At 46.5% G+C, this 143,143-nt stretch overlaps 2 protein-coding genes and 1 non-coding gene across 9 annotated transcripts; 2 read left to right on the top strand and 1 right to left on the bottom strand.

Moving 5' to 3' along the window:
* The first annotated feature begins 2,528 nt into the window (after positions 1–2,528).
* On the top strand, positions 2,529–50,280 carry GFPT2 (glutamine-fructose-6-phosphate transaminase 2). 2 transcript variants are annotated; one of them, XM_042932367.1, is made up of 19 exons: positions 2,529–2,623; positions 18,435–18,542; positions 19,881–19,979; positions 20,514–20,639; positions 24,214–24,272; positions 24,915–25,049; positions 27,607–27,668; positions 30,360–30,439; positions 30,883–31,000; positions 35,349–35,512; positions 37,124–37,219; positions 37,300–37,397; positions 37,677–37,797; positions 39,994–40,151; positions 40,314–40,428; positions 44,181–44,308; positions 46,080–46,247; positions 47,342–47,503; positions 49,404–50,280. In XM_042932367.1, exons 1-19 carry the CDS (start codon positions 2,617–2,619, stop codon positions 49,446–49,448), a joined length of 2,049 nt encoding a protein of 682 aa, XP_042788301.1. In that variant the 5' UTR covers positions 2,529–2,616; the 3' UTR covers positions 49,449–50,280. The 2 variants fall into 2 exon arrangements, with proteins under 2 accessions (XP_042788301.1, XP_042788310.1); XM_042932376.1 differs by lacking the exon at positions 2,529–2,623 and adding an exon at positions 5,007–5,068.
* Positions 50,281–59,364: 9,084 nt separating this feature from the next.
* Positions 59,365–120,432, top strand: MAPK9 (mitogen-activated protein kinase 9). Of its 6 annotated transcripts, none has more exons than XM_042932401.1 (12): positions 59,365–59,380; positions 77,254–77,424; positions 88,845–88,974; positions 91,882–91,940; positions 97,271–97,409; positions 106,916–107,081; positions 108,408–108,479; positions 111,556–111,738; positions 112,893–113,017; positions 114,076–114,139; positions 115,160–115,231; positions 116,974–120,430. In XM_042932401.1, exons 2-12 carry the CDS (start codon positions 77,303–77,305, stop codon positions 117,114–117,116), a joined length of 1,275 nt encoding a protein of 424 aa, XP_042788335.1. In that variant the 5' UTR covers positions 59,365–59,380; positions 77,254–77,302; the 3' UTR covers positions 117,117–120,430. The 6 variants fall into 6 exon arrangements, with proteins under 6 accessions (XP_042788335.1, XP_042788372.1, XP_042788342.1 ...); XM_042932438.1 differs by lacking the exons at positions 59,365–59,380; positions 108,408–108,479 and adding exons at positions 60,270–60,358; positions 107,990–108,061 and having other exon boundaries at positions 116,974–120,432; XM_042932408.1 differs by lacking the exon at positions 59,365–59,380 and adding an exon at positions 60,270–60,358 and having other exon boundaries at positions 116,969–117,083.
* Positions 120,433–140,211: 19,779 nt separating this feature from the next.
* On the bottom strand, positions 140,212–140,317 carry LOC122202503. Its single transcript, XR_006194702.1, has one exon. It is a non-coding gene; the product is annotated as a U6 spliceosomal RNA (small nuclear RNA).
* Between the last annotated feature and the right edge of the window lie 2,826 nt (positions 140,318–143,143).

Here is a 143,143-nt window from a genome sequence, read left to right on the forward strand (position 1 = left end):
TGCCTCCAGTGAAGATGGGAACTTATTGAGCCTTGATACCAAGAATTCCAGGAATAAATCTGGCTTCAGCCCCAGCTAAACCCAGGGGCTCCAAAAAAATGTGCATCTTCAGGCTCCTGATGGCCCAGTTAGTTGAGTGTCCTGATTCTAGATTTCAGCTCAGGTGATGATCTCAGGGTCATGGGATCAAGCTCCGTTGTCAGGCTCTATGTTCAGTGTGGAGCCTGCTTAAGATTCTCTGTGTCTCTCCCTTTCTCTCTTTCCCTCTTTCCCTCTGTTCCTTTCCCCTGCTCGTGCTGTCTCTCTCTCTCTCTCTCTCTCTCTCTCTCTCTCTCTCTCTCAAAAAACAAATGTGCACCTGTCTCCATCCTAGAGATCTATTTTGCTCTGGATTGCCTCACTCTAGGACAGCTTCTCCCCACCCCACCCCAAAGTTGACAAGAGGGTCCCCAGCATCACCAGTCTACCTTCCAGACAGCTGTGCCATCAGACAGGGAAGAAGCTCATCTTTTCTGATCTCTCCCATGTCCCTGAGCAGGTTGTCAAGAGCTCAGCATGAGCCACATGCTGATTCCTGAACCAATGCCAGGGCCAGGGGGACCTAGTGGCTATGTGGTCCAGGTCACATAACTAGTCCCAAAGCAGGAGGGATAATGGGCTAGCAGATGCAGATACCTCCACAGGGGTCCTAGCATCCATGCCACTCCTCACTGGGGAGCTGGGTGGGAGATAGATCTGGAAGCTGCTAGGATCCCAGGGCTCCTGGTGTCTTGGTGCTTGCAGAGGGCCTGATGACACCATGCTGTTCCCACCTCAGTTACATAGGGTGGGACTCGAGTTCCCATCTCTGGGCTGGGGCAGAACAGCCTCATCTCCAGACTCCAAACTCCAGCTATCATCGTCAGCAGTGGGACCTTTGCACATGCCTGAACTTCCCTTCTCCAGTCTGTTAACTTCCTCTGGCAAGCTGCCCTGGGTCTACACTGACCTGTACCAACTCCAGCCCCAGCCCAGTCCCAGGCAGAGTCTGGCCCCCTCCCCACCAACCTGCCCTGTCCCCTCCCTGTCTCCCAATCCCAACCTGGAATTTTCTTGTTCTCCTGGTGTCACTGGATTAATGTCTGCCTCCCACCACTCCGTAAGTGCCACATGAGTCCCTGGAATGGACTATTTCCACTCATCATTAAGTCCCATTAAGCATCAGGACAGGTATGAAGCAGCTGCTTAGGAATGAGGGAATGAATGGATGAACGAAATGAAAGTGACCCTGCAGAGTGAAGGGTGAAAGGCAAACACAGCTGCTCCAGAACCGGTTCCACTATTTCCCAGCAGGATGACTCAACCAAACCCCTTCCTTACTGTGGCTGAGCCTCAGTTTCCTCAACGGGCAAGTGGGTAAACCAAACACCTTCTCCCCCGTAGGACCTGCAGAGCCCTGGTGAAGCTACAGAGATTAATTACATCAGGAAAAATGCCAGAGACAAGACGCAAAAAGTTTCGTTTTGTGCTCTAACACGACTGGGGAGGATCTGTTTAGAATATCAAGATTTTTTTTTTTTTTTTAAGTAAAATAAAAAACACCAGATGGCTTCAAAGTACGCCAGTGTTGGGCCAGTTCTCGTGACCTTCCTCGGGAGACCGAGGCCCGGAGCGCAGTGGGGAGGGGAGGAGACGGCCGGGAACCAGGGCGGAGGAACTCAAGTCTCAGTGACTCACAGCTGGGCCCCATTCGGGCTCCAGGCGGGTGGGCGGAGAAGCCCCTGGCTTGTGCAGGCCAGTGCGCTGAGGACAGGTCCGCCAGCGCTGCTCCGGGAGGGGGTGGTTCCCTGGGTCGCCCCTGCTTGGCTCACGACCTGGGGGGAATCCTCATCTTGAAGCTCCGGCTCTCCAGGAAATCCCGGGTTCGAATTCTGCCACTGCCGGAATTTGTCAATTCCGGCTGCCCTGTTTTGGCAAACTCCCTTTCCACCTCGGAGGGGGCCTCAGTTTTCTCATTTATCAATCAGGCTCTAGAGTTCTCTCCTTACAGAGAGGGGACCAGGCTTGAACACCTACAGTGTGCAGCGATTCTGGTGCCCTCGGAGAAGCCCGGCAAACAGAAGGGCGCACAGGGGAACACGTGCGTCACGCCCGCCATTGTGCTCTGCGTCTTAATTCTCATCAGGACCAGGCAGGTAGGTTCCATTGTCATCCCATTTTACAGACTGGGAAACTGAAGCACAAAGCGATTCAGTCCCCTGTCCAAGGTCCCACGCCTAGACGGAGCCTGAGTCTGGGTCTGAACTCAGACGGTCTCCACCCCCCCGGTCCATCTTCAGGACCCGACACCCAGGCGTTACAGACCGAACTTGCGCCTGGGAGCCGCCCCTCGCCCAGTTCCCTGACTCCTGGGGGCCCAGTCCCCACCGTTGTCACGACAACCGGGGACCAATGGGGAGCAGGCAGGCAGGAGGAGGCCCCGCCCTGGCCCCGCCTCTGGCGGAGGGCTCCGAGCTATAAGGTCCTGAGGCCGAGCGGCGGGAGTCCAGGCCCGCGGAGCGCCAGGCGCGCACGGAATTCCGAGTGTCCAGAGCGCGCAGAATCCCAGAGCCGCGAAGGGCGCAAGCAGCAGCCACGATGTGCGGTGAGTGTGGTGGCCGCGGGTTCCGGCTCCCCGGTCTCTCGGCGCCTGGGCCCGAGAGCCGGGCGCCGGGGACCCGGAGGTGGTGCGGGATGGGGGCATCGATCTGTCCAGGTCCGAGAAGGGGCTTTCACCGGCCGGGCCTGCCTCCTTCTGCCTCTTGTCTCCGAGTGGGTGTCCCAGGGAGGGGTGGGGGAGAAGGGTGCCCAACCCTGGTGTCGGACTTGATGAGGGCGACCCGGCCCGGCCGCCCACGGAGGGGACGAAATTGGTCCTGTCCCGGGCCTGGACCCTCACAACACAGAGGTATCCTCCCTCCCTCCCCCCATGTCCAGTGAGAAAAGCACCCCAAGTCGCCCACAAAGGCGGCCACGCGCAAGCTCACGCATCCGGGGCGCGGGGTGCCCAGCACTGCTCTCAGCCCACCGCGCCCACCCAGGAGAGGCGACCCCACCTGCAACCTCCTGGCAGCCGGCCGGGCTCGCCCCGTGGCGTCGGGAGCTGCCCTCGTGCGCTCGGGAAGGGCCTGTGCGTTCTCCTCGCGTGCCAAAATGAACCTCTTGTCCCTAGAAGGGTCGATTCCATGTTGCCGCCTCTTTGCTGAAAGAGCTCTCGGCGAGGCTTGGGGGGAAAGGCAGCATGGACCGCCGAGCCTGGAGGCAAAGCTGGGAGAAGGAGTCCGGGACGAGGAGTGGGGCTGGGCTCCGGCGTCCTGAACACCGCGGCGCCTCGGCGCTGTCCCGGGAGACTGCTGGGCCATGGCGAGGGCTGCTGCGGCCCTGCGCGCACATCTGCAATTCCTTACTCTCCTGGCTGGGCCGCCTCCGCTGGCTGGGGAGAGGGCCGGGAACTTGTGCTGGGACAAAAGGTCACTGTGCCTTTTTTATTTTTTTTTCCCTGAGTAGGATTCAGTTACCCATTCCAGCCTCCTGTGGCTGGAGGACCTGGTGGAACTTTTGAAGCCATGAAAGGCCTCTGTCTGACTTCGCCCAGGGCTGTGGGGCGGGATGTGCCAGCGGTGAGCCCTGGGCCAAGATCTGTACAGGCCTTGTTTCTGAGGCCAACGGCTCCTGAAAGTGTAAAAGAACCACTGACCAAGGAGCCCACAGCTCGCTTTGGGATGCAGACTCCCCCAGGCCAAGCGGGCATCAATTTAAATTCCTGAACTTTCAGCCAAAATCTCCGGGCTACAGGGCATCGTTAACAATGTATAGGGCTGCCTTGGATGTTTCCCGAGAGAGAGAGAGAGAGAGAGAGAGAGAGAAGAAGAAGCAAAGGTGGCAGTTTTGCCAGAAGCCCTTTGGGTTCTAAACCCTTCAGTGTGGCATTCAAGGCCCTTGGCCAACTGGTGGCCTTAGAGCCAGACTAGTGCACTGACCAAGACCCTTGCTCTGCCTCTCCAGCACTGGCAATTTCCCTCCTTTCTCCTTTCAGGTGCCCTTCTGGGCCCGCCTCTCCCCCAGCCTGCCTTCCTGCTTCCAACTTGCATCTAGCTTTCTCTGTTGTCTCTCTGAGCCCATCTCTGCAAAGAGAGATGGGCTCAGACTCTCCAAATCTGGGGTCCAGTTCTGCTCTCTTAAAGGGCTGCACATGTTTTGTCCCCTAAGGAAAGGATGAGCTTTGGCCCTGTGACTACCTATATCCTTACATCAAGACCCCCACCCCAGCCTATCCCACCCACCTTGCAGCCCTTGGTTAAGTCAGGGAGTGATATCCAACGTGGGAAAGTTATTTCTTTTCACCTGGGTGCTAATGTGTCATTTACAGAGCCCCTCTCCCCCCCGCCCCACTGGCTGAGCACCCCTTGCATGGAGAAGGCCGTCCCAAGTCAAACCTGACAACAGCTGCTGTCGAGAATTAAACACGTTGTTCTCATTTTTTGTTTGTTTGTTTGTTTCTGGATAATGGCCTGTGTGTGCATGACAAGTGATACTGGTTTTCCTTTTTATGGTTGTGTTCTTTTGTAGAGCATTTATGTCAGTTTTCAAACACTTGGTCAATTTTATAGAAAAATGTTAAGGCAATGATTGCGTACTTGGTACAAGGACAGGGCAGAAATTGTGAAGAAGCTCCTGGAATAAGTCGCTTACCCTCATCAACTTTCCATTTGGGGAACTGGAAGCCGAAGGGGTCTGCTCATGCCTCTGTCTGAGCAGGAGCAGTCTTAGGTCTTCTCTCTGGGCTGGCTGTGGCCCTGCTGTGATCTGCCACCTCGAATGCCACCTGTGATATGGTCACATCTTCAGGGCTGTTCCGTCCATGGTCAGCAGGGGTTGAGCTGAGAGCCTTCCCTTCAGCTGCTAATGACCAGGCTTAGGTTGGCTCTTACTCCCCGTTGTCTACTCCACTTCTCCCGCAGAAACCTGGACCCAGTGCTAGCTGACCCTGCACACACTGAGAAGATGCCCCTCAGAGCTTCAGTGCACTGAGAGTTTAGCTGAGGGACAGGTAGGTTTTGTTGACATCTGAGAGACGCTGGCATGTTGCTGTCTGCCAATAGAAAGGTTACTATCTTCCCATTCCTCCTCTCCTTCCTTCTTTGCTCAGCCATTAGTGAAGTGCTGCTCCTGGAGAGGTCCTGTGTTTTCCAGGCCCTGGGGCCACATGGGCACGAGCCTCCCCTCAGAGAAGGGGCAAGGAGTTGGAGAGGCAGGTGGTCACCAAGCAGGGATGGGGTAGCTCACTAGGTAAAAGCTGCCACAGAGAGAAGACATCTGACACAAGCCACAGCCTGGTAACTCTGTGCCAAACCAGTCGGCAGACATCTTTCTGTGTGGTACACAGGGCTTAAACTTTATGTTTTAAAGTCTTCCATTACAAAATTGGGAGATTTCACGTAAGTAGGGAGGATTTACAAGTTCTCTTGAAAAAATCTGATGAGCAGCCTTGAGTTATATATATCTGAATATTGCACGGTGGCCCCTAGGATGATGGGTGCTAGCTCACCAGTCCTCCCGCCCAGCTGCCTCACTCACTGATGTTACCTGATGGCCCACACGCAGTCTTAGTTGAGACCCCAGCACTGCAGAGGCAGGGAGCACTAACTTTCCCAGGAACAGTGCTGCAAGAGCCTGGCCTCAAGTATGAGCTCCATAGAGAGAAGAGGGTGACAGGTGTGCCAGGCTGAGGGCACAGCATGTTCAAGGGTATGGTGGTGTGGGCCACGCACGCATGAAAGTTTGGCAAAAAGGATTGCACTTACCATCCATGAATTCTTTTTTTTTTTAATGTTTTATTTATTTTTGAGAGAGAGAGAGAGAGAGCATGCAAGGAGGGGAGGGGCAGAAAGAGGGGGGCAGAGAATCCGGAGCAGGCTCTGCACTGACAACAGGGACCCCAATGTGGGACTTGAACTCACAAACCATGAGATCATGAGCTGAGCTTATGTCAAGTCAGACGCTCAACCAAGTGAGCCACCCAGTTGCACCCCCATCCATGAATTCTTAAATCTGCCCTATCCTTTACTCCTGCATTTAGTAATTTATGAGAGGGGTGGAAAAAAACTTGGCCATGGAAAATTAGCAAATTCTTAGATTTTGCTAGAAGGTAAAAAGACTTTGAAGCCGTTACCTTTTGTCTTAGTTGGTATATTAGTTTCCGCTGGCTGCTGTAACAAATTACCACAAACTTGTTGCTTTAAAACAACCTAAATTTATTTTCTCACAGTTTCGGAGGCTAGAAGTCCAAAACTCAGTTTTATGGGACTAAAATCAAGGTGTCAGCAGGGCCCCACTTCCTCTGGACACTCTAGGAAAGAATCTGTCCCTTGCCTCTTCCAGCTTTGGTGGCTGCCAGCATCCCTCGGCTTGCATCTCTTGATTCCAGTCTGTGCCTCTGTGGTCACCTCACCTTCTCTTCCATGTCAAATGTCCCTCTGCCTCCCTTTCATAACAATACTTGTGATTGCATTTAGGGCCCAACTGGATAATCCAGGAAAGTCTCCCATCTCAAGATCTTTAATTTAATCATATCTCCAAAGACCTTTTTGCATCAAGATATTTTTATAGCTTCCAGGGATTAGGACCCGATATCTTTGAGGGCCATTGTTTATTTATCCATTATCAAATAATTTTTAAAAACATTTTTAATGTTTATTTATTTCAAGAGAGAGAGAGAGTATGTGATCAGGGGAAGGGAAGAGAGAGAGGTAGACACAGAATCCAAAGCAGGCTCCAGGCTCTGAGCTGTCAGCACAGAGCCTGACCCAGGGCTTGAAGGCTTGAACTCATGAACTGTGAGATCATGACCTGAGCTGAAGGCAGACGCTTTACCGACTGAGACACCCAGCTTCCCCTATCCATTATCCAATAATTTATCCATTATTATTTGGGCTCTGGCTTTTAGGTGCCTTCCCCAAGAATAGTCCAGTGTTGCTAATCTCAGATGGTCAAGTCATGGCCACAGGGATGTTGGCCAGAGGCTACCAGTCTCCCCTCTATGTCTGACACACACATGGAAGTGCCCTGGTCCCAGAACTTGCAGACTGGACCCACCATAGTCAGAAGGTGAATGTAGGCATCAGTTAAAGACCCCATCCTTCACTGGCATGGTGCTACATACCCCGTTTGACCAAATAGTTTCCAGTTTTTCTAGAAGTCAGGGCTTGTGTCCTGTAAATATGGCACTCACTCCATTTGGCCTCCATGCATGTAGATATTCTTCCTACTCATCTCTTCCCTGTGAGAAGCAGGTGTGGTTTCATTCCCCAGAATCAAAAGGGGCCAGGACACACACATACACACACACACACACACACACGCGCGCGCGCGCGCACACACACACACACACACACACACACACACACACACACATCTATCTGCTTACACAGCAGTCTTTAGGAGAGCTTGTCATGTGCTTAGGGAGGTTGTCTCTCATTTCAGCTGAGGAAACAAAGTTCCAGGGAGTTTACAAGACACAGGGGAGAGCTCAGACTTCTTCTGGCTCTGGGAACCCCGTCATATCTAACACACTCCTTTCCTCCCTGTAATGGTTCAGTTCATGGAAGGGTACCTCAGAAGGGGCTGGACTGGAGTTCTTGGGGAACAGACTCTGGGGTCAGATTGCTTGCCTTGCTATGTCCCCAAGCCACAAGAGCCTCGCCAAACAGAGCCCCTGCTCAGGGATGTGCTGCTAAATGTTTGACCACTGGCTCACCATGGCTAATTTCAGGTCATCAATGTGAAGTCCCTCATGGTGGAGTTGAGAAGAGGTGCATATGGTTGGCTCACGGAAGCCAGTCCTAGAAGTTCCCGAACCCTGCTGGCATCCTGCCCACAAGACCACTGCATGCACTCTCAGACAGACGGCTTCCCAGAAACCATCTGGGGAGGGGCTCAGGGCTGGAAGTGATCTTCCCACCTCCTCCTCCCCTTCATCACGCCATTCCTCCATCAGTTGGTCTTATTCACTGGGGGTTTCCCAAGTTCACAGGAACCTTCTGGAAATTCAGTGATGTAACATTAGCAGACAGTGCTTTTACATTGAAGGATTATTTTCATATTTAGTGAAATTTGCTCGTAAAGGGAGATGGACTGGAGGTTACAAACACCCTTGGGAGAAAGTTCTGGAGATTGATGCAAAAAGAAGCAAGTTGATCTGATCGGCTGCCTCTTTCGTTTTCCAAGGGAATATTTCACCAAAAAAAGTTTGACTTTATTTTTACGGCCAAATTTTGGCAGTTTAAACAAGACTTCACACTTTCTTGAAAGCGTGTTTTAGTACAATTTAGAGTATATGTTGTTTCTCCCTTTGCTCTTTGTGAAATCCTGAAATGACAAGGACAACAAGAACTTTTTTCTTAAAAATAGAAATGCCTTGCCCACATTTACTGCAGGAAGTGGAGTCTCCTGTTATCACAGGGATTCCAGTGGTGTGGTAAACTTTAACCCATGGGGTCCCAGAGAAGCCAGAGGCAGGGTGAGGCCGTCCTCAGAAGATCCAGTTCCCTCCTGACCTTGAGCCAGGCTTTGGGGTCCCTGTGTCTTTGTGTGAGAACACTGCCGTGGGACCTCTCGTCCTCTTGGCACCTCTGCCTTTGGTCTTGTTTCTGCGAGGAGGCAGCAGGAATTGTAGTCCCCACGCATCAATATGGTGCTGCCCAGAGAGGTCACAGCCTCCACTGTGGTCCTCTTGGTTGGCCCAGTGGCCTCTCTGACCTGGGGGCCTCACCCAGGAGAGTAGACCTGCTCCATAACTAGCACACCACATACAAATACCCAACAGTCAAACCCACACTCACAGCCACATGCACTCACACACACCCAACACTCAAACCCACACACACCCAACACTCAAACCCACACTCACACCTATACACACTCACACTCATTCCACACTCAAACCCACACTCACACCCATACACACTCACACCCACCCAACACTCAAACACACACTCATATCCACACCCACCCAACACTCAAACACACACTCACACCTATACACACCCAACATTCAAACACACACTCACACCCACACACACTCACACTCACTCCACACTCAAACCCACACTCACACCCATACACACACACACACCCAACACTCAAACCCACACTCACACCCACACACACTCACACTCACTCCACACTCAAACCCACACTCACACCCATACACACACACCCCCAACACTCACACTCACACCCACACACACTCACACTCACTCCACACTCAAACCCACACTCACACCCATACACACACACACACAACACTCAAACTCACACTCACACCCACACACACTCACACTCACTCCACACTCAAACCCACACTCACACCCATACACACACACCCCCAACACTCAAACTCACACTCACACCCACACACACTCACACTCACTCCACACTCAAACCCACACTCACACCCATACACACACACCCCCAACACTCAAACTCACACTCACACCCATACACACACACACCCAACACTCAAACCCACACTCACACCTATACACACTCACACTCATTCCACACTCAAACCCACACTCACACCCATACACACTCACACCCACCCAACACTCAAACCCACACTCATATCCACATCCACCCAACACTCAAACACACACTCACACCTATACACACCCAACATTCAAACACACACTCACACCCACACACACTCACACTCACGCCACACTCAAACCCACACTCACACCCATACACACACACACCCAACACTCAAACCCACACTCACACCCATACACACACACCCAACACTCAAACTCACACTCACACCCATACACACACCCACCCAACACTCAAACCCACACTCATATCCACACCCACCCAACACTCAAACCCACACTCACACCCATACACTCACACACACAACAGCCAAACCCACACACACATACCTAACACTCAACCTATACTCACACCTATACATGCTCATACTCATACACACCCACAGACACCCAACACTCAAACCCACATTCACACCCACACATGCTCATACTCATGCACACTCACACCCAACACTCAAATACAAATTCACACATACACATGCACACTCATACTCTCACACACACCCAACACTCAAACACACATTCGCATCCGCTCATATATACTCACACACCCCAACACGCTCACTCACACACATACACACCCTGATACTCAGACACTCACATGTATACACACACTCTCACAAACACACATGCTCAGGAATTTTGTGAGAAAGAAATCCAACCGGCATGTCTTCTGCCTGGGTGGAGAGTAAGCCGACTTGAGAACTGGACTAGTATCTAATCTGTACTAGGCTCGTGGACTAAGAAGGTCAGCCCCTTCAGTGCGGAGAAGCATGGGATGGTGGTGGAGAAAGCACCCTCAGTCCTGGGGGGGGGGGGGGGGGGGTGCCCAGCCCAGCTGGGTGGTAATGTGCACCCATGGAGTGAGCCCCTAACCCTTGGGGGATGCAGGCTGGATCTCTGCCTTGAACCGTCCACCCTCACTTACAGTGAGGGCAGGCCTTTCATTGGGAAGCTAATGCCTAGAGGGAAGGAAAGATTTTCCAAAACTGTAGTCACAGATTCATAATACAGACTCCAGCCTGCCCACTGTGAATTTGACCTCTTCCCTCATCCTCCAGGCCTCAAATAGCCCCTGCTCCTCTCCGCCACCCCAGGCATTCCAAGGGTTATAAAGAAGATTCTAGGAGTTTGGTGCTCTCAGTTTTGGCTATGTGTCCAGGGGACTTGGCCTCCCGATTTGATCATTGTCATCATCTGTCACTCCAAGGCTGAGAGTCCCCTGCCTGCATGGAAGGACCTCATTGTGGTGCCTTTCATCCTGAGTTCCAGTATGATCTTTCATGCTGTTTGCAGAGGTTGTGTTGGATCCTCCAAGACCTCAAGGTGAGCCAGGCAGAGGGGCCACTAGTCTCCATCCTGCCTTCATCTGGAGCTTTTCCTGGGGTTTAATTTGGCTTTTCTCCCTTTCACTCACTTTCCCCATGTGATTTAAGAGTAGGGCCCTGGGAAGCTGTTTGGAAGCTCTGGATGCCAGAGTGGGGTGTGGGCACGGGGCAGGTGCTGAGCTGGGATGGTTGGGCCAGAGTGGCCTCTGTCCCAGGGCTAGGCATTTCTTTAAGCCACCTCAGGAGGGATCTTACCGTCTTGGCTGTGCAAGGGAGGGAGGGACACAGGAGGAGCCAGACTTGCTGTAGTTGCCGTGACCCGGAGGGGCAGAGAAAGTGGAGTCAGAAGCAGGAATGTCTGGTGGGGGCCAAGAAGGAGTCTCCCAGGGATCGAGAGAGGGCATGGCAGCATGGCCTGGACCCCAGGGGAGCTCAGAGGTTTTTTCATCAGGGTGGGCATCTCCCCCCAAAAACCAAGTCACCTCTATGGGAGCTATTTCTCACTCCTTGGGGTAGGACCGTAAGACAGGGCTTATGCTGATTTGGGGGGAGCACCAGGGAGACAACCTACAGTCACTCAGATAGACCCGGCTATGACTCACTACAAGAGCCAGAGGTACTCTGTCTGTCCATGGGAACCACAGCCTTGGCACAGGACGTCATGAGGATCAGACAAGATAAGGTTCTGAAAGTATTGGCTTCCTGTGCATCCCCCGCATTTTCTACATGGGCACCTCACACTACCCAGAAGTGGGAACACCCCTGGGTGACCCTGAGCCCGCCCTTTTATACATGGGAAGGTGTGCTCAGGCAGAGTTTCCCCTCCTTGTGGCCATCGTTCTTCTGGGTGAGCGGGACTGGGGAGTCATGGAGAAGTCTGCAAAGTCAGACTGGGCTGGATGACAATCCCATACCTCCCAATATCTCATTCATAGAGCCGCACATGGTAAAATAGAATATATGGGCACGTGGCGAAATATTGTAACCTTACAAAGAGCACATGTGGAGTGGAAAGGAAGTTTCTGCCCTACATCCAGTCCCCTCCTCAGGGGCAACCACGGCCCCCACCCCCACCCAGGTCTCGGGTGCCCTTCCAGAAATACGTGTCTCCCCACCCCTCCTTGCATAATTTACTCCTGTTCTATGAGCTGCTTTCTCCCCTGACACATCTTGGAGATGTAGCTAGTTTTCCAGGAAAACACTGAGCTTCACTTCATTCTCTAGGGAAGGCCACTTGCCTATGGTCCCATAGGGGCCCCACCACATGGCTGTGCTGCCACTTCCCTGGTCCCTGCCACGCAGCAGGCTGTCCCCAGTCTCCAGCACTGAGCGACCATCCTCCTGCACTCACACATACCCCACTGCGGAGTTATCTGTTGGATACGTTCCTAGCAACAGCTCTGGCCAACAGATGTGTACATTTTTAATTTTGAAAGATTGCCAAATTGCCTCCCAAAAAGGGTGCACAAATTTAAACTCTTGCTTCTTGTCAAACTCTTGGATCTTTGCTGATCTCATAGGTGAAAAATGGATCCTCACTGCTGTTCTTTTTACAGATGCAAGGGATTCCAGACAGGAATTCTGACGTGCATGGCAAAAGAAATGCCTGAGAAAAGCAGCTTTATTCCATTTCTTAAATTAAAAAAAAAAAAATCTTTTGGGCGCCTGGGTGGCTTGGTCGGTTGAGCGTCCGACTTCGGCTCAGGTCATGATCTCGCGGTTTGTGAGTTGGAGCCCCACATCAGGCTCTGTGCTGATAGCTCAGGGCCTGGCGCCTATTTCGGATTCTGTGTCTCCCTCACTCTCTGCCCCTCCCCCATTCACACCCTGTCTCTCTCTCCTTCAAAAATCAATAAACATTTAAAAAAATCTTTTTTTGATGTTTATTTATTTTTGAGAGAAAGAGACAGAGCACAAGCCGGGGCGGGGGGGGGGGGGGGTGCAGGGCGGGGGCAGAGAGAGAGAGGGAGACACAGAATCCAAAGCAGGCTCCAGGCTCCGAGCTGTCAGCACAGAGCCTGACGCGGGGCTTGAACTCACGAACTGTGAGATCATGACCTGAGCCGAAGTCAGACGCTTGACCAACTGAGCCACCACCCAGGCGCCCCAAATTTTTTTAAAATAGTAAGAGCATGGTGTCTGGGCCGTTTTATTTACTTCATCTCAGTAGAGTGCAGGGAGAAGCCTGCCAAGAGGGAGAGCTGCAAGGGGAGAGAGATGGTGCTTAGTTTAATGAAAGAGCTTATTGAATAGATGTCAGCATGCAAGAGATTTTATGTTGAAATTAGATTTATGCCTTCTTGCGCAAAGACCTCGGAAACCACTCCTGGCAGCTGCTCCCCCGCCCCCCGCCCCCCCAGAATATTCTCCCAAACTGTGCCCGAGTGGCTGGGTGTGGACACAGCTGGTGGTCCTCAGGACAAGGGCGCTTTAACCAGCCCAGCCGCCGCTGGGGCTCTGGCAGCAGCACCCCCACATTCCCACCAAGAAGGCTACTCTGGATCTGAGAGCCAGAGACACACTCAAAGAACATACATGCCTGACAGGAGTTCAGACTGCTGGCCGGCCCGGAGAAGGGGAGTTGCAGGAGACAGGTGGACAACAGAGGCCCTAGAGCACTCTCATGAAAGTATCTCAGATTTAAAACCTTTCCAGAGTTTGTACAGGGGCCTTCAAGTCATCTGCAATGCCTGTCAGCTCCCCTTCGTGAGGCGCAGCTGTAATTCTAGAAGGATTCCCGGGATGCCAGGGAAGACTCCAAAAATGATCAGACAGAATTGTCTCACGTAGCTCTGTGGTCTTTACGGTGACTGGAATTTGACCACGTTCCCCTCCCCTCCCCCCCCCCCCGAGAACTTTGATATTTTGCAGAATAATTAATATTATGAAAAGTTTCACCCACACAGAGATTATAAAAATTAATGTTATGAAAAGTCTCACCTGGGGACACCTGGGTGGCTTAGTTGGTTGAGCGTCTGACTTCGGCTCAGGTCATGATGTCACAGTTCATGAGTTCAAGCCCTGCGTCGGGCTCACTGCTGTCAGCACAGAGCCCTGCTTTGGATCCTCTGTCTCTATCTCTGTCTCTGTCTCTCTCTCTGCCCCTCCCCCTCTCAAAAAATAAATAAACAGCAAAAAAAAAAAAAAAAGAAAGAAAGAAAAGTTTCACCTGAACATAGATTGTAGTGATGGTTGAACAACTCTATGAACACAGAGTTGACCCTCGAACAATTGGGGAGTTAGGGGCACCAACACTCCACACAGTCGAAAATCTCCAGATAACTTTTGACTCCCCCCAAACCCAGCTACTAATAACCTACTGTTGATCGGAAGCCTCACCAATAAGCAGTAACACATATTTTGTATGTTCTATGGAGTCTATACTGTGTTCTTACAATAAAGTGAGCTAGGGAAAAGAAAACATTATGAAGAAAAGCATAAGGAAGAGAAAAAGATATTTACAGTACAGTACTGAAGTTATCAAAAAAAGTCCACCCGAGCACTTCAAACCGTGTTGTTCAATGATCAACTGTACTGAAAACCACTGAACTGTACACTTGAAATGGGAGAATATTAAGGCATGTGACTTATATCTGAATAGAACTGTTCAAAATTTTATAGTATTTCCATTAGAAGGTAACTATTCGGTTGTTTTTTTTTAATGAGCAAGGTGACAAAAATACATCATCTGCCCAGATGTGTTGAGGTCTGAAGTGTAGGGTAAAGTGTGAACTCCTGTGACCCAAACGCTCAGCAGCCCTGTGGGGACAGGCGCCTTCGCTGGGGAGGTGCCCCAACTATACACAAGGCCTTACACTCAACGCCTCTCACCTGATCTAGTGTCAGCCAGGAAGACAAAAATAGCTGACCACCAAAATTACCCTTAGCCATTTTAAAAAGAAAGCATCTGTAACTGCTCAGAAAGCACAGTGTTCATGTTTTTTATAGAGAAATTCTGGGAGCACGTGGGTGGCTTAGTCAGTTAAGCGTCCGACTTTGGCTCAGGTCATGATCTTGCAATTCACGGGTTGGAGACCCGCATTGGGCTCTGTGCTGACAGCTCGGAGCCTGGAGCCTGCTTTTGATTCTGTGTCTCTGTCTCTCTCTGCCCCTACCCCACTGTGCTCTGTCTCTCTCTCTCTCAAAAATAAATAATAAAAGAAATTATATAGAAATTCTGCACTTTAATACTTGTGTGCAAATATATACTGTGTATGGTAATGCACAGGACGTAAGAATGAAAAATAGCATTAAATTTTTTTTTTAATGTTCATTTATTTTTGAAGGAAAGAGAGACAGAGCGTGAACAGGGGAGGGGCAGAGAGAGAGGGAGACACGGAATCTGAAGCAGGCTCCAGGCTCTGAGCTGTTAGCACAGAGCCCGACGCGGGGCTCGAACTCCTGAACCATGAGATCACAACCTGAGCTGAAGTCAGATGCTTAACCAACTGAGCCAGCCAGGTGCCCCTCAAATTACCATTTTTAACACCTCTGAATTTCATCGCCTCTCTTTTGTCTACGTCTAGAAGAATGAATTTTAGCAAATTAAATGTTCATATAATGTGACCCCACTCACTGCTTAGGGATACAACATTCCTTTAATGGACACTTTGTCATTCATTCAGATACACTATACTGATTTGAACCTAATCTTCTTAATGACTGGAGATATTACGGGAGGTTTTGTGTATAATTGTGGTCAGCCCTCAGGCAGGTTGTCCTCTCTGTGGTTCATCTTTGGCATTTCCCCCTTCCCCCCCCCCCAGTTTTATTGAGATATAATTGACATGTAACACTGTAAAAGTTTTAGGTGTACTCAATGCTTTGCTATATGTATATATTGTGAAATGATCACCACAATAAGGTTAAACAACCATCACTTCACACAGTTAACATTTTCTCCTCCTGATGAGAACTTTTTTTTTAAGTTTATTTATTTATATTTGAGAGAGAGAGAGAGAGAGAGAGAGAGAGCACGGAAGGGGCAGAGAGGGAGAGAGGAAATCCCAAGCAGGCTCCACACCGTCAGCACAGAGCCCCATGCGGGGCTCAAACTCATGAACCGTGAGATCATGACCTGAGCCCAAGTCGGACACTTAACCAACACTGAGCTACCTAGTTGCCCCCCTCCTGATGAGAACTTTAAGGAGCTACTCTTTTTGCATCTTTCAGATGTACAATACAGTATTGTTAACTATAGTCAGCATGTTGTACATTACATCCTCAGGACTTACTTATTTTATAACTGGAAGTTTATACCTTTTGACCATCTTTGCCTAATTCTCCCATCTCCTACTCCTCCACTTCTGGCAGCCACCAATCTGATCTCTGTATCAATGAGTTTGGTTTTTTTCAGATTCCACATATGAGATCATACAGTATTTGTCTTTCTTCTGTCTGATTTATTTCATGCAGCATAATGCCCTCAAGTGCCATCCATGTTGTTGCAAATGGCAGATTTTCTTCTTTTTTATGGCCAAATGATATTCCATTGTAAATATTTATCCATCCATCTGTGGATGGACACTTGGGTTGTTTCTACGTGTTGGTTATTGTAAATAATGCTGCAATGAACGTGGGGGTGCAGATATCTGGCAAATTTTTAATCCTGGTCAGACCTTTCCAGCATCCCAGAAAAACAGTAGGAAAATTAAAAAATCAAATCATTGGGTGCCTGAGTGACTCAGTCAGTTAAGCGTCCAACTTTAGCTCAGGTCATGATGTCACAGTTCGTGAGTTTGAGCCCCGCGTCCAGGCTCTGTGATGAAAGCTCATAGCCTGGAGCCTATTTCAGTTTCTGTGTCTCCCTCGCCCTCTGTCCCTCCCCTGCTTGTGCTCTCTCTCTCTCAAAAATAACATTAAAAAAAATTGTTTTTAATCAAATCATTAAAATTTGGAAAATAAACCTTTTAACTCCATTCATCCCTGAGGAAGCCCTGCCTGGTGGTTAGGAGCATTTAAGTCCTAAGGTCAGGTCTCCTTGGTTCTCAGTCACAGGCTCCCAAGCTTCTCTTCTAGAAAGTAAAGGGAGGTAATGGTAAATACAGCCTCTGAACTTTAATTGACACCTGTATGGGAATGGTTGGCCCAGTGCCTGGCACATAGTGAGTTCTCAATAAGATGAGTTACTATGGGGTACCCTGGGTGGCTCAGTTGGTTAAGCGTCTGACTCTTGGTTTTGGCTCAGGTCATGATCTCACAGTTCATGGGTTCGAGCCCCATGTCAGGCTCTGTGGTGATAGTGCAAAGCCTGCTTAGGATCTCTCCCTCTCTCTCTCTCTCTCTCTCTCTCTCTCCTACCCCCCCCATCTCACTCTCTCTCTCTCAAAATAAATAAACTTAAAAAAAAAAAAGATGAGTTATAAATATTCCTGAAGGCCAGTATTGTTCATGATCCATACTCTTGCTTCCCTGATTAATGCAGATTTACAGTCGTTCTATTCCACATGCATTTATTGAATAAGGACGGTATGCCAAGACACAGTGAGAAATGAAAAAATAGAAGTGCCAGCCTGTGTCCTTGTCGGCGGATGTAGATGTCTCAGGATGCAAGAGCACTGGGGTGGCCCAAAACCGGGGAGGCTGGGGCCTGAACAAGCCTGCTGGGGGGGGGGGGGGGGCGGGATCAGAGCTGAGCTTTGAGGACGGCAGGTTTTCCCAAGTGGAGCAGGGAGGACAGAAGGACAGAGGGACGTCAGGGTAGGGAACTCGCAGGGCAGGACAGAGACAGACCAAGGGTCCATAGTCTTAATCAGGGAGGGAGTGGAGCAGCTTAGAGAGAGCCAGTGTGACGGCTGTTACTTCCTATTTAGGAAAATGTTATTTCGAAATACAAATATGGAGAATAAAGCCAAATAAAATCTTGGAGTGCAGGCCTCCCTTGAAGGTAGGGATTCTCCAGGGGCCAAGAGATGATTTTGGTTTTGCTGTTGCGAAAGTAGCATTTATTGATGCTAAAGCTCCAGGCAACAGGGCTGAGCAGGAAGGAGTAAAGGCCTCAGCCCCTGTCTTCACCTGCTGCAGCCTCCTTCACCTGCTGTGACCTCCTTAGGACCCTTCCCGGGCATATTCTGTGCAAATCAAGGAATCCACATGGGTTGGGACCTCGAGATGTCCCTAGGTGGTTGGGTGGTTTAGCTGATCTTTGCTGTTATAAATGTTGCCATGGTGAAAGCCAGGTCACGTGACTGCGTCCGTAGGATAAATTCTCTGCGGTGAAATCGCAAGGCCAAGGCGTACGCATTCGTTCTTCACATGCTACGCGAGACTTCTCGTCCCTGGCTGGGCTGCTTGCTGGGCTGTCCTTCCGGAAGCAGAGGGGAGCACATCGTTCTTCGGCTATGTCAGGGGAAGGCCACGCACGCAGCCGGCAAGGCCTCCCGGGATGCCAGCTGGGTGGGCGTCCCCAGAAGCATTTTTTTTCCCTCAACACCAACCGAGTGATTTACAAACATGTTGGTTCCCCCTCTGTCAACAGGAATCTTCGCCTACATGAACTACAGAGTCCCCCGGACGAGGAAGGAGATTTTCGAAACCCTCATCAAGGGCCTGCAGAGGCTTGAGTACAGAGGCTATGACTCGGCAGGTAGGCCCCGCAGACTGCCCTCATAGATACAACGCTTGTTCCTGTCACTTGAGAACTAGAGAAAAGGAGGGGCGCCTGGGTGGCTCAGTGGGTTAAGTGCCCAACTTCGGCTCAGGTCATGATCTCATGGTTGGTGAGTTCAAACCCCACATTGGGCTCTGTGCTGACAGCTTGGAGCCTGGAACCTGCTTTGAATTCTGTCTCCCTCTCTTTCTGCCCTTCCCCCACTCATGCTCCATTTCTGTCTGTCAAAAATACATTAAAAAACATTAAAAGTTTTTTTAAAAAATAAGGAAACTAGAGAACAGGAGAAAGAAGAAATAACGGTAAAAAAAAATCTCTACCAAAGCTCTCGCATTAATATCTTTGTGTCCCTCCTCTGGTCACTGCTGTGCGTATGTTGGGGTGGTATGGGGATGTGGGGGTGTCACACGTAGCTACTTTTTGTTTTTAACCTGATCGTAACTATAGAATTATAATTTTATGTCCTGTTTTCATTTATCTCCCACATCTCCCGTTACCCTAAACTCTTCCTAAGGATCTTGCTCAGTGGCTGTATAATCCTCCCCTGGGTGACTATCTCAGAGCTTACCTCTTCATCCATCTGACTGGTGGATATTTAGTCCACTTCCCATTTTTAATTAAGCAGCCTTAGGAGAAAGGGGGAGCCAGATATTTTCATATCCCTGTTAATTCTTTTTTTTTTTTTTTGTATAGTTTATCTGGAGAGAGACAGAAACAGCACGAGTGGGGGAGGAGCAGAGAGGGAGGGAGACAGAATCCAGAGCAGGTTCCACCCTGTCAGCACAGAGCCCTGCTCAGGGTTGGAACTCACTAACTGAGAGATCACGACCTGAGTCAAAACCAAGAGTCAGATGCTTAACCGACTGAACCACCCAGGCTCCCCTCCCTGTTCATTCTTAACGGAAAGCATGTCAGATGAAGGATCTTAGGAACACTAATGCAGTAGGGATGTCAGCACAGGGCATGGCACCATCAGTGCCCTCAAGCGAGCCCGCCACCTTCAGTGGTGGGCGTGGAGGAACCTCCCTCACAGGCAGGCTCCCGGGGATGCACCCTGGTTCAAAGCCAGGTGAGGCGGCCACAGCCCAGGTCCCAGGTGCGCCTCCCCTGTTTGCTGCCACATCATAATCTTGCTGAATCAACATCCTGAACGCTGTGTAGTTCTCTTCCAGGCTGCAAGCCTGGCCAACGGGAACGGACAAATCCACAGCACTGTGCAGCCCTCACCCTGGGTTGTACTCTGTAACAAAGTGCAGGAGACCAAACAAATCCCAATGCAAAAAAAAAGGAAAAAAAATCATGTGTGTCCCACAGGTGTGGCAATCGATGGAAATAATAACGAAGTCAAAGAAAGACATATCCAGCTGGTCAAGAAAAGAGGAAATGTCAAGGCTCTTGATGAAGAACTTTACAGTAAGTGGGACACATGCCCATTCAAAGCAGCATGGGTCAGTTTAAAGTCTTTTATTCCAATAGCATTCGAGACTAAAAATATTCACTTATCCAAGCATGGATAAATAGAAGGAGAGTTAAGCCTACATCGTAAAACTGTGTTTCTCAGAGTGTGGGATTTGTTTTTGTTTTTGTTTTGTTTGGGGGAAGGTTGGTTTTCTGGGGTTTTTTGTTTTTCTAGGAGGTGGTGCATGAGAATTTTTTTTAATATTTAGTACGTATGTATTTATTTTAATTTTTCTGGCAAATGATACTATTTTTCCATTTATAGTTATGATCTATAATATTCTTTTTAAAGTAAGCTCATTTTGGCTGGTGACTTAGGTTACTGATAAGCACTAAGTAAACTACAGCAGGGATCTGGCAGAAATCCCCAGGGTAGGGCCTTTGCAGTCCAAGGTGGGATGTGCTTTTGACGTGGCTGAGGTGTGTCCATGTAATCATGCCACCTCACCATAACAGTAATGTGTCAATGATTATTTTTCTTGCTTCTAGAACAAGACAGCATGGACTTGAAGGTGGAGTTTGAGACCCACTTTGGCATTGCCCACACGCGCTGGGCTACCCATGGGGTCCCCAATGCTGTCAACAGCCATCCACAGCGCTCAGACAAAGGCAACGGTATGTAGCGTGGCCCTGCGTCCCCTTCCTGAAGGTTCTGCCTGGCTTTGACCTGTGCCACTGTGGATCCACACCCACTGCCAACTGGCATGCTTCTCTCCCTGCCTCATCTTCCCCGAGGATCCAAACAGATAGCACTGGGCCTTAGACAGGAGGTGAACTCAGCCTGGCTCCTGGGCAGGGCTGACCCCTACCCAGGCCTCTACAGGAAAACAGTGGCAACTTCCCATGACTGCTCCCAGCTTCTGAGACCCAGCCTGAGTGCGACTTGGCAGCATGAGAGGTCTAAGAGTCGGGCACTGTTCTGCAAGGGACTGTGTTGTTCTGGAGGGCTGGGTGCCCGAGGGAGGGATGGGTTTCATTTCCCCAGAGGAGAGTGGTCTTGAGCCAGGGTAGTGCTGATCTCGGTTAATGTCTGAAGTGCCTGCTCCAATCCTGGGCCCTGCCATGAGGCCTCAGCTGCCAAAGGCTTGAGGTTTGGAGAAGCAGAGACTGTAGCAGGCAGCCCAGGGCCTCCCTCCAAGCAGCAGAGCCCTCTGCTTGGCTTGTGTCATGTTTTTTAAATATGAGAATTACCAAACCTGAAAGTCCAGACTTTTGTTATTCCTTGAAAAACTAGAAGATATGGTAACTGGGCTCACAGTACCTTGGAGTTCCACTGAAAAAGCAGTGGTCTAGGGTCACAGAGAGTGACCCCACAGAGAGTGGGGACATGGTGACTGCTCAGGGCAGTCACGGGGATACCAGGCCCTCTTTGGTGAGCTGCAGGATCCCTGGTTCTCCCAAATGCCCCAGCTCGTGGGTCCATGTCCCATGCCCGGGCCCACAGGATAGTTCTCTTCAGTGACACCCCCAGGCCCTCTCATCAGAGAAGGGCTGGTAGGTCTGGAGATTCCAGTGGGTCTCCGTTCTAGGTTAGGCCTGATTAGGTCAGAAGCCCCCAGTGACCCACCCCTGGGCATGATGGGGGAGGGTGACCGGCAGAGAGAATGACCTCTGGAGTCCCTTGGGCCCCCCACCCCAAGACATTCCCTGGCATAGTGTCAGTTTTTACCAAGCCCCATAGTAAAGTAGAAATCAGATCCACCAGAGTCGTTGAGGAGTGCTTATTGGCAGGAAACTTTAGCTAAACACTTGGCAAGAGTCACTGCAGTTCATCGTCGTGGAAGTTGGGCCATAGGAGAGACTGGCACCTCTCTGCTCAATGTCCCTTACTCCTGGGAACACTGGCTCATCCTGCCCAATTTGGAAGGGAAGGACTCCTCTGGAGAATGGAAGGAGAGCCCCATACCTCCTGCTTGGCAGAACAGCTGGAGAGAACCCTGGGGGCTGGGCTACACGTGCATCCACGTGGTCGGGGTCTTGGGTAGTGAGGACAGATCCTTGGATCTGGTCCATGCCTTGAACCATAGGGCATCCCACTTCTGGGGTCAGTGCCCCACATCCAGGAGGGGGACAGCAGACCCCATGGTGCTGAGGACCTAGAATGTTATTCCAGCCAAATCCCAAGCCAGATACAGAGGTTGACCCCTGGAGCAGTGGGGCTGGTGGGAAAAACTGTACCAAGACCATGTACCCTAAGAGGTTGCCACCCTAGGTGATAAAGTGAAGCCTCACTTCAGTGTAGTCGGGGATTCTGTGTCCCCAAAGCAGGGAGGCTCCAAGCAGATCCCCCTGCCCCACACCCAAACTTGAAAATGCCTGCCCTGACTCAGGGTGAGTAATTGAAAAGAAAAACACGAGAAGTAAGCAGAGATTCGTAGAATTTCTTTAGCAACTCATCAGGGATAACCGAAGAGCACATTTTTGAGGAACACTTACACCCAGGAACAGCGTTGCACAAGAAAATTACACAAAGAAGCATTCGTAAAGAAAACACAGATTCTAGGAAGCCAACTACCGATGAGAAGACAATTAAATGAAAAAATGGGACAAGGTTAAGAAAATAAAGCAACTGTGTCACAGTCAATATGAAAACTATTGGAGAGGTGGATGAATATGGAGACAGTGAATAGAGATCCAATAGGTGAGTTACTGGTGTCCCCTAAGAAGAGAACAACACAAGTGAAATGGTAAAAATAAAATAAGATAAAATAAAATAAAATAATAATAATAGGTAAAGCCGTAAATGAGTTCAGCTGTGCCCGGCACACTTGTCGAAAATGGCTTTTCTATTCAAGCCCTTCCAGTCTGTGTGTGACTTCACAAGTATAACAATAGGCTGTAAAAAAGAGGGAGAGAGAGAGAGAGAGGAAATTATGATAAAAACAAAGAAAAACAGTAAAGGACTAGCCTGTACTGACCAAAAACTGAATTAGAGATCCAGAGTTTCACTGAACAGTAATCTTTATGAAGAACACCCACCTTCTAGATGCATCCTGGTGGAATTACTGAATGCCAAGGATGATAAAGGGTCTATCATCTAGGCTCAGGAGGAAAGGGAATTCCTTACCCAGAAAAACTCTCAGGCTGCTTTTAGACCTTCATGTTATCCATCAGCTATTTATTGAGGAAATGCAGTGGTGACTGAGGCATATCCCTCTTCCAGGGTTGGCCAGGGGGTCCCCTCCCCCCGCCAGCTGGGGGCAAGGAACCCTACTGGTGCTCAGAGAGCAGGGAGGAGCCACAGCAGGCAGACCCTGTAGAGAGAAATGCTCATGGCCATACAGGAATGGGGGTGAGCCCAAAGATGCCAGAATTTCTGGGGTCACCCAGAAATTTTTAAGTTTATTTATTTAGAGAGAGAGAATGGGGGAGGGGCAGAGAGAGAGGATCCCAAGCAGGCTCTGCACTGACAACAGAGTGCCCGACCTGGGGCTCAAACTCACGAACCGTGAGATCATGACCTGAGCTGAAGTCAGACCCTTAACTGATGGAGCCACGCAGGCACCTGAAAATCAGGATTCAAAATTTCAAACTTCACTCTTTTCACAATGTGGTGTGGATCAAATGGAACACGTGTGGATTGCTAGTTTGTGGCCTCATTGAGCCTAAAGCCATTTCAGAATGCCTGAACTAGTTTCTGGATGCCAAAACACATTTGACGATACTGTAGGCCACAGGTCAGAGGTCTGTGCGTAGTCAGGTTGGTAGGTGCTTTTAACCCAAAGAGAGCAGTGTATTTCCTCAGGTTTAAATTGTAGTCATAGGGGCACCTGGGTGGCTCAGTCAGTTAAGTGTCCGACTTCGGCTCAGGTCATGATCTTATGGTTCGTGAGTTCAAGCCCCGCATCGGGCTCTGTGCTGACAGCTCGGAGCCTGGAGCCTGCTTTGCATTCTGTGTCTCCCTCTCTGTCTGCCCCTCCCCCACTTGCGTGCACGTGCTCTCTCTCTTTCAATCAAAAATAAATAAATGTTTAAAAAAATAGTTTAAAAAAATTAAATAAATAAAAAATAACTTGTAGTAGATGGTAACACGTCCACTCTCATCACCGCTAAGTGATGTTTGCTCACAGGAGTCTCTGTGGGAGGAAAGCTTGTAGAGAGTTTCAGACTGTCAAATCGTTGTCCTTCACTTCCGAATTGAACTTCACCTTTTCATGGCATTTCTCTCTTCACCAAACTTTTCTTCCAGAATTCGTTGTCATCCATAATGGGATCATCACAAATTACAAAGACCTAAGGAAATTTCTGGTAAGCTACTTCCCCTGGGTTAACATGTAAGTCAGATGGTGTCTATCTTCCCCAGAACTTTCCAACCAGCTCATTTCCCTCTGGAAGCAAAAGCAGGAGCTGAGTAAGACCCATGTCACCACATTGGACATAAACCTCATCCTGGCTCCGCCACCTTTCCAGATCTTGCAGGAGAAGATAGCAGGGCATTTGCATGTCCCTCAGGGACCACCGCAGATTCACATAATCAAAAGAACATGAACTTCCTTTTATTAAAGTATCTGCACTGCCTAACATATCGACTCATACACCACATGGAATGTGGGGTGAGAAGACAGACAGTGTTTGTCTCACATATGAAAAGGTTGCGGTGTTGGTTGGGATGTGGGTGGGTTTGACTCAACATATTTGATCATTTTGACTGCTGTTATTTTGCAATGTCCAGATTAATGGCGAGGACAGGCTTCTGAGGCAGGATGATCTCAGGGAATACTGGAATGACTCAGCTTGCTATGTGATTCTGGCCGACATTTCTTACCCCCCGTTTTCCTTGTTCTTATCTTAAGTCACTGTGAGGGTGGATCATAAGGGAGGAGAGGGAGCTGGCCGGGCAACATTATGCAATGACCGTTATCTAACACTCTGTCCAACGAAATATTCCAGGAAAGCAAAGGCTATGAGTTTGAGTCAGAAACAGACACAGAGACCATTGCCAAGCTGATTAAATACGTGTTTGACAACAGAGAAACTGAGGACATTACGTTTTCAACACTGGTCGAAAGAGTCATTCAGCAGCTGGTGAGTTACCAGGCCCACCTGTGTACATAAATCGCCCTTTCATTCCTTCACTTTTCAGTAGCATTTATGAGCCGAATTTGTGCAAAGTACCTGAGGATTAAAGATGGCTTGACTACAGTGGTGCCTGGATGGCTTAGTTGGCTAAGTATCTGACTCTTGATTTTAGCTCAGGTCTTAATCTCAGGGTCATGAGTTCAGCCTCGCATTGGGCTCTGTGCTGGGCGTGAAGTTACTAAAAACAAAAAAAGTCTACGATGTCTGGCCTTAAGATGTTACATCATGGAGAACTGAGAGAAATCCTGAGGTTTTGGTAGTAAATATCGAGTAAGAAGTGGCTTGTTCCATCTTAACCCCTCTGAGTCCGTGATCAGAACTTCCCATCATTGGTTCCTCATGATGGCGCACTGCACGCGGGACCTTTGTCATCTTGTCCACTGTGTGTGCCATTAGTTACATACCCAGGGTGCATTGAACTGATGTTGGAGACTCAGAATTGTAGTTTTTCCTCCAGTTTCAGTGAAGTGATTGTTCATCAAGGGGCAGAAATACCCACATATCCTTACTGAGCAGAGTTGGAAGGAAAAGGAAGTAAAAGCAGGTGTGAACTTTTGAGAAGTTTGATTCTAGAAAAAGAGTGTCAGGAAATGGCCCAGTGGTGGTGGGAGAGGCTTGCAGTTCTGAGGGAAGACTGTTTTTTGTGATAGGAGATACCAGATCAGGTTTGTGTGCTTATCCAGGAAGAGAGAGAGGGATTGGTGATGTCCCAGAGGGCTGGACCCACAAAACTAAGCCCCAAGAAGGGGCACATGCTGGGGCAAGGGCGGGGTAGAGAGGGAGTTGTCCACAAGGATGAGGCACAACAGACTCAGGCCGTGTATGAGATGGTAGGGGGAGGAGGAGTGGTCTCCAGATTTCCCAGAGTCCATCCTCCTGGGCATCCCTGCCATCCAGGAGCTCCTCCAACACAGGGACAGCCTGGAGACAGCATTTGGGGCCAGGAATCTGGAATATCCAGGGTCAGAGGGTACAACACTATGGTTTAAAATATATCACCCTCTGGTATTTTCAGAGCCTTTTTCATAAATAAGTCTACTGTCAAACACTTTGCTCCCATTTTTGGAAGTCATAATTTAGAAGACATTTATAGACAAGAGCCTGTCCTATACGTAATACATAGTATAATTACTATGTAATTTACAGTAAACCAGTTTGGTTTTGCTGCACAGTATCTTCTCATTTCCATTTGTAATTTTAAATTTTGGAAATGCCTCCCCAGTGATGACAGGTGTAAATTTCAGTGATTTCTCTTAGCTGAAGCAATGAGGGGCTCTTTGGGGCTCTTTGGGACTGGGAAGTATTTTTCTGTTCAGTACCACGTTATTGTTTACAGAACTGGCAGGGTAAACATCAGGCTTCTGGGCAGTTTGAAAGGCCCCTAGAGGCCTGGGGATGCTGACTCTGGGTCCCTCTGGCTGTGTGACTGAGTTGGCAAACTGGCCAAGGCTGCGTGGGGCCTTGGGTCTGCCCAGGATTCCAAAACATGGGGCATTTCACATGAAAATCCAGACTTCTAGCTGGTTATACATAACCCCAGTCTACTAGGGGCATGGTAAAATTAGTACAGGGTGGTCAGAATGTAGGAGAGAATTTTGCACCAGGGATTTAAATAGAGCATTTGGAGTCTTGAGTTAGGAGAACTAGGTTTGTTCTGGTTTGCACAACGCAACAGAGGGTGAATGACAGTCATTGCTAAAGAAATAATAGAAACACTAATAACAACCCATGCCACTGTTGGGTTTTTCATATGGCAGGCCACTGTTCAGAGCACTTAAAGTGCATGAGCTCACATGGGGCACCTAGGTGGCTCAGTTGGTTGAGCGTCTGACTTGGGCTCAGGTCATGATCTCACGTTGGTGAGTTCAAGCCCCAACTCAGGCTCACCGCTGTCAGCACAAAGCCCACTTTAGGTCCTCTGTCCTCTTCTCTCTCTGCCCCTCCCTGCTCACACACTCTCTCTCAAAAATGAGCAACAAAAGTACATGAGCTCACAGAAGCCATGCAAGGTAGAACTATTCTCATTTCCATTCACCACGAGGCACAAACTAGGCAATTGCTCAATTAAGGGGTGGAGACAGGGTTTGAACCTAGGCTCTACTGTGTGTCATGGAGTAATCCCTTTCATTCTCACAGTTCCAGGGCAGGACCCCTGGCCACAGTTCTCATTTCCTGAGGCTCTAACTGCCCCCATCCACCCAGATCATCACAGAGCGGGGAATCGCTCCTTGTGGCCCTGAGCAGGGGTGGGTTCTGCTGCGCACCATGAAATCCACAAGTTCTGGTCTTTGGTTTTTCCTCGTGGTACAGACTGTGTCACTTTCTTCTCCTGACATCACCCTGAAAGAGCTGTCCTGCATTCAGCACCCTGAGGAAGGAACCCCAGGACCACCCACTGTGAAGAGTGACCCCCCTGTGGGGTGGTGGACCAGGCTGCAACAGCCCTGGCAGCTCAGGTGGGGCCAGAGCACATGTGGCTCACTCTTATTTGCTGTGTTTACAGGAAGGTGCATTCGCATTGGTTTTCAAGAGCATCCACTACCCGGGAGAAGCTGTTGCCACCAGGTGAGGCAAAACACATTGACATTTCAAGAACAAATAAATAAAATAAGATTGCTTAGCTTGAGACAACAGGGGAGAAGTGAGACCGTGGCTTATGCACCCTACCATCTCTGTGGCTGGGCTTCTGATTTTTAAAAGAGAAAGCAAAAAGTTGATTTTTTATTTGAAATCTCCAGATTTTCAGAAGTTGACAACAAATTCAAAGTAAAAATAAAACTGTATAGCAAGGGGCAGATCCAGGTTGCAGGTCAGTTTTGGAGATGCCTTCTGGAAAAAGCTTGCAAAATTATGAACGTGAAACTAGGAACAAGTGAACATTAATTTGAATCCAGTAAGAAGAGGCCTTGAAGGCCCCACGCTCAAGCTTCATCACCTACACACCAGAGGTCCTAGAGGGCCAGCCGACATGTCCCTCTGTTGGACAGAGCCACATGGCCCCCAGTGATGTGTGGATTCACACAAGTGGGAGCATGAGTGCCATCCTGTTATTTTATATTCAGATGAACTGATTATCCATCTGTCCATCTGCCATCAGTCTGACCATCCATCTACACATCTACCTGTCCATCTGTCCTTCCCTTCCTCCATCCATCCAACTGATATTTGTTGAGCACTTAGTCTATACTGGGTCCTAGGGATCTATTAACACCTGACCTAGTCCTGTCTTTAAGGACTGGACATTTGTGCAGGAGGACAGAGCAGGGCAGAGGGTGTTGATACTCCGTGTTGGGGGCTGGGAGGCAATGCATTGGGGAGCCTGAGGGGGTTCAAATGTCAGCCTTTGGGAGGTAGCCAGAAGCACCAGTGTGAGCAAAAGGAAGGGGCCTAGAGTGAGCTCAGCATTTGGGGCTCTGACCCAGAGCAGCTTGAGTCCCCTTCAGAAAAAAAATAGAAAAGACCCTGGTTGAGGGCACAGATGGGGTCACCAGGGACACGCCAACCCTTGCTCTTCAAAGGAGCCCCTGGAATGTGGCCCAGATTCTATAATGAAAGCAGTGGCTATTTCCAAGACACTTTGTAAGCTCGTTCCTCATGGTAGCAGTCATGGGGGGACTTTCTGCTCTTTCAGAAAGACAGACTGACACCTGCTGTGTACCAGGCATTGGAGACAGCAGTGAGCAAGGTCGTGTACACTCTGCCCCTCTAGCTCCAAGGGCTGGTGGGGAGTGAGGATGTTGGCAGAAGTCCTGCTCTGCAGGGTCTCAGGTGCACTGTGGACTGAAAGTTTCATTCTGAAGCCTCTGAGGAGCCATGGAGAATGCACCTGTGGTCTGGAAGACACAGAGAGAACGAGGCAGTCCCTCACAGACAGTCATATTCTCTAGGCAGGAAATGATGGGAATGTATCATGATTTAATTTTTGTTCAGGATAGGAAGGAATTTACCGCTTGGCATTCAATTTCTTCAATCATAGAATTATAACAGACCGCTTGTCCCTATTAAATTTAGAAACCCTGGGGCACTTGGGTGGCTCAGTCAGTTAAGCAGCCGACTTCAGCTCAGGTCATGACCTCACGGTTCATGAGTTCGAGCCCCGCATCAGATTCTGGGCTGACAGGTCAGAGGCTGGAGCCTGCTTCAGATTCTGTGTCTCCCTCTCTCTCTCAAATATAAATAAACATTAAAAAAAATTAGAAACCCCTTTTAAAACTTGATACTATCATGGTATTACTATTTTAAATGAATGCAAAAGAAGGCCATGTGAAGAAGCAATAAAGCTTTATATTTCTAAATTGTCCATAACCTGCCGGCTCTGTAACCTCCTGGGCAATCTTTGAGATGCCTCGGGAGCATTATCTGAGGCGAAGTTCAGAGAAATCATAGAGCTCTATCTACAACAATAAAATCTGGGGGAGACGTTTGCCAAGAAAATTAGGTAACCACAGTACTTTCTCATTGTCAATGTTATAAAGGCCATTCGAGCTGGCTCTCCATTGTACCAGAGCCGTGTCTCCTCTGCTTCAGATATGATAAAAGATGGTCCAGATTATTCAAGGTGCTCACAGCACTTTCTTCAAAGCCACGTACTTTGTCCCCCCACTTGGGGAAGTCGGATGCGGGGCTGGGAGAGGAAACCTGAGTTTGAGGCTGCAGGAACTCCCACAGAGGAAACATCACTGTCCCCTCTGTGACGGAGTCCAGCTCGTGCAGGTCAAGGAATTGAAACTTCTCCCAGGAGGTGACACTCAGAGACAAAACCACCCTTGAAAGTGTGTTAAGTGGCCCACAAAGTTGAGCAGATCCAAAGCCAGTCATCAGAATGCCCCCCCAAAGCTGGAGAACAGCCGAGCTAAGCAAAAGGGGCGGGGAAGGGGGAGGGAAGAGAGTCTTAGGGCAGGTCATGGGCGTCCAGGGCTCCTGCTTTAAAGATGGCAGTAAATAGCAGCAAGCTGGAGCCACGAAGTGAGGGCCTACTGATGCCTCAGCCACAGTGATCTAACCATGTGGGGATTCACTGGGCAGGTGGGTGGCACCATGAAAGCGAGCCAGAATTCTGCCAGTCGGTTGGTCCCTGCCCCAAGCCCTGGGAGCATCTTCCTGTGGCTCAGGAGTCTGTCTTGTAGGATCTCAACAGGACACTTTCCCCTGTTGGAAGGGCTAGATGCGGGGACCCCTCCTCAGTGCTAAGAGGCCATCCAGCCCTGCCTGGGGTGTTGAGACAATGAGCAACTCGACTCCCTGTTGTCTCTACAGGAGAGGTAGCCCCCTGCTCATTGGAGTGCGCAGCAAATACAAGCTTTCCACGGAACAGATCCCCATCTTGTACAGGACACGTAAGTTTTTCGAGAAGGCCTTGAACAGGGCAGGGGGCTCTCGTGCAGGCAGATGTCTTCTGTCTTCCGGGGCCGGTCCGCATACGGCTCCAGGTCAAAAAGGCTTTCATGCAACTGAGACTTGGGTCCCTTTTTGCAAAAGCTTTTTATTATAGATATTTTCAAACACATACACAAGTCCAGGGGAAGGCATGCAGCTCCATTACATAAAGGCATCCACGCTCTGGTATGAGTGTTGATTTGCTTTGTTTTGTTCACAGCCATTCAAAAAGCTCTTGCAGTGGCACCGTGCTATTTGGGGATCATTTTCACGATTTGGCTGACGCAGCCAAAGCTAAAAATTGCAGATTTCTCCCACACATATTCAAAGGGGAAGCTGGCGCCTTGCTTCATGTTATTCAAACAAAATAGTTTAATGTCACTTGCAATCCTTCCTTCACCAGGCAATTTCGAGAACGTAAAGAAGATCTGCAAAACAAGAATGAAGAGGCTGGACAGCTCAACCTGCCTTCATGCCGTGGGCGATAAAGCAGTGGAATTCTTCTTTGCTTCTGACGCAAGGTAGCTAAAGCTTGTTTCCTTTCTTTGCTAGGATTATGTAACCAAAAATGACTGGCCAGACACCACCATTTTTCATTTATCCCCGCTTTTCAGCTGTTTTCTTACAGCAAGGATGATGGCAGATTTCAGTTCTCTGTGACCCTTCTCCAAGAACCTCAGAGAACCACTGAGAGCACCTCATGACCAAGGGCAGGATTCACTGACCTCCACAATGTTTTGGGGCCTGCACAGAATAATTGAATTATTTGCCAACATTTTAAAAGGGGGGAGATTTCACATAAAATTCTGGGTTTCTAGCTTCTCTGGAAAATCAGCAGATCTGAGCACCCTGGGTTGTGCTCCCTCTGGCCCAGGATGTCTGGGGCCACTCAAAGGCTATGCTCCCTTTAGCTAGCTGAGGCAGGTGTCTTCAGACCTTTGGTCCTTCTCTCACCCCACCTGACTCTGCCTGAGTCTGAGCACTCATGATGAGAGGGCCAAGACCTAGGAGTGTGGTCCAAGTCATTTCTAAGTCCATGTTCTCATTAACAGACAATACTTCTGAAATTTGAGGAAGTCTGCTTCATATCCATTTTAGTACAAAAAATTTATACACATCCATATACACATACTCAGAAAAGACCAAAACACTTTCCTGGTAGTTGAAATAGAAAACACTACCATAAGGGTGCCTGGGTGGCTCAGTCAGTTAAGCGTCTGACTCTTGATTTGGGCTCAGGTCACGATCTCACGGTTTGTGAGTTCGAGCCCTGCATTGGGTTCTGCACTGGCTGCTTGGGGCCTGCTTGGATTCTCTCTCTCACTCCCTCTCTGCCCCTCCCCGCTTGGGCTCTCTCTCTCTCTCTCTCTCTCTCTCTCTCTCAAAAACAAATAAACATTTTAAAAAAATTTTTTTAAATCCAACTGAAAGCCTGTTAGAACTAATCCTAGAGGCTAGTCAGAGAATGAAGAAGTGGAAATCAGACATCCCAGCAGTTCGGCTATCAGCTGAACAAGGCTGCAGAACCATATCCACCCCGTTTGCTCTTGTGCTTCCTCACATGACTGGCACAGTAAACCCTCAGCAAGTCTTTCTTGAACAAAAACCAAAAAAAAAAAAAAAAAAAAAAAAAAAAAAGTAATCTATTTACCCGAGCTAGAAAAACTATTTTAATCCCTTAAGATAAATCTTAATAAAAATAGTCCAGAGTCTCTCCAGAGAAGACTACAAAAGTCAGCGATGAGAAACAAGACCAGATTTGAATAAAGGGAGAGAGTCCACACTCCTTGGTAAAAAGGCTTAATATTATTTAAAAAAAAACTAATTGGTTTAAAGTTATTTTAATAATTAAAAATTGTTTTTTAAAGATAACTGACTCTCCTTAATCTGCAAATTTGATGCTATAATTAAAAATCCTCACGATTTCTTTGCTTATTTAGGATTTGGAACTTGGAAAGATGATTTTACAGTGTATGGTGTGTAGACCAGATATGGGTGACCCTCCCAGATACGGAGGCACACTGTAGAACCCGCAGGGCAACAGTAGCCAGTGCTGAGGGCTTTGCCAGGATGGTCTCATTTAATAAACACAACCAGGGCACCTGTGTGACTCAACTGGTTAAGCGTCTGACTGTTGATTTCGGTTCAGGTCATAATCTCGCAGTTCGTGGGTTTGAGCCCCGAGTCAGACACTGTCAGCACAGAGCCTGCTTGGGATTTTCTCTGTCTCCCTCTGCCTCTCCTGTACACTCTCTCTTTCTCTCTCTCTCAAAATAAATAAGCATGAAAAAAAGCAAACACAACAAACTTCTAGTGAAGGCACAGTGATCATCTCCCATTTTACAAATGAGGAATTTGACATAGGGGCTCAGAGGGGTCATATCTGGGCTGCTTGAGGGCACAATGCTGGTAACAGACAGAAATAAGGATACCATATTGGGTCTGTCTAACTCCTGGGCCAGTAGTCTTTTTTTTTTTCTTTTTTTTTTTTTTTACATTTATTTTTGAGAGAGAGAGAGACAGACAGACAGAGTGTGAGCAGGGGAGGGGCAGAGGGGGAGGGAGACACAGAATCAGAAGCAGCCTCCAGACTCTGAGCTGTCAGCACAGAGCCCAACGCAGGGCTCAAACCCAGGAATCGTGAGATCATGACCTGAGCCGGCGTTGGATGTTTAACCGACTGAGCCACCCAGGCACCTCTGGGCCAGTAGTCTTAATGATGGATTATACCACCATCCATTTTGTAAATAAAAATAATTATATTTAAACGTGCAGGGGCGCCTGAGTAGCTCAGTCAGCTAAGCATCCAACTTCAGCTGAGGTCATGATCTCATGGTTTGTGGGTTCGAGCCCCACACGGGGATCTGTGCTGATAGTTTGGAGCCTGGAGCCTGCTTCAGATTCTGTGTCTCCCTCTCTCGCTGCCCCTCCCCCACTCATTCTCAGTCTGTCTCTCAAAAATAAATAAACTATTTTAAAAAATAAAAAATAAATAAATTAACATGCAGACACACACGCACACGTAAATGCAAACACACGTGTATTTAGCACTGCCTGGAGAGCAATACAATATAAGTGGTGTTTCTCTCTTGGAGATGGGATCAGGCCATTTTCTTCCTCTTATTATTCTGTGTTTTCTACTGTTTAAACAATGCATGTATACTGTTCAAAGTATTTTTTTCCAGTGCGGTGGTTTCCCATCCTTCTTTAGAAGTCTGTCTTCCTGAGCATCTGTTTAGAGACACCTTTCTTAGGGCCATGGAATGTGGCCACTTCTTTCTTTAACTTTACATCAGGAATTATAAATGTTCATTTTTTGGCACAGGGCAGGTGTGGGTGTGGCACTTGGTGGAATGAGGATTTTTTTCTCCCATGGTCTTACAAGTGCCACCTTCATGGTTTTGTTTTTTATTTGTTTTTCATTTTTGACCATAACTATGTACCACTTGTGCTATTGATTAGTTTGCTTTTTCACCTACCAACTTTTCTAACGCCATTTATTTTTAAAAGAAACTTTGTATTGCCATTTTGCAAGACAAAAATTATCATTACTTTCCATACAAAGTTATTATAAAAATAAGCACAATGGGGCACCTGGGTGGCTTAGTCAGTTAAGCATCCAACTCTTTATTTCAGCTCAGGTCATGATCTCACAGTTCATGAGTTCCAGTCCTGCCTTGGGCTCTATGCTGACAGCACGCAGCCTGCTTGGGATTCTCTCTTTCTCCCTCTTTCTTTGCCCCTGCCCTCCTCCTGCACTCTCTCTCTCTCTCAAAAAAAAAATAAATAAGCATAATGACTCCACATTTCATTGGTGGACGTATTTTTTACTTTGCTTTTAAACTATCCCTTTTTCCTTGCAGGGAGTGTGTGTGTGTGTGTGTGTGTGTGTGTGTGTGTGTGTGTTATGAAACTGAGTCATTTGTCCTCATGACTTTCCCACTGTCTGGATTTTGCTGAGAGAACCCCCCATGGTGTCATTTAACACGTTCCCCTGCCCACTGCATTTCCCACGCACTGGCGTTCACAGGTGTCTACAAACTTGATCTCCTTCTGGTTTGATTTTTTGGCAAGACGGCTTCATAGATGGTGGTGTGTCCTTCTATCAGGAAGCATATATGTTTATTGTCTGTCTTTTTATGCTGTTAAGATTGATCAGGGGGTTCACGCGCCAGACAGCCTCACCCATCCATTGTAAAGCTGCTCTCTGCTTTTCACCTCTTGGTTTCAGCAGAGCACTTCATGGTCCTTACTTAGAACTATTAGTAATTAGGAGTCCATAAATTGACTATTCTGATGCTGTCATTCCTTATTTATTAGCTGTAGTCCATCCATAAATTTGCCTTCATGAACAATGTGGTTATTCTGAAAGATCAGATCAGTTTAAAAAGCAAGATAAATGTTTCATTCTTTCCTGTTCCGATTTAGAGTAATGTGTTGGTTCCCAAGCATTCTCCAAAGGTGACACTGTCTGGATTATGATTTGAAGAAAGCGGTCATAAAAGGCCATCTGTGAGATTACTGGGGAAATCTGAACATACTGGATATTTGATGATATGAAAGAATAACTACTAATTTTAGATGTGATAATGGTATTGTGGGTTTAAAATTTTTCCTTCTCTTTTAGAGATAGAAGGTAAAATGTTTACAGATGAAATGCTGTGATGTCTGAGACTGGATTCAAAACAATTCTGGGGGGAAGGAGGAAGGTGTGAATTGATGTGTATAGTGTAGTGTCCCTGTCCCTCCTAAAATGCCATCTGATGCTACTGATGGGGACCCATACTGGGGAGGCAAGTGAGTGACTGCCTTGTAGCTGTCAAGCACGTGCAGGCCCCGTCTGTGATGCCCGTGTTTCCCTTGCTCCAGTGCTATCATAGAACACACCAACCGAGTCATCTTCCTCGAGGATGACGACATCGCCGCAGTGGCTGATGGGAAGCTCTCTATTCACCGGGTCAAGCGTTCAGCTAGTGATGACCCATCTCGAGCCATCCAGACCTTGCAGATGGAACTGCAGCAAATCATGAAAGGCAGGTGTCCTCTGAGGGTCCGTGTGCAGCGGCCTTGGGGGGGGGGCAGGTGCTCGATGGGGGAGCTCCTGAGACTCTCTGTCCTACCCCGAATAGGTGCCACAGCCCTCCTACCTGCCATGGCCATTAGGGTGGCGTTGCAGGTGCTCTGTGGCTTGCCCAGCCCAGGGGATGCGGGGAGCCTTGTCCTGCTCCCCCAGCAGGAGTTCCTGACTATATAAAGGCACTAGGTCTCCCTGCTTGATCTGACCAGTCCATCAACTGCCTCCCTTTACTAACTCTCTGGGACACATTCTTCTACCCAGACATTTCTTCTCTGGGTCAGAGGCCTGCAATAACAGGGGTCTGTGGACTATTTCCTCCTTGCGAGGAGAGCCTGTCTCCCTACACCCCCTTCTCCACAGGGCAGCCTGGGTAAACATTTAGGAATGTGAATCAGACCTTTTTATCCAGCTGCTTAAAGCCCTCCAATGGCCACCCACTGTTCTGAGAATAAAATCCACACTTCCTGCCACAGCCCACAATACCCCATGCCCAACCTGGCCCCACCTCACTCTACCCTTTTCCCACTATGCCCTGCCCCCTCTCCAACCACCTCACTGTTACTTAGGCAGGCCAAGTGCTTACTCACCTGAGGGTCATTGTACTTGACTGACTACTTTTGGTCATTCTACCTTGATCATCGCCCAGTCAGAGAGCTCTTCCCTGACCCTCCTCACTTGTCTTGTTTGCTTTATGGCACCCTCTATCAAGTCCCCAGCTAAAGGTGGCAGACAGGAAACACTGCAGTGTTTGGAACATTCCCACCCTGTCTGTGAATACTTCCAAAGCTTGAGGCACAACACCTGTCAGGGGCCTTAACCCGTTGCGGCCAGATCATCCCTTTGATGTCATCCAGTTCCATTCAAATCAGAGCCCTGGAAATGCATGTGTTGGCTGAAAAGGTTTTTATTTAATACAGAAGCTCGGAGGGCATCTGTTGAAAAGAAGATTGCCAGGGCACCTGGGTTGTTCAGTCGGTGAAGCATCCGACTTCGGCTCAGGTCATGGTCTCGCAGTTTGTGGGTTCGAGCCCCACTTCAGGTTCTGTGCTGACAGCTTGGAGCCTAGAACCTGCGTCAGATTCTGTGGCTCCCTCTCTCTCTGCCCCTCCCCCTCTCACACTCTGTCTCTCTCTCAAAAATAAATGTTTAAAAAAATTAAAAAAATAAAATAAAATTGCCTATTTCTCAGGGCTTACTTCTTTTGTACTTCCCTAAGTAGGTTGGTTTTTGGAAGTGAAGCATTTTCCTTTCCTCTGCCCCTGCTGAGAGGAGTATTGCCCCAGAAAGACCAGCCACATATTTGTTGCTTACTTCTTTTGCTCCTTCAAGCTGCAGGGTCTGATACGCACACTGGAGATAGTAATCTTATCTGACCTGTTTGCCTCTCACTTGTTACCGGGAGAATCAGGTGGGACGGCCCCTGGGACGCCCTTGGTAATGTGCAGTGGCCTTCCCATGTGTCACTGACACTAAACTGCATATCAGCTTTCCATCTTGATTGGAAGTTAAGCAGTGGTAAAACAACTGAATTAAAATTGACCTGCTTTTTTGGTGTTTATTTGACCAGGTAATTTCAGTGCATTTATGCAGAAGGAGATCTTCGAACAGCCAGAATCAGTTTTCAATACTATGAGAGGTCGGGTGAATTTTGAGACCAACACAGGTAATCCCCCATCCATGCCCTAGGTCGAGGCGCGTCCCCGTGTGGGGTTAGCACTAATGCCCCCTGCATGTGCCCCACAGTGCTCCTGGGCGGCTTGAAGGATCACCTGAAGGAGATTCGACGATGCCGACGGCTCATCGTGATTGGCTGTGGAACCAGTTACCACGCCGCAGTGGCTGTAAGTCCAAGGCGCTGGGCCCTCGATAGCGCTGGGGAGGGAGCAGCAGCCCAGGACAAGATGTGCCTTAAATGCCATCATGTGTTTGACCTCCCAAATTTGGTGCCCACAAGCCAACATGAGAGCCTTTCTCCTGCAGTGTGGCCTGTGCATGTCTGAAATTCCCTTCACCACCAGGACCCAGAGGTGCCACTTCATAAAACTGTCCCCAGAAGCCCAGCTGCCTGTGTCTCTGTAGTGTCTGTGACTGACTTTGGTCCCCATTCTTGTTGGCTTCAGACACGGCAAGTTTTGGAGGAACTGACTGAGCTCCCTGTGATGGTTGAACTCGCCAGTGATTTTCTGGACAGGAACACACCTGTGTTCAGGGATGACGTTTGCTTTTTCATAAGCCAGTCAGGTAAGGAATACGGGTTCACGTGAGTTCATCTCAGGGCTCTGTCCTCTTGGTAACACACCATGTATCTCCTTCCCTCCTTCATCCAGTAGAGTTCTCTGCACACTGAGCATGTGCCAAACTCTCTTCTCAGTTGACCCTCAGAACCATCAGTCACTGTCTCATTTTAGGGGGGAGCCATGCGACCAAGAATTCTCCCTCCTCCTGCCATTCCAAGTCCAGAACTTAAGGGACCACTCACCAAAGTGCTTATACATAGGTGCTAGGTTTATTTCAAAGAGAGAAAGTTCTTCAAAATTCTGCTGGTTGAGTGTCACTTCAAGAACTATGTGGATGCTTTGCAGTTCCCATGCTGTCCAGCAGGGGATGCATTGAGAGACATTGCTCAGGTGTAGGCCCAGCACACCCTCAGTAAACCCTGCCTGGGTGCCATCCTAACTCTAAACGTGGGCACCTGCTCCAGTCAGGCTGGGCAGAGAGTCAGGGAGGTGATTCATGGCCACATGCTTGGACTTTCTATGACCTCCAGAAGGATTTTTAAAACATTTTAATTATGGAAAATTCCAAATCTCTGTAAAAGTAGAGAGATTTACATAAGGAACTGCCTATTCTCAGCAACGATCAGCTGAGCAGAGTTTGTGTCATCCAGATCCACATTAACCTGTCCCCTCCCCTGGGTTATTTTGAAGTCATTCCCAGACATCATGTTGCTCCACAAATACTTCAGAATGGATCTCTAAATGGTAAAAGAAAAAAAAAAAAAAAAACATAACCATTATGTCATTATCACAATTAAAACATTAACAGCAATGCTCTAATATCCACTGGGACTTCGAATATTGCTTCCGGTTTGAATTTTGAAGACCCATTTCCATTTCCATGACAAACTAAGAAAAACGAATACAGACACACTCACCCTCCGGCTGACAACCTGTAGCCATGTGCTGCTGTGTGACTTCATTTTGTTTGTTTGTTTGTTTATTTATTTTGAGAGAGAGGGAGCCCATGCATGCACAAGTGGGGGAGGGGCAGAGAGAGAGGGAGAGAGGGAGAATCCCAACAGGCGCAGACCCCGAAATGGGGCTCGAGCCCATGAACCAATGAGATCATGACCTGAGCTGAAATGAAGAGTCAGACGCTTAACCAACTGAGCCACCCAGGAACCCCTTGATGGGTTTAATTTTATGATCGGACCGTATTTAATTTAGTTCGAGGTTTCAAGGCTTACAAATACAGGGTGCTTGTGCTGGCTTATTTGTGAATCTATTTAAGTAGCTTAGTTATAAAAATAATTTTGAGTTCCCACTGGCAGGCTGCAGAAGTGTTTTGCTTTAAAGCAATGTTAGATCTATTGGAGAAATGGCATTTAGTGGCATTCTTGCTTTTTTTCAATTTTATTTATTTACTTAATCTCTATACCCAGTGTGGGGCTGGAACTCATCACCCCGAGACCAAGAGTCACATGCTCTTCTGACTGAGCCAGCCAGGCGCCTTGCATTCTTGCTTTTTATTTGTATTTATTTATTTATTTTAAATATTTATTCATTTTTGAGAGAGAGCAAGCACAAGCAGGGGAGGGACAGAGAGAGAGAGGCAGAGAGTCTGAAGTGGGCTCTGTGCTGATAGCAGCAAGCCTCATGCAAGGCTTGAACTCACAAACCATGAGATCATGAACCATGAGATCATGACCTGAGCTGAAGTTGGATGCTCAACCGTTCAACTGACTCAGCCAGCCAAGCGCCTCACATTCTTGCTTTTTAAATGTTAAATCTCAGCACATTCTGAAGAAGGCAGCTTAAAGTCCTAGAAAGGATGCTGGGCACCTGGCTCACCTGGGTTGGCACCAGTCTGTCGCCCACAGCTGCGTGGCCCTGAAGGAGCAAGGCTTTGGTTTCTTCCATCTCTGGGGATCTCATCCTCACGGGGAGAATGGGGTCAATGGCCCCATGGGGTTGCCAGGAGAGTTCCATGACATAGCGGATGAGAAAGTGCTTCCCACATAAATAGCAGCCGAACCTTGAATCCAAGAATCCACCGGAAACATGGTTGAGAGTGCATTTTCCTTTCTGAGCACACGCCGGCTGCCTGTGGGCTCTGATTTCTGCATAAAAGAGTAAATGAGTTGGGGGACAGGGGGTTCGAGCTGGCAGAGCCACGCTCCTGAGAACACATGGCTGAAAGGTGGGGCCCGTGTGGCAGGTGAGACCGCAGATACCCTCCTGGCATTGCGCTACTGTAAGGACCGTGGGGCCCTGACCGTGGGCGTCACCAACACCGTGGGCAGTTCCATCTCCCGAGAGACCGACTGCGGTGTCCACATCAATGCAGGACCAGAGATCGGCGTGGCCAGCACCAAGGTAGTCACCTCATGCATGTGTCCTGAGGGAGGGCTTCGGCCAGATGGGTGGACAGGAGGCTGCGGGTTGGGGAGGGGGCGCTCCCAACAATCTGTCTCCTCCTGCGTGGTTCACATGCGCACATTCGCCCCTGCTCTGCCAGAGTCACCGTTTTATCCACAGGCTTATACCAGTCAGTTCATCTCCCTGGTGATGTTTGGTTTGATGATGTCGGAAGACCGCATTTCACTGCAAAACAGAAGGCGAGAGATTATCCATGGTTTACAGTCTTTACCTGGTATGTTTCAGAATGAAACTTTCCTTATTTTGAAATCCAGTAGACTGTCCTTAGTTGCTTTCTCTTTTGACTCTTTCCCATAAACAATGCTGTTAATCACTTCTTCCTCTTCAAAACTTCCTACTCACCACTAAATGCCTCCAGAAGCTCCCACTGGGCCAAGATTAAAGTCCTCACTCCTCACCGGGTCCTTGAACACTGCACACTGGACCCCTGCCACCTCTGACCTCATCCCACTCTCCTTCCCCTCCCTGGGCTCCTTCATTGACCTTCTGATCCTCAGCAATACCAAGCTGTCTACCACAGGATGTTTGCACTGACCCTTTCCTTTATAGGAGCCCTCTTCCTCCAGCTCTCCATACAACTGATGGCTTCTCATTATTCAAGTCTCAGTTCAGATGTCACCTCCTGGAACCCTTCCTTGCTATCCTAACTAACCCCCACCCCAGCTGTGAAATGTTAGCCCATTTCTTTTCTTTATAGCGTGTGCCATGGTATGAAATTACCTGTCCTCCAGTGTGCTGGCTTGTCTCCCAATGAGTATGTCAGCCCAGTGAGCATATAACCCTAACTGTCAGGATCACTGCTGATATCCAGCCAGGGCAGGCATGGAGTAGGTGCTCAGGAAATATCTGAGAAGGAGCAGATGGCCCTGAGCCTTTTCCTGAACCGGAGTGCTCCTTCAGTCTCCCCAAACTTCCCTCTTTGGCTGGGTCCCTCCCATCTATTGTAGTCGGTGAGATGCAGTGTTTATCACACTGAATCTCAAGCTTTTGGGGGGGGATAATGGTTTCCATCATTCGCCTACTGGTGTGCCCTGTCCTGTGTGCCATCCTGAGGGCCAAGGAGATAACAGCTCCTTTCCTTCAGACACTTGCTCTCCAGGGAAGGAGAGAGACCTATTGGGTTTTCTTTGTGCAGCCCTGAGATTGCAAAATGAAACAGACCTCACCCCTTGGCTGACATGAAATGCCGGGGGCAGGATGGTCACAAGGCTGTGGGACAGCCCCTTCCAGAGATGGGGTAGGCACTGGGTCCATCCTGGGAGCCAGGGGCAAACCCCAGAGAAGGCAGTGAGGGAAAGCCACCATCTAATCATACAAAGCCTAGAGATCTGAATCTGGCCCACACAACATGCTGAAAATTTACTGACAAAAAACTGGTCTTCACCTTCAGCCAGGTACCAACAGTGCGAAAACAGGACTCTATCCTGATGTCTAAGTCAGCCGTTCTCAAGATGTGGTCTGCAGGTCCTATTACTATTTTCACAGTAAACACACTATTTATAACAAATAAGATGTGTTTGCCTTTTTTGCCGTGTGGACATTTGCAAAGGCAGCGGTGGCTACCGCTGGCACCTTAGCACATGCCTCCACACACCCCACTTCACTCAAGGACTTCTTCACGAGGCAGTAAAATGCATTAGTCTTAGTAAATCGCAACACTCTTTAGTATTCTGTTTCCAAGAAAAGCATCCTGGGATTGTTTGAGTAACAAGCTGATTAGAGTACTTGGCAGATGTTTTCTCAAAAATGAACAAAGTTAGCCCGCCACTCTAAAGAAGAAAAACTGACAGTATTTGTTGCCAGTGATAAACTTCAAGCTCTTCAGTGAAATTTAGGATTTGGGAAAACTTGTAGCTGCCAGCATGAGCTCGACCACTTCCCACACTTAAACACAACTCTGATGAAGCCACGGTGACTTTAGCATATGTGATTTCTAAAAAATATTTTATGATGAAGTGTGTCCATTTTTAGAAGATTTGCATAACTCAGTCAACCTATGTTTTCCAGATGGTCAATGCATGATGTGACAAAATTATACACCATGTAAAACATCCATTTAAATAGATGCAAGAGGGGCGCCTGGGTGGCTCAGTCGGTTAAGCAGCCGACTTCAGCTCAGGTCACGATCTCACGGTCCGTGAGTTCGAGCCCCGCATCAGGCTCTGTGCTGATGGCTCAGAGCCTGGAGCCTGCTTCCGATTCTGTGTCTCCCTCTCTCTCTCTGCCCCTCCCCCATTCATGCTCTGTCTCTCTCTGTCTCAAAAATAAAAAAATTAAAAAAAAAAAAAAAAAACGTTAAATAGATGCAAGATTGGGGCACCGGGTGGCTCAGCCGGTTAAGCATCTGACTTCGGCTCAGGTCGTGATCTTGTGGTTTGTGAATTCAAGCCCTATGTTGGGCTCTGTGCTGATGGCTCAGAGCCTGGAGCCTGCTTCTGATTCTGTGTCTCCCTCTCTGCTTGTCCCTCCCCAGTCATGCTCTGTCTCTCTCTCTCTCTCAAAAATAAAACATTAAAAAAAATTAAATAGATGCAATAGGGGTGCCTGGGTGGCTCGGTCGGTTAAGTGTCAGACTCTTGATCTTGGCTCAGGTCATGATCTCACAGTTGGTGAGTTCAAGCCCCATTTCGGGCTCCACACTGACAGTGTGGAGCCTGCTTGGGATTCTGTCTGTCTCTCCTCTCTCTCACAGTAAATAAACTTAAAAAAAATAAAAGTTTTAATGTAACAAGGTAGGAAAAGCTTATTGAGATGATTTCAAATTCTACATTTGCAACTACTCTTTTAAGAAATTACTGTTTCTCCAGACTGGCTGATTCAGTCACTAGAGTATGTGACTCTTGATCTCGGGGTCATGTGTTTAAGCCTGCAGAGATTACTTAATTAACTAATTAAAAAAAAAAAAGAAATGACCATTTCTTGAGTTTCATGTAATATCAGAGAAGAACATTCACAATTTTTTGAAAAAGTTATTTAAATACTCCTCCCTTCTCCAACTACAAATCTCTGTGAGGCTGGATTTTCTTCCTATACTTCAACCAAAAAAAAAATGTATCATGAGAGTTTGAATGAGGAAACAGATATGAGAATCTGTCTTTGTTAAAAAGTCAGACATTTAAAAAATCTCCAAAAATTTAAAACTACTATTCTCACTAATTTTTAAAAATGTATAATAGGTTTATTGTTACTTTTAAATGAATGGATACAAATATCTTTACTTTTCTCAGTTTCTAATCTGGTAAACATTGAGAGACACAACCAACAAAAATAATGGCTCTTAAGGATTCACAGTAATTTTTAAGTGTAAAGAAGTCCTGAGAACAAAAAGTCTGGGAAACACTGGTCCATCTTACACTGGGCATTGTCTCTAGATTTAGCATGTGGCCTGGATTGGGGGGGGGGGGCATTAATTTGGAGTGTCAGCTCTGTGGCTTTCCACCTGGTGACTTAGCCTCTCTGAGCCTCAGTTGCCTTACCTGTAAAATGGAGCTAGAAATAACACCTCACTGCTTATCTTACATGCTCAAGAAAGTATGAACATAAATATGAATTGCCATCCAACAAAACCCAGGCAAATCCTGCAAGTTACTGCCCACAATCTACATTTAACTTTTTTTAATGTTTATTTTTGAGAGAAAGAGAGAGAGGGAGACAGAGTGGGGGAGAAGCAGAGAGAGAGGGAGACACAGAATCCTAAGCAGGCTCCAGGCTCATCAACACAGAGCCCAACATGGGGCTTGAACCCACGAACTGTGAGATCATGACCTGAGCTGAAGTCAGATGCTTAACCGACTGAGCCACCCAGGTGCTCTTACATTTAAAATCCTTTTTAAACCAAGGCAAGGAAGCCAAGTGTATTAAGTGGTGTGAATTCCAAAACTATGTCTTATACACCATGATTTTTCTTTGTGAATCTTGCTGTAAAATCTGTGTGACTCACAACCCCTCACTGTGTTTGCGGCTTAGGGCTGATTAAGGAAGTGCTGTCGCTGGACGAGAAGATTCATGACCTGGCCCTGGAGCTCTACACCCAGAGGTCACTCCTGGTCATGGGACGGGGCTATAACTATGCCACATGCCTGGAAGGAGCCCTGGTGAGCCTCCTTTGCCCACCCCCCACCTCCACCAGCCTGGGCATGAGGGCAGACATGGGAGACACCCCGAGACACCAGCGGGAAGGGGGGAGGGCGCTGGGCTAGGGGAGGGGAGCGCTTGGGGACTTGCTGCCACCTGTGTGAGGCTGCATCAAGCACCAGCTCATGACCTGTTCGGGCCCTGGGGATCCTGAGGTGGACGCTGCCAATCTCCTGAGGAGAAAGGGGCAGGGCACCCTTGGGTGAGCCCCTGAGGTGTCAACCTGCACCAGGCTCCATCTGGGATGGTCCATTCGTTCCTCATGAGCGTCTTCTGAGAGGCTGGCAGTTATTGTCCACATTTCACCTAGGAGGGAACTGGACCCCCAAAGGTTCATCTTGCTCAGGAGGGAGTGATTGGTCTGAGATTCAAACTCAGGTCCATGTGGCCTTGGGTTATTTCCACGACCACAAGCAGACTGTGCGGGAGGATTCAGGCCGATGAGAATTGCGGGGCAGGCTCTCTGTGGAGTTTCCCTGTTACCCCTCAAACTTCCAAGGGGATGCAGAGATCCTGAAGGCGTGAGCTCTGAAGGCCCTGCTTTTGTTAAACTTTTAACTGGCTGTTTTGTCCCACTGCGGCAGTAAAGAGCCAAACCTGAGTAAGAGAGCTGGGTAAGGGGCAGGTTCCAGGACCACAGAGAGGGTGAGACAGTGCTGTCCAGGGGGCTGAGCCTACACTCACTGTCTGCTTGCTGCTTGTGGATGGGACTGCCCAACCAAAGAAAACGGGAGACAGGGTCACAGGTGAGGCAGCCATTGGTTCCCCGGGCAAGGGCATCCTTCCTGACCCAGCTTGGCTCCCCTCCTCTTAGTAGGGAGCAGGTCGCTGCAGGGGGCTGGGTGGAGTACACTTTCAACTCCCCCCATGCCTCTGCCGCCTGGTGCAGGGGGCCGGGGGGGGGCTCATCTGCAGTGTCCCCAGCGCACTGCTGAAAGATGCGTATTCAACTGCAGCTCCCAGTCAGTCCTGGGGGGAAAGAAAGAAGCTTTGACGCTGCTCCTGGCACACATCAATGGTCCCTCTGTGGTCTCCTGGGGGCCAGCACTCCAGCTGTCTGTGGCATTCGGGGCGGAGTCACCCACACTCCTGACAGTGTCCTGCCCCCCCCCCCAAATAAATAGTTCTAGGGGAGCTGAGAAATATTTTACTAGACACTCACCAGTTCAGTGACGTAGGGTTAATGGGAACTGAATAGAAATGGATCTCCTGAACATAGGGGGAAGTTGTAGTAACGTCCTGATGCGTGTTATTTTGCCTCATAAGTAAATTGGAGCATCCCTTTGGAAGTTATTAATGGTCTAGATTCGGGGGGATGATCTATCGGATAATTGAAGAAAGGTATTTCTAGATAGAATACAGTGCCATCATTACAATTTATAAATGTGGGGAGGCCACGGGTTAGTCACACAGCAGAAGGGAGAGCCAGATCGACATTGACTTGTCTATCCAAGGGTGGTGGCTGTGCTGGGGGGCTGGTCTGGGGGACACAGGCTGCGTGCTGGGCCTTGTGCGTGCTCTGGACAGCAGCCAGCCCTCTCCCTTGGGCCTGGCATTGCCAGCAGCCCTCAGTGCTGTTGACCACCTAATGCATTCATCCACCTTGCAGCCCTCAGCTCCCTGCCTTCTGGATTCATCCCTCCCACAGCTCCCCTTCCTCCCTCTCTGACTGATCTCCTCCAGCCCGCTGTCTGTCCAGTGTCACACTGACCCCGCCTTGTGTTTCCCTAGAAAATTAAAGAGATAACCTACATGCACTCAGAAGGCATCCTGGCGGGGGAGCTGAAGCACGGACCCTTGGCACTGATTGACAAGCAGATGCCCGTCATCATGGTCATCATGAAGGACCCTTGCTTTGCCAAATGCCAGAATGCCCTGCAGCAGGTCACAGCCCGCCAGGTGAGAGCTCTCAGCTGGGCCAGGGTCCCCTTCTCTCCTGTCCTCTCCCACACAAGCCCACCTCACCCACTGTCGGCCAGCACTGGTTATGAGCAGCCCTACCACTGAGCAGGTGCGATCACGTGCTCTCTCCTAGGCCCCCCCTCCTGAGGGGCACACACATTCAGAAATGACTGGCCAGCCTGTGGCCACGTGCACAATGGCTCTTCAGTGAGACCTTGTGACCCAGACTGCCCCGAGCTGCCCCAGATTCCAGGCGTGGAGCTGCCCTGAGATGGGAGTGCAAAGCCCCCACAGATCCATCCTGGGAGGGCTCATGAAGTTATAGGGAGGTGAAGTCCAACAATGCCCTTGAGCCAGTGGCCGCCATGCCTGGCTCGGCACAGTGGCCAGAGAGAAGGTATAAAACACAAATCACTTCACTGCCTTGCTTAAAACCTCCCGGTGGCTTCCCATAAAACAAGAGTGACCACAAGCCGGTATTATGTGGCCCCTTCCTTCTGTGTCCCAAGCTGAAGGAGCCCAGCTGATTTCTGCCTCTGAACCTCTGCTCTGGCTATTCCCTCTGACCTGAATGTGCTTTCCACCACATTCAGAGAATTGGCCTGTGGTTATTCACGTCTTAGTCCAAACATCCCCTTTTAAGAGAGGGCTTCCCAGACCTCACCAGCGTCTCCCAATCACATTACCATGTTTTATTGCCTTTCTGGCATTCATCTGGAATTCATCGTTAGTCATTGGGTGGCTTGTTTACATTTTTATTTTCTACCACTCAGCTATGAGCCCCCTCAGAGTGAGGAGTGGGCATGCCCTGCCCTTGGCAAGGCACATTGAAGCCACTCAACAAATGGGTGCTGGATGAATGGCTCAGAATGGCAGTCATCCTACCACGGAAGGGAGAGGAACTCACCAAACAGCATCAAACACCTTGCCCCTCACACTGGTCGTGCACATCACCTCACACATAATTCCACGAAAGCAAAAGAGGACTGTTATCCCCTCAATAACATTGACCTCAGAAACTGCTGGTATGTGAGGGGGGTTGCTGCTTTCAGAGACCACCTGCACATTGTGATCCTATTTTCCCGCTCTAGGGTCGGCCGATCATACTGTGCTCCAGGGACGACACTGAGAGTTCCAAGTTTGCGTATAAAACGATCGAGCTGCCCCACACAGTGGACTGCCTCCAGGGTATCCTGAGTGTGATTCCGCTGCAGCTCCTGTCCTTCCACCTGGCTGTTCTCCGAGGATATGACGTATGTCTAAAATCGCACCGAATCCCCCAGAGGGGAAAAGCATAACCCCAGAGTCTGACTTTGTTCTTTTTTTTTTTTAAGTTTATTTACTTATTTTGAGAGAGGGACAGGGGATCCCAAGCCGGCTCCGCAAAGCCCGACATGGGGCTGTGAGATCCTGACCTGAGCCAAAATCAACAGTCAGACCCTTAACCACCTGAGCCACCCAGGCGCTCCTGATTTTGTTCTTAAATGCTTATTTGGTGTAAATATTCATAGGAAAGGTAATTTCATTTAAAACAACTCTGTTTTTAAAGTAACTTCTATCCCTTGGAAACAATTTGGGACTGCAAGATTACGAAGACCATATCATTAAACTCATCACTCAGAGAGGCAATGTTAATTAGCAAATTTAATCATTTATTCCAGTCTTTTCCTTGTGCATGTGGATTTTTTAACATTTTTGACAGTATATCAAGGATGACATTTTACACTTTCCTTTTGAGTGTATTTACAAGTATTTTCTTACATCTTGAGTTTCATGTAAGCAACATTTAATCATTGCACAATATCCCAACATAGTCTTACAACATGGATTATAACAATGACTTAGCCGGTCTTCTATTATTTAAACTGTTGCTGATTTGGGAGAATATCTGCATAAATCACAATTGCAGTGAACATCTTTGCATGTACATCTTCCTCCCACATTTAAGATATCTCCTCAGTCTAGCAAATGATTCAACATTTTGAGACTCCTTTTTTAAATTTTTTTTTTAATGTTTCTTTTTGAAAGAGAGAAAGAGAGAGTGCAATCCAGGGAGGGGCAGAGAGAGAAAGGGAGACATAGAATCTGAAGCAGGCTCCAGGCTCTGAGCTGTCAGCACAGAGCCCAACGCAGGGCTCGAACTCACAGACCATGAGATCATGACCTGAGCCGAAGTCAGATGCTTAACCGACTGAGCCACCCAGGTGCCCCTTGAGACTCCAAACATATATCATCAATTTATGTTCCAGAAAAGAACCACCAACAAGTATGGAAGAACCTACAATTCACTGCATATAGAAATAGAAGTTTTATTACAATTGTATTTTGAGAAGCTTTTGAAGATACATAACCTTACAGAAAACAATGTAACAAGTACCTGGTGGTATACAAATCCAGAACTGCCACGGCTAACATTTTGTCCTATTTGTTTCTCTTTTAAAAACAAGAGCCAAATAAGGGGTGCCTGGGTGGCTCAGTCGGTTAAGCATCCCACTTCGGCTCAGGTCATGATCTCACGGCTCATGGGTTTGAGCCCCGCGTCAGGCTCTGTGCTGACAGCTCAGAGCCTGGAGCCTGCTTCGGATTCTGTGTCTCCCTTTCTTTCTGCCCCTCCCTCACTCGTGTTCTTTCTCTCTCTCTGTCTCTCTGTCTCTCTCTGTCTCTCTCTCTGTCTCTCAAAATGAAATAAACATTAAAAAAATTAAAATTAAAATAACTAAGCAATATAAGACACTGCAGATAAAGTTGAAGCCTACCATATCAACCATCTCCCGTCACATTTTCCTTCCAGCCTCCACCCTGAACTAATGAGCCTCATGGATTTAGTGTGTCTCCTTCCAAGAAACGTAAACAGGACAAGCTGAGTTAGCGTTTTAATAGCATGCATCATATCCTTTTAATAGGGTTAACACAGCATGACACACGTCAGGTGCACAGTAAATGTATATTGAACAAACTAAACCTTCTATAGTTGAGTGAAGTTCCTGGAGTAAGGAACGCTTCCAAGATGCAGATCTCCAGGGGCTCATGGTCAAAGGTGACCGGGAACACCCATCACCTCATCTTCAAGTACCCCGATAATAGGCTTTGTAATACAGCATGTTGCTGGGATCTGTGGGGTCCTGAGCAGCTCCTTTCTATGTATCGTTGCAGGTCGACTTCCCCAGAAATCTGGCCAAGTCTGTAACAGTGGAATAGAGAACAAGAGCCCGAGAAGGCCACTGCCACCTGCAGTGTGGTTCAAGGCCTGTCCCGGTGACATCAAGTGAGAAGAACAGCAGGCGTTCTGTGTGTTCCAAGTAGATCCCAGTAGAACTTGACAAGCTTTCACGTGCCTTGTACCCAAGTGCTTTGCTCACAGCAGATACTGTTTCTCTGTGTCCTGAAGTCGCCAGAGGAGAAGGGAATCATTGTTTACACATGGGGATCAGAGCGGACTTTTCCACTACTGTGCAATAGAGACACAGCTCTCTTCAGAGTAACTGTGAACCTTTTTGTAACCAACGCTAGTTAGTTTTGAAAGACAAAATATTTATAATGATGATTGTATAGCTTTTAAGTTATTTTTCTAGTATGTGGCTTTCTGTAGCCAACGTAATGCCCAGACCATGCACCCCAGCCTCCTGGCAGAGGGCATTCATCTCAGATTTGAGCACAAGGCATTGCCTCCCTGCACTCCTCTCTCCTCTCCTGTCCTCTCTTGGCTGCCCCTGAATCCCAGTCCCCTGACGTCAGGGAAGCCCTCCCACCATTTCCCTGTGCCTCCTGTAAATCCTTTCAAAATCTCAATGTCCTTTGACAGATTCTTCTCCTATAAATCCCTCTGACTCTCCAACTTCTGTTAAATTTGATCATGGTTCTTTTTAAGCCCAGGCAGCATTTTTGGTCCCTGCTTCTACCTATAGTAAAACAGCTTGAAATATCCCGTGCAAGAAAGTAGTTTTCAAGTGGGCTATCTTGCCCTCTGTTTAAAAGCGTGCACAATCAAGATACTATGCAATTTTAAGACAATAAAGACAGTACAATTCTTTTTTGGCTTGTGCATTTGGATTTTTGTTATTCTCATTCTTTTTGTGTACTTGGATTGTGAGGGTTTCTCAAAACAGGAACTCAGCAGTGTCTGGTGGGAGTGAGCCCCGTTTCTTTCTTTCTTTCTTTCTTTCTTTCTTTCTTTCTTTCTTTTGAAGTTTATTTATTTTGAGAAAAAGAGAAAGCATGAGTGGGGGAGGGGCAGAGAGAGAGGAGAGAGAGAGAATCTCAAGCAGGCTCTGCACTGTCAGTGCAGAGCCCGATTTAGGGCTCGAACCCACGAACCATGAGACCACAACCTGGGCCAAAGTCAGACACTTAAACGACTCAGCCACCCAGGCGCCCCAAGCCCTGTTTCTTGGTAGCCCGTGGCTCTGTGCCCACACTTGTGACCTGCGTCCTTCTTGTATGAAAATGAAGACTGTTTATTTTACACGATGAAACAAAATGCAGGATGTTTGAGACTCTTCGTTGAGTCCACTGAAGAGCTGTTGGAAGGGGCTGGACCACGTGATGCTGTTTCAGATGGCTTCCCAGAACCTGAAAGCATCATGCAGGCATGTGAAACTCTCTAATGTATACTTTTTTATTTCCATGAGTCTATCTTGGTCACCGATTTTATTGATATAATCAGGCAGGAAGATCAGAAGCTAGAGATAGGGTTCTGAAGGCTTGTGGGGTCTGACTTTAGGCTCCCAATGAAAGTGGCTCTCCCAGAGGCTTGTCCTCATGACCGCTATGTCCTCATGACCACTGGTCGGTTTGAGTAGCTCTAGTATAGCATCAGACCTTTGTTCAGAATTATCTGTGGGCTACTCGTTAACTTTTCCATCCTCTTCTATGCTGTCCCCTGTATCACAAGACTTGGAAACCTGGGAATTACATTTCCAGGTTAAATTCCACCAGTAAGAAGCATCATGGAAGATTTGGAAGATACTTTAGAAGTCATATTGTTTTTGAGAAATCATGTTGTTTATTTCTCCCCTGGCAGAAGCAGACAGAAGTGTGACTTCAGCAGATAGGAGGTCCTGCCATGGCCCTTAGCCCCAAAGCACTCGCCATGGCAATATTGCCTAAAACTCACCTACCCCACAGTGGGAGCCACCAGCAGAGGCTTCCTGCAACTACAGCAGCATCCTGCTTTTTAAAAAAATTTTTTTTCAATGTTTATTCTTGAGAGACAGAGACAGAGCAGAGCAGGGGAGGGGCAGAGAGAGAAGGAGAATCTGTAGAACAGAATCTGAAGAACAGAATCTGAAGCAGGCTCCAGGCTCTGAGCTGTCAGTACAGAGCCTGACGTGGGGCTCGAACCCACGAATCATGAGATCATGACCTCAGGGGAAGTTGAATGCTTAACCGACTAAGCCACCCAGGCGCCCCCAGAATCCCGCTTCTGAAGAGCTGGCAGGAGCCCAGGAGCCACAGCGGCATTCTCCAACCCACATCCACCAGCCCTTCCCACAGATTAACCAGGGCATAAGTCCTGCTGGAAATACTACTACTGTTGGTTTCTGCCTTTTTAACCAGACTGTGGTCATTACAATTTCAGGGGTTAGGAGACTTTATGAACTAGCCAGAACATTTTTATCTGGACAAGACCTAGAGAGACGCATTTCATTTTTACACCCAAGAGGCAATGACCATTCTGACTTTTGTACAAATCAGTCTCTTGCTTTTCATTATAGTTCTACCTGTGTATCTCTCCCCAAGTCATATACCACCTAGTCTCAAAAACAGAAGGCAAGCACACAGGAGCTATGCAAGGAGAGGGCATCACTGCCCCCGCTGGACAGAAGCTCCAGGAGTGAGGTGAGGAGAGCACTCTCCCGGGTCCGGGGGCTGACTTCCCCTTCACTGGGAGCTAACAAGGCCCCTTCTGGGGAAGTGACAAGCAAGCTCACAAGTGACTCTGGGGAAACACAGGGCTCTCCACAGCTGGGCGCCTGGCAAGGCTGAGGTGTGCACCGGGTACCCAACAGAAGTACGGTCAGAAGGAATGGGCTGCCCTGTACTTTCCACTTCCGAGCCCGCCATGGCCCTCTGGCTCTCAGGGAAAAGCTGAGAACTTCCGGGAGTGATATGTGTGTCTTCAGCAGAGCATGAGGGGAGATACCCTCAGCAGCACACGGTCACAACAAGCCAAGTCCTGGTGAGAATCTGGGCCAAGCTCTCCTGGGTGATCTGTCCTTGGGTTAGGAGAATGGTCCAATGGAAGTGGTGGGGGGAGTCTTCGTGATGACCAGCTGTCTGCCTCTCAGGTCACACTGAGGCAGGACAGCTCAGCTGCCCTCCACATCTGGAGCAGAGCTGCTGTCCCGGGATCATTCCATCATCCTCCGAGGGATTCCCTTGTCCTCTTGCTTCCCATATCTCATGTCTTCCTTCTTAGTTTCCTTTTTTCATTTTGGTGGAATACATCCTTCTTGAGTAAAGGAGCCTGGGAAGTAAACTTTTGAGACGTTGAGAAATAAATGACATTATTCCTCACATGTGACTGGGGGTTTAGTTACACATAGAATTCTAGGTCACCAAAAAAATGTTTTCGTCAGAATTGTAAACGTGATGCTCTGTTATCTTGTTCACAGTTTAAGAACTTCAAAGTCACTCTGATACAGGGGACCTTTTTATTTCCTTCTTTGTCTCCCCCTGTGTTCTGAAATATCACAGCAAGGGGTCTTGGGTATCTTCCTACTTAGTGTTGACTTCAGGCTTGTACCTCCTGCCCCTCCATTCTGGGAACTTTCCTTGAATTACTTTTTGGTGGATTTCTTTCTGTGTGTCTGGCCTCTCTTATTTCAGAGGTTGGAGCTACTAGACTAGCCTCTCCTTTCTTATGTTTTTTATTGGGCATCTTATCTTTTTTGCTCTTACTAAATAGGAGATTTAATTTATTCTCCCAACCTGTTTACTACTAAGAGTTTTCATTTCTGCCAATACAATTTAATTTCCAAAAGTTCTTTTATTTATTTATCTTTTGCTTTGGACATATATACTTTTAATACATATTTTTAAAATCAACTACAGCCCATACTTTATTCATATTTCTTAGTTTTTATCTAATGTTCTTTTTCTGCTGCCCTTTTCCTGACATCACATGACACGTCTCCTTAGGCTTCTCTTGGCTGTGACTGTTTCTCAGATTTTCCTTTTTTTTGTATGATCTTGACATTTTTGTCAAATACCAGTCGTTGGGTATTTTCGAGAATATTCCTCAATTGGGCTTGTCTGATGCTTTTTGCATGGTTAGACTGGGGTAATGTGTTTCAGGGTGGAAGCCCCAGGAGTAAAGTGCCATTCTCATTACTTCATAATGCAGAGGGGGCACGTGCTATCAACATGTCTTGTCACTGTTATGTCAGTTTGGTCACCTACCTCAGGTAGTGCTTGTCACGTATTCTAATTTTTCTCCCTTTCCATACTGAACTCTTTGGAAGGAAGTCATTATACCCGCCCCACACTTAAAACAGTGGGGAGATGTGGTGCCCGGGTGGCTCAGTCAGTTAACCATCTGACACTTGATTTCAGCTGGGGTCATCATCTCACGGTCCATAAGTTCGAGCCCTGCGTCAGGCTCTGCACTGACAGTGTGGAGCTTGCTTGGGATTCTCTCTCTCCCTCTGCCCCTTCCTCACTTGTGCTGTCTTGATAAAGATAGATAGATAGATGATAGATAGAAGTTATGCATCACTTCCTTGAGAGGGGATTATTTACATAAATTATTTGGGGTTCAGTACAGGTTTGTTCTCCCCCATTTATTTTTTCATTTATTAAATCATTTATATCCATTAGTATAGGCTCATGGATATGTATTTTATGCTGGGTTATAATACAATACTGTTATTTCGTTTATTGCTCAGATTGTCCCAGCATTGGGAGCTCTTTCTGTTGGCTCTTGTGTCCCTTCGACATACCCCTCTGTGTGTGTGTGTGTGTGTGTGTGTGTGTGTGTGTGTGTACTTTGTAAGCACTTCCTTACTTTCTTTTTTTTAAAATTTTTTTTAACATTATTTAGTTTTGAGAGACAGAAGGAGACAGAGCATGAGCGGGGAGGGGCAGAGAGAGAGAAGGAGACACAGAATCTGAAGCCGGCTGCAGGCTCTGAGCAAGCTGTCAGCACAGAGCCTGATGCGGGGCTCAAACCCACAAACTGTGAGATCATGACCTGAGCCGATGTTGGATGCTCAACCGACTGAGTCACCCAGGTGCCCCTTCCTTACTTTCTTGTACCACAAGATGCTCCAGACTCATCTTGTACATCTCCTGCCCCAGCCTGAGAATCAGCTAATGTTGATTTAGGACCCCTGGTTTCTTCTGTTGGAGAATGGCATCAGAAAACAGTTCCTGGGTTCTGGGTGTGCTTTGGCTGCTGCGGTGTCATTGGTTCTAGGCCATCTCAGCTGAGAGAGTAAGGACATATAGGTGTGCTAAATATGTTTTTGATGACTTCAAGGATGCAATACTTTTTCATTCTGTCTGAAGCCGGCAATATATTATTCCTTTCAGAATTTCCTTTTTCACATAGTCTCTGTTTCTTTCAAGATAGTTTTGTTTGGTTATCTTCATTGGTTTCTGTTTTGACTTTGCCACATGACCTTGGGCTGTCCAGGCAGATTCAAGGTGGTGGGAAATTTCTTGAGTACATGGTGGCGCTTGTTGATGCCGAGATCGACTTCTGGGCAATCTGGAGGGTTTGTTTTATGTTTTAGGGCTGGTCAGACTTCTGAGAAGAGTTTTCCAGTCCCTTGCTGTCAAGGGACTGCTGGTGCTCTGGGAGATGCCTGGAAAAAGGGGACGAGATCTAGTCTATTCAGCATTCAGTTATACGACACCTACGCCCCCTTTCTTATCCCCTGGCTTCTGCCTTTCCCAGCTGTTTCTGCCCTTTCTCCTGCCATGTCTTCACATGAGTCTGACCGCCCAGCCCACAGATGCAAGCCCTGCCCGAGGAGCCCATCAGACTCCTCTTCTGGGGATTTTCAAACTTAATGTGGCACAGAGGGCCTGCCCCTCCTTGGGTGGTGGAAGAGTAGCAGCTGATATGGGGAGGAGGAAGCTGACCCAGAGGAGAAAGGAATGTGATGAAGTGTTTGCCCATAGCTTCCAAGGCTCTGGCCAGGTTCCTAGGCTGTGGTCCCAGGGCCGGCTCCACCCATTGATCTCCCAGGTGCAACAATGCAGGAACCTCCCAATAGTTGTCCCCATTGGGTTCAGTGCGGCTTGGCTTTCTTGAACACACAACCTGAACAGTCCTGGCTTGCATCCCCTGGCACATCGGGTCCTGGTCAGGGGTGGGGAGGAGGTGGGGAGGGAATGGGGAAGTGGGAGGAGAGCAGTCAAGGTCGGGGGAGGGGGAAGCAGAGGAGGCCAGCACGAAGACACTCATTGTCCCTGTGTGCAGTCTATTCCCCGAGCTTGGTACTTCTCTCCCTGAGACCTCACAGCAGCCCCATCAGGTGGGGGTCACCACCCATGCCCACTCCCCATGGAACTGAGCCTCAGAGAAGCAACCTCCTGCCCACAAGAGCACAACAAAGTGGAAAGCCCAGTCGGAACCCAGTCAAGGCAAGTCAAGAGTGGATGATGAGATTGGAGCCAAGGAAATCTGTCAGCACTGTGACCCCTGGGCCAGCCTCAGGCCAGGGAGTGGAGCTTGAGCTCTTCCTTCCCTCCTGTGTTCTCTTCTCCCCTGTGGGGCAGGGAAGTGGACAGTGTCTGCCAGATGGGTGGTATCAGCTGTGCCATCAAGGAACCAAGTGCAAGGCAGGGAAGGGAGGAGCAGGGAGCAGTGAGGTCTCAGGAAAAAGGAATGGCCAGTGGCCTTCATCTCAGAGGGCACATAGCCAGAGCTGCAAGGTTAAAGGTGACAGGAAAGGGGGAGGTGATAGAAAGCAGGTGGGCAGCTGGGATGCACATTCAATAAGTCCTTCCTCTCCACAGGTGGGTGAGCAGGCCAAGGCCAGAGGTCCCCACCCCAAAAATCAAGTCAGGAACCTCCCTGACTCCTCCTCCTGACTCATCCCTACATCCTACCTCTAGGATGGACAATTCTGCCTCTTTTTTTTTAATGTTTATTTATTTTTGAGAGAGAGAGAGAGAGAGAGCATGAGCAGGGGAGGCACAGAGGGAAAGAGAGACACAGAATCCAAAGCAGGCTCCAGGCTCTGAGCTGTCAGCACGAAGCCCAATGCAGGGCTCGAACTCATGAACTGTGAAATCATGACCTAAGCCGAAGTCGGATGCTTAACCATCTGAGCCACCCAGGCGCCCCAGGACAATTCTGTCTCTTAAATGGACATCTTTTCCTTACATCAAGTTTTTTAGTATAAATTACATACATGAAAAGTCACCTTCTTTTAGGTGCTCAGTTCTGAAATTTGATAAACATATAGTGATATGACCACCGCCATAATTAAAATAGAGTATACCCATCATCTCAAAATATTCCCTCCTGGCCCCTGGTTATCATTCCCCACTTCCTCCACTTGACTTTGGCAACCACTGATCTGATTTTGCTTTTTCCAGAATGTCCTGTAAACAGAATCATAGAGGATGTAGCCTTGTTTAGCTTCTTTCACTTAGCATGATTTTTTTTTAATGTCTATTTATTTTTGAGAGAGAGCAAAAGCAGAAGAGGGACAGAGAGAGAGGGGGTCAGAGGATCTGAAGTGGGCTCTGTGGTGAAAGCGGAGAGCCTGATGCAGGGCTTGAACTCACGAACCGTGAGGTCATGACCTGAGTGGAAGTCAGACACTTAACTGACTGAGCCACCCAAAGGCCAAGCATGATGTTTTTGTATTTATCTATGTTGTGCGTTTGTCAGTCAGTCCTTTTTGGTGCCAGGTAATATCCCACTGTATGGATGTACCTCAGTTTATTTACCCATCTGCTGGATTATCTACAGACATAGGCTGCTTCTAGTTTTTGACGGTTTTGAATAAAGTTGCCATAAACATTTACGTACAGCTCTTTGTGTGGACATGTCTTTATTTTTCTCAGTTCCATATCCAGGAATAGGATTGATGGGTGATACGACAGGTGTATGTTTAATGTTACCAGAAATTGCCAAACTGTCTTCCAAAGTGGACAAGCCATTTTGTTTTTCCGCCAGCGGTGGATGAGGGTTCTGACTGCTCCACATCAGTCATCACCACTTGATATTGTCCGTCTTTTTTATCACAATGGGTGTGTAGTGCTAGCTCACTGTGACTTTAATTTTCATTTCCCTCAAGTCTTGAAGCAGTTTTAAAATCAGTTCTTTCCTTACACCTGGCCCCAGGCCAGGCCTCACCTTCTCCTACACAGGCCTTTGCAACAGCTCCCTAACTGGTCTTGTGAATATAAGCCCCTCATCCTAGAAACTTCATGTGCTCTAGTGATCCTTCCAAAATAAATACCTAATCGCATCATTCACTTCCTTTCTTAACACCCCTCAGCAGCTGCCCTTGACCTCCAGAGATGGAGCCCCTACCCTGCAATGCCTCAAGGGCCAGCAGGTAAGGGATGGTGAAGTCATGGCCAGAGTGGGGTGATAGGGAGTGGTAGGGGATGTGGTGATGTAAGGGCCTCCCCTAAAGGGGCAGCTGCCACTCAGCTCCAGCTGACCACTACCTTCTGGGAATGCAGACCCCATGTTGTCAGAGCTTCTAACTATCCAAGAGAAACTGCCAGTTGAGATTTTTCAAGTGAAAGCTCCCAATTTTCAAATGTTGTCAACTAATTAAAAAAAAAAAAAAAGCCACACTGGGCTAAACAAGCGTATCAGTGACTTGAAGCAAGTCCATGGGACTGTGGTCAGCAGTACCCATCCACCTCAAGGCCATATTTCCCCATCGCCAACAAGACCAGGTGACCCTTGGTTTCCTGAACACAGCATGCAGGTCCTGACTTCTGAATCTTTGGGTCCCAGTGCCCTTTCTGCCTAAACCATTGGCCTAACACATTCTTGCTAGCCTTATAGCCTCGGCTCAGGCTTCCTCTTATCCAGAGGTCTTCCTCAACTATTCCTCTCCAGCTAGCAGGCTAGGTCAGCTGTCAGTCATGCTCATGTGTATACCCCCCCACCCCCCACATGCCCCCGCTTCTCATCTCCCTTGGTCTCCACCAAAATTCTGTGCACTCTTCAAAGCATGGACTAGACCCTTCCCTACCTTGTCACCTCAGCTTTGTGTCTGTAAGTGTTCGCTGTTATTTCATAAACCAGAAAAGGCAGAATCCTTTTAGAAAACTCAGCACGAAATATGTATAGGTGTGTATGTGTGCGCAGTGATTTTTTGGTACTCACTTTTCATGGGATGAGTGTTGTAAACTTGACTGGAGAGTGCAGGAATGGGTGCCCCTTCCTAATCCAAGGGGAAGCACCCACTAGTGCTCCTTAGTGAAGCCACAGCTCTGACAGCCAGGCTTTACTAGCCTCCCATAATCCTTGATGATGGCCATTTTTGGCTCCGTTTTCTCCTGTGCACCTGGAGCAGGTGGCAGATGAGGCTGATGTGAGGACCAGTATGGGCAGGAACCCACCAGGGGGCCCTCCTCAATGCAGATCACATTCAGGAGCTACAATTTCAAGCAAGGATGGGCCATACTCAATTTTAGAAAACTCCCTCTGGTGGCCAAGGTAGGGGGTGGCCTAAGGAAGGACACCATGCCTGGATCCCTTCCTCTACCCTCCTCCTCTGAGGCCCTGGTGCCCTCAGCTGGCCCTGCATCACTGCCTTTCCATCCTCCCCAAATTCTGCCACCACCCTCCATGCCTCCCAGCCCCTTGACCTCCTCCTCGTTAGGATCCTGCTCCTTCCTCCCAATTTGGCCCCTGCCCTGATCACTCGCTGGGCTCTGGCATGCTGGGCTCCTGCATCCTGCGAAAGCTGCTCCTCCTCCACAGTCCCCCCTCTCCCTGTCCTCAAAGTGTGCACCTCCCCCCACCCTATCCCTATCCTTTTTTCAGTGTGTCCAGACTCCCTCCCTCCCTTCCAGCTTTGCTTATTTAAACGCAAATCTGGCAACACGAAATATCCTGGCCTCTCCCATCGTTTCATATGACCCCAGGCCTGCTGGAACCCGACCGAGGGGCCAGAGGGCTGCAGGAGTTGGCTCAAAAGAAGGTCGGTGTCAAGGGACCCCAGGACCTAGGGGACCCTCAGCACTGCATTCCCTTCTCCCCATTTACGACCTTGACTTTCTCTGAGCCAGAGGTTTGACCCCTGGCCCGAATACGCCAGCCTTTCCCCTCCTCCCTTCTGTCACGGACCCGCCGGGGACACTAGTCTGCACGTGGCCATCTCCTCGCACTCCGCCCTCCCCACCACCCGATTTCTAGCCGTTAGCAAGCCGCAGAGTCCAAGACCCCTGCCTCTCCTTCCCGCTCCCCTGCCGCGTCGGTCTCCTCGTCCTTCCAGGGGCCACACCGTGCCGGGTTCCTGGACGCCGGATGCCAACACCCCGGTCTTCCCTCGTCCTCGCCCGGGACTCTCCCCAAGACGGGCCGGTCCGTTCCCCTACAGGCCGCCTCGCCGCTGCCACCTTGCACCTGCAGCCCAGAGGGCCCGGCTCTCCCCGCCGGTCGGCCCTCTCCACAGCTTCCTGGCTCCGCGTCGGGCCTCTGCTTCGAGGTCCCCGTGGGGGGATGGAGGATCAGCGCGCGTACTGAGCCGGACCTGCGTCCCCAGCCCCGGGCATGCTCCGCACAAGCCGGAGGAGCTGGGCTGCTGAGGGACACCGAGCCCCATCGAACCCCGCACGGTTATCCCGGCTCCGCCCGCCCCGCCCGTCACGACCCGCCCCCCGGCGCGATTGGCCGCGCCTGCCCGGCTCTCCGGACGCTGATTGGTCGGCGCGAAGGTCGTTCAGGCCGGGCGCCGCGGCGGCGGTGGCGGCGGCGGAGGAGGAGAAGGGAGCCGGACCGGAAGGGTCGAAGCGCCCCGGCGCCCCTCACACCCACTGCAGCGGCGGCGGCGGGGCGGAGCGGAGTGGGGCGGGGCGGCCGGCCGAGCCCGGGGCAACGGAGCCGCGAGCCGCCAGTGCGCAGCGCCGCCAGTCCGCCCGCCCGCCCTCTCCCCCTGGCGCGGCGGCTGGGAGGCGAGGTGAGCAGGGCGGGCGGGCGGGCGAGGCCTGGCGGGGGCTGCTCGAGCGGGGCCCCGCCGGGGAGGGGCGGCAGGAGGGCCGCGCGGCCGCGGTCTGCAGGGCCAGGGGGCGCGGGGTCGCCGGGCTGGGGGCTACGGAGTGGGCCGGACTCTGTGGGGCGCAGACGGCCCCGGCCGCCGCCCCTGCCCTCCGGGCTGCCGCAGTCGCCTCCTCCTGCCCGGCTGTCAGCCGCCAGGGGCTTGCGGGCCCCGCTCCCTGGCCTGGCCCTGGCAGACGTGTCGTGGGGGATCTGTGGACGCCACCCCCCAGATTGGGGGGCACGCAGTTGCATACCCGCGTCGGGATGTTAAGGATCCCGGAGTCTGGTTTCCGCGACCTTGGCCAAGGCACTGACCCTCTGTTTTCCCCCAGGGAAAGTGGGGAAATGTCTACCCTTTTGGACAGGATTGTTGTCAGGCTATGTGAATGTGTGTGAAAGTGCCTGGGCACGAGCCCAGGCTGATAGGTGGAAAATTGGGCGGGATACTGCCCATGCTGATGTGAGTAGGGCACGAACCCCCTCCCCATCAACGCAGAGACCCCCATCCCCATGCTTCTCCAGTGCCTAGTCATTGCACATTCAGTGCCTAGCAGTGCCAGAGCGGCCCTGCCCACCTCCCCTACCACTCCCACCACCCAGAGCTCTGCTCTCCTGTCCCACCCATCTTCTCACCGCGCAGCCCCGTTTGCCTCAGGACCTTTGCACTTTCGTTTCCAATGCTTGGAGCTGTCTCCAGCGGCTTTGCACAGCTGGCTCCTTCTGGTCTTTCCTCTGGTCAGATGTGTCTTTTTCAACAAGGCCTTCCTTGACTACTCTCTTTCTCCCCTTAGTCATTCTATCTCATTAATTTAATTTTCTTCTTAGTGTTCACTCTGGTTTGAAACGATTCTATTTATGTTTACTTTGTTTCCTCTACAAGGAAGTAGCTTTATGAAAACAGGTAGTTGTTGGATTTGTCCACTGCTTCGTCCCCAGTACTTAGAAAGCACACAGTAAGTACTCAGTGATATCAGTTCAATGAATGAATGAATGACCCTACCTGCTGTTCCTTCTGTTTTGTCAGTTTATTTAATGACTTCTAACTAACTTGTGAAACCTGTAAGCAGATGGAAGCTTGTTCTCATTTAAAAGTCCTTGACCCCTTTATTTGGTAACTGTCAGAACAAGCTGTAATATAAATTTTGACATTTTTGTAATATTTTAGCTCTCATTTCCTTCCACACATTCAGGAGGCATTTGCTGAATTCTACATTATCTAGGTCAGGCTTTCTGCTCGGCCTTGGGGACACAAAGGCAATAGCAACAGGGTCCCTTCCTCCTGAGAGTCCCAGTAGAGGAGGCAGACATGCAGACAGGTTAGTGCCAGGACAGTGTGATGATGCTTGTTGTAGTGGAGGTGCTGTGCCATGGCATGGAAAGGTGGAGGTGACAGGTGGCGCTGGAGTTGGGCCATGAAGGGTTGTGAGAAATTTGCCAGGCAGGGAGAGGCACCGAAAGGGAAAGGGCAGGGTGAAGGAAGGACATCAGCCCAGTGTGGGGTCAGGAATCAGCCTGCAGGACCAGGTGTAAAAGAGCATGGAGTGGTGGGGACCTTGGAAAACCAAACCTCACCCAGCAATTTTAAAAACGAGGTCAGGGGCGCCTGGGTGGCGCAGTCGGTTAAGCGTCCGACTTCAGCCAGGTCGCGATCTCGCGGTCCGTGAGTTCGAGCCCCGCGTCAGGCTCTGGGCTGATGGCTCGGAGCCTGGAGCCTGTTTCCGATTCTGTGTCTCCCTCTCTCTCTGCCCCTCCCCCGTTCATGCTCTGTCTCTCTCTGTCCCAAAAATAAATAAAAAATGTTAAAAAAATAAAAAAATAAAAAAAAAATAAAAACGAGGTCAGAACTCTACATTGCATTTCTGCTCTCCTGATTTTTAAATGCTGGCAATTAATTATTAGCTGTAATAACTAATGCTCTGAACCATGTAAAATTCATTTAGTTCGGTTGCAGGATTGTCGATCTCCAGGGCAGGTTACATAGGAGGCAACAGCCGCAGTGAGCTGGAAAGGTAGCCCCAGGCCAGCGAAGGTAGGCCCTGTTTGTCCATGTATTTCCACTTAATTTTCGCTGGAGTCCTGTAAGTGGCAGCTGTGACACCCGTTTCTTCAGAGGAGTACATGGAGGCTCACAGAGTTCCAGCAATCAGCTTCAAGGCAGGTAGCTGGAAAGTGAAATTTGAACCCAGGTTTCCCCCAGCTAAGTGTCCTTTCCTGGGTGCCTCAACTCTGATGGTTCTCTTTTGGCTTTTAATTTGTTCTGAAAGCAAAACATCCAATCTAGAAGTTTTCCTTCACTTAACCCTTTTTTTTTCTTTCAAAAGGATCCTGTGGGGTTAAAAAGAATCCTATTGTGGCATAGTCTTCTCTGGAGAGCTTTGATTTTCCTAAGGATTTAATTTTGGGGATGCCAGGACAGATGAAAATGTGTTTCAAATAAGTGTTAGAGGGCATATTCAATTTGTCGATTTAAAATAAAGAGTTCTTGGGGTGCCTGGGTGGCTCAGTCAGTTAGTTGAGCGTCCAACTTCAGCTCAGGTCATGACCTCACGGTCTGTGGGTTCAAGCTCTGAGCCTGGAGCCTGCTTCAGGTTCTGTGTTTCCCTCTCTCGCTCTGCCCCTCCCCACTCATGCTCTGTCTCTCTCTCTCTCTCTCTCTCTCTCTCTCTGCTCCTCCCCACTCATGCTCTGTCCCTCTCTCTCTCTCTCTTTCTCAAAAATAAAAACATTAAAAAAAATTTTTTTAAATAAAGTGTTCTTAATTTTATGGATAAAGACAAAGGCCAGATGAAGCAATTAACAGTAAAGCAGTCGTTTTTGTGATGCATAAGGTAAAACAGAAACCACATTTGGCAGCAGGACACATATTTGTTATATACATATGTAGCTATACTTCACTACTAGTTAAGAAGGTGACATTTTTGGGGTGCCTGGGTGACTCAGTCAGTTAAGCATCCATCTTCGGCTCAGGTCATGATCTCATGGTTCGTGAGTTCAAGCCCTGCATCAGGCTCTGTGCTGACAGCTCAGAGCCTGGAACCTGCTTCGGATTCTCTGTCTCCTCTCTGCACCTCCCCCACTCGCACCCTGACTCTCTCTCAAAAATAACTAAACATTAAAATAAATTTTTTTTAATGTATAAAAAAAGGTGACTTTTTAACATAATTTTCTTTAAGAATAATTAAACTCATACTTGACCTTTTGTGATTGAGCTAGTTTCAAGGTCAGTCTTTATTTTTACTGTTTATTATGAAAACTTTCAAACATATGCAAAATTAAACAATAGTATCCAGCTTCCACAGTTATCAGCTCCTGGCCCATCTTGTTTCACCCCAACTTCATCTACTTACACCCTCACACCCCCCACCCATGTTATTTTCAAGCAAATCCTAAATGTCATGTCATTCAATCCATGAATATTTCGATATATATATCTAAAAGATAAGGACTCTTTTAAACTTGGAAATGCAATAATTCCTCAGTATAATCAAATAACAGTCAATATTCAAATTTCCAGACGTCCTATAAGTTTTATAGTTCTTTAACAGTTTGTTTATAGGAATCAGGATCTAGATAAGTTCCATACATTATGATTGGTTGATACATCTTTTAAGTTTCTTTTAATCTATAGATTCCCCCTTTATTTCTCTTCTTTTGTCTTCCTTGTAGTGTATTTGTTGAAGCAGTTGGTTGTTCTATACCATTTCCATAGTTGGGATTTTACTGGTTGCATCTCTGCAGTGTAATTTAATGTGTTTCTCTGTATCTCCTGAAAATTCACAGTGGGATTAAGATGAGGCTTAATGCCCTAGAATCAGAATGCCCTGGGTGGGGTACTGTCTTCCATCTCATTAAAAAAAATTTTATTTTTACTGTTTACTATTCATTTTTGAGAAAGAGAGAGTGAGAGAAGAAGGGGCAGAGAGAGAGACACAGAATCCAAAGCAGGCTCCAGGCTCCAGGCTCCTAGCTGTCAGCACAGAGCCCAACTCAGGGCTCGAATTCACAAACCACGTGATCATGACCTGAGCCACCCAGACACCCCCATCTTCCATCTAGAAGCAGTTAAAGCTGGCTGGCTCATGCTGCGATGTTAGCAGCTATTGAGGCTCAGTGTCTAGACCCATTGATTCATTAGGGGTTCTATTATTTGGGAGGCAAGTTTATATATCCTTTGCACAACAAGAGCTCATTTTTTTTAGGCATTTGTGGTTTATTATTTTTTTAATGTTTATTTATTTGGGAGAGAGAGCGAGAGCAGGCGAGCAGGGGAGGGACAGAGAGAGGGAGACAGAAGATCCGAAGAAGGCTTCGCCCTATCAGTGCTAGGCTGGATTTGGGGCTCAAAATAATGAACCGTGAGATCAACCTGAGCTGAAGTCCACGCTTAACAGCCTGAGCGACCCAGGTGCCCCTTATATTGGCCTTTGAATTGCCAGTTAAAATATTTTTAATTGACACCTCAAATCCTCTTTGGAAAACGTTGGTGTATAAATTAATAGATATAAAAATAATGAGCAAGAGTAGTCAGTGTTTTAACATAGGACTTTCCCATAACTAAGGAAGTTTGCTCAACATTTGAAGGTGAAATTCAACAAATTCGATTTTATTTAATTCATTTGGGCTTTTTTGTTTGTTGTTTTTTTGTTTGTTTGTTTTTTGGTCTCATAAAATAGTGTGCTCTCCCTCCCTGCCCCCAGCTAACTTTACATTAAAGTAAAAGACAGCAAGGACTATATACTCTGAAACTTTTCAGAAATAGTAAAACTAGATTCTAAAGATATGTAGTTACAAACAGGATAGTTGTTATTTCTTTCTTAAAAATGAGGCATTAATATTAATTCCCTTTATGTTAAATAGGTTCTTGCCTATTCTGAAATTAGAATTTGAAGTATTTTTATAAGTGAATTTTTTGGCTATTAGGAGAATGGACAGTGTGAACACATTTTAGTGGTATGCCAAAAGTTTGTCTTTCCATAGGCCAGGATAGGAGAAACTTGGGGATTTGTTTAAAAAATATTTTTATCTCCCCTCCCCCACAGTGATGCTAAGAGAAAGAATAATTGAGGAAGAATGACTGGCTTTTAAAATAACTTCCTTTAAAAATTATGTCAGTGTGTGTGTATATGTATAGTTGTACAGAACTGTGATTTAATTTGTTAGACTATTTAAGTATTGGTATATCTTAACCAATGCTGTCACTAGTTTGATTTTAGCATATCTAGGCCTGAACATGCAGCCCACGTAATAAATCCACAAGCTCTGATTCTGTTTCATCAACTCTTAACTATGCTCTCAGAAACATAGCACACACATCCTATGAAGCAGATGTCTTCAAAAAATGTCCTGAAACATCATCTGCCGGTCACAGCCTAAAATGAAAAGTAAATTCTGTGCAGTTTGACCGAGATGCTCACCCACCATTGGCCATGTCATCAACTTTTGCATTTCCCAGATTTTAGTTCACACTTTCAGAATGCAAACGTTTATTTGGGGGAGCAGGAAACAGAATGGGTGTGGTAATACCTGTCCTAATGTCACCTGACATTGAGACCTTGCCCTGTGCTGGGCACTGTGCTCACTGTCCCCTGAGGGTGATTCTATGCTTATCCCTGTTTTACAGATGTGTGTAATCGCTGGTCTGAGATCATCCAGATAAGTGGTAGGCTCTTTGCCCTCTGACCCCAGAGTCCTAATCTGTGTTTTTTTAAAACAGATATCTTTTACTATGCTATTATGTGTCACAATTAAATATCTAAAAAGAAAATACAGAAATCCTAATCTAGACAGCTATTTTGACAATTCTTGTAAAAATATACACTCTGAATCTTAAGTCTGTATACTGTAATTTAGAAGAGAGTAATACACATTTTTTTCTTTTTCCTTTTCGCTTCCTTCATCCATTTCTTTCCTACACCTAACCCCACCTTTGGCAACCACTAATCTGTTCTCTGGATTTATAAGGTTGGCAGTTTCATTTTGTTTTGTTTTTTATATCCCACATATAAGAGAGATCACACGATATTTGTCTTTCTCTATCCGACTTACTTCACTTAGCATAACACCCTTGAGGTCTGTCCATATTGTCACAGATGGTAAGATTTCCTTCTCTTTTAGGCTGATTAATATTCCATTGTGTATGTAGACCACCTCTTCTTTATCCACTCACCCACTGATGGACACTTAGGTTGTTTCCACGTCTTAGCTACTGTAACTAATCCTGCAGTGAGCATGCGGGCGCAACTATCTTTTCAAGTTAGTTTTTGTTTGCTTTGGATAAATATCCAGAAGTGGAATTACTGGACCATATGGTAGTTCTGTTTTTAACTTTCTGAGGAACCTCCATACTGTTTTCCTTAGTAGCTGCATCAGTTTGCATTCCCACTGACAGTGCCCAAGTGCCCCTTTCTCCACATCCTCACCAACACTTGCTATCTCTTGCCTTTTTGATTTTAGCCATTGTAACAGGCGTGAGGTGATAATCTTGTGGCTTTGATTTGTGTTTCCCTAATGATTAATGATACTGAACATCTTCTTATGTACCTGCTGGCCATCTGTATGTCTTCTTTGGAAAACTGTCTATTCAGATCTTCTGCCCATTTTTTAATATCAGATTGTTTGTTTGTTTTGCCATTGAGCTGTATGAGTTTCTTACATATTTTGGATATTAGTCCCTTATCAGATACCTGATTTGCAAATATTTTTTTCCAATTCCATAGTTTGCCTTTTATTTTGTTAATGGTTTCCTTTGCTGTGCAGAAGCTTTCTAGTTTGATGTAGCCCCTCTTGTTTTTTTGTTTTTGTTGCTTTTTGTATTTTTGTTTTTGTTGCTTTTACTTTTGGTGCCAGATTACAAAAATCCTCGTCAAGACCTATGTCAAGAAACTTACCACCAATGCTTCATTCTAGGAGTTTTGTGGTTTCAAGTCTTATGTTCAAGTCTTTAATCCGTTTTAACTTAGTTTTTGTGTATAGTGTAAGAGTGGTTGAGTTTTATTCTTTTGCATTTGGCTGTCCAGCTTTCCCACACCATTTATGGAAGAGACTGTCCTTTCCCCATTGTATATTATTGGCTCCTTTGTCACAAATTAATCAACCATATATATGTTGGTTTATTCTGGGCCCTCTGTTCTGTTCCATTGATCTATATGTCTGTTTTTTTTAATATTCTTTAAAAAATATTTTTTTTAATGTTTATTTTTTTTTGAGAGAGAGAGAGACAGAACGCAAGCAGGGGAGGGGCAGAGAGAGAGGGAGACACAGAATCTGAAGCAGGCTCCAGGCTCCAAGCTGTCAGCACAGAGCCCGACGCGGGGCTCAAACTTACAAACTGTGAGATTGTGACCTGAGCCGAAGTTGGTCACCCAGCCGACTGAGCCACCCAGGTGCCTCTGTATGTCTGTTTTTATGCCAATACCGTAGTGTCTTAATTACTATAGCTTTGTAATACTTAATTACTATACCTTTGAGATCAGGAAGCATGATGCCTCCAGCTGTGTTCTTTCTTAAAATTGCTTTGGCCATTCAGAGTCTTCTGTAGTTGCACACAAGTTTTAGAATTATTTGTTCTATTTCGGTGAAAAATGCCACTGGAATTTTGATAGGGATTGCATTGAATCTTTAAATTGCCTTAGGTAGTGTGGACATGTTAACAATATTGATTTTTCCAATCCATGAACACAGAATATCTTTCCATTTATTTGCGTCTTTAACTTTTTTCATTAACGTCTTTTGGTTTTCAATGTAAAGGTCTTTTACCTCCATGTTTAAATTTATTCCTGAGTAGTTTATTCTTTTTGATACAATTGTGAGAACATCATTTAATTTCTCTGACAGTTCATCAGCATATAGAAACACAAAATATTTTTGTGCATTAAGTTTGTATCCTGAACCATTATGAATTTGTTTATTCTAACAATTTTTGATGGAGTCTACCCAGGAGCCTGCCCTCCCACTTGAGAGTCCTCATGTTAACCACTGTACCACACTGCCCTACATTTATTCTTCTGCTTAGTTTTGCCTATAACAAATATTTACTGGGCACCCACTATGTAATTAGTAGAGGATTAGGAAATGAATCAGACGCATTTTCTGCCCTCAGGGACCTCACAGAGTAGAAGTAGAGGTAGACTTGCAATAAAACGAATATAGGTTGTGGTGCCAAAAACGGGGGCATGCCCAGCACAGCTTGAAGTTTCCTGTAGAGGAAAACTTTCAAGAGAAGCAGGTGCATGCACTAGATTTTGAAGGAAGATGAAGGTTGGCCAGGAGAACAAAATGGGGAGGAAAGTCATTTCAGGCAGATGGGACAGCTCGGGAAGAGGCGTAGAAGAGGCAGTATCTGGTGTGTCAGCTGGTGTCAGGTGATTCAGTATTGCCCAAGAGTGGGCCAGAAGTCCTGTGAACCCCTCTGCCTGCTAAAGATCAGAGTTTTACTCTCAAAGCAGTTGGTCACTATCCAAGGAATTTAAACAGAAGAGCAGTATGATCACTGCATATGTTCAACAAATCTCTTTTTTAATTCCTTATTTGGAAATAATTCTCCATTCATAAGAAATTGTAAAAATAGTACAGAGAGGTCCCATGCACCCTTCACCCAGTTTCCCCCATTGGTTGTCATTTACATACCCACAGTATAGTATCAAAGCCAGGGAAGTGGCATTGGTGCAGCGTATGGGTACAAATCTGTGTCCTTTTATCACATGGAGAGATTTGTACAAACACCACTACCACAGTCAAGATACAGAACTATTTCATTGTCCCAAAGTTCTCCCTTGTGCTACCCTTTATAACCACACCCCGCCCCCACTGCCCACCATTCATAAACCCTGGCAACCACTAATCTGTTCCACAGCTCTATAATTTTGTCATTTCAAAAATGTTGTGTATGGGCGCCTGGGTGGCTTAGTTGCATAAGTGTCTGACTCCTGGTTTCGGCTCAGGTCATGATCTCACGGTCTTTGGGCTCAAGTCCTGCGTCAGGCTCTGCGCTGACAGTGCGGAGCCTGCTTGGGATTCTCTCTCTCCATCTCTCTGCCCCTCCCCCTCTCAAGCATGCATGCACACAAGCACTCACGCACGCTCGCTCTCTCTCAAAATAAATAAACTGAAAAAAAAAAAAAAAAGAATGTTGTGTGAATGGAATTATACTGTATGGACCCTTTGAGATTGGCTTTTTTACTTAAGGATAATGCCCTGAAGATCCACCCAAGCTGTTGCATGTATCAGTAGTTGGTTCATTTCTACTACTGCCCCGTATTCCATGGTATGGATGTACAGCACTTTGCCTAACTGCTAACCCACTGAAGGACACCTGGATTGTTTCCAGTTTTGAACTGTAGAAAATGTCACTGCTGTGAGCATTCATGTAAAGGTTTTCCTGGGGAAATGCCGTGTGAATAGTGGTTTGGAGGTAGCAGGAATGGAGGCTGGGAGAACACTTGGGCGGTTGCCCCATCAAGGGAACACTTAGAACACCCCAACCAGAGCACTGGGAGTCGGGGCTGGGGAGGAGGAACAGACAGGCCCAGTGCCTCCAAGGGGCCCATGGGTTGGAATCCTCGACAGATCCTTCCTTAGGATCCACCCATGGATGATGTGATTACCAAACACTAGTGGCTGTTCTTTATCATAGTAAGCAGTGTAGTTGAAGGACTGATGTTCAGAAGGATGGCTCTGAGATGTTGTAAGGTTCTTCATTATCAAAGAAAGATTGAGTTGCGGCGCTCTGCCATTTTTATTAAGAATTAAAGAAGGGGGGAGGCGCCTGGATTGCTCTGTTTGTTGAGCGTCCGACTCTTGATTTCAGCTCAGGTCGTGATCTCAGGGTCATAAGATCAAGCCCTGTGTCAGGCTCTGCACTGAGTGTGGAGCCTGCATAGGATCCTCTCTCTTCCTCTTCTCCTCTGCCCCTCCCATACTCACAAGCTCATTCACCCTATCTCTATCTCAAAAAAAAAAAAAAAAAAAAAAAAGGCAAGGAAAAAGAACAATTTGATTAAAAATTTCAACAAGTATTGAAGCTAAGAGAAGGATTGTGAAACTCTGCTTTTAACCAGAGCAGTCAATTAATTTAACTATTGCATGTCCTGGATATTCTGTACCATTAGCGTAGTTAAAGATTGTCTTGAGGCTGTGGATGACTGATACATTATCAGAAGAAAAATTGTCTTGGTGGAGTAAAGCCAGCAGGATGAAGCATCCAGTCCTGTGTTTTCTCCTGGCCTGGTCCTGACCAGCCCTTGGACACATCACTTCAGTTTCTAAATGCAGTTAGGGATGTTAATTAGAATGGAGTATTGGGAAGAACAAGAAGATTGTAGTCAGACACACCTAAATTCAGATCCAGGCTGCGCCACTTCCCAGCTGGGAATTTGGGCAACTTCCTCACTGTCTTCTAGCTCTCTTCCTTGTCTGCAGAGGGGGGACAGCACTGCTCACCTGACGGGCTGTTAGGGGGATGTTTATAACTGTGGAGCTCAGAGTCTGGCCTACTCTTCTGCCTCCAGTCTCGTCTGCCCCCAACCTTCCCGACTTTTAGGTCTTGGCTTTCCATTTCAAAGGTTTCATTTATTATTATTTTTTTTAATGTGAAATGTGTGTGTGACTAAAAAAAATAAAAATAAAAAACAACAGAAAGTTGTAATGGGAAGAGTCAAAGTCTCATTTCCCACTGTGTCTCTGTACTTGCTAGTATACTCGTGTGTGTGTGTGCATGTGTGTGGGGCTGTGAATATTCACATTCACTACAGGCACTTTTTTAATTTAAAAAAATTTTTTTTAATGTTTATTTTTTAAGAGAGCAAGAGAGAGGCAGAGCTCAAGCATGGGAGGGGCAGAGAGAGGGAGACAAAGAATTGGAAGTAGGCTCCATCCAGGCTCCGAGCTGTCAGCACAGAGCCTGATGCAGGGCTCAAACTCATGAACCATGAGATCATGACCTGAGCCAAAGTCAGACCCTTAACCGACTGAGCCACCCAGGTGCCCCTACCATACACACTCTTTAACTTGCTTCATTTCCTTTGTTTCATCTTAAACATCATTCCTCATCAGTACACAAAGTCCCTGCATTATTTTTAATGGCTTTTTTGTGCTTTTATGCCATAGTTTACTCATTCCAAGTGTATGTTTTAGGTTATTTCTTGTTTTTTTTTTTTTTTTTTTTTTTGTTTTGTTTGTTTGTTTGTTTTGGCCTGTTATAAAAAGTGCTACAAACATTCTTGCACAAATGTCTTTGAACATTTGTACATATATATTTATCAGGTACATTTATAGAATTGTAGTGGCCAGGTTAGGAGTCATGTGCATTTAAAATTTTCATTAGATGTTACATATTTTCCTCCCTAGAAATGTTTTGCCAACTTACAGGGCTCACCAGCATGTATGAGAATGCCTGTTCCCTCACACCTGGGTTGATACTGTGCACAAACTTGCACTCAGGTCTTGACTCGTCCTGGAAACCTTCCTTTATATCCATGTCCCACTCACACACTCCCTCTGCTCACTCACTGGCTGCTATCCCCACACCGCCCTTGGGCCCACTTCTACGTCTGCTCCTACGACACACTTCCCAGTATGCTCTTGACGGTTTGAGGGAATGGACTGTCTAGTTAGTGCTCTCTCAACAATTCCTACCTTGTGCTTGGTGCGTAGGAGGCCCTCATGAGATATTGGGAGATCTCAGTGAATGGTAGCCGATGTCCCCACAAGACTTGGACGTAAATAGTATATTTACAGTAGTTGAACTGCTTATATTTAAAGGATTCTAGAGTTAGAGAATTTTTTTAATATAAAGCTGTTTTGAAATTTTTATTTATTTTTTTATTTTAAGTTGGCTCCATGCCCAATGTGGGGCTTAAACCACCCTGAGATCAAGAGTCACGTGCTCTACTGACTGAGCCAGCCAGGCACCCCTAGAGAATTTTTTTTAAAGGCATTTCTTATTCTAAACTCCAAACAAAGTAGGAACATCCCTCCTACCCAATGTTTATCTGTAGAGTGGGTAGATTTTACTCTAGAATCCTGGAGGGGATTCTATAAGGGTCTTCAGTCTTAGACAAATAGGGATTTTAGTAAGTTTTTTAAAATTTTTATTTATTTTGAGAGAGAGAGAGGGAGATGCAAGGAGAGAGGGAGAGAGAAAATCCCAAGCAGGCTCCATGCTGTCAGCACAAAGCCCAATGCGGGGCTCAAACTCAGGAACCATGAGATCATGACCTAAACAGGAACCAAAAGCTGAATATTCAACCAACTGAGCTACCCAGGTACCCCCAGACAAATAGGGATTTTAGATTAGAGCCTTTCATTCAACCAGGATTCATTGAAGCAGCATGGTAAAGTGGGAAGGGTATGGACTTGAGCCAGATGGCTTCATCAAAGGCTGTGCTGACTCCTTCCCCCTGGGCTCTGCCCACCACCCTCAGATCTGAAGAACCCAAGGAGCAGAGTGTGTCCCCCTAGAAGCTTTCTCAGTGGATCATTGGTGGGCATTGGACATTTCCTTAAGTTTATCGACATGTGAGAGGGAAGAAAGCCCCTCCCTGCCTTTGAGGTGCTACCAGCCTTGGGGGAGGGAGACATGGGCAGACCTGCAGAAACTGAGTAACAGCACAGCCTGACAGGGGCTGCACAGCACAGAAGCAGCGTGGGCAGAGACGGGGTCCCACTGCTCGGAGCCGAGGTGCGGAACCAGCACCCACTGGTGAGGGAAGTGAAGGCAGTGCCTGCACCTCAGTGTGTTGATGATGTGGTTGTACGAAGAATTCTTATATAGGACTTCCCAATTTGTAAACTGTTTTCTAAAACCCAGCTGACATCCATTCTGTTGAAATATAATCTCAACAGTTGATTTCATTAATAGCTAAATTACTTGGCTTTCTTGCGTGCTTTCTCATGTTCACAAAGCCCAAGTTTGACAGAGAAGATGGCTTTGACAGCTTCTCACTTAGGTAGCTTTTTCTGCCTACTAAGGGCAACTTATTTTAATTTAAAAATTACTTTAGGGGCGCCTGGGTGGCTCAGTCGGTTAAGAGTCTGACTTTGGCTCAGGTCATGATCTCACGGTTGGTGAGTTTGAGCCCCACATCAGGCTCCTCACTGACAGTGCAGAGCCTACTTGGGATTCCCTGTCTCTCCCTCTGCCTCTCTCTTGTCTTCTCTTCTCTCTCTCTCTCTCTCTCTCTCTCTCTCTCTCTCAAAATAAATAAACTTTAAAAAAATTAAATAAAAATTACTTTAAATCTTGAGATGAAAATATGTTAATTCTCTAACCTAATGATGTGACATTCTCCCCAAATTCACAAAAGCTAACCTAATCGTGTGCCAGTCAAAGTACAGGTTACAACAGCTGTAGCAGAGAGAGTTCCAGAGTTGCTCAACAAGGTTGAGATTAGTTTGTACCAGCCTGAGTGTGGGCAGGTGGACCAGAATGGGGGGCAGCTCTGGGCCACAAGGTCATTCAGGACTCTGGCCAGTGGGCAGCTCTACCAGCTTCAACATGTGACTGCCGTCTCTGGGTCTGTGACAGCTGTTCCCCCAGCCAGCAGCAAGGGAGAAAGATAAGTTGGACAGCAAGCAGCTTTTGAAAGAGAGAGAGAGGAAGGAAGGAAGGAAGGAAGGAAGGAAGGAAGGAAGGAAGGAAGGAAGATAACAAGATGGATGGATGGGTGGATGGATGGATGGATGGATGGATGGATGTTGAAATGGCACACATCACTCTGCTTACATCTCATCAGCCAAAAGTTGGTCATCTGGCCACACCTGGCTGCCAAAAAGCAGCCAGATGTCCTCTCTAGTTGGGCAGCCATTTGTCCAGCTCGCATAGGGAGGCTTCTGTTCCTGAAACAAAGGAGGGAGGATCTGGAGGATGTCAGCAGCCTGTGGCTGTCATGCTGCCTGTCTCTCAGGCACTGCAGACTTACCTGTCTGAAGCCAGATTTGCAGACTGCATGCGTCTCCTGCCCACCTCCAGCTGCTTCACCCGCGTTCCTCCTCATCTTCTCCTGGGCAGCACAGGTCATGCACATTCTTCCTCCATGCCGTGCATTTACTTCTTTTCCCCATCTGCCACAACCCTGCCATGTTTTGCTGGGCCTCCCTGCCTTCAGTCCTGCCCACCCCAGTCCATCCCTTTCACAGCTTCCTGAATGACCCCTCAGCAAAGCAAGCCAGAGCACATGCCTCTCTGCTTTGATGGCTCCACAGCCCTCGGGCCCAGGTCCAGATGGCTCCCAGCAGCTTCCAGGGCCCATGGTGATCTGGCCTGGTTTCCTCTCTCCAGCTTCTTTCCCCCACTGCCCAGCAAAACTAACTCTTAAATGACTTCTCACACTCAGAACGCACCTCCACCTCTCTGCACATGCTCTCTCTCTTCCCCACAGCTCAGAGCCTTCTCTGTCCTTCTTGGTTTAGGGGTCTCCTTGCATCGGGGCTCTTCCTGAACGTGCCCGCAGTATGCACTCTCTGTGAGCTCACCAAGGGCAGGCACACTGGCTGTTCCTGCACAGGACTTTGTCCACAGTGGTGTCAGGAAGTGCTTTTTGAATGACTGGCAGTGCAGGTGTATTCCAGTAAGGCAAAGAAACAGCAGGTTGTAGTGGCTACCTGCCTTTTCACCTAGTCCATCTCTGAACCTTTGCACTTGTACCCCAAGAGCCAGTTTGAGCAATTCACCATGTCTGAGCACAGTCAGCTCGAGCTCTGTACCTCTGCTGTCTGTCTCTGGCAGATCAGATGCAACCTCCTCCATGAAGCTCTCCTTGTCTTCTGCACCCCTGCCAAAGGGTAGGGCCTCTTTTGCCTTGGTTTACTTTTTGCTTATGCCCTTATGTTATTATAACTTGTGTTACAACTTGTGTTACAGTATTCCCCCAACTAGCTGCTTTAAGACGACCTGATCTTGCTTTATCACCTATGTTACTTACCAGTTCTTATACAAAAGCACCCCATAAACGTTGAGTTGAATTGTCTCAGCCCCATAAAAACTGTAAAAAAAAATCATCTCTAGAAATAGATATTCCTTCAGATGTCAGTAAAATGAAGCAGCCTCCTCAGGGAATCATTAGGTACTGAATTATGGGTCAGAGCGGCAAAAGTTTATTGAATGCTTCTATTGTGGTCCTGTCCCCAGCAGTGTGAGATGCCACAGTAAGCAACACAGACCTGCCCTCACCGCCCTGGAGCTTAGGGCCCCCTCCTCACTGCAGCGTGGCTCAGCCAGGCTGTTTAGCTTACAGTGTAGCAGGGGCTGATCATCCCCCTGTAGGTTGTCATGAGCAGTGTGTTGGTTCATCTAATGCAGTGCTGGCCTCCCGGAGGCACTCCCCAGCCTGTGTACAGCACATTCAGTCACAGTCGCTGGTGGTACTAAGAGCTGTGCCTCAGCCACTGCCCTGAGAATGGTTAAAAGAGGGGGAGGGGCGCCTGGATGGCTCAGTCAGTTGGGCATCCAACTCTTGATTTTGGCTCAGGTCATGATCTTGTGGGTTCATGGGTTTGAGCCCCTAGTCGAGCTCCATGCTGAGCATGGAGCCTGCTTGGGATTCTCTCTCTCTCTGCCCCTCCCTTACTTGCTCTCTGTATCTTTCCCAAAATTAATAAAAATAAACTTTAAAAAGATGAGGGGGGGAGCGGGGGTGAAGCAGTGGTCAGTGGGAGAAGCTATTCATTTGATTTAAATTCTTTGTTTAAGCTTGTTATTCATGAATTTATTTCCATGTTTAATGGAAATTCTAGGCATCACTGTATTGAAATACAAATCATCACTCCAGAGAACTTAGCAGGTAGGCATTAAATATTAGATGGTAGAACAAACAGGAATTTGCTGAAGCTGTAGAATAAAATTTAAATTCCATGTTTTTAAATAGTATATAATGTTTACCCCTGTGATTTTATTGTTGGCTTTTTAATTTTTTTAAAAAGAGCAAAAGAAATAGTTTATGACTTCTAAATAAACATCTTCAGAAAAGAGCCAGGGATCCAAATCAGTGTAACTGCTGATTTGTGTTTGGTTGTTTTCTATATAAATCACATAGGCTCTTGCATGGCGGGGATCTCAGCCTACTGCCTAAGCCACCAAAAGGTGGCTGCCTAAACCACCAGTTTATACTAGTTTATCATGAATAATTGTCAGAGCATCCATGTTAATGACTATAGGTTACAATGGTTCTCTATCTACAACTGTCTGTATTGAGCCCACCAGTGATGTGGGGTTTGGGGAATGTGGGGCCTCAACGTGCCCAGTGAGCCCACACACCCATGTCTCCAGGCCCAGCACCCCAATGTTCCATCACTTCCTCCTTTTACAATCTAGATATGTAGTAGGACTTGCTTTCTGCTCCATCATTTCACCTGAATTTGTGGACTTAGAAGAAGACTGGTCCACTTGTGTTTTCTGCAGGAACTGTAGACAGAATCCCTTGGAAACCTCTCCCCAGTGCCTTCATCCCTGGTTGAGGCAGCCCGGCATAAGCTAGTTCCAAAGGAGGCGAACTGATGAGAATCACTCAGTGACATAATCCTGTCATGGCTAGCAAAAATGGACAAATAAAAGAAGGGCTGTTAGTTTCTAGTCTGCTCCCTTAAAACATGGTCATGTGGGGCCTCAATGTTCCTTCCTTTCATGATGGTCTTGTGCCTCTGAAATGTCGTTGCATTTTTTTGTTTGTTTTGCACTTTGCTTAAGTTCAGAACTTGGTCCAACCAACTTTATCAACTTACAGCCACGTTGTCTTACATGCCAATAAACTTGCAACCCTATGAAGTGAGCTGTGCCTGTATCATCTCAGAAAGAGTGCATGTTCATTCTGTTTCTCTTTTAAGGAACCTGACCACTGTACCAGCTCTTTGGAATATTCTATGATACTACATCATGAGTGACAGTAAATGTGATAGTCAGTTTTACAGTGTGCAAGTGGCAGACTCAACTTTCACTGTCCTGAAACGTTACCAGCAGTTGAAACCAATTGGCTCTGGAGCCCAAGGGATTGTTTGGTAAGTATGCTCTGTTTCAATAGCATGGACTGAGTTTTTGTCATAATAAAAACCCAATAAAATGAAGTTGTCAGAACTTAGAAACGCTGATGATTAAAAAAATACTCTTTTCTTTGCAATAGGTTTTTGAACTATATCAGATCAAGCTCTTGCTCTAGTTATATGTAGTCATATTGTAGGATACAGACCTCAATTCTTAGAATGCTGCATAAATTTATAGTTTGCGATTTTTCTTTTTTTCCCTTTGTTTTTTTTTCTTTTCTTTTCTTTTTTTTCTTTTTTTTTTTCCATTTCCCTGTCATTAGATACTAGACTAATAGGTATGACAGTGAGTTGTAACAGAAATTTGGAGTTTTATTCATTTCTTCATCCTGGCCACCTTTCCCCTCTCCCCCTTTTATCCCCAATCACTCCTATTCATTTCTAGGCGCCGTCACTGCAGTGCCTTGCCCTTCATTGGCAGGATGAGGCCAGTCAGTGTCATTATCACCCCATGGATTAACCAGGAAGGGCTGCTGTGTGAGGGGTTGGGCTGGCCGTCTCTTCCTTGGTGTCTCACTTCAACCATGTGTCCAGCCTGTCAGAACCGTTGGTCTGACCCTGAACCTTAGTCTCTTGCATGGTAAGACAGTCAGCTGCCGCGACATCACCGGCCAGCTAAAGGTAAAGTCTTTCACGTGTTTTCTAGACTACAGTTATCAGCGCTTCCCAAACTTTTCAACCCATAGTTTTCTGGGCAGGGCTTTTCTTTTCTTTTCTTTTCTTTTTTTTTTTTTTTTCTTTTTTCTTTTTTGGGTCAATAAAAACAAGGTTGTCTTTGCATCTAAAATAAACTGTGATGGAGCTAAATATCCACTGTTTACAACTTGTAGGCAGAGGGGATTCAAGATAAAAGAGAACTAACTCTTCCAGATGTTCTGGTAGGGGGGCTTAATGTTGTCATTAGAGATTTTGAGTCTAGAGACCCAGCGCTTTGTAATTGATCCTCGGTTATGGAGACCTGAGATCCGGGAAATCCTTCCCGTTGTTCCCTTTAGCCTAGGTGGTTGGAGCCCTGGGAGCTAAGAGGAAATGACATTCAGAACTTCACAGAAAAACTAATGTAGGAGAAGGGGCTGTTTGGGAGGAATGCCCAGTCTGGGTCTAAAATAAGGATGATCTTAATTTCCAAAAGATAACACACTGTATTGCTATTTAAATCCATTGTGCCAAGAGAAGTTTTAAAGTCATTGGATGGTTCAAGTGAGGACACTTTGAAATGTATAAAAAGTTCTAGACAATAAAACATTCTTTTGATTTATAATCCATCTCTTACTTGGAATTGCACAGTAGTTTGATACAGGTAATTTGGCAAGGCTGATATTAACAACATTTAATGTAATAACCACATTGAGAGTCAACCTCTCAATATGGTTCATAAGTAATTCTAAATAAAGTTCATGAGTAAAAAAAGTTCATAAGTAATTGCAAAATGGAAGGTTTTGTAAATGGAGGCAGTTAAAATTAATAACTTCATTGCAGCATGTAAATAACAGTAAAATCACATGTTACTTTATAAAATACCATTTTGCAGAGATTGGTTTTGACTTCCAGGTTGTATACGCTACTTTTCATCTTTAATTTTTACAGACATGTTTAATAATGAAATTATTCATCACAGATGTGTATTTTTTATTAAAAATTTTTTAGTTTTTAAACAAAAGTTCCTAATATGCCATCATAAGCTAAACCTCATCTGAGAAAAGCAGTGGCAGAATTATAGTATGGAAAGTTCTGAATTAAAAAAAAATTTTTTTAACTCAGAGCCCAGAAATAAACCCATACATTTATGGCCAGTTGATTTTGGAAAAGTTCGCCACGGTCATCCATTGGGGAAAGAGCAGTCTCTTCAACAGATAGTGCTGGGGCAAGTGTATGTCCACATGCAGAAGGCACGTCATGTGTTGGACCCTTGCTTCACATTGTGTAAAAGGTTAACTCAAAATAAATCATTGACCTAAATGTAAGTGCTGGAAGCATAAACTCCTAAAAGAAAACCAGGGAAGCTTCATGACTTTGGATTCTTAGAAATGACACCAAAAACATGAGCAACAAAAGAACAAATTGGACTCCATCAAAATTTAAAACTTTGGTGCATCGAAGGACACTGTCAACAGAGTGAAGAAACCACCCACAAAATGGGGAAATGTTTGCAAATCACATATCTGGTAAGCGTCTAGTATCCGGAATGTATAAAGAACTCTTACAACTTTAAAAGACAACCCAATTAAAAAAAAAACAAAAACAAAAAAAAAAAACACAGCCGAAGGACTTGAATAGAATTTCCCCAGAGGGGATATATAAATAGATAATAAGCACATGCAGAGGTGCTCATCATTAGTCATTTGGGAAATGAAATCAAAACCACAGTGAGTTACAACTTCATACCCACTAGAATGGCCATGATCAACACAACAGAAAATAAAAAATGTTGGCAAGGATGTGAAGAAGTTAGAAGCCTCATGCATCGCTGGTGAGAATGTAAGATGCTGCGGCCTCTTGTGGAGAACAGTTTGACGGATCCTCAACGCAGAATTACCACGTGACCCAGTAACTACTCCTAGGTATATACCCCAAAGAATTAAAAGCCATTGTACCAACAAAAACTTACACAGATGCTTTGTACACTGTAACAAAGGTGTACACAGATGCTTGTAGCAGCAGTATTCGCAATAGCCAGAAGGTAGCCCAAATGTCCATCAGGAGATGATGAATAGATGCACAAATTGTGTTCTGTGCACACATAGGGTTTGATTCATAAAAGGACCAAAGCCCTGACACGTGCTACAACATGGATGATCCTCAAGAGCACGCTAAGTGAAAGAAGCCAGACGTTTATATGAGATGTCTAGAGTAGGTGGGTGCCTGGAGGCAGATGCAGACTGGTGGTTAGCAGAGGCAGGGGGGACGGGGGGATGGGACACAGCTGCTTACAGGGTATGGGCTTTCCCTTTGTGTTGACAGAAAACTTTGGGAATGATACAGAGCTGGTGTCCGCACAACATCATGAATAGACTGAACGCCACTGAATCATTCATTTTCAACTGGTTAATTTTGTGTGTCTGTGAATCTCACCTCAAATATTTTCTTTAAAAAAAAGAAAGCAAACTGGAGGGATGCCTGGGTCACTCAGCCTTGATCTCAGCGTTGTGAGTTCAAGCCCCACATTGGCGTGAAGTCTACTTTAAAAAAAAAAGCAAACCAGAAGGTGCCTTACAGCAAAGCTATTTTATCATTTTGTCATTTGGATATTTAATTCCTGATACTAAAGTATTGTATGTAATGGTATTTTTACACTGTACAGTGTGTAAAATATGTTGTCATTTCCCTGTAGTAGCTTGACTTCTATATTGACAGAATCTTAATAGTAAAGTCACTTAAATCTTAATGTTTTCCTTTACATGATTTCATGACAATTTTGTTAATACTTGTGGGAGCAGCTTTTATCCCACATGCAGAAAGGTAGGCAGAAAGAAGTACATGAGGGCTAAAACCCTGACGCTGTTCTAAATCTCATCTCTTGCAAATCCCCATTTCCGTTAGCCTGAGTTTTGATTCTAAGGCAAGATCAAAGGCTGGGTTTTTGTTGTTTTCTGCTCAAGTGAGAAGTCATTACTTGGAACTAATTAAGCTTAATTAATTAATTAAAACTTGATGAGCCCATGCACAGCTAACAGTTTATTTCACAATCTTCGATGTCACTATTCACTTAGCTTTGTAACCCAGACAGTTACTTGTTACCAAACCAAAGCCTGTTGGGCTAACTTCACAGGATGCATGGAAAAGGGGTTAGTTAACTTGATTCAGATGACTGATGTCTTCTGGTAGAGATGTGTGTACAGCTGGGAAAATCTTTCTTGGGCTTCTGGGATGTTTCATCTGTTGGCCTTCAGATGAAGTGCTATCCTGGGAGCTGGGCCTATATAGTTGGAGACCTGCCTTCTGTTATCACGTCATTGCTCCTTTCTCCCAGAGTCTGTGTGGCCTTGCTGTTGGCCAGGCGGGTGGGTGACTGACTGCTCCTCGCCTTGCCGGTGGGCTTGAGGCTTTGGGGTCCCCTTGAGCCACAGCAATGGTGATCCTCAGAATGAGAGAGTACTTCCCCTGTGATACCCGCTCCACCCCATCTTCTGAGGATTTTTTCCCAGATCTGTTTTGCACAGCATCGTGGGTATTGGCATTCTGCTTTGAGGGCCTCAAAAGAAAAGTGTTCAGTATGCGGTGCAAGGAGAGGGTCTTTCACCCTCTCCTAGAAACTACTAACTACCGTTAGTTAGAAACTACTAACGGTACCAGTCAGGCCCCTTTTTTTCCTCCAGTGACAGAAGGGCCCGAGTGTCCCCCACCATCAAGCCCTAACTTCTAGATAACTGGTTCTCTGCAGCCATTCTTTCCCTGCAAACATGACCATTACTTTTGTCCCCACTGCATGTGGGGATTGGATTGTCCTCAGAAGCCCACCAGTCTTTAAGACACTGTCACTGGTCTTTCAAGACTAATCTCATCTATGAAACATCCCCAGCTAATCTCAGCTCACATTTAGAATAAAGTCTCCTCTCTGATTGAACCAAATGCTTCATTGATGTGCACACCATGTGAGCGTGTGCGCGCGCGCGCACACACACACACTTCAGAACTAGAAGATAATAGATTTGTGTTTTAAATCAAATTTGTGGTAATTTGTTACAACAGCAATAGGAAACTAACAGAGGAATATGTGTTCTTACATTTTTGAAAATAAAATGTAGTAGCAATAGTGCATGGTTTACAAAACTGGTTAATCATCTGTGTAAACTAGAGCTTTATGAAGACCTAGGGACTAGGGTGCAGCGAAACCAAAGTGCAGGTACTGGTCTGGGATTAAGTGGAAGAGCTGGGACCAGAGGAAAATATTCTGCCTCTTAATTTTGAATAGCTTTTGCAATTGCCTCTTGTTTCCATATTTTTGTTCATTAAAAATGTTAGTGAAATAGGGGTGCCTGGGTGGCTCAGTTGGTTAAGCATCTGACTCTTGACTTCAGCTAGGGTCGTGATCTCACAGTTTATGAGATCGAGCCCCACGTTGGACTCCACACTGTCAAGCGTAGAGCCTGCTTGGTATATTCTCTCTTTCCCTCTCTGTCTCTCTGCCCCTGCCCTGCTTTCTCTCTCTCTGTCAAAATAAATAAACATTTTAAAAATGTTAATGAAATAAATTAGGAAGTAAGTTTTGAAATCTTTATCATTTTGAATCATTCATAAATATCAACTATATTATTTCGTAAAATTAAGTAACTGCAAGATTTTGTTGAAGCTGTAGCGGGGGAAAAGTGTGTACATTTCTTTCTTATCTGTTCAGTTTTTCTTTCTCCTAAAATCTCAAGTTGTTCAGCCAAAATAGTGAGAATTATCTGTTTTATGGAACACTTGCATGAAGTTTTTAACTTAAAAAAAAAAAGTTTAATGTTAGATCTGGCAGACCCTAGAAGTCACAGTTACAACCTGAGCATTAAATGGTTAGTCTGGCCTTTACTCCTTTATCTTTCTAGTTCTGTTCACCCATGAATGTCAGCCTCTTCTTACACTGTTTTATTTTCTCTCCACTAGTATGAGTAAATAAACATATAATGTCTGTAACAAAATTTCTGCGATAAAGAAGATTTATAGTGTAAAGCACAGGAAGCCTGTGATGTAGGAAAACTGAGTTCCAAGGCCGGCTCTGATCCACACACTGGTAGTTCTTTGTGACCTTGGACAAATCCTTGGGTCTTTGTATGTCTTAACAGTCTCACCTCTAAAGTGAGCAGTTTTAGAGCTTCTGTATTAGAATGATGGATCAGATACCCAACAAAGAGAGCAGGAGGGCACTGACAGTAGTCAGTGGGATGAGAGCTTTTAACACATTTCTGAAATGTAAGAAGTAATTGGAAACTTGATGCAGATAAACAGAGCAGGGGAAGTGAGAATAAGTAGCTGAGACATTTGCAGTGAGGAAGAGAACCTATCTAGAGTAAAACCCCAAAGAGGCTGTAGGTGTAGGGATGACAGAGACAGAAAACGAAGGTGAAACAAGTGCCCAGAAATAGGGGTGTTAATTAAAAGTGTGTCTATGAAACAGTTGTGCTAGTTGGCTACCCACATCCGCCCGCCATCCCCGTGCTCAGCATTTGCGCCTAGAGAGCAAGTAGGTGAGTGAAGAATTACTAGGCTAGGATCTGGGGATGGACAGAATCCTAGTAGGGGAAGCCCAAAATTTGTGGCTCTTTCCCCTGAGGACATTTGAGAATTCTAGAGTGCATAGCTGAGAGATTGAGTAATACTTTGGATTGCCTTGGGTGACCAGCAGATTGGAGCCCAGGGTCCTATAAGGGGCCAGGTGAACTTTTTGCCTTGACCAAAAAAAGACTGCACCCAAGAAGTTAAAAATGAGCCCGAAAGAAAATGTTAAAAAAAATTTTTTTTTAAAGCGGGGTGGGGGGGGGGGTGCCTGGGTGGCTCAGTCAGTTGAGCGCACAGCTTTGGCTCAGGTCATGATCTCACAGTTCGTGGGTTTGAGCCCTGCGTCGGGCTCTGTGCCGGCAGCTCAGAGCCTGGAGCCTGCTTCGGATTCTGTGTCTCCCTCTCTCTGTGCCCCTCCCCCACTCCCGCTCTGTCTCTCTCTGTCCCTCAAAAATGAATAAATGTTAAAAAAAAATTAAAAAAAAAAAAGAATGAACCTGAAAGAAATGGACCCTTGCAGGCACTGCCACTCAGCCTCAAATCACCTCATTTGCTGAACTTGAAGTGAACCCAAATTGCTAGTGCCCCCCACCAGGTGCCCAGCAGAAGTGAATTTAAATTCTAGATATCAAGCTATTTCTAGATAGCAAGCAGCTCTGCAAGTGCAAGGCCCCACACACCATCACAAATGACTTGTCACACAGGAGAATAGACAACATGCATGTGACCCAGCACAAACAGAAAAGAAACAGATCCACAGGGGATATTAGTGTTATTGGATCCAAACTTTAAATAGCTATGGCGTTGTGTTCAGGATGGTAAAAGGCAAGAATGAAAAATTTTTGGTAGAAAAGTGAAGACTTAAAAAAAAAAACTAAATTGAAATTCTAGAACTGTAAGATATAGAAATTAAATTATGAAGTTAATGGATGGGTTTAATGGCATATTAGATATAACCAAAGAGAGATTTAGTGATCTGAAAGGTGGGTCAGGAAAAAAAAAATTCAGTGGGGCACCTGGGTAGCTCAGTTGGTTGAGCGTCCGACTTCAGCTCAGGTCGTGATCTCATGGCTCATGAGTTCAAGCCCTGCGTCAGGCTCTGAGCTGAGCCTGTTTTGGATTCTATGTCTCCTTCTCTCTCTGCCCCTCCTCTGGCTCACACTCCTGTCTCTCCAAAAAACTAAATAAACATTAAAAAAAATTTCAGAATGAAGCCTGGAGAGACAAAAGGGTAGAAAAATACAGAAGAGAGGATGTTTTCATTTTCTATGGCTGCATAATAAGTTACCGCAAACTTGGTGTTTTAAAGCAACACCCATTTATGATTTCATACTTCTCGTAGGTCAGAAATCTGCATGGGCTTGCCCGGGTTCTTGCCCAACATCTCATGAGGCTGAAATCAAGATGTTGGCTGGACTGTGCTCTTATCTGGAGGCTCCAGGAAAGAATGTGCTTCCAAGCACATTCGCAGGACCCAGTTGCTTGCAGCCGTAGGTCTGAGGTCCCCATCCCTCACTGTCTGTCAGCCAAAGGCCATTGTGCTCGTAGGGACTCCTGCATTCCTTCTCACATGGCCCCCTCCACCTTAAAGACAGCAGTGGCACGTCTAATCCTTCTCAGGATAAAAATCTCTCAGACTTTCCCCTCTTCCCACCAGCCAGAGCAAACTCTGCTTCTAAAGAGCTGTTGTGGGACACCTGGATGGCTTGGTTAGCATCTGACTTCAGTGAAGGTCATGATCTCATGGTTTGTGAGTTCGAGCCCCACATCAGGCTATGCACTGACAGCTAGGAGCTTGGACCCTGCTTCGGATTCTGTGTCTCCCTCTCTCTCTGCCCCTCCTCCACTCATGCTCTATCTCGGTCTCTCTCAAAGATAAATAAACATTAAAAAAGGGGGGGTGTCTATTGTGATTAGATTAGACCCCATCTCCCATTTGTTAATGAGTATGCTTAGCCCCATTTATAGAACACAGGGTCAGCATACATAAAAACCAAATGCCTAGAAATTGGTACAGGGAAACACTTTGACAGTGCTTCAGCGTTCCTACTCTTAGCTATCTACTCATCAGAAATGCGTGTATAAGGAACCCAGAGCCATGTGTGAGAATGTTTATGACCATGTTTCTTATAATTGCTAGCAAACTGAAAATAACTGAAGTATACATCAACATTATATCATGTAGTCATGCAAAGGAATATTATAGCAATGACACACAATGAATTCTAGCTACACACAACAATAGGTGAGTGTCCCAGATGTAATGTTGAGTGAAAGAAGTCAGACACAGTTTAAAAAACCAGACAAAAATAAGCCATGGGGTGGGAGGGGGAGGGAGCTTGAAGATGCATGTTTAGCTGGTAAAAGCAAGGAGGTGATGATCATGAAAATCAGAATTAGTTATCTTTGGAGACAGGAGGGATAGTGACTAGTAAGGGGAGGCTTTGGGGAAGAGCCTGAAGGGGAGGCTGAAGAAACATGATTCTTTGTGACACATCATTGAACTGAGGAACAGGAAGAGAAGCAAAGGGATGAAAATCAGACAAGCAACGTTGGAAATCCGTGGAGTTCCAAGAGAAAACTGATTTTGAAGTCAGAAGACAAACTATCAGTCAAGGCTGAGGGCAGAACAAGATCATTTATCTTCCATGGACTCTTTCTGAAGCAATTCCTTGAGGATGTACTCCACCAAGAAAGAGAATACAGGAACATATATGACCAGAAGCATGGAGACCAGTGAAAAGAAGTCCCAAGGTGGTGGCTTTACAGCAGGCCGTGAAAGAAACTCCAAGAAAACATATCTTCAAAAAAATGGAATAGACTTTAAACAATAGCTCATGTGAGCGAGAAGGTGGGAAGCACGGGGGATAGACTTTAGAAAAGGATATTTTTCTTCTCTTAAAAAGAAAAAATGCTGGGGTGCCTGGGTGGCTTAGTCAGGTAAGCATCCAACTTGGGCTTAGGTCATGATCTGATAGTTCATGGGTTCGAACCCCACATCGGGCTCTGTACTGATGGCTCAGAGCCTAGAACCTGCTTCGGATTCTGTGTCTTCCTCTCTCTCTGCCCCTCCCCCTCTCATGCTCCATCTCTCTCTCTCTCAAAAATAAATAAATATTTTAAAAAAAGAAAAAATGCTTATTGGAATCTTATGGTGGAACAGCTAGAAGAAGTCATGGCCTAAAGTGTCAAACAGCTTTAAAAAGACATGATGTTTGAGCAACTGATGGGATGTAAGAAAAGAAAATCCATCTGACTTTGATGCCAGAAACAATCTCATTCCCTTGTGAGTGACAAGAAGGGTCATGTGATCCTTGGAAAATGAACTGTCATCCTGGCTCTGCTGTTAGAGACATTTGCGTGTGCATGCATACATACTCTGTGTGTCTTGGCTTTCAACTTGTAGACACATCCGAAAGAAGACACACGGAAGACGTGGTTGTAGAGACCGAACAGATACGTTCTCTAGCTTGACCATTCGAGACAGAAGTTTGGAGGAGGGGAAAGAGAGTAGAGCCCTGAAGGCAAAAGAGATGGAAGGTGATGGTCTTATCTTACATACTGGGAGTCCAGAGGCTCCCTTGAAGGTTGATGGAACAAGAAATTTAGGCACGTTGTTTCAAGTTACAAAGGTAAACAAGGGAAAAGTTCAAAATGACGTGAGAGCAAAAAGCTGGGAAGAGTTGGGGGTTTCAAGTAAGTAGTTAAATCTTCAGTCTGGCGGAGTAGACAGACAATTTCTGAAGTTGATACATGAGGAAACGGTAATAAAAGTATATTCTTCTGGAGTTGAGAAGTGACCACAAGAATTAAAACCAGGAAAAATCGAAGGTGGTTGCTCCTGCAGTTCAAACTACTAGTGGGGAAGTAGGTGTCTGCTCAGAAGCTCAGAATTAGTCCATTTGGCTCATTTGGGACAAAAACTTTTGAGATCAAGAAAGGTGTGTCTGTTTTCAAGTTCTTAACACTGAAAAATATATGTAGGTACAAATGCACATGTATATATGTACATTAATTATCTGTTGCACAATAGATTTATCTTTAACATTTTATAATTCATATGAATGATGCATTTCCATATGGGCATGTGGATTTACGTATGTGTATACGTGTACACATAATGTGAACTGAATTAAAGAGAAACAATTACAAAGCCACGTGAAGTTTCTAATCATTAACCAAATGCTACCAGGACAGCCTTCAATTTAAAACCCATTCAATTAAGTTAGGGCTGTTGGCAAAAAAAAAAAAAAAAAAAAAAAAAAAAAAAAAAAAAAAAAAACAAACAAACAAACCACAACATTAATAGAAGTGTATAAGTGGAAACAATGTTACAAACTGAATAGAATAAATAGAAACTGTTTTAAATGGTGCTTCAGTTCTGAGGTGGTCTTTGGCAGCTTTTAACCTCTGATGTACTATTAGTACTAATTTGTACAAAATGTACCATCAGGCTACTCAATTCTCCCTATTTTCTGGAGGAAAAGGAACTATAAATTTCAACTGGGAACTTGAGATGCCAGAAACACAGCCTCTGCAGGATTTTATTCTTACTATAACAGTACAAGGAGTTATTTCTAGTAGAATTTTATATATAGTAATTGCTTACGTTAGCGGTTTTGTATCTTGAGGATTTACCATGAGCTGAGATCTTGGCTTCTGTTTTCTCTTTAGATTTTTTTGTCTGGGAAAAACACAATCAAAACTTATATTTATTATATTCTTCTCATGATCTCAACCATTTCCTCCACCATTATACTCCAGAATATACTTCTATTTTATTCTGTGATAACCAGTGACCCCCCCCCCGCCCCAACTTATTGGCATATTTAAACTGAAGACTTCGTTTCTTGACTAGTCTTACATCCTGTGTATTGAATTACTTGGTTCTGAATATAATGATATCAACTAATATGATGAGAAGTCAGTGTGCAAAGAATCGTTGAATCCCATCCTAACTGTAGCTGCCCTGTCTGTACCTCTGCAGAGCAGTGAATCCGTCCCACATTCTCAGACAACTTACCTTGGTCTTGACGTGTAGAAGTACCTTGAGTAGAAACAAGCAGAAAGAGATTTCCTTATTTGTTACTTATTTAAAAAGATAATGCCTTGAATGTACATTCTACATTGCAGTATTTCCAGAATCATCCTAATGGGTTCCTTATTATATTTCCTAATTATAGTGCTGCTTTTGATACAGTTCTTGGGATAAATGTTGCAGTCAAGAAACTAAGCCGTCCTTTTCAGAATCAAACCCATGCAAAGAGAGCTTATCGTGAACTCGTCCTCTTAAAATGTGTCAATCATAAAAATGTAAGTTATGTCTATGTTTTCTCCATATAATGTTGTCCATAATGGGATAATCTTCTGGGTCTTTGGATATATATTGGGTTTAGACTTAGGGTAAACTGCTAATAACAGTAACCATTTAAATGATTATATTTTATTTATAAAATTCTTTTTTTAAATAACTTTTTTAAGTTTATTTGTTTTGAGAGAGACAGCATGAGTGGGGGAGGGCCAGAAGGAGAGGAAGAGAGAGAATCCCAAGCAGGCTCTGCATTGTCAACACAGAGCCCCATGTGGGGCTTGAACCCATGAGACTGTGAGATCATGACCTGAGCTGAAACCGAGAGTCAGACGCTTAACCGACTGAGCCACCCAGGCACCCCTGTTGATAAAATTCTTAATTAACCTTGGGGAAATTGAAGTCAGCCAGAAGCAGCATGGTCCAGTTTGGGTCACTGAAGAGGGTTAGCAATATCAATTAACCCTGTAACCATTTGAGTTTCAGTATTTCTATTTCTACAAAATGGCAATAGTATGAACCTAACAAACTGAGACACTACATATTCTTTTTAGAAAAACATTGTTCTAGAAGTAGCTTTTTACCTTGTACTGTGGACATTTCAGGTTTAAATATGTCAGTAGATAGTGTGATATTCAAGATAGCTGTGCTTGGCATCTCCACAGAAATCAAAGCACTGTAAATTTTAAGGAGAAATTGTAAGTTTCCAGAAAATGAGGTACTCAGGCACATTGGATGTCCACCACTAGTCTCTAAGCATTATTGTAAGCATGATTTTGATAACCTTGCCTTGTTATAAAAAAAATCATCACATGTTATGTCTGGAAGGGTCTTTGGAGATCACCCCTTGTGACCCCTTTTTTTGTTGATGAGTATTTAAGACTACACTCAATTTCATGCTGCTCCCTTTGTCTTAGCATAAATGCTGGATCTTTCTGGTATAGGGACATCACATACAAAACTAAGATAAGTTTATTCTTTTGAGTTTGTTTTTAACTTCTCCAGTGTATGCTTTATTTTACTTTTACATTTAAAAATTTTTTTCAGATTATACAAAAGTATGGTTATTACTTTTTTAATTCAAACAATATAAACAAAGGGGCAAAAATCCTTGAATCCCACAGTTCATTATCATTAACATTTTGGTGAGCATTCTTACATACGTATGTACATACACACATGAACTCGACCTTCTGTGTTATTGTAAATACTGCTTTTTCCCTCATGGAATGTTTCTGGACCTCAGGTATATTAATGAACATACATGGAAACCATTTTTTAAATGGTACAGATGCACAGTATTTATTTAACTAGTCACCTGTTCCTGGATATTTAGATTGTTTCCAGTTTTTGCTATTATAATCAATACTGCCACAAACATCCTTAACATGTACTTTGCACGCTTGTCCAGGTCAACTTCTTGGCCAAAGCGTACTCTGCGCACTTCTGGTTTTAATATATGCTGACACATTGACCTCAAGAAAGACCATCAATTTTACACTTCCATTAAGAGTATCTGAGAATGGGGTGCCTGGATGGCTCAGTCGGTTGTGTGTCCAACTTCAGCTCAGGTCATGATCTCATGGTTCCTGAGTTTGAGCCCCGCATCAGGCTTACTGCTGTCAGCACAGAGCCTGCTTCGGAGCTTCTGTCTCCTTCTCTCCCTGCCCTTCCCCACCTCTCAAAAATGAATAAACATTTATACACACACACACACACACACACACACACAAACACACACACACACACAACACATATACATATGTATACATATACGTGTGTGTATGTGTGTGTGTGTGTGTGTGTGTGTATATGTATATTTATAAAAGACTATCTGAGATTTTTGTTGTACTTTACCAATCTAAGAGATGACAAATGATATCTTATTCTTACTTGTGAAGTTGAGTTCTTTTCCATATTTCTATTAGCCATTTATTTTTAAAGAATTTGTTTTCTGTGGCCTTTGTCCATTTTTCTCTTGGGCTGTTGGTGTCTTTCTTATGCATTTAGAGAGGATCTTTGGATGCTAAAGCTACCAACTCTCACTTCTTTTCCATTTGACCCCAATTAAGTTGTTTTTGCCATGCTTTTTTTTTTTTTAATCTCAGTTTGGGTTTAATGTAATAAAATTTTGTAGGTTTCCTGTCATGCTTAGAAAAAGGCTTTTCTACATTAGAATTACATAAATGTTTATCCATGTTTTAATGTTTTATGATTTCATGATTTACGTTTAAATCTTTGTTGCATTTGGAGTTGATGTGAAGATTGAAGTATGGATCCGATTTTATTTTTCCCTCGGTTAACCAGCCACCCCGGTCCTATATACTGAATCATTCCTCTTTCCCTTGGTCATTTGAAATGACTGAGGATGTGTGTTTGATGCTCAAGCAGTGGGACTCATCACTTAACTGTTGGGGTGCCAGGACCAAGGCCTGTGGTAGAGGCCTTTCTAGAACCCTCTTTAAGTAAATACATAACACTGTGAGGGGTTCATCTTCGTCATACTAAAGATACAAGTTTCACCTTCATATTTCAAAGCTTTAGAAATTTGTAGATAGTATTTAAGTTTTCACAGTTAACATATTGCTTTGTTTAGTCTTTTTCTACCCACAATTTCTATTCTTTTATGTTCAGAGCCTGAAAGACATTATATGTTAAAATTCTGTCATAATAAGTTACTAGAAACACATAAAATGTGATTTGATTAAAAGTACATCTTATTTCCAAGGTGAGAACCCTAATCATTTTACTTTTCTCGAATGCCACGTAATAGGATATTTTTGGTAAAGCTAATAACAATAATATATACTGAGTTCTGCTGTGATTTTTCAGTTTTAGTACATTTTAACATTAAACTTAATTTTTATAGTTAAAGTTATGACATGCTGAGGTAAAATAAATTTTCTTTTCAGATAATTAGTTTGTTAAATGTGTTTACACCACAGAAGACTCTAGAAGAATTTCAAGATGTGTAAGTATCATTTTTACTCAGTGATGCACTGTGTATCAAAGACTGAAAACTTAGAAAAATAACTGCTTGTTTTACTTAGGAAATGTAGGTAGTAGCTATACATTTATTTATTTGTTTGTTTGTTTGTTTATTTAAGAGAGAGAGAGAGAGAGGGCACATGTGAGCAGTGGAGGGTCAGAGAGAGGGAGAGAGAGAATCCCAAGCAGGCTCTGCGCTGCCAGCATGGAGCCAAACGCTGGTCTCAATCCCTCAAACTGAGATCGTGACCTGAGCCGAAATCCAGAGTTGGACGTTTAATCGACTGAGCCAACCAGGCGCCCCAAGTAGCAGTATAGTTTTAATGATAGACATTTTTTTCTCTGGAGAAATGTTAAGAAAGATCGATAATAATATTCAGTATTTGTGCCTAGATATTATCATCTCCATAACAGGTAAAGGATGACCAAAAATAATTCTTCAGAGGAGACAGTGACCATTAATGCTGCCAATTCACTTTGCTGAAATACAAAATGTTTTTCTCCACTCCCCCAAAACCCAGGATTGTAGGGTTTGAGTGTTTATAATTATTATTTGAAATGATTATGTTGTTAAATATTGTATGTTTCCACAATCTGAAATAGAATTATCTTAGAATAAAATGTTAATTTATCATATTGAAATGCCCAATTCATCCTAAATTTACTGGTGTATTCATTGAAAAAATATTTGATTGCCATTTGTGTGCTAAGCACTCTCTTGGACCTGGCATACTTTAGTGACCCAAAGCAGGCAAAAATCCCTTTTATTATTTAAAATTGCAGGTGAGGGGCATCTGGGTGGCTCAGTTTCTTAAGCATCTGACTCTTTTCTTTTTTAATTCTTTTTTTAATGTTTATTTATTCTTGAGAGATAGAGACAGCGCAAGCAGGGGAGGGGCAGAGAGAGAGGGAGACACAGAATCCAAAGAATTCTCCAGGCTCTGAGCTGTCAGCACAGAGCCCGACCCAGAGCTTGAACCCACAAACCACGAGGTCATGACCTGAGCCAAAGTCAGACACTTAACCGACTGAGCCACCCAGGTGCCCCTTAAGCATCTGACTCTTGATTGATCTCCCCTCAGGTCTTGATCAGAGTTGTGAGTTCAAGCCCCATATTAGGTTCTGTGCTGGGCTTGGAGCCTACTTAAAAAAAAAAAAAATTGCGGGTGGTCATAGTCCTTCTGAGAGCTTTTGAGGAGGCCAGAGAAGATAAGCAATCAGCACAAGCAGGGCAATGATGCCATCATAAGAATGTGGCAAGTGCTCTGGAAGAAGTGGGGCATGGTGTAGGGGTCAGTAGTGCTGGCAGTTAGGAGTCAGGCTGCAATCGTAAGCAGGGTGGTAGGAGAAAGACATCACTGGATTGGTGACATTTAAAGAAAGCCTTGAAAGAGGTGAGGGGTTAGTCCTACAGGTATTTGAGGGAAGATGGTATCAAGATAGAAGGAACGGCAGAAGGTGTGGAAGTGGGGCCATTCCTGGTGGGCTCTGAGTTGCAAGTGGCCGGTGTGGCTGGAGTTGGGCAGCAGAGGAGAGAAGTGGGGGACGCTCAGAGAAGTGATGGGGCCAGACACTGCCAGGCCTCTGGGCTATTGTAAGGACTTCCTTCTACTCTAAGACAAGGCAGTGAGGCTTGAGCAGAGGCATGAGCTTCTCTGACTTACATTTATATTTTCAAAGAATAACTTTGGTTTCTGGGTTGCGGTGTGGAGGACTGGGGTGTGGAGGACTGCAGTGTGGGGACTGTGGTGCAAGGACTGCAGTGTGCAGGACTGTGGCATGGAGGACTGTGGTGTGAGTACTACAATGTGAGGACTGCAATGTGAGGACTGCAGTGTGGAGGACTCCACCATGGAGGATTGTGGTGTGAGGATTGTAGTGTGAGGATTGTGGTGTGAGGACTGTAGTGTGAGGACTGCGGCGTGGAGGACTGCGGTATGAGGACTGCAGTGTGGAGGACTGTGGTGTGAGGACTGCAGTGTGAGAACTGCGGCATGGAGGACTGTGGCATAGAGGACTGCGGTGTGAGGACTGCGGTGTGGAGGACTGCGGTGTGAGGACTGCAGTGTGGAGGACTACAGCGTGGAGGACTACAGTGTGGAGGACTGTAGTGTGAGGACTGCGGTGTGGAGGACCTCGCTGTGGAGGACTACAGTGTGAGGACTGCAGTGTGAAGGACTGTAGCATGAGGACTGTGGTGTGGAGGACTGCGGTGTGGAGAACTCCACCATGGAGGATTGTGGTGTGAGGATTGTGGTGTGAGGACTGTAGTGTGAGGACTGCGGCATGGAGAACTGTAGTGTGAGGACTGTAGTGTGAGGATTGCGGTGTGGAGGACTTCAGTATGAGGACTGCAGTGTGGAGGACTGTGGTGTGAGGACTGCAGCGTGAGGACTGCAGTGTGGAGGACTGTAGTGTGAGGGTTGCAGCATGGAGGACTGCATTGTAGAGGACTGTAGTGTGAGGATTGCGGCGTGAGGACTGCAGTGTGGAGCACTGTAGTATGAGGACTGCGGTGTGGAGGACTGTAGTGTGAGGACTGCGGTGTGGAGGACTATAGTGTGAGGACTGTAGTGTGAGCACTGCGGCATGGAGGACTGCAGTGTGCAGGACTGCAGTGTGGAGGACTGTGGCGTGGAGGACTGCAGTGTGAGGACTCCACCATGGAGGACCGCAGTGTGAGGACTGCAGTATGAGGAATGCGGTGTGGAGGACTGCAGTGTGGAGGACTCCACCGTGGAGGATTGTGGTGTGAGGATTGTAGTGTGAGGATTGTGGTGTGAGGACTGTAGTGTGAGGACTGCGGCGTGGAGGACTGCGGTATGAGGACTGCAGTGTGGAGGACTGTGGTGTGAGGACTGCAGTGTGAGAACTGCGGCATGGAGGACTGTGGCATAGAGGACTGCGGTGTGAGGACTGCGGTGTGGAGGACTGCGGTGTGAGGACTGCAGTGTGGAGGACTACAGCGTGGAGGACTACAGTGTGGAGGACTGTAGTGTGAGGACTGCGGTGTGGAGGACCTCGCTGTGGAGGACTACAGTGTGAGGACTGCAGTGTGAAGGACTGTAGCATGAGGACTGTGGTGTGGAGGACTGCGGTGTGGAGAACTCCACCATGGAGGATTGTGGTGTGAGGATTGTGGTGTGAGGACTGTAGTGTGAGGACTGCGGCGTGGAGGACTGCGGTATGAGGACTGCAGTGTGGAGGACTGTGGTGTGAGGACTGCAGTGTGAGAACTGCGGCATGGAGGACTGTGGCATAGAGGACTGCGGTGTGAGGACTGCGGTGTGGAGGACTGCGGTGTGAGGACTGCAGTGTGGAGGACTACAGCGTGGAGGACTACAGTGTGGAGGACTGTAGTGTGAGGACTGCGGTGTGGAGGACCTCGCTGTGGAGGACTACAGTGTGAGGACTGCAGTGTGAAGGACTGTAGCATGAGGACTGTGGTGTGGAGGACTGCGGTGTGGAGAACTCCACATGGAGGATTGTGGTGTGAGGATTGTGGTGTGAGGACTGTAGTGTGAGGACTGCGGCGTGGAGAACTGTAGTGTGAGGACTGTAGTGTGAGGATTGCGGTGTGGAGGACTTCAGTATGAGGACTGCAGTGTGGAGGACTGTGGTGTGAGGACTGCAGCGTGAGGACTGCAGTGTGGAGGACTGTAGTGTGAGGGTTGCAGCGTGGAGGACTGCATTGTAGGGGACTGTAGTGTGAGGATTGCGGCGTGAGGACTGCAGTGTGGAGCACTGTAGTATGAGGACTGCGGTGTGGAGGACTGTAGTGTGAGGACTGCGGTGTGGAGGACTATAGTGTGAGGACTGTAGTGTGAGCACTGCGGCATGGAGGACTGCAGTGTGCAGGACTGCAGTGTGGAGGACTGTGGCGTGGAGGACTGCAGTGTGAGGACTCCACCATGGAGGACCGCAGTGTGAGGACTGCAGTATGAGGAATGCAGTACGGAGGACTGCAGTGTGGAGGACTCCACCGTGGAGGATTGTGGTGTGAGGACGGTAGTGTGAGGATTGTAATGTGGAGGACTCCTCTGTGGAGGACTGCAGTGTGAGGGTAGGGGAGTCGAGAGCAGAGCCTGGCGCTGGCCCGAGCCCCTTCTAGGTTAAAGGTGCTCCCAGCTGAAATGAGGTGGGCTGCAGGCTGAGCAGACTGGAGGGCAAGGTAGAAGCCGGGATCAGTGTTGGACATGGGCCTCGAGACATCTCTTGGATGCCCAAGTCGGCCTGGGAACTGGGCGTTTGGGAGAGGGGCCTGGGTGGAGGGTAGGAACTTGAGAGTTGATGGTCTGTGAATGGTATTTAAAGCATTGAGATCAGAGATCAGAGTAGATGACCAAGACTTGTGATAGAGAAGAGGAGGAGGCCAAGGACCAAGGGTTGGCAGCCCCAACGGTAAGAAGTTGGGGAAAGGAGCAGGGCACGATCAGCCAGGGACATTTTGTGACACGGCAGTAAGTCATCAGGAGCCTTGAGGAGGACAGTGTCAGCAGAGGGGTGGGGCTTATGCCCCACTTACTCAAAATGGGAGTAAAAGAAAATGGGAGAAGAATTGGAGATGCCAAGTATACAGACCTCTTTGGGGAATTTTGCTTGCAGACAGAATAAGAATATGGAGCACAGCTGGTGGGAGAAGAAGGTCAGAAATTTTCTTTTTTTTTTTTAATTTTTTAAAAAAAAATTTTTAACCTTTATTTTTTGAGAGAGAGACAGTGTGAGTGGGGTCGGGGCAGAGAGAGAGGGAGACACAGAATCTGAAGCAGACTCCAGGCTCCAAGCTGTCAGCACAGAGCCTGACACGGGGCTCGAACTCATGAACCATGAGATCATGACCTGAGCCGAACTCAGACCCTTAACCGACTGAGCTACCCAGGTGCCCCAAGGTCAGAAATTTTCTTAAGGTGAAGCAAGTAACAGCATGGTTTCTATCCTGGTAAGTATGATCCAGTAGCAAAAAAAAAAATAAATAAATAAAATAAAGATTTAGGAGAATTTGAATTTTGAGATTCTATTTACTATGATATAAAATTGTTTTGTCTTTAACTTGAAATACATCACAGTGGCAGTTTTTTCCTAAGCTTCTACTAAGTTCCATTATATGTTTACTTCTTGACAGGATACCTTATAAATGTTTGGAGGAAAGTTATCTTTCTTTTATTTTCTTTTCCTTTTCTTTTCTTTTTTTGCTTTAGCCAGTGCAATAACTAGGTAGTAAGTTATTACTGTTTCCTGTAAATACAGTTTAGTAACCATGAAGGAATTTGGGGTAATTTTTATGTGTACATGGCTGATCTTTTTTTTCCTCAGGTATTTGGTCATGGAATTAATGGATGCTAACTTATGTCAGGTTATTCATATGGAGTTGGACCATGAAAGAATGTCCTACCTTCTCTACCAGATGCTCTGTGGTATTAAACATCTGCATTCAGCTGGTATAATTCATAGAGTAAGTAGTGATGCCGTGTCAGTTTTGTTTTTAAAATCACAATCATTTTGTTACCGTGATTCTCAAGGTACAAAAGAATTTAATATTTTCAAAAAAAAAATTCTTTGATATTTGTTTGTTTTAGAGAGAGACAGTGACAGAGAGAGGGCAAGTAGGAGAGGGGCAGAGAGAGGGAGACACAGAATCCGAGGCAAGCTCCAGGCTCTAAGCTGTCAGCACAGAGCCTGATGCGGGAGTCAAACCCACTAATCATGAGATCTTAACCTGAGCCAAAGTTGGACACTTAACCGACCACCCAGGCACCCCAATTTTTTTTAAAAGTTGTCAGCATTGAGAATCCAAAGAAACTGTGGGATCGTGTCGAGTTTCCAAATCCTGTTGAGAGTAGAAGATGTTTTTGTGAAGTGCCTGGTTCTCCCCAGCCCGCTTGAGCCACCCTGGATGTAGGCTTGAGCTGCTCCATTTGATGCTGCAAAAGAAAAAAATGAAATTTTAACCTTTAATTTTGAAGTGACTTAAAAATTACAAGAACAGGACAGAGAACTACCAAATTATCCCAAACTATTTACCCAGACTCATCTATTAATATATTCACCGTATTTGAAATGGCATTTTTAAAGAGCCAGGAATTTAGGTTTGGGGTTGGGAATGGTTAGAGGCTAAGTAGTAAATTATACCATTGCTTGAGAAATCTTACCTAAATTATGGACCAAATATCCATTTCTTATGTTGTAAAATTTTGCCACTCCAGCATCCCAGCCCCACTGTTGGGAACTCTGGGAATGGCCTTGGGTGGGCCTCTTGACTGGGCTCTCCTGGGATTTGAACGACAGCTGCCTGGACTATCAGGAAGTAATATTTAAAAACCAGTGAGATACAGTGTAATTCTGTAAGCTGGTTTTAGGAGTTCTTGTTTATTTTTTGACTTGTAGCACTGTGTAAGCAGACCATCATGATAGATTTTTCTTTAACAACTAAAATGTTGTGTGAGGCTATAGGCAGAGATAATATAATTTTGTTGGAAACATTCTTAGCATTCCCTACGTTATTACCATACTAATTTTGTTGACAGACTGTTGTTAGATATTCCCTTCCAACATCAAGAAGTTGTAATTTCTCTGAACGAAAATCTGTGCAGGGAGAAAGATAGTGAGACAGGAACAATGAAGCCTATTCACATAGAAAAGAATAGAGAGATTTTCAGTGGTGCAGAGTAGATCATTTAGGTGCCAGGAAATGTTGGCCACAGCGGCACAGCCCACCCATTCTGAGAGGACTAATCTGCCCTCGCCCCTCATCCTCGTCCTGGGCCTCAGGTCTGTGACCCCAAAGCCAGCATGCATGGGCAGCGTACCTGGTCCTCCCAGGGCCTGTCTGGCGCATCACACACTGAGACGTCCTCCTGACTGGGTGCTGTTTCTTAAAATGTGGCCTTTGCTGCCACCAAGTGTTCAGTTCGAATAATACAAATTTGGTTTAAAAATAGCATTATTTCTCTTTTTTAAGTTTTTATTTAAATTCCAGTTAGTTGACATATAGTGTAATATTAGTCTCAGGTGTACAGTATAGTGATTCAACAGTTCTATACATCACCCAGTGCTCATCACAACATGTGCCCTCCTTAATCCCCATCACCTATTTAACCCATTCCTTACTCACTTCCCCTCTGGTAACCATCAGTTTGTTCTCTAGAGTTAAGAGTCTGTTTCTTGGTTTGCCTGTCTCTCTCTCTCTCTCTCTCTCTCTCTCTCTCTCTCTCTCTCTTTTATCCCTTTGCTTTTTTTTTTTGTTTGTTTTGTTTCTTAAATTCCACATATGAGTGAAATATGGTGTTTGTCTCTGCCTTCTTTCACTTAGCATTATAAGTAATATTAATTTTTTAATTAAAAATAAAGACTTCCCAACATACCATTCTATTTCTCTTCCTAAAATTTTCATAGGCCTTTATATAAACGAAGACACTCTTGAACACATTTTGTGTTAAATTCACGTTTTAGAATAAATTTCCAGCCTTATTATTACTAGGCCTCGTAATGTTCAGCCTTATCAGTTTTGTAAAGGGAAATGCTTTGCCTCACTTGTTTCTCCCTTCTTGGAGCAGGAGATTCATGGGGAAGCAATACCTTCACATTCCTGGGGACCTTTTCAGGGCTGAGGCACACACATGCCCATGTTACAGAATGTTCCATCCCTGAAGGTTGGTCCCACTCCTGCTGACCACAAAGTCAAAAAGAGTCCAAAGTCCAAAGAGGTGTCTGCATTGCCCAGCACAATGTTTTGAAACCTGAGGACACCTGAGCAAATGATTCCACGGACCACTTCTCCATCCTGTCACCACCCCACAGGCCTTGCCATTCTTGTATCTGTTCACACATTTGTGTGCCTGCCAGGCTTTGTGTTTGCTCATGAAAAGTCATGTATGTTCGTTGTGGGAATGAGAGAGAAAGCAAAGAGTGAGAGGCCCTGTTGGGACCCCTCCAGGACCCAAGAGGTGAACTGCAAGAGTCCTTTAGTGGGTTAACGGTTGTCCGTGAGCCTCTCCAGTCCTTTCTCCTATACACAGATCCATACACAAGATACACGCTTTCGGTTTGGCTTATTAAAGTGCTTTCATACTACACGTAAAATTTAATTATTTGAAAAATAAAACACCCACGGTCCTACCACTTTTTAGAATCACTTCTATGATTCAAAATTTAAAAGAGGTAAAAGGCCCCCAGCTCTCCGTTGCTGCCTGGAGGTGGCCAGTGATAGCAGTTAGGTGTGTTTCCTTACTAACTTTACAGTGACACTCTCTCCTTATTTGTGCTGATACCAACATATCCGCATGTACTTATGTCCTTTTGAATTTATATTTTTCAGAAAGGGGATCAACTTTTATGTAATTGTTCTGCAATTTGCTGAGCAAGTCGGTTGATTTGTTCCTTATTTTAATTAAGGATCAAATAGTTCTAATATTTATTTGAAAAGAGGGTCCCCACTCTCTCCTTCTCATTTCTCACTCCCCAGAAGCAAACCCTGTTCTTTTAGCTGTCACATTGGTGTTTCTGTCTGTATATTGAAATAATAGTGGATCTCTATCCATTGGCCTTTTTTCAGTTGGGGACGTAAGGTACCAATTTAGCTCCATTTTACCCACCCAGACCCACTCCCTGCCACCTTTCCTGTCCCCTGCTTTCCCAGGTATTTACACTGTTGTGAATTGTAAACCTGTAAATCTCAAGTTTGGGCCAGTATCGATAGTGTGTTTTACATCATCGTGACCCCCTACATGCTCTCCGCTGCACAGCCTCCTATTTATACCATGATTGTATTTCTTTTCCTTTCAACATTTTGTCCCTGAAGTTAACAGTACTTGTTTTTTGATTTGTTTGCATTTCTGTTTTCATTGTTTTGTTTTTCAAGGATGGGGTGGTTTTCTATGCTCTACTTGCTAAGTTAACACTAAGCCTTCTGCGGGGCATCTAGGTTTTCTCTCAGTTCACCCAGATGATATGCTGTTGCATCACCTGTGAGATCTCGCTCTTGGAGCTTCAGTGCTGCTCCCAGATGGATGGGCTGCCCCCATACCTGATGCGGAGGGATTGTCCTGGACCTGGCCCAGCATTTTCCTGGTGGTTCTCTTCGCCTTTTCCTGGTGGTTCTCTTTGCCTTTTCCTGGTGTTGGACCCCCTGCTTCTGGACCCCTGTCCCATCATTCTCTGATTACTCCCTTGTTTCGGTGGAACACATCCTCCAGTAGCTTCCCCAGAAGTGGTGCATGGGAGGTAAATTTTCTGAGGCCTCATATGCCTGAAACTCTTTACTCTGCCCTGCCACATGAGTCATAGTATGGTTGGACATAGAATTCTCTGCTACACATCAGTCGCCCTCCAGGTTGTAAATGCAGCACCCCGTTGTAGTGTGGTATGATTTGGCTTTTGAGCTTTCTAATACCATTCTTCTTCCTGATCTTTTGCAAGTGCCCTGTTGGGTTTCATCTCTGGAATCTTCTAAAAATATTCTTTTATTTCTTGCATTCTAAAATGTTATGATGATATGCCTTGATGTGGAAATTTTTAATTGTGGTGGGCACTTCGTGGCCCCTTCAGTCTGGAAGGCCATGCCATAGAGCGGTGAGAATTGGGGTGGGGCCAGGTTCTCACCAGGTGGGATGCAGGCCTCCACCACAGAGCCCTGTCTTCAGGCTTGCACCCCTCACCCATGCCCTCCCTGGGCCACATACCAGCACATCTGTTGGTATTATGCCTGAGGCCCTAGTCTGGAAATTTGATTTCAGTTTTTCTCAATTATGGGCCAGTACGAGTGAAGAAGGAGCCCAGGCCTCTCTTCTGGGGTGAAGCTGGGGGGATCTGGAAGGTCTACCATTACCTTTATACAGATCTTTCCAAAACCTTCCTCAGTGTCCCATCCCTGCTGCACGTTGCCTTCTAGAACACCTGTCGTTCACTTCCTGAGTGTCTCCTGGATTTGTGGTCCCCCTTGTCTTGCTTGGGCCACTCACTGAGGTTGGAATGTGCTGTACTCAGTCAAGTCATTTCCTGCCCCTCTGCTGCTCTTTGTCCCCATAGAGCGCATGGGGTTTTTCACTGACAGCATTGGCGTGCCAGGATAGGCTTGGATCTGCAGGATACATTTTGGGAGAAGGCCTGTGAGGAAGAACTGGGGAGTGGGCTGGAGCAGCTGGAGCAGGTGGAGAGGCCAGAAGGAGGCAGCACAGGCCTGACCCTTTGGAGGGGTTGAGGGCAGAGCTGCAGAACAGCTCTCAGAAAGCTTTGCCCGCCCTGGAGTCCATGAGCCACCCGCCAGGGAAGTCTGGTGTCTCACAAGAAGGGGCTTCTGCCACGCACAGTCACTGGTCAAGAGCCACACAGGTCAAGAGAAGCTCCCCGATGCTCCCCATGGGCCTCTCTTCCTGAGGGGAACTGAGAGGAGGTAGGCCACTGGGACAAACTATAGCTCCTGTCATTGCAGCTGCTCTCTGGGCCCCAACAGATGTTCATTCTCTCCCTTCTCCATTCTCCCTACCTTCAGCCACCACCTTGGCAGGTCACTATGGCTTGCCTACATGTGACCCAAACCTTCAGATCTGAGGGGTCTGACTCTGGTGGCTCACGGTGGGCCACTGGGTCCATGGATCCACCCGGCAGTCACCTCCCCAGCCCTGCAAGGGTATGATTGGAAAGGATACACTTGGCAGTTGGAGTGACCTCTGCATTGGTTCCTTGGCCTGTGAGGTAAGAAGTATCATGATGGGGAAGGCCAAGTGGAAACATGAGACTGTCCCCTCAAGTCAAAAATATTGATCTCGGGGGGTTGGGAGGGATAGAGGAGATTAGTGCCACCATTGCAACTTAAGGAATGCGGGGATAGCGGTTCTGTCATATCTCAGTTTGACTCACTAGTCCAGCCCGGAAGAAACTAGGTGGTCCTAGAGAGTGTAGACCTCTGCGACATAACCAGCTCATAGTCCTGGTTGCAGCTGCTGTGCACGATGTGGTAGAGTTGCTGGAACGATTAATAAGTCCCCAGGGACGGCGTGAAGCCATTGATTGCACAAATGCATTCATCTACACGGATTGGAAAAGAGGATCATAACATAGCTGGAAGAGGTCTGGACCAGTCTCCATGTTTTACCCGGCCTCCCAACCCCCTTCTAAGTGGGTCTTCGAGTTGCAAGGTCCATGCAGAGCTTTTGTCCAGTAGTCCTCCAGATAACTGCTTAGCCTCCTATGCCAAGGTTCGGTCACCCAGGCGAGTGGCTATGGTACCTGTGGGGAAGAATTGGGGATATCAAGGCAGTGGATGTTTGTCCCCATGTGCAGAGTCCTCCTTCCTAGGATACCCCTTCAGTCAGTGGGTTCTGATCTGAGAAGTGACCAGGCCTTGTGGTGCTTTGTGGGGTGATGCCCTCGGCCTCCTCCTCTTCTGCTGCCCTCGCCCTTCTTCGGTTACACATGCTTTATGCACTCTTGTTGGCTGTCCCAGGGATGCCTCACTCTGTTCACTATCCCCACACCCTGTGGGTCAAGCCCCAAGTTCAGGTGTCCTTCCTATTTTAATGTGTGTTTCTTATTTTCCTTGTTTGGGGTGGTTTTCAAGATTTAAAGGGACAGAACTATCTTGACTCTGCTGCCTTGAAGCTCTAAGTCCAGTTGGTTTTGGAAAGCTGCACCTGGTTTTGTGTGAAGGCTGATGAGAGAGCGGCACAGAAGTGGGGAGCCTCCCATTAGCAGGCATCCAGAGGTTGGCCACTTTCCCCAAAGCCTGCCAAGACCACTGTCTACACCGGACAGCCTGATTTGCATTTTATTATCAGTTTTCCAGCAGATGGCAGTAAAGTATGTTCCAACCAAATCAGTAGCCGACAAGAATTTTCTGACAGGTGAAAGGGGCATGTTTTCTTTTCTTTCTTTTTTCCAAATTTAAATTCAGGTTAGTTAACATACAATGTAGTCTTGGCTTCAGGAGTAGGACCCAGTGATTTCATCTCTTACATATGACACCCAGTACTCATCCCAACAAGTGCCCTCCTTAATGTCCATCACCCATTTAACCCATCCCCCTACCCACCTCCCCTCCAGCAACCCTCAGTTTGTTCTCTGTATTTAAGAGTCTCTTACGGTCTGTCTCCCTCTTTATTTTTATCTTATTTTTCCTTCCTTTCCCCTATATTCATCCATTGAGTTTCGTAAATTCCACGTATGAGTGAAATCATATGGTATCTGTCTTTCTCTAACTGACTGATTTCACTTAGCATAATACCCTCTAGTTCCAGCTACGTAGTTGCAAATGGCAAGATTTCATTCTTTTTCATCACCAAGTAGTATTCCATTGTGTATATACACCATATCTTCTTTATCCATTCATCAGTCAATGGACATTTGGACTCTTTCCATAATTTGGCTATTGTAATAGCACTGCTATAAACATTGGGGTGCATGTGCCCCTGCAAATCAGAATTTTTGTATCCTATGGATAAATACCTAGTAGTGCAATTTCTGGGTTGTAGGGTAGTTCTATTTTTAATTTTTGAGGAACCTCCACATTGTTTTCCAGAGTGGCTGCACCAGTTTGCATTCCCACCAACAGTGCAAAAGTGTTCCCCTTTCTCCACATCCTCACCAATATCTATTGTGTCCTGAGTTGTTAATTTTAGCCATTCTGACTGGTGTGAGGTGATATCTCATTGTGGTTTTGATTTGTATTTCCCTAACGAGTGATGTTGAGCATCTTTTCATGGGCCTGTTGGCCATCTGGATGTCACCTTTGGAGAAGTGTCTATTCACATCTTCTGCCCATTTATTCACTGGACTGTTTTTGGGTGCTGAGTGTGGGCATGTTTTCTAAGTCACTCTGCAGTTCATTGAACTGGCCAGTGGTGCAGCTGTAGTAACCCTTCTCCCTGTGGCTGTGCTTTAGATCCAAGGCCAGAGTGTATTTCAGGGGCTGCTGGGTGGCAAAGTATAGACATTACAAATTTTTCAAAAATCAGCCTCCTAAAAAGAAAGCACCTATTGACATCCCCACCAACAGTGTAAGGAAGGTTCTGTGTTGGCTTCTCCTGCCAGCCCTGGATATTATCATGATTTTCCTCATTGCCACGGGAGAGACCAAAAATAACTCCTTGTCATTTGGAAATTTAAAAAAATTATAATAATAATAATTTTTTTTTCACAAAGTTGAGCATTATTTCGTTTGTTAGCAATTTGTATTCTCAGTTGCCTCTTCTTGCCACAGTCTTTGGGTTTAAAAAAAAGAAACTAGGAACAGGTTGGTTTATTTTGCCTTAGCGTATTACTGCCTCCTCACAGGGAAGAGTCACTGGTTTGCGTGAGGGGCTGACTCAGTGCCTGCAGAATTGTGGGTGTGGGGTGGTGGTGCTCCCCCAAGTCTTTCCCACATCAAGACACACGGAGAAGGTGGTCACATGGTGCTCTGGGGCCGATGAGGGGCCAGAGCATCTGCATGGGAATTGGTCGGAATTTTCATTGCAATTTTCACACATTAGATATTTAAACCAAATCCAGGAAGTTTGGAAGGAGAACATTTAACAGTAATGGAACATAATTTCAGCTGATGTTATTTTTAAGTGGTTTCCTGCTTATCCTGCTAATGCATTGTAGCCATCACACACACCTGTGTGTGCTCATCTGTGACACATCACTTGGAAAGCGTTAGTCAGGTAGGTACTGGGCCTGAAACCTCACACCTAAAGCCCTCCCAGGTCCTCCTGTGTGATGTGACTTGGGAAAAGAATAGATGGGGATAGTTTGGAAGGCAGTGTCTAGGGTGAGTTTTCAGGCTGCTGTCTCAGGCAGAAGTTGGATTCCTGTGGCCTGAGGAAGGTTCTGGGATCGGGGGTGGAAGGTGGGGTCACCATGAAAAAAGGCCTGGGGTTGTGGGGGAAGAAACTGCAGAAATTGTGTTCATGTGTTCAGGGTATGGGGTATAGGCGAGTGTGACCTGTGTGTTCACACAGCAAGCATTTTCTGAGCTTCTGCTACGTCAACCTGGGTCCTGCATCTCCTGTCACAGAACTGGTGCTGGCAGGGGAAGACTAAGGTGCCTCAAGGGTGGGGTGGGCTTTCTTTTTGGAGATAAGGAAGTGATTGTGGAATTCTTTTTCTGAAAGAAGAAAGAGCCATCCGAAGGTTGCAGAGTCAGAGAATTCTAGCTCTGTGCTGTGCAGCATGGCGGCCACTAGCCACATAAGGTTGTTGAGCGCTCAGAATGTGGCTGTTATTGTAAATACACAGATGTCAAAGACAGTACCAAAAACAGAATGTAAAGTATGTCATTAGTAATTTGTATATATTGCTTACATTTTAAAATGATAACACTATGGGGGCGCCTGGGTGGCTCCATTGGATGAGCATCTGACTCTTGATTTCGGCTCAGGTCATGATCTCACTTGTGCACTCCACATTGGGCTCCATGCTGAGTGTGGAGCCTGCTTGAGATTCTCTGTGCTTCTGTGCTTCTGTCCCTCAACCCCGCTCATGCTCTCTCTCTTTCTTTCTAAAATAAAACAAAAACAAAACAAAAATAAGATGATAATATTGTGGATATATTGGGTTAAATAAGGTAGAGTATTAAAATTCATTCCACCCATTTGTGTTCATTCTTCCTGGTGTGGCTACTAGCAAATGTAAGTTCAGTATGTGGCTTACATTATATTTCTGTGGGCAGCGGGATGAACAGGAGGAGGGATGGGTAGGCTCTAGGGAAGTACTGAGGAGGTTTTAAGCAAAAGGATGTCATGAAGCTTCCCACATGGGCCTGAGGGTGACCATCTGACTCCTTTAGGCTGATCTGTATTCGTTTCAACTTAAGAGAGAAACATTTTCCAAAATCCTAGTGTTCAGTTCTAACTCTGCCCGCTCCCCGCCCCCCATTTCCCCCAGGACTCAGGTACATCAGCAACCCCCAGCTTCACAAATCCCTACCCACACAGTGTTGTCCACTCCTGTTCATTGTGTTCATTTAAACCATTTCTGCCCTAGGATTTGAAACCTAGCAACATTGTAGTAAAATCAGACTGCACGCTTAAGATCCTTGACTTTGGCCTGGCCCGGACAGCATGCACCAACTTCATGATGACCCCGTACGTGGTGACGCGGTATTACCGGGCACCCGAAGTCATCCTGGGCATGGGCTACAAAGAGAATGGTGAGTGTGGGTGACACATGGCTGCTGGTCACCACCAGCCTTGTCCCGTGAGCCAAAGGAAGCACAATGTGGGGGCTGCGTTATACACAAGTCATTGTGGCCCATCTCTACTGGCAGAAATCACCCACTGTTACAAATTCACTTCCAAAATGAGTATCTGTGAACATCTATCAAAGTATAACATATTTATTATAGAGAAGTATGCAAATCTATAACAGCAGTGGTACCCAAGACCTCCCCAGCCCACCTCTGGGTCTCAACCCCCAAAGGAAGCCACTATCCTAATTTCCAGCACCAAAGCTTACTTTTACTTATTGGTGAACTTGGTATAAATGGAATAATACATGTTCTCTTTTGTGTAAAATGGGTTTTTTAACACCCAAACTTAACTTACTCTAGCAATATCAGAGCTCTTTGTAACTTAGACCTTGACAAATTTGTCGAAAAGAACTCAATCACATTTCCTTGCTAAGAGTCTGAAAGTTTGCACAAGTCATCGGGGAATGAGCTGTGCTTCAAGTTTTAGATGCTCTGTAAGCAGTGTTCTGACTCTGACAGATGAGGGACATAGCCCTATGGCTCCCTGCTGGCTCCTCCCGCCCCACCCCCACCTGCAGTAAATAGCCCTCTGCCTGGCTGAGGCCTGGGGTTCAGCTGGGCCCCATGGAAGAGGGGGAAAGGCCGGAAGTCAGGGCACCTCTGGCGGGTCCTCACCTGGAGCCCACACGAGCAATCTGCCTCTGTGAGTTCCCACCGACACGGCAGTTTAGCGAGGACCGTTCGGCGGGTGTCATGTCCATATGTTACAAAAGTTCCCATTGACAAGCTGGGTCTGTCTCTGTTGGGAGGGGGTTTGAGAAAGATGTGTGGGGGTCTCCGGCTGGTTTTAATCACCTGGTGTTTGGTAGTGGACATCTGGTCTGTCGGGTGCATCATGGCAGAAATGGTCCTCCATAAAGTCCTGTTCCCAGGAAGAGACTGTATCCTTCACAGGGAGAGACCCAGCACTGGCCACGGGGGTGGGGGTAGCGATGGGGGTGGGCACATGGCCACACAGCTTTACGGGGACAGCCACCTCTCCTTTCTGGGGTTTTGTTTGCTTCTCAAGCTGGGAAGTCCGGGAATCTTTGGCGCTAAAGCCCAGATTGCCGCTTACTGAAAGCCAGAGGAGAGGCCAGCACTCATTCGCATTGTGTAAAAAGTTCACCCTTAGCCAGCAATTTATTTTTCCATATTTGTGTGTTTAGTACACTGTTAGAATTCCTTTTCCTCACCTTTGTTTTGTTCATGGCACTTCATAATTTTGTCATTTCATTTTGTTTTCAGTTGATATCTGGTCAGTGGGGTGCATCATGGGAGAGCTGGTGAAAGGTTGTGTGATATTCCAAGGCACTGATCGTATCCTTCCCGGGACCTTCCCGGCCATGCTTTCCATAAATGCCAAAGGCAGCAGGAGCTCAAAAGGAAAATGTTATAATTCTAGACTGTGTTCTAAGGGGGTCTATATTATGTTTGTTAAAGTAGTGTCACAAACCAAGTGGTTCAACTTTACGTTTTCTTTTTTACTTGACTACCTGTAATGGTTTTATTAAACCAATTATATTAGTTTTTAATTTTATCAAAAATAGCTTAGAAATTTACTTACTCTTTGACAGATGTATTCTGATATTTAAGTGAAAATACCATTTATTAGACCATTCAGTTAATTTAACAAGGAAAGTTCCTATCTAAATTTAATAAGCCAATACCCTTGTGTCATTTAATTAGCATACCATTTTGTTAGTTACCAGTATGGATTAAAATATTTTGCCCCCAAAGTAAGAACTGAAGCACACTACATAAGACCAAAGTAAAAGAGAATAAAAGGAAAAGTTTGTGAGGAACAGGATATGTTAATTTTCTTGCCTATTACTCTGCTGACATTTTGTAGAAATTTTTAAAAGATCCATCTAGAAGGTTCTTTTGTGACACACCTGGAGAAGTCTTAATAAATATAAAATGCAAAAGATTAATTTATACTGTGGTTAGCAAATCACATTAATGACATCAACCATAAAAGAGAAGAGATAATGTAATACTTATAATAGCTTTCTTTCCTCATATTCCTCCATCATTAATATTTTTTACTCTAACATGGTTCTTCACATATTCCCTTTTTCATTTGTGTTCCACTTACTATTTTCATTAGTCTTTGATTTTGTTTTTTCGTTATGAAAGCTTAAAGTGGTCTCTGTCCATTGGCAGATTGATGGTTAATTTTAAAGGAAACCAAGCTGTGTAGTCAGTGTTTTGTATGTATTTTATTAAAGTTGCTTTCATTTTTTATAATTTTATAAGGGTGATTTTCTTGTAATATAAATTCTTTACAACACAAACATGGAATGAAAAGATTTTGTTCTGTCATTTTATTTGCCTTCCTTGACATTTTTCACATCACAGATTTTATGTGGAGTTAAATACAACATTTTATTTTGTTCTAATAAATTTTCCAGCAGTTTTCCATAGCCTTTCCTTTGATTTGCTTGTTCCAAACTGTAAATAAGTCTGCAAACAGACTCAGTTTAAAAAGGAAAACTTGATAAATTCTAAAGATAAATAATTTAGAAGTATCTATTTAACATCTCGTTTGTCTCAATTCTTATTCATTTTATGCCTTTCCTTTTTTAATTGAATGTTTTCTTCAGAAAGTACAAAAAAGAAAACTGTGAATACTTTTTGGAGCATTATTAAGTAATTTAAAATTCCTACTTTACATATTACCATCTTGCAGTGTCAATAATTAATAGTTTTATATATAAGGCCACCTAATGTCATTCTCAAAATACACACCGAGATTAACGTCGTTCTCCAAAGACAGTTTTGCCCACACCTTCAAACATTAGATTAAAAATTGTAAGCATGGAAAAAGATTCTGGAAAGCAGACTGCAGTTCTCTGAGATTTGCTTTCAGATGTGTGATCTGGGATAGAACAGGAATGTCTGTCCCCACAGTAGCCCACAAGGAAAAGACAGCCTCAGCCAGACCACCTTGGGTGCACATGGTGGCTGTGCATGCTGGATGAGTCAGGGCCTCTCTGAGCCTTGGTTCCTCTTGGGTATAATGAGAAGCCCATGGTAGCTAAGGGACAGTAATGCACGAACACACCTGGAAGATCAGCCAGGCTTCTTGGGATGGTCTTTTCCTTTCCCACCACCCTTTAGTCTACAAAAACGACCCTTTATCATGAACATGCTAGACATTTATTGAGCGCCCACCCATTTCTAGGCTCCTGTCTGACTCACATTGGGAACAGTTGTTGCAGCTGCTGAGCCGAAGCCAGACTGTCAAGGGCATGAGCAGAAGCAGGGAGATGAGGGGCTGTTTCAGTTGTTCGGTGAGAAGGGCTTGAATGCCGCACAATTCTGCTTCGGCATCACATAGGAACAAAAGAGTGAGGGAAGAGAATACACTAGTGACTCGAATGGCCAGGACTCCTCTCCCAAGCAGGACTGCAGATGGCCAACATTCTGGAAGAACGGAGTTGTCTTCTTTGTTCTTCTAAGAGCATTTCTGCCGCCTGGGTTCTTCCATAATGATGTAATTGGATTTTTCTGAAACAAACCTCTATTAGATTTTTCTAAAAACTTTTAAAAACTGCTTTTTAAACATTGCTGCCTACATGATTTTTTTCTGTCCTACGTTCTCTCATATAATTGTTAACAGTTTCAGAATCCCTCTCCACCTCATTATTCCAAGCCCCCTGTGAAACAGCCAAAGCTGGTATTTTCTGCGTTTTACAAACAAGGGAGTTGAGACCCAAGGGAGACTGACTGCCCGGCACCTGATGCATGTCTAGTGCACAGTGGAGTCTGGAACCCGGGTCATGTACTTTGAAAGGAGATAAAATGTGCTCCAAGGTACTGCAGTGATGGGCATGGTCAGTGCCAAGTAAAACACAATGACCTCCCAAAGCTGTCTAAGCCCAGTTACAGGAAGGCATGTGGTCCTGTGAGAGAGGACAAGGCTCAGAAAGCCCCAGCTCACGTGCCGCACCCCACCTTAGACCGAGGACTCAGATCTGTCCACTTTAAGGAGCTTTCCAATCTAAGTAACTTTGATGTGAAAATTGATTTCAGTCTGCCTAAGTAATATCTAATTTCATCTTTAATCACTTCTGTCATAAGTATTCTTCAGTTACAAGATTAACTGTATTTTTATCTAGAAGGGAAGGCATACGTTCCTCAGTGTGTTGGTTTAATAAACCATGATCAGAGTTTATAAAGGATCAGAGTTTTTAAAAGTAGTGTCAACTTTGGAGACCCCAACCACCATGTGAATATTATTTTAGAATACCTCGGCTGCCCCAGTGGGACAGCCTAGTTAATTACCTGTCAGTAGGTGAAAATAGGATTTAAGTGTTTCTTTGAATAATGCTACTCCGTGTAACGTGACTGTAAGCCCCTTCAGTTGTATTTTCCTCAAGAGACTCCTTAGATATTGATCAGTGGAATAAAGTCATTGAGCAGCTAGGAACGCCGTCTGCGGATTTTATGAAGAAACTTCAGCCGACCGTGAGAAATTATGTAGAAAACAGACCAAAGTACCCTGGAATCAAATTTGAAGAACTCTTCCCAGATTGGATATTCCCATCAGAATCTGAACGAGACAAAATAAAAAGTAAGATGCCCTTCCCCTTCCCCCCCCCCCCCATATCGGTTTTCTCAATCCAGGGGCCGCTTTCACCTTTTCAGGTTTGCATTCTGACAGCTACGAACGTTAGGAGATAACATAGTTGAAAGTCTCAAAGTTATTTACTAGAATGAAGTCTTGGTGGAGAGAAAGCCTAAAAGACCTAAAAGTTCTATCCTAGATAAAATGGCCTCACTGAGCCTTTGGTCCAAATAAAAAGGTTCACGTCAGTCTGAAAGACTCTGATGTTAATTACAGCAATTGGAATTCACACAGTTTTCAGGCATAAGGAATAAGGAATACTTGAATTACGATTCTAGCCTAATTGAAGAGTCAGAAACTGTATTACAGTTCAATTTAAAAAGTTTCTCCTCCCTTCCACCTGTGCCCACCTCTAAAAATGTGATTTAAGGCAAAGAACAGATTTCTCTCCACATCAGGGCAAAACTGTGCCTCAGTCAGAAAAACCCCATCTGTCCTTTGCCCACCCATGTGAGCTTTAATTGCTGAAACCTAGGTGAGCCTTATATTTGACTGAGTTATTGAACTTGTTGGGTTTTTTCCTAACAACTGATCTCTAGATTTTTTTTCAAGTGTCTGTTGCCAACATTCTATACAGGTCAGCATAGCAGAGATATCTGCGAAGTGTTGTCTAGTGTGCAAACGTGAGATTATTTGTATGGCTTAAAAGGTCTGCTCTAATTTCATTTTGATGGACATCAGGCAGGAAAAAAAGCCTGCCCGTGTTTTATGCCTGCACTTCGGGCAGTGCCACCCTTAGCTGCATCCTGTGCCTTCCCTGGTGGGTTCTACCCCCCCCCCCGGACCCCCCCTTCAGCCTCCGGTTGGCCTGTGTCCACCTGGTACCCTTTCCCCAGGCCCTGCCACCCCTCCTCTCCTCCCAGATCCAGAGGCAAGAAACCACATTTGAAAATCTGTGTAGTGAAAGTGTAGTGTAGTGATGTGTAGTGAAAGTGGCTGCTCGGCTCATTCTTAAAGAAAAAGGCTCGATTGATCAGGAACCTGTCACAAATTTCTCAAAGATCACACATCTTTGTTCTCTCTGTACTGTCATGTTGTCTTTATACAATTTCCTGTGTCTGAGCATTAGTTTATTAATCTAATGTTTGTTTTCACCCCAGCAAATCAAGCCAGAGATCTGTTATCGAACATGTTAGTGATAGACCCTGACAAGCGCATCTCTGTAGACGAGGCTCTGCGTCACCCTTACATTACTGTTTGGTATGACCCTGCTGAAGCAGAAGCGGTAAGCACCTGTTTTCCAAGGCTTGTGTGTAAAGGCAGGGCTCAACATTCCCTCGGGTCTTCCGTCTGTTAGTCCAGAGTGGCCACATAAGGATAGTAAGTTCTAGATTTCAAAGGACCCCTGAATACAAAGGGGCCTACAGTCGTCTGGGACCTGGTTCCCTTTGGGGACACTTGCTGCGGGGGCTGCAGCTCAGTGTAGCTCGGGAGGGAACATGCTTCTGCGGTGGAGATACTATTCCTTTACGCAGATGCTCATGTGTGATTGTACTAACATTGCCATTTGCTAAGCTTCCATTGTTTGCCTGGCACTGTGCCATGTGCGCCTTGCTTAGAACACCTTCTTCAGGCCACCCCATCAGAGAGGCTAAGAAACTCGCTGAAAATCACAGGTTTATTTATCCTTCCCTCGAGGCACCTGCCAGGGGAGTCCCGCTTCCGAGTTTGGTGCCCAGGTGCATTTTTCCTTAGTGGCACTGGTGTGGATAACCTCTGACTACGAGCAAAGTAACCACATAGTGGCAGGCTCACTTTATGCCACCGTAGAACACATTTTTATGACTTGGCCTATGGATTTAACCATCACATGAAACACTGTTTTGTGTGTAAGGAATCCTAGTTATAAGCATGTGATTTTTAAGCAGGTTTTGGGAACAGCCCATTTGAGTTGAGGATTGGGTTTGGGGGCTCTACCATGAAGCACTGCAAACCTGAGCTCTATTCTGTACCTTCTGGATTTCCTAGCCCTTCCCTTGTCTGGGGCGGGTCTCCAGAAAACAGCCTTTGATTACCACTTTTTTAGTTCCAGTTGGGCAGATGTCATTAGAGTGGAGGTCATGTGATTGTTAAGAGGACCATATTTTTTTGGTTAATTTTTTCCCTAATTATTTTGATTCCAAAACTGATGTAATATCACACTTAGGAGGAAATCTCTAAGAAGCCATATATTGCATGAAAGCCACATGACAAATAGATTAGAATCTTCACAGTGATGTTATGGTCTTATTCATGCCTCATTCCTGTTTTAACCGTTGACTTTAACTGTGATTTAATTTTCAGCCACCACCTCAGATTTATGATGCCCAGTTGGAAGAAAGAGAGCATGCAATCGAGGAGTGGAAAGGTAAGGGCTGATTTTGCCCCTTACTCATGGCACTTCTTCAAGTTCTGTAAAGGGGCGGCTTTTCACTTGTTGCAGTAGCCTTCCTAGGGAAGGGGCAGAGTCTCTCTTGGCCCATCTCTTGCCCCTCCCTGGTAGAGAAGGAACTTGAAGATAACAGAATTAGAGAGGAGCACATTGGAACTGCATACCATTTGCTTCCAAAGATTGTAAGATTGACCAAAAACCCACCGCAAATTCAGCCAGTAATCAGGAGGTTGAACTAATAATTTTTCATTAGAAAGAAGAATCAGGGGTCATTGAGAAAGAACCCTGGTCAGTGCAGGTCAGAAGTGGCAACGGGTCTTGCCCAAGCAGATTATGTCTGCTTTCCCCAGGGTATCGGGGATGCCGTGACCTTCATGAACACTCAACAGGGTGACACACATGGCCACACTCTGGCCAAGAGCGGCCTTGTGAGCCTCAGGAAATGCTTGCAAGGTGCTCATCCTGGTTCACAAACACCAAAATTGTAGAAACCCCTAATGCATCTTTAGTAGGTTGTTAGCTTTTCTCACCAGGGAGGATGGAAGAAACTGAAGTTGAAGCCAAGAAATGACTGAGGAATTTGGATTAATTTCTGGCCACTCTGGAGGGGCTTCTGGCCGACATATGGATACTGGTTCCATTTGGAGAATCCCAAGTAACGATGGAGAGAAACATGTGCAAACAGTACAAAAGCATCCAATCCTTTAAAATGTTCTGTGAGAGTCACTTTACTAGTCCCCTGCCCTCGTAAAACCCACATGTGAATTTACAACTGCCTGCATTTTTGGCTGCCTTAACAGTTGGGCTGAAAGATGTAATGGATCAACAAAGTGTGGATGTTGTGATCTAGGCAAAAGATATTATTGAATTAACTGTATATCACAATTAAAAATAAGACACCACAGTGCCCTTGGAGGGGTTTCAATTGATTTGGAAGCAGGGTTCAGAGATGCAGAGAAACTGATGGAGCCTTTTAACTTGCATTTCTGTTTGAAGAGCTGATTTACAAAGAAGTACTGGACTGGGAAGAAAGAAGCAAGAATGGTGTTGTGAAAGATCAGCCTTCAGGTTAGTGATTGCTTTAATAGTTGATGTTTTCCTTTTCCCTGTACAACTTATCCAAATGGCAGTGATGCATTAAATGCCAGCTCGACCGGCCCTGGATCTGGAAGCTCCTTGTGTGAGGTAGTCTTCCTGTTTGGGTTTGTCTTGGCTGTGACAACTAACATATTACTGACAGGCCAGGCATAAGCTAACTGCATTATAGACAGTCTCGTCTCATGCTTGCAACTGCTGCCATCAGCTCCATTTACAGACGAGGGAGTTGAATTTAAAACACTTCCAATGTTTTAATTTAATGAGTGCCTGGGTGGCTCAGTCAGTTAAGCGTCCAACTTCTGCTCAGGTCATGATCTCACGGTTGACGAGTTCGAGCCCCGGGTCAGGCTGTGTGCTGATGGCTCAGAACCTGGAGCCTGCTTCAGATTATGTGTCTCCCTCTCTCTCTGCCACTCCCTGCTCGCTCTCTCTCTCTCTCTGTCTCTTAAAAATTACTAAACATTAAAAAAAAAAATTTTTAAACATTTCTTATGTGCATGACCCTCTTCATATTGGCCCCACCCAGTTTAAAAAGAAAATCAGTGCAAATCTAAGAAAAATGGAATTTGGTTTTCTTTGAGAAAAACTGTTCATATAATTCTCCCATATTTCTATTTGATCTACCTAGTGGTAGATTCATTGTATGACTGCTAGAGACATATGTGGTGTTAATTTAGGTCCGTAGGATCCCACCTGCTTCCTAAATGAAATCCTTCAAGTTATATTTACTTCCTCACCTCGCACCCCCCTCCCCAAAAGCACACGTGCACACACACAGAGAAGTGCAGATTGCACTGCTTACTTTTCTTGAATTTTGTATTCAGCATGATCTATGTGTCAAGCATCTAGAGATTATATAACTTCCACACTTTAGGTGCTTGTGGTTAACTAAGCACAAATTTCAGACTGCAAGCACTGACCTCTGAGAGCTTGGATGTTTTATTTTTGCTCAAACCAGACTAAAATATGGACGGTAGGAAATAGGATAGTTTCACATACCTTAAAAATTCAAAATGTCAGTTTTGGGGATGTATAAAATAAAATGAACAAGAGGCCGCTAAATTTTTTCCTTTTTTTTTTTTTTTTTTTTGTTTTGTTTGTATACAGTCTTTGTTTCTGCTAGCAGGTGTTTTTATTAGAAAAGAATTCTTCAAAGATTACTGCTTTTCTCCTTGGACAAAGTGTTGATGGACACCTGAACTCTATTTGGGCTTCAGCCTTTTTGTGACACTGATCGTTGTAGGACAGGTTCAGTAGTTTTTCTATTAAAAATCTTTTTTAAAGCAGCAGGTTTTTTTTTTTTTACTTTTTTTTTAATGTTTATTTTTGAGAGACAGAGACAGAGCGTGAGCAGGGAGGGGCAGAGAGAAAGGGAGACACAGAATCCGAAGCAGAGGCTCCAGGCTCTGAGCTGTCAGCACAGAGCCCAACATGGGGCTTAAACTCACGAACCGTGAGATCATGACCTGAGCCAAAGTCGGACGCCTAACCAAATGAGCCACCCAGGCACCCCTAAAGCAGCAGGTATTTTTTAAGATGATTATATACATGCACATATGTGACGTTTTGCCACTAGGAAGAAAAGAAGAATGTTGCAGGTGGGCCAGGGAACCGCACGAGCACGGAGCTGAGGGATGGCCTAAAGTCTCACTGCCCGAACCTGCAGCAATGTCGTGCCTCAGATTTTATTATATTTGGTTTTCTTAGCACAGATGCACCAGTAAGTAGCAACGCCACTCCTTCCGAGTCGTCCTCCATCAACGACATCTCATCCATGTCAACCGAGCAGACGTTGGCCTCAGACACAGACAGCAGCCTCGATGCCTCGACGGGACCCCTGGAAGGTTGTCGATGATAAGTTATGAGCAGCAGAGCTTGTCATCAGTGAAGGAATTCTCGCTTCCATGGGCCTGAAATGCTTGGGGGGGTTGATGGAACCAAATAGAAAAACTCCATGTTCTGCATGTAAGAAACACAATGCCTTGCCCCTACTCAGTTCTAATAGGATTGCCTGCCTAGATTATAAAATGAAGCAGATCATGTCTGAAGGAAACAAGTGCAAGCCACACTCTTAGAGATTATGTTCAAGGTCATTTCAGGTGAGCAATTAGAATAGGTGATTTTTTTTTTAAGTTGTACGGTAATAGTGGTGACAATTTCTCATCCTCAGTAACTGTTGGGACTTCTATGCATGTGACCACATGTGCTTGCTCTTGCCATCTAGCACTTTGGAAATCAGTATCTAAATGCCAAATAATCTTCCAGGTAGTGCTGCTTCTAGAATGATCTCTTAATCCTCTGAAGTGATTTGGTGTCTGTCCAGAAAAAATAGATTTATGTGTATTAATTGGCCACCATCATATTATCATATCTTACCTTCTTTTATGGTATGATTTATTCTATCTTTTGTATTTCAGAAGGAATATAATTAAATCTATTTAATAAATAAAAAATACAACTTTTCTTAAATTTGTCATGTTTTGGGCTGAGAATTATCACTGCTAAAACCAAGACACTTATAGGGACACTTTATTTCCTCTAAATTGTCTTAGTCTGGGATGACTGTGCATTCAGCTTTAATGCATGATAAAATTTTAAGTTTTGTGCTGCTTAGGCCATATATACCTTTAAAATCCTATCTACCCTTGCTCTGTTTTCCTGGTCTTCTGGACGTATTAGTTTAAAATGCTACCTAAAACTTCACCTTCTTTATCAGGCACCTAACACTCCACATCAATGACATGATGGCCGACAGATTCTTGAATCCATCAGCGGCAAGGGTAGAATTTTGTGAAATGGTCACTGAAGGCGACCGCAGTCACTTTCCAAGTGCTTGCTTTGCCCGAGACTGCTCAGGGTCCTCTCTTACCTTCCCTCATTCAAGGTGAGACGCACCATCTCCCAAGGCAGCGTTTCCGGTTTCTAATCTAACGTTCGTTCATACTCGATTTTCTTTCTTTGCTGAAAGAAACCACATTAAATGCCCCCCCTCCCTTGGGTCTGTTTTAGGAAGCAAGGTGATTTGGAAGGCCTGTGTGGTGGTGGTGTTTTCCACTTATGGAGCATTTCCTTTTCCTGAGGGAAACCCATGAATTTTCTGGGAAAAACTCCTCACGGGGATATGGAGGAAGCACCCTCAAGAGTAGTGATTAACTATTGAGTCTTTTCTGATTTAAAACTGCTCACCTGAAATTGATGCTTTCAGACTTTCTGATATGGAAATCATTCAGAGTTCACTAACATACTGAGTATTGAAGCATCACTGCAGAAATGGAGTTACAATGGTCACATTTTGGCCACCTGTGCTCTTGATGCTTGTCCCTTGAGCTTATTGTGTTACAGATTCATATCTTGTGTTTCACTGTTGCAGAAGCTATTGACTGGGTTAACATTCTATAGAATGTGTTCTGAAGAGGAACTTTGATAAGAAAGTCTATCACAAATATTACCTAAAATATACAATTCTGTCTGTACCAGTTGCGTATCTTATTGGTTGGTCTTATCACTGGAAACTGGAACCCTTGATGAAAAAAAATCATACTGAAGTAAGAAATAGTTTTATATTGTGAGGTTTAGACACATTCAAGTACAAGATGGAAATACTAACTTGGACTGAAGCAGAAACACCTATTAGATGGCTTAGGGTGGTTCTGGTTTCGGAGGCCTGATGGTATAGTGAAGAAAGTTATCATCATACACATACAAACATTTACAATAGCCTTCTCACTAATACGCATTCTTCAAAAAGACTTTACTAAATCTATCTTTAAAAAGAAAAGCAAAGAAAGAGGAGAATCTTTCAAATGCTTTATCTGCCCTAGGCTTACGTGAACCCAGCACGGGGATGCCGTGGGCACATTCAGCTCCTCGCTGGGCACCATTTGTAAGCGGAGCTGGGTGCCCCCGCAGACTGGCTTCCTGCTTACTCATTCCTCCGTGCGTTCATGGGGGGAGCCTGTATTGGTGCAGATGGGTTTCCTGCCGAGCCCACCTTCTACCAGGTAGCAGCGAGGGCACCGAAGACAGGCCACAGGGCTGCAGACAGCAGAGCTCCGCAGAAATACCTCACCCCACTTCAGGGTCCTCCCTCCTGAGCCGAGATGCACCAGAGTCCTGGTGCAATGCAGATGGTTTCAAACCGCTCTCCGTGGGTGAATGCTGACGTTAGATAAAGAACTAAAACGTGCTCAACTTTTTCATCTTTTCTATTTTATTTTTGTAATTTATATTGTACACAACCCTGGAAGTAACTATTTTGGACACATATTTTTATAAACCAGGTAATTTATTATTAGCCTGGAATTTGGACTAGGTTTATTTTATTTGTTGGCTTATTTTTTGGTCAAAAAGGAAATGACTGCCTCCCCCTACGTCGGGTCTTGACCTCAAGAGCAGGTAGAGTCTATCAGAGTAGGAGAACATTGTGGAAACACAGACTGCTCAATATTGATCAGTTGTGGTCGTGGAAACGGAAGTGGGGCTCTATTTTTCTCTTCGGGACACAGAACTCAGAGCCTCAGTGCTGAAAGGAAAAAACTCTTAGCGGGGCCCCTTGCTGACATCCCTGGATGGGATCCCGGTTTAATCCAGATTCGATACCGTGTGAGTCATGGTAATGATGTACGAGTTTGTCTGGTTGATTTCTAATGTACTCCACTGGTGTTTCATACTGGTAGTAAATACAGGTGTGACCTTTCAGACTGCATATCTCAAAAGTAACATTGCCTAATGTTTTATAATAAAATATATTCTGTGTGTTTTGATTGGTGAAAATAATATAGATACATTTTAAAAGACAAGTGTATAGCATGTCCAATTTTTGTGTGTTTTTAAGTGACAATTGACTATATTTCTACGTCACCATCTCCGATTACAGATTTAACGTGAACACGGTCAATGTCGGAGTGTCATCATTTCCAGCAATATTAACAGATATTTTTAATTGAAAGTCAAAACATGTCTTGGACTTCTCTCCCTGAAAATATTTTGCAAATTTCTGAATCTCGGTTTTCAAAACTAGGCAAGTACAAAATTGAGTATTCCCAGTATTGGTGTAATTGTTTTTCTCACAAGGCATGGCTCATCAGTCTTTCCTCATATTACATAAAATCCTAAATCATTAATGGTGCCTGTGTGCTTGTGGGTTTGTGCAGGGGATGAGCCACCTTGACTTTGCTTCTGTTTCGGAGACACTTTAAGATGTTCAGGACTTAAAAACCACAGGACTAGGGGGGCCTGGGTGGCTCAGTCGGTTAAGCGTCTGACTTCGGCTCAGGTCATGATCCCACGGTCCGTGAGTTCGAGACCCGCGTCGGGCTCTGTGCTGACAGCTCAGAGCCTGGAGCCTGTTTCAGATTCTGTGTCTCCCTCTCTCTCTGACCCTCCCCTGTTCATGCTCTGTCTCAAAAAAAAATAACTAAACGTTAAAAAAAAAAAAAAAACCCACAGGACTAGAAGTGTCCTTCACAGCTCACTTTCTTTTCTCTGCTTTTTAAGAGGGCTAGCTAGAATCAGGGGTGCCTGGGTGGCTCCATCGGTTAAGCGTCCAACTCTTGGTTTCTGCTCAGGTCATGATCTCAGTATTTGTAAATTCAAGCCCCACATCTGGCTCTGCACAGACAGCTCAGAGCCTGGTTGGGATTCTTTCTGTCTCTCTGTCTGCCCCTCCCCTGCTTGCTCTCTCTTTCTTTCTCTCAAAAAAATAAACAGAAAAAGATTTTTAAAATAAAAAATAATACAGATAATAAAAGGGCTAGAATCATTCCAGATAGATGAGTTCATCAGTCTTATTTTTAAAGTTCTGTAAAGAAGGAACACATGTCCCTCATATAGGTCTGGGTTCCATTTCTGTAGCATACCCCCTTCAGTACAGATGGTACTAAAATACTTTTTAGTTATTGAATGGAATGGTGACTGTATTGGGGTGGGGCTTTTTGGTAGGGGGGAGGGTAATCGTTCAAAACAACCTAATGTCCTAAAGATGCTATGGTGCCTTATATGAATTTAAGCATAAGGTTACCTTTGGCAATAAGGCAGTTACTCAATATTTTGTTTTTAATCAGGAGAACTGGTAACAAACAGACAGAGTGGCCAGTCATGTATTGCTGAGACCATGTGACCAGGATTTAGAAGGGACGTGCCCATGATGGCCATTGGGAACTATTCATTAACCGAGTCCTCAAGGCCTTTGGCCACACGCTCCTTCACAGTTGGAAAGACCAAGGTTTTGGGGGCCTAGGGTTCTTGTGAGCAAGAGTGTTTGCCACTACCCTTTCTCTGCTGGCGCTTTTTTTTTTTTTAAGTTTATTTATTTATTTTGAGAGAAAGAGACCAAAAAAAAAAAAAAAAAAAAAAAGAGTACATGAGCAGGGGAGGGGCAGAAAGAGAGGAAGAGAGAGAATCCCAAGCAGGCTCGGTACTGTCAGTGCAGAGCCTGATGTGGGGCTTCAGCCCACAAATCATCAGATCATGACCTGAGCCGAAATCAAGAGTCAGATGCTTAACGCTCAGGCACCTCCTCTGCTGGCACTTTAAAGTGGGAAGGGAAGTTCTCTAACACAGTCCCAGCCCCGCACAACCCCAAGGCTGTAGCCCTGGCGGAGTCAAGAGAGAGTGCAGAGCCTCTACGCACTGCCTTATGTTCCTGCAGGTGCAGAGCTCAGGCTTCTTTTATTCATAAGCCCCTTTGGTGGTCTGAAGCAGACAGGGCCCCTCTCCCAAGAAAAATGCCATGAGCACAAAATTCTGCCACACTTTCCGAGGGGTACTGCCCCTGGTAGGTAACCGTGTTAAAAGCTCCCATCCCCGGAGCAGCTTCTAGATGCTTTGTGTCCATCGAGGGAAGCAGAGACTGTAGAAGCCTGTTTTGCTCTTACTGGCCCTGACACTTGCACGTGGGGTGACGTGGGACATAACCAGGGATATCTTCACTCTGAGCCCCAGCACTACTCAGTAGGGCTTATTTGGTGTCAAAAAGAGAATATAAGGGTCCAGGTCCAGTGAAATGGGTCATTTCAATTCCTTCCATGTGGAATTTAGGTGCAAGATTGAAAGGAGCTACAAGCTTATACAGACTTTGTGGAGATGCGGATAAAATGAAATCCAACTCTTCATTTTAAAGAAGTTCATGCTGAGCTTTGAGATAAACTGAACTTGCGCTTCAATCCCTACTTTATTTTTTTAATGTTTATTTTTGAGAGACAGTGTGTGAGCGGGGGAGGGGCAGAGAGAGAGGGAGACAGAGAATCCAAAGCAGGCTTCTTGCTGACAGCAGCGAGCCCGATGCAGGACTCAAACTCACAAACCGTGAGATCCTGACCTGAGCTAAAGTCAGACACTCAACCGACTGAGCCACCCAGAGACGCCCCTGAAATCCCTACTTTAAATTGTTGATTCTCCAGTAATATTTTCTCCCATTCTCCTAAAGCATCCCTGTGACCTTCTTACAATCTTTATAAGCATGCTTTAAACTTCATTTCATTCATTCACTTGGCTTTCATAAAACATGACGATGGATGGAGAGGCCCTCCAGTCAACACCTCGTTCACGGCCGGAATCCACCAGAGATGGCCGCCAAGCCTGTGCTCACATGGCTTTAGTGAAGGGAAGGGCCCCCTTCCCATGGAGTTTTTTGTAGTTTTGACCATTAGAAAGTTCTTCTTTAATCAGAACCGCACCCTGACTCCCAAGCTTCCACCGCTGGACCCCAGGCCTTCCCCTTGGGTGAAACAGAGGGGGTGTGATCCATCCCATGAGACAGGATTGACTACGTTAGTCGAAAGAGTAAGCTCCACGTCTTCCTTTCTCCAGCTTGAACCCAAAGGTCATCCACGTCTCTCTCACATGAAAAAGCCCCCAGAGCCTCACCACCTTGGCTCACCCTGCAAATATGGGCCCTGAAGGGAACGTGTAATATTCCAGATGCAGCCCGAGGGGCGTGCTCTGCATCCAGGGCCTCCCCAGCTAATTAGCACATCAACTGGCCTTAGCTTTAACAGCCAGTTACACCCAACACCTGTAGTCCATCAGAACCGCCGGGTTTTGTGACATTGCACTTAATCCAGGGTCTGTCATTCTTCATAAGGGTTCTCTCTGCTAGCTTGTGACCTCTGTCAGTTTTATGAGCACGAGCGGGTCTTCTGAAAATTCATCCAAGTGGTGATTAACAGCCTTGAGCAGCAGGACAGAGCCCAAGGGCAGACCCCAGCAGTCACAGAGAGGGACCCACATGGCCAGTGTTTTGTCACCTTCTGGGGGAGGAGGGCCTCAACGGCAACATCGTGCAGCCCATGTGGAGTCTTATCTTGCCACGAGGTCAGGAAGAAGGGTCTTGGACCCACACCAAAATCACGAAGGCACTTTGGCAGCACACTCTGATCTACTTCCTAGTCACGTTTCAAGAAGAGAAATCAGTTTGTCACCACGTGCTGGTGCTCCGAATTCATTCTTTTGTTTTCTCTTGGGCGGTGAGTGCCAGCTTCCCCTTCTATATCTACATTCTTGATGTCCTGTGGCCACTTAGAAAACACAGCCAGTTGTCCCCATGTCCCCAGTTAAGTGAATTGGGGAGGGGAGCAGGGTGGTAGCATGTGGTGGCCTTATTTTGTTTCCAGGTGAATGAAGGCAGGGTGTGTTTGGAAGTCTGTAACCGTGATTCCGCAGGGGCCTGCTGATGACAGCATTCTCGTGGGGCAGAGCCAGGCTCAAGCCGTGTGTGTGTGTGTGTGACCTCAGAGGTTTAGCACCTTGAGTAACCTCTTCTGAGGCTTCGCCTGTTTGCTTTCCTTTTCAACTAAAAATACTCATGCTACTTCGTTTTCATCTGATTTTAATCCAGCCTAGAGCTCCATACAGACCCTCAGAGGTACATTTGGACAGCTCTCTGTTTCAAAGTAGATCTCTTCAGTACTTTCAAGCAGTCAGTTGACAGACCAAAGAAGCTATAAGATGGGGTGCCTGGAAGTGTCTGACTTCTGCTCGGGTCATGATCTCATGGATCGTGGGTTCAAGCCCGCATCAGGCTCTCTGCCGTCCATATAGAGCCCGCTTCATTCAGATCCTCTGTCTTGATCGTCTGCCTCCTTCCCTCTCTGCCTCTCCCCTGTTCATGTTCTCTCTCTCTCAAAAATACATAAACATAAATTTTAAAAAAAGAAGCTATAAGAAATAAATATTTGAGCAGCAACACTCACCTGTACGTGTTTATTCTCACATCTTCTCAGTGGTGGTGGCTAGGGGAAGTGCTAGGGACCAGCACGGCCTGCCCCCCTGCCCTTACCCGCTCCTGCACCCAGCCCTCTGCAGAACCCTCACTCCTACCGGAGTCTCTGTGCTGTGTGATATCTCTCTGTCCCTCTCCTCTGTATCCCAACTTCAGTTCAGCCAAGTTAGAGAGAGTGAGCTCAGCACCTAATATCACCCTCAATTGCTCCTCTTTGCACTAGAAGTCTATATTCCCTTTCTTCACCTCCTCTCCTCCCATCTGCTCCCTATTTCAAAAAATGCAAAGGGGCTCCTGGGTGGCTCAGTCAGTTAAGCATCCAACTTCGGCTCAGGTCACGATCTCGTGGTTCATGAGTTCGAGCCCTGTGTCGGGCTCTGTGCTGACAGCTCAAAGCCTGGAGCCTGCTTCTGATTCTGTGTCTCCACCTCTCTCTGCCCCTCCCCCATTCGTGCTCTGCTTCTCTCTGTCTCAAAAATAAACATTAAAAAATTTTTTTAATTCAAAATATGTATATTCCATGTATACATATGTTAGAAAATACAATCAAGAATGAGAAACTTAGGAAGCACCTGTGTGGCTCAGTCAGTTAAGTGTCCACCTCTTGGTTTTGGCTCAAGTCATGATATCACGATTCATGCGTTTGAGCCCTGAGTCAGGCTCTGCACTGACAGCGTGGAGCCTGCTTGGGATCCTCTCTCTCTGCCCCTCCCCCAAGCATGTACTTTCTCTCTCTCTCTCAAAATAAATAAATAAACTTAACAAGAAAAAAGAATGAGAAACTACCATATTCCCCCCTTCAGAGATGACCACTGTTAATAACCTTATTTGTGTATTTTTCACATGGTTTTCTATGGACATGTGAACATCTAGATGGTTTTCTTTTTTGTTTGGAGGACTTTTTTTTTTTTGGTTTTGGTTTTTTTGCCCAAATGAAGTCATGCCATATGTGCTTTTTATAACCTGCATTCCTCCTTTACCGATCTCCAACCATCCACATCCATAAGTTCTCATCTGGCCTAATACCTAGGCCTTGGGGTTTCCCCAGTATCCCCAAAGTCTTTTCCTGGTATATCCAGCCAGGATCCAGTAGAAGTAATATTTACAACGTTCTAATGCTTGTGGTGAAGAGAAGCAGACCATTTTCCATAGAAATAGAAGGGATTGAAATTGTCTCAAGAATGGTAACACTATGGGGACACCTGGGTGGCTCAGTCAGTTAAGCGTCTGACTTTGGCTCAGGTCGTGATCTCTCAGTTCATGAGTTAGAGCCCACGTCGGACTCTGTACTGACAGCTCAGAACCTGGATTCTGTGTCTCCCTCTCTCTCTGCCCCTCCCCCACTTGCTCTCTCTCTCTCTCTCTTTCTCAAGAGTAAAAATTAAAAAAAAATTGTTAAGAGAGAAAAAAACAATGATAACACTAAGTACATCATACACATGAATTTATTTAATCTCAACAGTTCCTGTGAGGTCAATATTATTTTCTCCATTGTAAAGTTGGGGAAACGTAGGCAGGAAGATTGCATGAGTTCCCACACCAGTGTGTGCCCAGACAGGGTCTGAGGCTGGACAAGTATGCTCTGGATGGCCTCCAGAAATCTCCAATGGACCAGTAATCATCAGAGAAAGGGAAATGGCAACCAAAGCCCACCCCTACACCCCTAAATCCCTCCAGGACCAATCAGTCTTACAGGTCGATTTTTACTAAACTTCCACAAAAACAGAAAAACCCTATCTTATCCAAAATTTTCAAACAACCCAACTCAATTTAGGAGGTTGGTATAATCTTGATTCGAAAACTGGAAAAAGATCAAGATTATGTGCCCTTTTCAGAGATGCTAACTGAATCCAACATTGTACGGTTTATTCCAGAATTCAAGGGTGACTCAACACAACTGTGGCAATAAATAACCTATTTTTGGGTTTTTTTTTGTTTTTTTGTAAATTGCCCACAAAACTCTGAATAAAAAAGAGCTTCCTTTGGGGAGTGTCCAGGCTTATTCAGGGAAGAGCAGGAGGAAGCAGAAAATGTCAAACATCCCGAAGCCACAGCCTGAAGATACATCCTGATGGAGACTGGAGTGAATGTGTGTGTGTGTGTGTGTGTGTGTGTGTGTGTGTGTGTGTGTGCATGTACACGCATGCAAACTCGCCACCAGAAATGCACGCACACCACCAGTATGGGACCACCTGGCACCACTGACCAGGACAAATAGGCCATGGCTGTGCCCAGCAAGAGGACATAGACCAGGCCTAGCCTTGCTGAGCTCAGATCAGCGGCCCTGCTGAAGCTCGGTGCTGGTGTCCCTTTAGCCTGCCAACCCCCACCCCTGCCCCTGTCTAGAAACAGCCAGCAGCCCAGCTGGAGGCAGAGAGCACTGATGCCCAGGGAAATCCTGCCACCTCTGTGCAAATCTAAATGCATCCTTCCCCCAGGACCATGTTCAGACTCCTCAGCTGGGCTGTAGTGCTCTTCAGGCTCCCCTTCCAGGACCCCTCCTGTCCCCTCTTCACCTCACCCCACCACAGGCCATTCCTTCATTCATTTAGACAAATGCTTGCCAGGCAGCTCATAAATAAGTGGGCCATAAATCTGACACTTTGCCCCTGCCTCTGGAGACCTCACTCTGTGGCTGCCATCAAATACTTAACGCAAGTCAGTTGACAGCTAAAGACAAAGAGAAGTTGCCTGGGTGAAGGAAGATCTAACCCCCAACTTTATCACCCATCTCTACCACCACCCGGACTGTAAACCAGCCCTTGTGCATGGGGACATGGCTGCAGTGGCCAAAGGGTCTCCTGGCTGCCACTCTTGCCCAGCTACTGTCTGTCCTTCACCCGACCCTGGAATGAGCCTCCTAGGATGTGGCTGTGACCACCGTGTCCCTGTCTCCGTGGGCCCCCAGTTGCCTCCCGAGGTGTTTTTCAAACTTGAGCTCCCACTGCCATCCTGCTCATTGCCAGCATCACATTTAGGACAGATGGATGTCCTCAAACCACCTTCTGTGATTTCCTGTTGGTCAGTTCTATTTTTTTTTAAGTTTATTTTTGAGAGAGAGAGAGAGAGAGTGAGAGAGGGGCAGAGAGAGAGGGAGATAGAGGATCCGAAGTGGACTCTGCACTGACAGCAGTGAGCCGGATACGGGGCTTGAACCCACATAGGGCAGCCAGAGGAAAGCATGGAGGGCTTGGGCCCTGGCTCTGCTGTGCCACCCGCACAAGCCACCTGCCCTCTCTGAGCCTCTTTTGTGGAATGGGGTCTTAGTTTCCTATTGTTGCTCTCTCCGATTACCACAGACTTAATGGCTCAAAACAACACGAGTGCATTAGCTTACATTCTGTAGGCCAGAAGTCCCACGTGGGTGTCTGTGGACTTAAAGCAAGGTGTTCGCAGGGCGAGTTCCACCGGGAGGCTCTAGGAGGAAGATCTGCTCCTTGCCTTTTCCCGCTTCCAGAGGCTGGCTACAGTCCTTGGCTCATGGCCCCTTTCCTCCATTTTCAAGCCAGCAGCCTGGCATCTCTCTGACTCTGCTTCCGTCTACACATCTCTTTCTCTGAGTCTTCTGCCTATCTTCTGCTTTCAAGCACCCATGCGAATCCATGGGCTCCCCCAGATAATCCAGGATAAGATCCCCGTCTCAGAGTCCTAACTGAATCACACCTGCCACGTCCCCTTTGCTGTATAAGATCAAATATTTGCAGATTCCAAGGATTAGGATGTGGACATCTCTGGGTGGCTTCTCCTCTCCCCGCCACAAATGGGGTGATCACTCTATACCCCTGGCCATCAGCACTTCTCAGAGTGTGCCCCATCTTCTGCCTGTATCTGTGTCACCTGGGGCTCTTGTGACACATACAGACTGGGGGACATCTCAACCCCCCAAACCCGAGTCTCAATGGGGGTCTTGGGGTACCGCCTCTCCTCAAGTTCCAGGTGATGCCTCTGCACAGGGACATTTGACAGCCTGGACAAGTGAGGTCTCCCGTGTGGCAAGTGCCAGGAGCACTTGGAGGAGACAGGACGTTTATGCCATTAGTCCCCCCAAGAACCCTGCGGGCCCGTTACATTGCAACTGTGCCCCAAGCTTGGAGGCTGAAGACCCTCAGGAGGTGTTTCACAGGCCTGCAGATTTAGGCTGCCTCCGGGACCCTGTAAGGGCTCCTCTGAACCACAGTGCACGCCTGTGGGACACTGGGTGCCCCTAGTGGCCACCCAGGCTGGCGGAAGTGCTGCCTGCAGGAGACTCTGGCAGAAGAGGAGGGGTGAGCATGTGACCCTTATGTGGCACCTGAGGGAACCTGAGGGTTCCCAGACAGGGGACATGTTGCAGGCAGGCGTTGCACCCTGCGCTGAGTCTCGCCTACCTCTGAGCTGGGTGGACAGCTCTGTGCATGTGCCAGGAGAGGCCCACCTTACGCTCTGCTTTTCAGCCTCAGAAATTTTGCTTCAGATGTGAAGTCTGCTCAGCCTTCATGCAAGAGCCACCAGGAAGTCAGGAGACACAGATAAGCCTCTGCCCAGCGGGAGAAGTGAAGACATTTCCTACGCAGCTCCCTGAAGCTTGGGTCTGTGACACCCATGATGGGAACCATCCTAATAATGCACCCTGTGTGGGCTGTCCCCCCTCCCCCTTTAGCCCTCTCTGTCCTCCCCGGCTCCCCACCCACATAAACCACCTGCACTAACGTCTCAGGCTCTGCTTCCCGGGGGACCCCACCTGTAATGCCTGCCCTTGTCCTCAGACCAGCCCTGTTTGGAGCCTTGTGCTGGAGGACCCAGCAGGGGATCAAACCCACATGTGTCCCCCCAACACGTGCATGCCAGACACGAGCCACACACACACACCACACACGTGCACCATGTACATACATGGAACACACAGCACAAGTGCACACACATATGTGCACACTCACTCTCTCTCTCGGGTCCTCACCCAGTGGGAATCGGTGGGTAGTCAGGGCCCTGGTCTATAAACAATAATCGAATGTGACTGTTTCAGTTCAGTCAGGCCTCTGTGGCAAAGTACCATGGGCTGGGCGGCTTATAAACAACAGAAACTTCTCTTTCACAGTCCTGGAGGCTGGAGGTCCAAGATCAGGGTGTGGGTATCACTGAGTTCTGGTGGGAGCCTGCTTCTTGGTTCATAGATGGTCATCTTTTTCCTGTGCCCTCACAAGGCAGAGGGGCAAGGGAAATCTTTGGGGTCTTTCTCTCTCTCTCTCTCTTTTTTAATATTTATTTATTTATTTTTGAGAGAGCACAAGCAGGGGAGGGGCAGAGAGAGGGGGACAGAGGATCTGAAGCAGGCTCCGTGCTGATAGCAGTGAGCCTGATGTGGGGCTTGAACTCAAAACTGTGAGATCATGACCTGAACTGAAGTCATGACCTGAGTCAAAGTTGGATGCTCAACCGACTGAACCACCCAGGTGCCCCAGGGTCTCTTTTATAAAGGCATGAATCCCATTCATGAGGGTTCACCTTCTTTTTTTTTTTTTTAATGTGTATTTGTTTTTTAGAGCTACAGAGACAGAGTATGAGCAAAGGAGGGAGACGGGTAGAGAGAGAGGGAGACACAGAATCTGAAGCAGGCTCCAGGCTCTGAGCTGTTAGCACAGATCCTGACATGGGGCTTGAACTCATAAACTATGAGATCATGACCTGAGCTGAAGTTAGACGCTTAACCAACTGAGCCACTCAAGCACCCCATGAGGGTTCATCTTCTTGACTTAGTAACCTCCCTAAGGCCCACCTCTTTGTAACACCATGACTTTGGTGTTTAGGATTTCAACATGTAAATTTGCAGGGGATGGGAGGACACATTCAGTCCCTAACAGTGCCCCCCACTAGTGGCTGCCAATATGATGACTTCTTCCTGGAGATTTGCTCTTATAGTAAATTTGAAGAATTTTTCCCAGACCCAAGAACAGATGAGTTACGAGTTAGTTACACTAATAAACACACGGGCCAGGGCCCAGAGTTCTGTCCTCACCATTCTCTGAGGTTATTGGTGACACTGCTCAGCAGTCCCTCTTGGTGTCAGGCTCCTCCCTGAGTCACCTGCTCTGGCTGAGCCAAGAGTTGGGGCAGACAGGTCTCCCAGGGTCCAGGGGCTGAGTGTCTGCAGCAACTGGAACCCTGGTGTCTCCTTCTGTCACCCATGACGGCCACACCAGACCCTGCAACCCTAAAGCTGGCCGCCTCCAGGCGTCCTCCAAATGCCGCCCTGGCCCCACAGTCTCAGAAGTCCCCCTGTCCACTCTGGCCAGGCTCCAGGCGCCTCTGTCACCCCTCACACATCCTTGTCATCTTTCCATCACCCAGTGGCTTCTCCCCCAGCAATAACTCTCAGGACTCCCCCAGCCTCCTTCCCCTGCCCACCACCCCCTCCCTCTCACCCACCCTCAGTACAGCAGCTCCAGGGGCAGCCTCCTCAGGGGACAAGGACCCCAGCCCTGCCATCCCAGTGCTGGGCTAGTGGAGCAAACTCAGGTGGCTTCAGAGTTGCTTGTGTGTGACAGGTACCATCTGGGCCACGGGGTGCCAGAAAGGGCTCATGGGTGCCAGGACCAGTACACCTGGGGACAGCACATCGCCTCCCCTGGGCCAGAATCCCAGCTTCTCATGCCCCAGAAGGCCCCGACCTGCCTTGCCTCCTTCCACCTGGGACCCTGCTCTGTCCACCACCCTCTTCTCCCATCCAGGCACCCGGCCTCTTTCCTTCCTCACAAAGGTGAGAAGCATGTACTGTCCACAGGGCCTTTGCTTCTGCTATCCTCTCTACCCGGGACGCTCCTCCCACAGACTTTGTGGGGCTGGCTCCTTATTCAGGTCTCAACCCAAACCCTACATGCCCTGGGCAGAGGGGTCCTTCCCTGAGCCTCCCCTCCAAAATAGTCCCAGCCCCGCTCCACCACCTGACCCTGTACTGATTAATGTATGGCACTTAAGCGCTCTCTGAAAAGATTGCTTTTGTTATTCTTCTGTTTGTGTGGTTAGTTTTCAGTGTCTCCTCTCTAAACTGTGGGCTCTGAGGGGGCAGGGCTCTCTGTGGCACACACAGGGCTTCAGGTAGTATTCACTGGATATCTCAGGGGGGGTGGGGGGCAGGTAAGCTGAGCTGACAGCTCACAGGAGGCTACCCCTGCAGTGTGGCTACCCACACTCTGGGGAGCAGAAAGGTAGGTGGGGCGGGGCAGGGTAAGGGGCCTTGCTGGACAGTGTGTTCTCAGAGGAGTTAGGAGGGGGCTGGGGAAACCTGGTACCAACACTGGGCCAGACCTCTCCCGGGGCCCGGATACACACCAGCAGCCAGTACTACCCTGGGCCAGAACTCCATGCTGGCCTCAAGACTCGGCCCAAGGGACTGCTGGGCACCGCCGACCTGACCTCCTGTGCAGTGGGAGGGGACACGGCCACCTTCTCCCATCACAGGGCAGAGCCCCGCCCACTCACCCACTTGGGACATGAACTGCGGCCACAAAAAAGTTTGCTTTCGGGTTTCAGCTGCTCTCCCAGGCCCTGTCCCCTGACTACCAGCACCCCACCCCTCACTCAGCGGGACAATCATGCATCAGTGACCCCCAGGCTTTTGCTCAAAGAGACGGGACAGGGTAGGGAGAGACTGCCCTGCTTCTCTGCAACTACAGTCAGTTAGAGGGTCCCTCATGGCTGCTCTGGCCCCTGCATGTCACAGGTGAGTGGGCCAGCTCTTACAAGTTCCCTCCTGCAACCTTCTCTTCCTAGACCCCCAGCATGCCTCTGGGTAACACACCTGAGGGCCAGGGGTGTGGGGTGGGAATTGGAGCAAACACACCAGCCTAAGGATTGGCCCCAGCACCTGCCGTCGTCCCCGGCCTGCCTCTGTCTCCCCTTGCCTCTTCACCCCAGCCTGACCCTTGACATTGGTCTTGGGCATCAGCCTCACTGGGGTCAGCCTCTGGCCTGGTCCTGTCCCAAGGCCCTGTTGCCTCCCTGCCAGTCCAACCAAGCCACAACCCTAATACATGTGTGCACCCCAGGCAGGCACCTGCTCACTCACTCCAGGCCTCAGTTTCCCCAACTACGCAAGCCACAGGCTGGACTCTGTTGTTTTCACTTGTCCAGCATTCTGGAAACAGCCCTCAAGACATGCTTGGAGCAGACAGAGCCCTACTCCATCCATTCTCAGGGTTGACACAGACCTAACTTCACCCCAGCTCCAGGGAGGCAACACCCAGGCCTGTGATCTTCACTGTCCAGGTCTCTGGAAATGGCCTGAGCCAGGCTCCTCTGAGCCTGTGTGTGGCAGCCCGGGCTCTCACCAGAACTATCAGGCAGGTATGCTCTTTCTGAGGGTGTCAACCCAAGGCTGCTGGGGTCCATTCTGCTACAGCGGGTCTAGGAGATGGGAGAGGTAGAGTCCTATTCATATTGTTTCAGCACCTGGATCTAGCTATTCCTGAAAGCAGAATGCCCTGGCTTTAAAAAAAAAAAAATGCTTCATGAGCCAATAAATTATTTTTGCTTGAGCTGTTTGGGTTGGGTTTGCTGCCACATCTCATTGGTCAGGTTACAACTGATACAGAGGACTGCTGTCCTGACATCTATGTTGAAATAAACCAGGAAGCTTTCAATGTCCAGGTGGAGCCAGTTGAGGAACTTCACCAGATCCTCTTCAGGTTCTCTCCACCATTCTAAAAGTGAAATAGCACACCATTTTCTTTCTAGCACCCAGCGTCCTCAGAGTGGTGACCTACCCTCCCTGTCGGCCAGTTCTTGGGCCTGCCGTCCCTCTCCCACGGAGGGCAGTCGGGGGATTACATGCAGTCTTCCCCACCCCCTTGATGCCCACTCTGTGCCCACATGACTCAGGGACACAAACCACAGTTGAGTGGCCATGGCAGAAGGAGGAGAGGCCAGAGGAGTGGCCAGAGCCCAACAATGAGGAAAAGGGGTAAACGAAGGTCTTAGGGTACCAGAGCTTTGCCAGGTGAGGAAGTCAGTGAGGGGCAGTTCGGGTGCAGAGTCCAGCAGGAGCCACGCTCGGAGGCGCAGCGAATGATGCTCATAATGGGTCTTGGCCACAGGGGTGGGAGGTGAGCAGCAAAGGAGGGCCCTGAACGTAGGGCTAGACGCTCGGCCTTGACCCTGAGGCTTGGAGCAGAGGAGAGGCGCCTGGGCAGGGCGGCCCGCGGAACCGGAGGCCCCAGGAGAGGAGCTGCAAGGGCGCCGCTTGGCCAGGGCGCCCGCAGCCCCACCCCGCGGCCCGCGCGGCCCGCGCGGCCCGCACTTCCCCGTGTGGCCGCGAGGGGGCGCCGCGCCGCGCTGCTCCGGGGCCGGCCGTGAGCGCACGGCGGGCTGCGCTTGGGAGCCGCGCTGACAGCGGGCGACGGGCAGCGCCCCGGGTCCGAGGCGCCGCGGCTCGCAGAGAGAGCGACGGGCGCTGTCCATGGGCCGGGCCCTGGGTCCTAGCGCTCCGGGAGCCGGTGAGTGGGGGCGCGGCCGGGCGGAACACGAGTGCTGCGGGCAAGGGCGCGGGGCTGCGGGCGCTGGGGAGGGGCTGCGGGCGGCGGCGGGGCGCGGGTGCCGAGGCGGGAGGTGCGGGGCGGCGAACGGGCGGGGACCGCGGGCGTCCGGGCCGCGGCGCGGGGACGCGCGGGCCTGACCCGGAGCACAGGTGCGCGCGCGGGTGACAGTGCGCGTGGCCGGCCGGTTGGCGGGCCCCGGAGACGCGGCGCGCGGGAGTGTGCGGCCGGAGCGGCTGGGGGGGGGGGGGGGGGGGGGGACGGCGGGAGGGGGCTGCAGGGTGCGTGCGCCAGGGCGGCGGCGGGGAGGCCACCGGCGGAGGGCACACCCCCCCCCCCCCCGGCCGCCCGCCGGGGCGAGAGACTGGCTCTGCTGCACGCCCCCCGCCACTCACTCGGGGTGAGCAGCCACCTCCTGCCGCCACCAGAGTGGCAGAAAAAGCCAGCCTGGACCCAAGGCCTCCACCCCGCGCTGGACCTCAGTTTCCCGGTCTATGAAATGGGAACAGCTGACCTGCCGGTTGCTTGTGAATGAGAGAAAGAGGGTGTTGTCTCTGAAGCTGGGATCGGATTGAGGAAAGGATCAATGCTACGATCAGAGAGCCTGCAGGGACAGTGGAGTCAGCTTGGGATTCTGAGTGGTGCCTCACACGGTGGCAGCGGACAGGGTCAGGGGACCCCTAGTCCACTCCTCTCTGTGTTCAGGTAGGGAAAGGCAGGCCTGGAGGGGAGGTGGTGAGGTGTGCTCCCAACCCTGTCCCATGCTCTGCTCTGTATAGGGGGCAGTGTGGAGAGAGCAGACTTGGCAGCTTGGGGTCGTGGTGGAGGGGCTCACCCCAGCCTCTTCCCTCCTGCCTCCTGGGCCCCTGAGGCAAATGACCTGCTGGGCTTCAGTAGCCCAAGAAGCACCCTGGGGAGTGCCGGCAACAGCTGTGTCCTCATCTTACCATGGAAATAACTAAGGTTTGGGGAGGTGACAGGACTTATTCAAGGTCACAGGACTAGGAATTGACAAAGCTGGCTTTCCAACCACGGAAGCCATACTCCAGCCGTTATGCCTGGTGACCTGGGTGAGGTTGTCCACTCCCTCACCCAGGGCATTCACTGAGTCCCTATTGTGTGCTGTCTGCTCCCAGCCCCAGTAAGTGCTTAGGGAAGCTGAACAAGTAATTGAAGACTGAGGTCATGGCCGAGGATACCTGCTAGGAAGAAAACAAAACAGAGTTATTGCAGAGAGAGAGACTGGGGTGGGGGCTGAGACTTAGCCTGGTAAGGGGAGGATCAGGAAGGGTCCCTGAGCAGTGACCACTAGCTGTGATGCAGTTACAAGGTGGGAGCCCACTGAAAAGTTCTGAGGGAACAGCAGATGCGAGGCCCCTGAGGCAGACACAGGTGGTGGGTGGAAGGAGCTGGAACAGAGCTGTGAAGTTTGGGTTTTTCTCTGGGTGCGATGCACAGTCCCAGTGGGAGGGGGGAAGGGGAGAGGGTAGAGATTACAGTTTGTGTACTGCAAGGATGCCCCCCCACCCCAAGTGGGTAGAGAGGACTTGGGGCAGGATAGGGAGTAAGCAAGGAGGAGGCTGCTGGAGTCCACCAAGGATTTTCGAGGAGGAGCAAACCAACCCAATGTGGAGTCACCCTCACCCCAGTGGGGCTGCAGCCACGTGGAGGCTTCCTCCCTCCTCACAGGGCAAGGAGGGCATGAGTATGGAGGGGCTTTCTGCAGGTGGTGGGGTTGCCAGCGGTAGTGGCCAGAGGAGCCTGGTTTGGGCTAAAACAACTGCCCCACTCCTGGCATGTCCCCAGTGGGCGCCCGCTGCTCTCAGACCTCCCCATGGAAGCAGGGCACCTGCCGGGACTTCACAAAGATAGGAGAGGGTGTTGCTGGATACTTGGGCTGGGTGTTTAGGCTGGTCTCTCTGCGTCCTTTTGACATGTCCCTAGAGGTCTTGGCGCGTTGTTCCAGCTCTCACTTGTATTTTGACCCAGACCTAGAGTCAGCCACTTCTCCAAGAAGCCTCCGTACCTCTGAGTGGGGGTGGGCTTCAGAAACTAGTATCTGGACTTTCAATGTGCTCAGAGTGCTTGGCGTCATTGTCTCTCGGCCTTCTCAGTGCACCGAGGCAAGAAATCAGGTTTTTGTTTTTTAACTAAAAATTTGTATTTTCATCTTCCTCCCACAGTAAGAACCTGGTTCTCCCCAAACATCAACATAGGTAATCATTTGCTTAGTCTTAGAATATATCCCAAAGAGTTTTAGAGTCACTACATCCAAACCACTGCTTACCAAAACCTACCAGGTCAAGTTCAGGATGTCTTTGGGTGTGTAGTCGGCCCTATGTGAGCATGTTATCAGTTTGTTTATACCAATAGCTTCAGCTATTTCTGTTTGCATGAGATTTGGGGTTTTTTTTCCTTTTTAGTGTTTATGATATAATTTTATTTTTTGAGTACGTAAAACATTTACATGGTTCAATGCCAAAATTTCAAAAAAAAAAAAAAGCTATACCAAGAAGTCTCAATCCGGTCCCTGATTCTTCCTCCTTGTTCCTACACTGGGTGTAACCACTTAAAACCGTTTCTGGTTTATTCGTCCATTTATGCGTTATCACAAAATTAACATATCCGTCTCTTTTGCACCTTGCTTTTTGCAATTAAAAATGTCTCCTTACCGTTAATAGAGACTTTCCTCTTGGTTTTGTACAAGGACCTACTCTACGGAGTGGCTGTATCATACTTGTGTGTATCAGGCTTGTGCCCTGCAGAGGGACACTTGGTTTGTTCCAGGCCTTTGTTATTACAATCAGTAGGTTAAGGATAGCCTCACATACATGTTGTTTCCATTTGTGAAGGTGTATCTTTAATTCCTAGGAATAAATATGTATTTGTTTTGTTAGCTACTCCCAAATTCCCCTTTCCCCAGCAGTGAATGGCTGTGTCTGTTTCCCCTGCAACCTCTCTCAGAGCCAGGAAATAATATTTCAGTGTGTTTTAATTTACCTTTCTATTATGAATGCAACTGGACATCTTTGTATACGATTTCAAGTCACTTAACTATTTTTTCTGTCAATTGCCTGTCTATTTTGCCCGCTTCCTATTGGATTTTTGGTCCTTTTTCCCCCTTGGATTGAAGTTTGTTTAAATACATAGATTAGTGCTTTATCTATTATTATTATCTTTTTTGCAAGTGTTGCTCCCAGTTTTTTAAAAATTTTGTTTATGGCAGGTTTTGACAGTAAAAGCTTTCTATTTTCACATAGTTGATTTAATTATTCTTTTATTGCATCTAGATTTTGAATCCTAGTTAGAAAGACTGTTCTTATATCTGATTGTATGGAATCTACCCATGTTTGGTTTTTTTTTTAAGTTTTTTTATTTTGAGAGAGAGTGAGCAGGGGAGGGGCAGAGAGAGAGAGGGAGAGAGAGAATCCCACGTAGGCTCTGAGCTGTCAACACAAAGGCCCATGCGGGGCTTGAACTCGTGAACCCTGAGATCATGACCTGAGCTTAAATCAAGAGTTGGATGCTTAACTGACTGAGCCAGCCAGGCGCCCCTACGTGTGTTTTCTTTTCTTTTCTTTTTTTTTAAGGTTTTATTTATTTTTGAGACAGTGAGAGACAGAGCATGAACAGGGGAGGGTCAGAGAGAGGGAGACACAGAATCTGAAACAGGCTCCAGGCTCTGAGCTGTCAGCACAGAGCCCGACGCGGGGCTCGAACTCACAGACCGCAAGATCATGACCTGAGCCGAAGTCGGCCGCTCAACCGACTGAGCCACCCAGGCACCCCATCCCTACGTGTGTTTTCTAATGCTTGTTTGGTTCATGGATCCAATTGAATCTTCTTCCAAATGTCTGTCTCTCTATCCCAGCACTATGTATTGAAGAGGCTGTCTTTTCCCCAGTGATCTGAAATGCACCCGTGTCATATAATAAACACCCAAATGCATTGGACCTAATTCTGGGCTTTCCAGTCTGTCTCACTAGCTCTGCCTCTTCATGTGCTGGTCCCCCATGGTGGGCATTGTAAAGGCGTCATTATGTTGCATGTGTGTGTGCAAACGGCAAGGAAGGGCTTCATCCACAATTGTTGCAATAGGAGGGAGAGATTGAACTCAACTCCCATTACTGTGTTTGAATATCTGGTAGAGTTAGACCTCCTCTGTCTGCTTCCGTGTCTGGGCATCCTAGCTATTCCTGCGTGTGGCCACTATCTTTTGTTGGGATATCACATTTACAGACAAACTTCAGAGTAATTGACACCGTTATCAAGTTGAGCCATCTTATCCAAAACCAAGGAACATCTTTCTGTGTGTTCAAGACTACTTAGTCTTGGGGCGCCTGGGTGGCTCAGTCGGTTGAGCGTCTGACTTGGGCTCAGGTCATGATCTCACAGTTCGTGAGTTCATGCCCCGCGTCAGGCTCTGTGCTGACAGCTCAGAACCTGGAGCCTGCTTCTGATTCTGTGTCTCCCTCTCTCTCTACCCCTCCCTAACTTGTGCTCTATCTCTCAAAAATGAATAAACATTAAAAAAAATTTTTTTAATAAAAAAAAATACTATTTAGTCTTATTTGTTCAAGACCACTTTCAGGAGCATTTTGAAGTTTTCCTCACATGTTTTTATTAAGTTTATTCATGAGGTTGTGGCTTTGTTTGTTGTTATTATAATTTTTTTCTTCCATCCTGTCTAGAATGGGTCAGTGTGTGTATGTGTGTGTATGTGTGCTGTTTTGTGTGCACCTACCTCACTGAATTTATTTTGTTATTAGTTTCAGCATTAATCCTTTTAGAGAGTTTAGGGATTCTATCATCTGAAACTTGAAATAGTTTGACTTCTTCTTTACTGATTTTTATGCATCTACTTGCTTTCTCTTATCTAATTAAATTGGCTAAATACCTCCCATTCAATATTTTTTTATTTTTTTTAAGTTTTTATTTATTGGGGCACCTGGGTGGCTCAGTCGGTTAAGCCTATGACTTCAGCTCAGGTCATGATCTCGTGGCTCATGAGTTCGACCCCGAGTCAGGCTCTGTGCTGACAGCTTGGAGCCTGGAGCCTGCTTCGGATCCCGTGTCTCCCTCTCTCTCTGCCCCTCCCCCACTCATGCTCTGTCTCTCTCTCAAAAATAAATAAACATTTAAAAAAACTTTTTAAAAACATGTTAAGTTTTTATTTATTAATTGAGAGAGAGGGAGGGAGAGAGCACAAGTGGGGGAGGGGCAGAGACAGAAGGAGAGAGAAAATCCCAAGCAGGCTCCACACTGTCAGCACAGAGTCCCATGTGGGGCTCGAGCTCCAGAACTGAGAGATAATGACCTGAGTCGAAATCAGAAGTTGGACATTCAACCGACTGAGCTACCTGACACCCTTCCCATTTAATATTAAATATTAGGTATAATGGGCCTCCTTCCCTTGTTCCTGAGGTTAGTAAAAAAAGTCTCTAGTACTTCTCCTGTTACAGGAGATGCTGACTTTAGCACCCCCCCCCCCCCCCCCCGCAAAATAAAACCAACACCAGCCAGGATGTTACATGGAAGGTGATGGATGATACACATCCATCCTTTGGCCACATGTGTTAACATGTTGTATTGTGTTGGTTGATCCCTAGCCTGTTCTAGTGTTAGTTTTCTTCATTTATTGTATAAATTGTCAAATAGTCAATTTAAAAACTTCTGTAATAGGGGCTTTCTATCTTTTAAATTATTGTTACCTAAAGTCAATCCAGATTTTGTGGTTTTTACACTGTTCAACACAAAAGTGAATAACATTCTGCCTTGCATGTCAAAAAAGAGAGAGAGAGAGAGGTACTGACTTTAGAAAAGAGATAGGGAGATGTATGTATGTATATGTGGGGGTACACATTAATTCCTATTTTATTGGGTGGTTTCTTAAAATCAAGAATGAATATTGATTTTCATTGAAGACCTATATGGAGATAATTATATGATATTTCTCTTAGCACTGTTAATAAGATGAATCTTTTATTTTTATTTTTTTATTTTTTTAATGTTTTATTTATTTTTGAGAGAGAAAGAGAATGCATGCAAGCAGGGGAGGGGCAGAGAGAGAAGGAGACACAGAATCTGAAGCTGGCTCCAGACTCTGAGCTGTCAGCACAGAGCCCAATGCAGAGCTCAAACGAACCCATGAATCGCAAGATCATGACCTGAGCCGAAGTCGGAGGCTTAACCGACTGACCCACCCAGGTGCCCCCCACCTTTTTTTAAATACAGAAGGCTTCATAAACTTACCTCTCTTCTTGTGCAGGGGCCATGCTAATCTTCTCTGTATTGTTCCAACTTTAGTATATGTGCTGCCAAGGCAAGCACGATAAGATTAATCATACTAATGGATTTCCTGATACCAGGTCCAGGATGAGAGGATAAGGCAAACAATAAGACACAAAATTTATTAAATATGAATATTAAGCCATCCTTGCCTTCCTGAAATGGAAGCCACTTGGGCATGATATATTATGTTTCAATATGATTGTGTTAGGCATCTGGATGTGAGGTCCAGGTGTGGCTTTGCTGGGTTCTTACTGGTGTTGGCCAGGACTAATCCTCATCTAGAGGCTGAGGTAGGAATGGATCTGCCCTTCTACCTATGTGGTTGCCAGCAACACTCACCTTTTTTTAGTTGCAGGACGAGAGCTTTTTGCCATATTCTGTTGGTTAGAGAAAAGTCAATGGTTCCATCCACACTCCAGGGCGTGAACTCCAGGAGATAGGGATGGCAGGTGCTTTAGTCCATCCAGCACAATGGTGTTAGATTTGGTTTGCTGATAGTTATTTTTACTAGTTTTCCTAGTCATTCCTTGGTTTGATAAAGTGTAGCTTCTGACAGGTTCTTCAAGAAGGACTCATGAGTATGACGTTCCCTGATTCATTTCATGTTGACATTGTTTTCTGTCCTCTTGATACCTGAAGGATAGTTTGGCTGGTTATAAAATCCTAGCTCACACTTGCTTTCTTTGAATTCATTATAACGTTGCTCTGGGTTGTATTGCTTACATGCAGTTGTCAAGAAGTCTGATGTAAACACACTTTTCTTCCTTTTATGAGTCACTTGATCATTTTTCCTGGAGCTCCAGAAGATTGTTTTTTTCTTTACCTTTAAAGTCTGATCATTTTACTAAGAAATATCTTGGAGTTGCCCATTCAGTATCGATTTTCTCAAGTGCACTGGGCAAGGGGTGGGGGGAAGTTGACTATGCAGATTCAAGTCTGCTTTTATTTCCAGAAAGATTTCTTGGAAAATCATTATGCTGCTAATTATGTTGTTTTTCTTCCAATGCTATGTCTATACACTAGATCTTTTTTGCCCATCTTCTGTATCTATCACTTTCTATATAATCCTCTTTGCTACTGTTTTTATTTAATTTTGGTTTTATGGTTGTTTTCATTCATGTCCTCAATGAACTTTATTAAAATTTCAGTCAAATCTATTCTCCCTAAAAGAGCGTCTAGTTTAGTGTTCATTTCTGAGATGATGTTGTGTTTTTCATTTTCTCTCCTGAGTTTGGGAATTCTAGTTTTGTGTGTACCTTTTTTGTGTGTGTCCATTTCTGTTTTGAGTTTTCAAGTTTATATGTAAGGTATTTTGTCACATCTTAGACGCTTTCGTAAGGCTATTCAAGTCAGGATTCTGTGTTACATTATTCCCATGTAAATTAGTTTGTGGGGAGAATGATTGTCAGCCCCTTATATTGCTTTTGTATAGATACTGTTTGTTACCCTCTGTTAACATAGAAGTGTCTTGGGGAGCCTGGGTGGCTTAGTTGGTTAAGTGTCTGATGAATGATTTTGGCTTAGGTCACAATCCCATGGTTTGAGGAATTGGGCCCTGTGTCTGGCTCCAGGCTGACAGCATGGAGCCTGCTTAAGATTCTCACTCTCCCTCTCTGCCTCTCCCCCCACCCCAAAATAAATAAATAAACTTAAAAAAGAAAAAGAAATGTCTTTATGTTTGCAGGTAGTGGGAATAATAGACCAATCATAGGCTAGCGTTGGGGATTTGGGTAACATCAGATTTCTTAGTTCAGGAGTGCCCTCTTCTGTTGGTTTAAGGACTCCTTTACTTGGAATCTTACCTGGTGTGGGATGGTTTGGTGTCTGCCAAATTTACCATTCACTTTTGCTTCTATAGGCCTTTGATTTCCCCATACTACTTTTTTTTTTTACCCTATCCATTTACCCCCAACCCTCTAAAGGCCTCCACCTCTGAGCCACATCCTCTAGAAGCAGGACCTTTCCAAGACAGCCAACCCTGGTCCTGCATGCTTTCTGTCCCTTTTGAATCCCCCCAGAATCCAGTGCTGCCTCTCACCTGGTCTCACATCTGCTCTCAGAACTGCCCCACTCTAGTGGGACTTTCTCCTTCTGGTGTCATTTTGTCTAAATTCTTGGCCCCAGTTCCCTGCTCCTCTTTCCCACCTGGTCTCTGCCCGACCTGCCATGCCAGCGGTTCTCTGGAGCGGGCTCTGCAGGTGGGGTCTCTCACCTCGCTCACACCAACTACAGGTGGGCAGCAGCCTGTCTCCTGGTCACGCTCTAGGCCCCATTGTGGGTGGTTTTATTTGTGGTCTTGGTCAATCTGTATGGAGAAGTTTGCCTTTAGGTGGCTGCCATTATCTACAGGGACTTGGAGATGTCCCCAAGCTTTTTATTCAGAAAACTTTGTATGGAATTGTGTACACCCCACTTCAATCCATTCCTCATTAACATCTGGCAGTGTGTGTTTTATCTCAGCCCTCATAACTTTAGCTGAACCATTTAAGTGTAAGTGTTTCAGTATCTCCTTAGGACAAGGACGTTCTACAAAACCTGAGGTCGGGTGTCACACCCAAGAAACATTAACACAAAAACATTTCTCTTATACAGCCCATATTCAACTTTTCCCAGTGGCCCCAGTAATGTCCTTTTGGGCCTTATTTTTACATCTGGGATCCAATCAATGATCAAGCGTTGCACTTGTTTGTCATGTTTATTAAAGTCTTTTAATCTACCACAGTCCCTCCATATTGTTTGTCTGTCTTTCCTGGTGTCATGAAGGCTCCACATCAGTTTTCTCCCATAATCTGGATTTCTTGGACTCTTTCCTCAAAACTCGATTCAGGCAAAGTGTTTTGGGTTGAAGTTGTTTTAAAATTACAG

Source organism: Panthera leo, chromosome A1 (genome assembly GCF_018350215.1).
Source record: "Panthera leo isolate Ple1 chromosome A1, P.leo_Ple1_pat1.1, whole genome shotgun sequence".
Lineage (NCBI taxonomy): Eukaryota > Metazoa > Chordata > Mammalia > Carnivora > Felidae > Panthera > Panthera leo.

What these genes read in the sequence shown, in the direction of transcription:
- MAPK9 (XM_042932401.1), top strand. Translation starts at nt 77,303, where the DNA reads ATGAGTGACAGTAAATGTGATAGTCAGTTTTACAGTGTGCAAGTGGCA. An exon ending in CTAGAAGAATTTCAAGATGT is followed by an intron (nt 91,941 to 97,270) that starts GTAAGTATCATT and finishes TTTTTTCCTCAG; the next exon opens with GTATTTGGTCATGGAATTAA. An exon ending in CATGGGCTACAAAGAGAATG is followed by an intron (nt 107,082 to 108,407) that starts GTGAGTGTGGGT and finishes TTTTGTTTTCAG; the next exon opens with TTGATATCTGGTCAGTGGGG.
- GFPT2 (XM_042932367.1), top strand. An exon ending in GAATTTTGAGACCAACACAG is followed by an intron (nt 37,220 to 37,299) that starts GTAATCCCCCAT and finishes TGTGCCCCACAG; the next exon opens with TGCTCCTGGGCGGCTTGAAG. An exon ending in CTTTTTCATAAGCCAGTCAG is followed by an intron (nt 37,798 to 39,993) that starts GTAAGGAATACG and finishes CCCGTGTGGCAG; the next exon opens with GTGAGACCGCAGATACCCTC.